Consider the following 109,122-nt stretch of genomic DNA (forward strand, 5'->3'; position numbering starts at 1 on the left):
TACGTCTTCATGATTAAATCAACACGTATGCATCTGTTTTTCATGCAGCCCGAGGTAATCCAATGTGTTTTATAAAACCCATGTGACCGGCTGCCGTTGATGATGAGAAAACCCGCAGTGGGCCTTTTAAATCGCTGCATTATACCCATAAATGAAGTATGAAATAAGGCACAGCTATTTAGGTTGCATATCAGAATGAACGGAGCCTTATTCAAGCTCCAGGGAGGAGACACAAACAGCTTCAAATCAAATCAAGTAATGGCCTGAAAGGCGAGGTAGTTCCAGGCACAAGAATGCCCACCTTTGTGTCCGCACACATGCGGCAAAAGAGGTGTTATTATCTATGGCAAATTTTCCTGTTATTTTTGGGTGAATACAATTAAAGTGCAGCGGCTGTGAAGAAATTGGAGAAAAAAGGTAAAGCTATGAAATCATTTTGGTAATCGCTCTCGGCCTTATTTATACATATATATTTATATATATATATATATGTATTTTTAAAAGAAAGTGTGAACACGGGCGTGGATTTTCCACACTGCAGGCCCTGACACACTCGCAGACACACATGCGCCGTGGAAGTTTAAATTTGGGAAGCCACAGAGTGCTAAAAATGAAAACAATGTGTGCAGCAGATGTGTCACCTTGATAAACCTGGAGCGGCTCAGCTCTGGCTCGGTGGAGGCTGCTGCTGCTGTTGCTGCTGCTGGTGCTGTGGGTTTTTTTGTTTTGTTTTTGCTTTTGCTTTAAAGGTGAATTAGGCAGAACAGTTTGAGGAATCCGGGGCAAACTATGCATACAGTGTAATTAGATTCTTTACATATTTCTCTTGGGCACGTCGACACGCTGAGGGTCAGGGGACGCGGTCTGCAGGAGTGACGCCCCCCGGTGGGGGGGCTGAGGAGGGTGTGGGGCAGTGGATGGGGGCAGCCGGGGTTCAGTGCACTGCTCAAGGTCACTTCAGCAGCGGAGCTGGATTCACACTGACAGTCTGACCACTGCCTGCTGCAACAAGACTATTGGACAAACTGATGCGTGTAGTCGAATCCCTGGCTTTTAAATGGCTTAGATGAATTACTGTACTCACAGAAAATCACATGTTTAAGACGACATTTCTCAAGTTGCCGTCAAGTCCGACCCGGTGGCTACAGCTGTGAATTAGCCGGCATTCTTGTCCCTCATGCACACTATTTCTTATTTAAAAGAACACGCTTCAATGAGTTGCGAGATTTAATTTTTAGTTGGATGTTTTGAAAATGCTACTAAAGGCATCAGTTCAGTTTATCTTGAGTGAGGTTAATAATAATTCATTGTTATGTTTCAATCTATTTGAGAAGCTAACCATGTTAGCAAAATAATCAGTAATGTATTTTTCTTGTTTATTTATTTAAAAACACTATCCTCTTTATGATTGTTTATTTTCTATGAGCTATTAAATTATATTATGTGAGCACTATATGATTCTTATCAGAGGCTACATATGTTTATTCTTCGCTATTTTAAAAATTTTTTAATCTAATGAGAAATATATATGTATAACCCAAAACCTTTTCATGACTCTTTACTTTTTCCACATTTTGTGGAACCTTATTCCAAAATGTAGTAAACTAATCTCTTCCCTCAAGATTCTACTCACAAATATCTCATAATGACAACGCGGACAAAGGTTTTTGAAAATTTATTTGGAATAGAAAACCAAATATTACCATTCACATAAGTGTGCTCAGACCATTTTCAATGTTGTGTTGATCCACCTCTGGCAGAAACCGTCTCTGAGATCTTGGCCGGGCGCTTTGGGTCGTTGTCCTGCTGAAGAATGAACCATCGGTCCAGTCTGGGGTCAAGACGCTCTACAGGCTGTTTTCATCTAGAGCGCCTCTGGATATTGCTGTATTTATCTTTCCCTCTATCCTGACCGGTCTACCAGCTTCTGCGGCTGCAAAACATCCCCACAGCATCATGCTAACACCGCCATGCTTCACTGTAGAGATAGTGGAGTTTCCTCCCAACATGACGCCTGGCATTCCCACCAAAGAGTTCAACCTTTGTCTCATCAGACTGGAGGATTTTATTTCTCATGGTCTGAAAGTCCTTCACGATAAACTCCAGACGGGTTGCCATGTTCCTTTTATTAAGGAACTGCTCCAGCATACCTGGCTGACTGCTGCAGAGACAGTTGTTCTTCTGGAAGGTTCTCCTCTCTTCACAGAGTTCTGACAGCATGACCGTTGGGTTCTTGGTCTCCTCCCTGACTATAAGGCCGTTTCCCCCTGATTGCTCAGTTTAAATGGCCGGCCAGGAAGATTCATTCACCAGTGACGGAGCTCATTGGGAGCCTCATCGCAGCTGAACCTTTTCTGGATCCTTCCCCAGGTTTCTGCCTCAGGACAACTTTATGTGTGAGGCCTACAAACAAATACATAAATTTTATGCTTGGTGCTTGACCTCTTGACCTGCTGTCAACTGTGGGACTTTATATAGACAGGTGTGTTTGAGTCAAATCCAAACAACTGAATTTACCACAGGTGAACTCCACTTAAGCTGTAGCAACATTTCAAAAATGATAAAAGGAAACGGCTCAATTTGAGCTTCAACAGCAAAGTATTCAGCAAAGGCTGGGGATACTTGTGTTAATGTGATTCTTTTTAAAATGTTTTCGTTTTCAGTAATTTGCGAAACTTAAAAAAAAAAAAAAAAGGTTTTCTAAGTTGTCACAATGGGCTATTTGAGGATTCGAGGAAGGCGATTCATTTAGTACAATTTGGAATAAGGCTGTAACATGACAAAACCTGCAAAAAGCGAAGTGCTGCGAATACTTTCTGGCTCTGTACATACATTTATTTTTGGTGTTTTCTGACTAAACTACAATTGCTTTGTCCCTCAGGTCTCCCTCCTGTTGGATTGCTTGATTAACGTATCTGTTTTATGTGTGGGTGTCTTTCTAGTCCATTCTCTTACAGTGAGGATGCACTATGTTGAATTTGTGCTAAATGCACGTATATATGAGAAGAAGGCCAGTGACTAACTGCTGTTTCCAAAAAGGACCAGTCTAATACTAAATGTCACATTTAGTTTTAGCTTAAATGTGATATTTATTGGAATCCTGTTGAAGAAAATCTTATGGTTTTTTTTCTTTGAGCAAAAGCCTGCTAATTTTCAATTTTTCCAAATCTTTTGGAAAAAACGTTTAAAAGTATTTTAACTCCATGCACTTTTCCACATTATGTCACACTACAACCATAATCTACAATGTTTATTTTTTTTATTTTATAATTATTTGTGATAGACCAACACATAGCAAAACACAACTGTGAAGTGGAAGGACAGAGATACATGTAAGAAACCACGTATCATGTGTCATTTTCTTTCCTCTTCATAGTTATGAACTACCGTGTGTCTATATCAGGGGTGGGCAATCCTGGTCCTGGAGGGCCGGTGTCCTGCAACTCTTAAATCTCTCCCTGGTCCAACACACCTGAATCCAACAGCTGAATCACCTCCCAAGTGCAGTCAGGTTCTCCAGAGTTCTGCTAATGACCTCATTATTTGACTCAGGTGTGTTGAAGTAGAGATACATCTAAAAGTTGCAGGAGACCGGCCCTCGAGGCCTGGAGTTGCCCACCCCTGGTCTATACAATACAGTTCCAATAAAAATATATTGAACTTTGTGAATGTGATGTGGCAGAGTCTGGGGAAACAATTATCCAAGGAAGACGCAAAGACAACTACAATCAGATTGACTGGAAAAAGGCCTTAATGAAGAGACTACAATGACTATAAAGAGATTTAAACGTGAAAAACTGAGACACAAAAGGACCATAAAGAAAAGCTAAACGGCCATAAAGAGACAATAAAAGGCAAAGAGCTGTTAAGTGAAATGATCTCCAAAACTACCTGTAATAAAAATGAACAAAACAATGCAAGATATAAATATACATACGCTTTGTGTTACAAATATGAACTAAATGCCCAGTTAGTACTCTATGAAGAGTGTATAGTGTGTAGGAGCCTAAACCGAATTTGATTGTAGGAGCTTCCAAAACAACCGCTCACCACAAACTTAATTAATGGTCCCTTTAAATTGTCCTGTTTGTAGATTTTACATCCAATCATGTGAATGTTAATGTTTACAACAACAAAGAAAAAAAAAATCTGCCTATAGAAAACAAAATAAAGCATTAATAGAATATGAAATATTGCTTAAATTTCAGAAGCCAGATGGCAATGGTGTGTTTGAGCTACACTTTCTTTAAGAAAGAATGCTTAAAATGTTTAGATCATAATCCCCCTCCCCTTTTTTTCTTATTTCTTATGTTGCATTTAGAGATTCTAATTTAAAACTAGCTACATTTAGAAAATAATGTATCATTTTTCTTCTACTTGACATTCATGCATCACCCAGAGATGGTCTACCAGATAAATATCAGTAAATATATTGAAACTTGTCGTTATAAGATGACAATATGTAACAACGTTCAAGGAATATGAACTTGAACTTTGGAAGTTACTAATAATAAGCAAGTGAAAACATCAAAACTTATTCCTGCGCATTTTTATTTCAGTTTAACAAAAGTCACTGTAATTAAGTGCTAGTTTGGTTGTTTACCTGTAATTTCTCAATGTTAATAAAATGCTATTTAAGCAATTATAATGGCGTTATTAAGGAGACATTCATATGAGCTGAGTCCGCTCCACATGGCAGCTGTCTACGGAGCAAGTGGCGGTTGCGATCCAGTCCGGGTCTTCCGGCAGCCCAGTCCTCGCCACTGAACTCCAACCCCCGCGCTCTCTATCAGCATCTCATTCCTGTCTCAATATGTCTCAAGATGGCGGCCAATGCAGGATCGATGTTTCAATATTGGAAGCGCTTTGACTTACAACAACTACAGGTCAGTTCAACCTCCCTTTTAACCGCCTAGCCCTCGTCTTCTTCGGTCGCTTTGCCGCTCACCGGGGGCTGCGTTTTGTGTTTTTATTTCGGTGGCCGCCTCGTAGGTTGTTTCGGAAGAGAATCCAGGACCTCTTCCTCACATTGATGAAAGTGGCTCTCTCGCTGATCAGAAATTGATCCTCTTTGTTCAATTCAACATCGATCGGACATTGCAGCCGGGCAAGCCGGGGCGCCGCCGCGGGGGGATGCGCCGAAATAAAAGCCAAACGGCGGGGCTTTGGCGTTGGGGAAAGGAGAAGAAGCTCTCGGTTGGCTATCTTTATTGCGTGTTGTTCAACTTTTACCGGAGCGAGTAGTAGCCGTAGTTAGCCGCGACGCTTTAGCCGCTGTAAGGTTGGATAATTTCGGGGAAGAAAAAAATAAGTGCGACTCATTAGACGGTGGCGCTGTGGTGACACCAACCGTTGAGACCCACAGGAGCTCTTCGGGTTTTTTATGCTGTTTTGCTGACACATTTTTAGTAAGTTTTGGACCCATTTAGCAACCTTATCGGCTAACGGTTTTGGAACAGTTTATATGGAAGTCGTTTCGGTGATTATGCTTGATGAGCTCGGCCGTTTTTTCCCCCCACTCTTCTGTCGGCATTCACACTTCACAGTGAGTTTTTTTTTTTTTTTTTAAACAGACATTGCCACGTCTGTGGAAGTGGACAGGACGGGACAGTTAAGAACGCGAATGTTAGAAATGTGACAGATCGACCTTGTAATTATGGTAAACTCCTTAAAATGTAACTCCCTCATCCTCTTAACACCTTCTGCGTTCCACGCAGGGGATATGAAGAAAAAAAAAACAAAACAAAAAAACAACATTGGGCCTGAATATATTAGACCATGTTTGACCTATCACAAGACGCGCGAGACAATGGCACTGTTGTGTTTTTTTTTCTCCCGTGGCATTTAACACGCGTTGCTGAATTTCAAATCATCATTTATGAATATTAGTTGCCCGCTCGCCCGTCGTCATTAACATAAAGATTGCATTATGTAGACTGTAGCCCCGATTGTTCATACATTATTTTGAATGCTGCACAAGCTTTGGGTTTTTAAACTTTTATTTGGGTCATGATGCCCTGATGACTGGGTAGACAAAAGGACAGTGAGCAAGTCTTCCCAGCGGGCTTTGTGTTACACTTATGCCACATCATCAAGGCTTCACTTCTCCTATTTATTTGATCCTATTTGGTCCTCCTACTCGTTGCCCCCTTGTTCATGCATTATGTAAAAAAAAAAAGAAATCTGAGACAGCTTTCTCTTGTCTTTCCTCACTATCTATCTATTAGGCACATTGGCAGTCCCTGCATGAAAGACTCCCTGGGCAAGCCCCCTCTGTGAAGGACCCCCCCCCCCCCACACACACACACCACCCAAGAATCTGTTACTGTTGTATAATAATTGAATGTACAGTTACTTAGTCTGTACATTTTATTATTTTTTATGTTTGTCTTGATCTTAAAAGACCCATTTATTAAGTAAGCATAGAAATAGCGTTTTATTTTTTGAGAGCAAATGCTTTATTTCGAAGGATTCGTTTGGTGTACATTGAATCCGTTAAACTTGAAACATTTTTTATTTTTGTTCAGAAGCAGTTGAGTTGACTATTAGACGCTATTCTATCATGCTTACATCATGGTAACCTTGTAATTCTTTTTTTTGTCCGGATTTCAAAAGTACTGCCTAACTTGCTTGAAGATAACATTCGCTTGTCCTTGTCTGGTTTAACAAACTCCTTCTCAAAAACCCATGTTTTATCAACTTTCTGCCGTTCTCAACAGTGCGGATCTACACAATGCAGGAGAGAAAAACTAGTTACTTTATTGATAAATTGATGACATGCACCAAATAGTCGTCCGAGGCTTTTAATGCCTCAAAGCATTACGTTCAAATTCTTTGAATCTGTCAAAAAAAAAAAAACCCTAACAAAAAAAAAAAACAACAACAAGTTTTTACTTTGGTCTGTAAGTGCACGACCAAATGGGAAGTTCTTTGAGGCGTAAATGAGGGCAATCTTCCTTTTGTTAAAAAACAAAATAAAACAAAAAAATTCTCTCTGATTTTAAAGGTTTGACCTGTCAGAGAACCTGCAGCATGTTTTCCGTTTTTATCGTCATCGTGAAAAGATCGGAATGGGCCACCATCTCAGCCGACTAGTCAGACGACTAGGAAAAGGCTGATCATTGCATCTCCGCCGCCGTGCATCACCCCTCCTCCCCCTCCCAACATCCTTGACTTCCCTTCCTCCCCCTCCCTTCCTTTTTTTTTTTTTCTCCTCCATTTTTTTTTCCTCTTTCTGGCCCTTCACCCCGCTCTCACCTATTTTGCCCTGTCTGAACTACTATATGTGTGTGTGTTTGAGAGAGCTGGTCTGGGATCCGTTGTTGTGTTGTTATGATTTCTTTTTTAATTTATTTATTTTTTTCATAGATTGACAGCCAGCATGGACAGTGGAGGCACTGCCAGCAGCCAGGACATAAAAAATGCATCGCATAAGTTTGCGATAAAGCCCTGGGTAATTATGGCAAAGGCCCCTATCACAAGCGATTAGTCAGGACAGTGAATCTGAGCGTGTGCAAAAAAAAAAAAAAAGGGCTGGCGGTTGGCAGGCCTGTCTGCAGGAGAGGAATCAGCCGGAGCTGGTGCGTCGTGTGTGTGTGTGTGTGTGTGTGAGTGTGCAGAACCGCTCAGAACATTCACTTTCTATTATTGATGACATCTTATTTACTCTCCCTCCCACTGAGAGGCTCCTAGAGGAAAGCCTTCAGAGAACAACCTTTTCTTCTTACCCCCCACCCCCATGTTTTCTCCCTTTTTTTATTATTATTTTTAAGGCTAATATGTGGCTGGCATGATATGATCAGAACCAACGCACGGCCTCGTCAGCCAGGTCGACTCCTCGTCTCGCGTTTTTTCCCGACGATCGAGACGGGACCGCGCACATACACGTATCGTGCGGTCCCGCACACACACACACACAACACAACACAACACGTGCTCGTCGCCTGTTTTTCCTTTCAGGAATGTTTTCTTTCTTGTTTTCCCTATTTGAAGATGAAACTCCAACCCCAGCCGGGATGTCAGTAGCTTTAAGCAGTCGTGGCGTCTGTTCCTCGCTCCAAATGCTGATGTTCATTAAAATCTTATTTGATCAGTATGTCCCATTCCCTGTGTGGGAAAACGAGCTAGGTGGTTGTTAGAGGACAGAGAGTGCTTTGAAACAGCACAGTAAGCTGTTAAGTTGTCTCTGCATGAGTTTTTTTTTCTTCCTCTTCTTCTTCTTCTTCTCCCCCTCCACCAACCACCACTACAAACACAAATGGGTGCAACTGTGAGGCTTTTAGCAAGGTCTTGCACACTTGCAGAGTGGATCAGTGATTCAGAGATGATGGCAGGGTGACAGTGAATTACAGATGGAGGAGGTTTTAACGTCTGTAATCCCTCTCTGTCCATTAGAGTTGAGTTTCTTTAGAGGGGAGGGGGATCATCACTCTTCTCTCCTGTTGTTTTTTTTTTTCCTTCTTTTTCCCCTCTTATTTTTTTGTGTGCGTATTTTTTTAAGACCTAGTCAAGCAGTTCGCCGGAACGTCGCATGTCTGCTTGAGAAATGACTCTTCGTTACAGACTCTCCTTAATAAGACGCGGGTGAATAGCCGTGCCCGAACCTATAGCTTGTAATTTTTTTATTTTTTTATTTCTCTGCAAGTTGAGAAAATTAAGAACAGACTGCTCAGTTACACACAAATCCCAGTTTAGGCCTAATAGCCCCACATCTCACCTCGTAATATTTCCTTGGGAAAAAAAAAGAAAAGGAAAAAACGCACCCCAGATGCCACTTTGAGAGGAAAAAAGCAAAAAAAGCAAAATAGTCCGCGAGTAGCGCGAAGCTAAATAGCAACTTGAAGGGGGAAATTGATCCGGACGCTGTTCTTAATTCACCACCTCCTAATGGGTAAATTTAGGAAAAGGATTTTGTAAACTGACCCCGGAGCTGCGGCCGGTGGCAACCCGAGTGGTATAAATCTCTCAACGACTGGCTCGCTGTTGTCTGCAGGAGTTTTAGTGTTAATTTATGAGCTGGTCGTCTGAACCCACTGGCGGGATATTTTTACCCCTCTTGTTGCTGCACAGGCCGGGGGAGCACCGAGGGACGGTAGCGGGGTAGGGTGGGGTGGAGGGGGTGTGGGGGGGTTGTGGGGCATCACGTCATGGTTTCACCGTAGCCAACTCGTTGCTCTGCCCAGTGACAGAACCTGGCATCGGGACTGAAGTTTCACTGTGTGGTGCTGAGCGACTAAGCATGAGTCAGAAAATAAATAAAAAAAAAGAACAAGTGTATGTCAGGTCTCCAGTCTGTCCTTGGGTCCGCTCTTGTAGGGTCTTTGTCCTCTGTCTGAGAGGTTTGACTGTGAAGGCGTCGGGGATGCTCATGGAGAAGAGGGCAAAGGGAAAAAACAAAAAAAACAAACACTTTTCATGTTTACCATATTGGCCAGTGTTTCTAGGTAGAGACTGTCCTGAAAAACTTCTCACTTTGGTTCCATTTCTAAGAAGTTTCTGCTTGGTCTACCCAACCTGCAAATGATGTAGGAAGAGACCCAATTGATTTAAATGTTTTTGAGAAATATTTCACTGAGTTTAAAAGCACTTTAATCAGACATCAGAACTGTAACTGTGCTCTGTCTTGTCTGAATATTGTAAAGAGCTGTCCATAGCTGCAAAAAAAAAACTCAGATTAAAGATAACGTAATTAGTTAGGGATGCAGTGGTCACATGTTTCCTGGCCAATAGCGATTTCCGGTCGTCTTTGTGGCCGGAACTGCCAATTCCAATTTGGACTGAATCCCAATATGTTTGTAAAAGTAAGAAAGAATGTGCATCCTGTTCTTTCATAGTAGGGGTATTAAGTCTCAGAGAAAACAAGGTTGTTCTTCTTTATGCACCAAATTGTATGCTCCTACACTGTATCTGGTTTTTATTTAGAAAATCAGAAACAGATTTAAAAATGATCAAAAACAGGATGGGGCTGGCTGGATCAGTGCAGACAGGGAAATCTGATTCTGACTACTGACTGATGGATCTCTAGTAACTCTAAAATGACAACAAAGTAAGATATCGGTTAATACTTTGAGGGGTTATAATAAAAATGGAAAAGGCTTGGCTTGGCCAAAATGTCATTTATTAGCACTTTTTTTTTCTTCAATAGTTGCTTATAACATAAATACATGTTTCCACCCATTTTTCTAAGATGCGACACCCCTCCACAGTATTTGCTGTTGCTTTAATAACCCGTGTAGTAGTAGTGGTTGTAGTAATATTTGATCACAAGCAACTGTCTCATTAAATAAATGCAAATCCCTACAGAAATCTGAACGCTAGATGACAGCGTGTGTTAAATAATATTTTGGCAGTTGCTGTGTCAGTAAAATCAATAACATCTGTTATAACTCTTTATAGACTTCTATCTGTTTGTGTGGTTGTTGCTGGGATCATAAGCCAGCAAGTAGAGAAACTAAAGCCACAATTCACCCCACTTGTTCTTATTTACTTAATTATTTTTTTTCACTAAAATGTGGCTGTAGTCGATCAAAATTCCTGACCTGTACGTCTTTCGCGCCTTAACTTTAAATATCAAACTCCCACTGATGAACCTCTCCACCTCCTCGACCAACTAGCAACAAGAGCAGAGAGGGGGGGGGGCAGTTTCCTGAGGCCTAATTCCAAGTGGCAGGCTTTATTTCCAGACCCACTTGGAGTCTCCCTCACCTACAGCATCATAGAGTTTCACCGTGTCTCATGACAGAGGCATAGCATACATTACTGTGCTGCTCTGTACTCATGCCTTGCTGAAGCTAGTTCTCCTTTTGAGTTGAAATCTACTCTTGTGGTGTGCTACTGAGCGTAAGAAGTCAGCCAAAAGTTAATATTTTCATAAGTTCATAAGTGAAAGTGTGGTGGCGTAAGAATGGAAAGAACAGTGGCAATATCTTTGCCAATATTTCTTGATTACCTTCGGTTATTTGGAAAAACTGTATGATGACAACACAGTTAAAACAGATGTCTGCAGCTAAGAGCTAGGTGGACTCTTAAGTTCTCAGAAATGTAGACTGATGACTATACGCCATGTTCTTTAAATAATTAGGCGTTTTGTGTTTTTAAAACTTCAATTTTTATGTTTTGTGAAGACAAACAAAACAGTGAACAACAGTCGGTTAAGTAATTAGACCTTTCTACCTTTCAGGTCTGAAGCGCTTCACTTTCTAAAACATTTTATGTACCAACAATGTCTTAGACTTACTATTATCAGATAATGGTTTGAAAATAATTTCTGTTTCAAGCTTTTTAAAAGCCAAAGTGATGTGTTGTACCTAATGTTTTAAGGAAAAGTTGGATAAAAGAACTCTTGCTAGTGAGAAATTGCCTTTTGACATTTCTCTGCCTTTGCGTTATCAAATTATGAGAAGTTCATCAGTCAGTAAAATATGTCCTGTTTTACAGCGATACACTTATCAGGCATTTACTTCCAGAGACCGATTTCAAGTTTTTTATCAGGTCTGACTTGCTGCTGATATGTGTAAACTAATCATTCAATAGTTAAATGTATTAAAAAAAGACTCTAAAAGGGAAGTAGAGCTACGGGTTGCTTGATACAGGTATTAGTGTCGAATCCCAGTGAAAACAAGAATATACAGCATTACCGTCACAGATGAATCATCACTAACGTTTTAAAATACTTAAGCATTGAATTAACTTATATGTCATGTTTAAAAAAAAAAAAAAAAAGTTTTATTTTCAGATTCATTTTGCGCTTCATAAAGATCGAATGTAATATTGTGACATAAGTCGATTTGATGAAAATTGGTGGGGGATAAAAATAGTTTGGCAAATCCTACCTTCAAAAACCTGATTGTTTCTTAAGGCTCAGATTTCTTATGACTCAGCCCAACTGATGGTGATTATAATTGTCATCATAAGAAGTGTTGAGAAAGACGTCGACGGGGGAAACTCAAGCAGATGCAGTCGTGCAGGACAGGAAATAGTCTGACTTTATCAGGATACGTCTGATGACGCCTAAGGTGAATATTCATTTGACGAGAATCCTTTTTTTTTTAGAAGATTTACTGAGCGGATTTATAATTTTGTAGCACTTTGTCCTCCATATGTTGTGTTTGTGTTGAAACACGTAGTGAAAGTTGTCTCTCTACCAAATACTCTGCGGCCTTCAGCATCTAAAGCCAATCTATTGGTACCTAATTTTAGTGTTGTTTATCTCCCAGTTATCACGGTGTAGCTGGGCTAAAAGTGTCTGAGTGGCCCTATGTGGAGAGCTTATCCCATGTCAACCCATGACTCCAGTATCAGTGTACTGTTAGATCATTGACCATAGGTATTGAATTCTAATAGGCCTATTGGCGTGTCCTAATGGTCCAAGTATTGAATTATGATATTGGCAAGCGCTGATGGCCTCAGGATTGAATTATGATATTGGTGTGGAGCAGCCTAATGGTTCCTAGTATTGAATTATGATATTGGTGCACTTTGATGGTGTAGGGATTGAATTATGATATGCCTTGCTATCTGCTAATAGCTCACTCTGTGTAATTTTCAGTGTCAATCATGGCTTTTGTTGCTGGATCCATAGTCAGCCCTAAGGGCCGATCCGTCAGTCTTATCCGATAAGTCTTTCAACTTTTCTTCTCAGTTGCTCTTAGTCTTTTGAGCAGTTACGTTATTCGATTCTGTTCAATGCAAACAAAAATGTGTTTGTTTAACATGTATATATTTTTTGTTGTTGTAAGGTATAGAAACGGCGACTGTTTCCAGAAAACACCAAAGCGAGCTAGTCTTGGTTCATATATCTGTGATTTATTCATTTATTTTTCTGTGGATTTTGGTAAACTCAACCTCTACCTTTTTAGTTGTACTGAGCCCGGTGTCCTCATTTCAGTAGTTTTACACCAGAGATGCAACGGTTCCTCTGGCCTCTCACATAGTAAATGGGTGGCTTGCTTCTGTGTCAGCCCTCTAAAAATAACACGCACTGCTGGCTAGGCTCAGCAGAAAACTACCACCGATTATGATGATTCAACTACCCTGTATTCACAGGTGCATATTTGTGTCAGATGAGGCGGGGAGGCGGGGTTTTGCTTTCCAGATCGTCCTCTGCTTTGGATATGGTCTTGGCTGACTTTTTTTTCTTTTTGCTTTGTAGTTATGTTGGGGAAAACTTTGCTGAAGTGAAGAAAATCTTTTTTAGCAACTGTTGAAAAATACCTCAAACTGCTTATGTGTATATTTACTGCAGTCATTTGGAGGAGCCTAAATTTTTCACAGTTGGCACGATGTTGATGGTAAGTGCTTGTACCCAGCTTTAGTCATTAGGTAGGACTATGATGACGCTTAAGCTAAAATTGATCCCCAACATTGTCCAATGAAACGTGGGAAATTCAGTACGAATGATGCCCAATAGCTGTTAAATTCATTGAGCACCACGAGACGCCACTAACCCCCCCCCCCCCGCTAACCTTTGGGCTACGCAGCTGTCAGACTGGAGCCACGGTTCAGAGGTGGCGTGACCCTTATGGCCTCAGCATGACCTAGGCTGTCTGACAGACCTAACCTTTACCAGGAACAGATGATGACTTCACCATCTGTCTTGTGTTTAGTAGGTCTAGCCTACTTGAACTTGAACTTGTTTGAGGCGTTATTGTGAGGGGAAAAATACATCACAAGATTTTAGACTGAATACCAGTTTCTGGGCATAACTCTTTACCTTTCCACGCCCCATGTCCTTCGACTATTAATTCAGGAAGTGATGGAAATATCCTACTGAGAACGTAGCAACTCCTTCAATACGCGTATACACCATCAATTTGAGCAAATTACTACTATTTTAGCATATTTAATTTGCCGGTTTGTCATAAACATTCTGTTGGAACAAATATAAGCACACATTCATTTTCAAGAAATGAATGCCTTGACTTATTAAACAACATAAACGTAATTTATGAAATAACAAATCAAGTTTATTGTATTTAGATTTTCAGAAAAATAAACCAATTTTGTTAGTAGCTCAAAAATTCAGACCACATTTATGTTTTTGTGCCTGATATGATGTAAAGCACTTTGAAATGCTTTGCTGCAGAAATGTGCTAAACAAATAAAATTTGATTGATTGATTGATTTATCTTCTGGCATTCTTGGCATTCTGAGGATTAGTCTGATTGCAAGTTTACTCGAGGGCTACGACAGCTTTCCATTGCTTATGGACAAAAGAAAAGACAAATTTGCATGTTTGGAAATCTTTCTGGATGTGAAGAACAGAGAGTCATGGTGTGAAAAGAAAATATAAATGAGATGCCAAACAGTCGTGTGGCAAATGATATTTCAATCCCTGAGAATCTAACTAACTGACATGCATTGCACTACAGTAGTATATTGGGAAATAGTTGAATCTTTTAGCAGAGATCAATTAAGTGACGTTAATGATTGTTACATATGAGAACTTCATTGTGCTTATTGTAAAATTACGATACACAGTTGTGAGTGGATATTCAATCACAACTCTCAACCTTTTGTTCTCAAAAGTGCCTCTTCAAATTCCTAGTTTATCAGGGCTAGCAAGCCTCTCCCCCTACTCCACAACTAAGATACTCAAAACGTAGGAGGGGGAACGAATAATGAGAGGCAAGAAGTGAAATGAGCTGTTTCTCAAACTTAAAAAAAAAGAAAGTAGTTTTTAACCAAAACAACTAAAGAAGATTCAGTTTTGGTGCAGAACCTGTGTACCTCATCCAGAGCTGGATAACGCACATCATCTGTCATCTAAGTCTTTCAATTGGATTTTCAATGCTAAGCCGCGTTGCCGTCCATCTCCTCTCCCAAAAGTGAGAGTTGCCCTCTTGAGTAAGGGGGAGGGGGAATTGACTGTGTGTGTTTAGTCGACACAGGCTCATCCGCTGACTGCTGTCTGACCCTGAGTTCAGCGGTACGGTTATTAATAGGCCCGGAGGCCTCAACTTCCAGGAGGCCCTCTGATCAGCTCCAGATGTGGAATGAGAGGACAAATCTGTGGGCCTATCCATGTTTCACATGAAGCAGAAAGTGGGAAGATAGGCATTTGGCGAGACTGATAAAGAGCTAGGGAGGAAGGGAGGTACGCAAGACCTTTCCACAGCAGGAGTGTGTTTTGCGAGGCTTTGTTTTCATGTGTGTTTTTTTTTTTCTTTCTTTTTTTTCTTCTTTCATTTATTACACTCTCTGCCCTCAGACCAAAAGACCATAAAAACGTATGGTATCACCATGGCGACCATAATAACCACCTATAAAACAGCGTGTAAACTGTGAAATAAGACAAACAGACCAGAACAGCCTTGACTGGCTGGCTGGCTGGCTGGCTGAATGGCTGCCTTCCGCCATAAAACTATTTGAGAGCCAGACTGAAGGAATGCCTCGGAGGCTGCTGTGGCTGTCACGACACATGAAAGGATTAGGCTCTGTGTTTTATCTCCTCTTTATCTGATGGTAATGGATAAGCCGAGTGTAGCCTATCATCCGACGCTCGGGCTGGGGGTTTGATGTTTTAGTAGGGTGACGGTTTGTTGAGTTGACCGCTTTGGTCTATTGATTGCTGTTTGATGGTTTTGATATGTAGGCTGCGTGGAACAGGTCAAGTCTTTTATGCAGTGAAGGCTCCAAATAGCTTTTAGCTGTCCTTCACTCCCCCCCCCTCTTCCCCATTACTCTAGTGGTTCGTTTGATGTTTGGATCAATCAATAGAAAGAGCCTGAGCTCTTACACATGCTTCTTCCTACTTCCCACTGAGCTCAATTCTTCCTCCTTCATTGTGCAGCCTTTATATCACATTTTCTCAACACAGAATAAATGATATAATTACAGCTCATTACTTAGCCTAACGCAGGCTAATTATTCTGTCATTATGGCAAGGATTAGCTATGCTCATTCTCTCCTTTGCACTGTTTTCCCCTCAAAAGTCATGCGAGCGGTGCAGAAAAAGTCTTGCTCATAAAGGCTGAGTAAGTCAAAGCCCCTGGACACGTCCTGTTGACGTTGATCGTATAGACCGCGGGTGTCAAACTCGGTCAGACGATGAGGCCTCGCTAGGAAGTAGTGACAGCGCAGACCAGACACATTAAACAGTCCGGGCACAGAGAGATGCCTAACCTAATGGGGCATTTTGATGTATGCCTTTTAATTTATGCAAAGAAATCAACATGCTGCTTTTATAGGCCGTGGCACAGCTCATGCTGATGTGTCATCAGACGTCTAGAAAATTACTGGATACAACAGATAGACGAGGCTAAATTTAAAAGTGGGGGGTGGGTTGGGGTGAGGGAGGTGGAGAGACATGCGGAGCAGGGTTGTGATTTATCAGAGGCACGTGAGTGATGGACACCCTCTCTTTCTTCTTTTTCCCTTTTCCTCGTTCACCGTGCCGTCTCTGTGCCAGCGTCATGAAGCCGCGGGTCGTCCTTATATAGAAGTCTAAGTGAATTACAACAAATGAAATGGGCTAACGAACTGAGAGCAGAAGAGCACTGAACACCGCGCTGTTGTCAAGGGTCGGAGGCTTTCTGGGTCAAAAATAGATGCAGATGAGTGGAGGAAGGTGTGGGTGTCTGTAGTGGGACTCTGCTGTAGCGCACCTGGAACTCTGTCATTGTCCTGTGATGCCATCTGTGATTCATGTATGCAACACACCAGTACTTAAGGTGTAGATTGGTACTTATGTAGGTATTCAAGTATTTACTGTCCACTTTTAAAACTCTTCTTAAAGCACATTTCTATCTTTTGGCATTTAACAAACATTGAGACTTTTGCTCTTCCTCTAGAGTGTTTTATTGCTTCTATTGTCTTTTGTTTGTCCTTTTCATATTTTGAACGTTTATTAATTTTTATCTGTACAGGACTTTGCCACAGTTCCTGTTGTTTTAAAGTGCTAAAGTAGCAGTAGAAATCCATCTGTTGAATACAACAAAAATAAAAACCCCTGTCATCTTTGATTTGTAACCAGCGATAGGTACTTCAATACACAGTTATTTAGTTTAATAACAATCTGATAAGGGTTAGGTTGATTACTATATTGGGATAATCCTGCATTTGCTGGAGGTTAAAACTTTCTTTTTCCATGAAGGAACTCGCTGTACATTTTTAGGTGCTTTAACCCTGGAAAAAAGAAATGTCAAAGTGATAATCGGCAGGTCAGGCAGTAAAAAGAAAAAAATCAGTATAAACCTGGTCGCTTGCCAGGCTTATAATACACTGGGGTAGGCCCTGCTTAAGGTAACTCTGTTCTAAAACTAGGGTTGAATTGCACAGTTGACTGCAGCCTTGCTACCTGAGCTGCCAAACTTGTTTGCTAGAAAGAATACAAAGATAAAAAGAGCAAAGTGTCCAAATGTTTATTTTATACTTTTACTTGAGAATCCCAGTTAAAATATTATATATATTGCTAAATAACTTTAGGAGTATATATGCAAGTAGAGAAACGACTTTGGTAAAGCAAGAATGATTCAGTCAACCGTCCAAAGTTCAGGATGTGCCAGTTTTTCTGATTATTAAAATACCCACAAAATCAGATTTTGATTATATCTGGTTCTGTTCATTAAGTACATCACAACTGGAAGAATAAATGACTTTTGATCTATAAACATATCAAACAACATGGGCTTTTTTATATAATAAATACCAAATAAAGGTTGGAATATTTATTTATGCTGGTGCCTTCTGATCCAATGAAGAATCTGTGGCACTGATCAGTTAATGTCAAGTTTCAACCATTTGCATTTCACGTTATGTCAACTGTTAGCACCACTGAGTTCACAGCCTTGGGTCTCAGGCCTGTTTATGTGCTGTAGGGCCTAGAGAACCCTTGTCCTCCCCCTCCTCTGGACTTGATTAATCCCTATCACCCCCCCTACTCTATGATCACGTTTCCATTTTTTTCTAGTCTGTATCTGTTCCTTCATCCCCTCCCCAATCTTACCCTCACTGGCACAGAATGGCTTCCTGGCAGAATGGAGGCATTAATTCAGGGATGAGAGGTGTGTTACTCTCTCTCTCTCTCTTGCTGTGTCTCTCCGGTTCTTTCTTTCTCTCCACCGGTGTTGCGTTTGTAACTCCTGGCCTTTATCGTAGCCGAAACAGCTCACTACCCTCTGATCCTATCTCGGATCTCAATATCCTCGCCGTTCCACCCTGTAAACGCAGGGATGAAAAATCTTGCCCTTTCACCAATGCATTACACCCCAGCATATCGCCGTACGCCCCCCTCCACTCCACCCCTCTTCTCCCATCGCGCTCTCCATACCACTCACCCTTTGTGACACGGGCCTCCAGCGAAATTCGAACTCCGCAAAATGAGACCAAGTGAGCTGCACTTCCTTTACGCCAGAAACCATCTTAGTCTCATTATATTTGTATTTAGGCCCAGCCCAGGCCCTTGAATCTCCCTTGTCAGACAATAGGTCAGGCAAAATAATGACTCGCTCTCTGTAAGCTTCAAGAGAGTTAAGGCTTTGGATGTAGGGGAGATAAAACAACAACCGGTCTCTCAGCAGAGAAACATGGATCAATACAAACGAAGCGGCGGTGTAAAAAGGCTGTTTTTGATCCGGGCTTGCGTCAGCACGGCTGAGGTGAGTCTTGACAGCTCCCGCGCTGTTGGTAGATATGGATCTGTGTTCAAAAAAAGGAGCAAAACGCTCAGGGAGCACAAGCGTCTTGTTAGGCTGTGGAGCGTCAGGCCTCCCCCCCTCCCCTCCTGTTCCCCAACCGCCCCACGCGCAAACACACGGGCTGAAATCATCATTGCACTGAAACTATAGCGTTGGCTTGAAAACTTTGTGGCTTTTCACTCCAAAGTAGGGTAGAGGAAAAGCAAAAATGGAGGATATGACTTGTGGTTTGTTTTTGAAAGCGGCGCCTGCTGGCATATTTAAAGCTCTCTAACCTGCTATGTCAAAGGTAGGTAGGGAAGCAAGCAAGGATGGCAGGCTCTTATCTTTGCTGCTGTTGTGTTTTGAGGGGGTAGGGGGCGTGTCTGTGATCTGCGATCGTGTACTGTGTCGTCGTAGCGAGTGTGCCTGTCGCTCCTGACTGAGCCGCCACCCCACAGCTCCTCCACACATACACACACATACACACAAAGTAGGTTTTGGCAGACAGAACGAGTCAGCCGCCGTGGAGCTGGAACGCTGTGCCGGGTGAAAGAGTGGGGGCGGGGTTGAAAGGTAGGCTTCGTAGATCTTTAGATAAGACATCTTTCCAGACGCCTTTACTGTTTACTATCATAACCGCATAACAGCCTCAGACATGTTGGAGATGAAAGGAAAGATTAGTGCCTGCTTTTGCAGGATAAAAAAAAGAACTTCATCTCTTAAACATCTGTGTCATGATGCCAAGTACAAAGGCTGTAAAAGGCTCCTCACTTTGTAATAAAAAAAACTTGACGTCTTTATTTTCATATTAGTTTCCTCTGTAGTGGGGCTTCTATGGTAACCACTCCTAAAGTGCATGTGTTTTTAATGTCTCCCTTAAATTTAGAGCTTCTACTGTAGATGTTAAACTCGTAGACGATGGCCTGCAGGCTGTATGGATCAAAGGATTGGTATTTCTATTGGCAATTTCAAATTATTGTAAAGCTTTTATGTGCTGATAGAGAATTTAATTGATTCTGACTTTACTTTAGGAAGTACGATGTCCGAAGTATGTCAAAACTGTTTTTATTTTCTAGCCTTCTGCTATGATTGAGAATGAATTGTTAAAATAGTATTGGGAGCGGAGACGTCACACTGTGTGAGGGGGAAATTGCACTATACCAGGGTTTAAAAACGCAGAATGAGTTGCAGTTGATATTTTAATGACTTTAGCATTTCAACCTGCCAGTTAGCATAGCTAGCTTAGGAAAAAAATGGACTGTTTAATGCGGATATTAGAAATAATTTATTTTTATTTGGGTTTTTTGAAGCGAGGTTCTGTGATTATTGGTAAAGGCTCCCTTAGCTTTAGTAGAAAGGTGTTTTATTATCGTACGCATCACCTGCCACTGAGTCAATCAGGATGACTTCTAATTCACCAACCTCCTGGTTTGATGTTCAATGTAATGCCACGCAATAACAGAAACTTTGTTCACCTGAACAAAACGCCACCAAACCTGACAATGGTTCCTTGTGAAATTATAAATACATGCAAACATAGCGTTGTGTGTTGCTGATATAAACATTTTTAGTTTCAACAAGATTTGTTTACTTATTATAAGCTCAGTGGATTATTTCTGCTACAGATAAGGAACGTATTACTGATGGTAATAATCTGAACTAACTTTTAAAGTAAGATTTCCAAAAGGCCGCCAATATTTTTAAATGCAGAAAATTCCCTGACAGACGTTGATTGAAAGCATGTCTAGTAGTACAACTTTGTGGTCTAGTCAACCTTCCAGTTCCTTGCTGAAAATGTTGCTCTCCTTCTGGCTGAATGTAAGACATATTTCAATATATAATACAAAATAAAGTTTTCTGTGAAGAAACATCCTAAACCTTTGAACTTCTTTGACTTGTTTTTGAACACCTGGTGGTGAACAGTCTTCACTCAATAACAACATCCACACCAAATCAATTTGCATAAAAAAATCTTGATTCTCATCTTCTGTGATTCAGAATCAACATAAATTCTCAGTCGATTTAGGGGGAAAAAAAAAAAAAAGGAATCCACTGACTTTCGGCGTCCATTTTGTAATGACGCGGGATGCCCTGACGTCACCACACAGCCGGTACTGGAATGTTCTCGTGGTGGATAGCACCAAAACAAAGTGGTCACAACAAAAATAAAAGAAAGAGGTTCAACTGAAACCTGCCTTTGTTGAAGTCAAAGCTGCAAATGCACACAGCCAAAGTATGCCATACCATCCTGTAAGTTTTGCACTTAAGAGGCTTTTCTACCGCTTTACCTACAGACCAAAAAGAAGGTCGTGACTCACCAGTGCCTTAACCAAGATGAGCAAAGTGGAAGTAACATGTGATACTACTTGTAACAGTTCCATCTAAGTATGGATTAATGTTTGAAACTTTGTAAATGTGACAGACACTTTAATGTCTCCATTTGTCATTCTCTTTTGCAAAGCCGTGTGAAGTAGATTACGAGGATGCTTTGCAAACCTTTAGATTGAAGCAGAAATCTTTGAGTAACCAATTTGAGTGGAAGGTTCATTTGGAATTGAACCTCAGAATCAGAATTGAATTGAATCTTGAGATGGTAAAAGATTCCCACCGTGGTCATTAGAGCTACACAGTGTCATGAAATCATGTGATGAGCAAACATCTTGGTAAATGTTTCTATGCATGTGTAATTTGCAAAAGATAAATTCTTGACAACGTTTCATTTTCGATTTATGAGTCCCTGGATAATGAGTAGCATTTTATTTATATGTTGCGGCGTACTATTTATTGCAATCAAAGTGGTTATTATTACACACAATGATACTGTGATGACCATAAATTTAGGAGCCATTTTGTTACCATGACCTGCCTATTGCCTGATAGCTCAGGCAATAAGCAATTAATCAATTAATTGCATGATGAATTAAAATGAGCTTGATAATTTTCATTCTGATGAGCAGTATTTTTTGAAAGGTAATGTTTTTGGAGACTTCATAGTTCATTCTGTTTACGATGTTGATTTCAAGTGGTGTTTGTTTTTGTTTTAATTATTTTTGGTCGCCAGGTTTTTATCTTGGGTATTTAAAACTTCTTCCTGTTCCAGTGTTTAACTCTTATTTTGTAAATAACACTTATTTGTGTTCGAGAGGGCAAACTTGCATTACTGTGTCACTCTCAGTATAATTACTTGAAAATGGTCTCTCAACAACATTATCAGTTATCGCAATAATTTCTGAGATGATTTAACGTACAGTGAAATTTATCGTGACGGACCTAAATTTGTGTTCCCTGATTGACTGAAGCTGGACTGTTTTATTCAATCTTCAGTCAAATAGTAAAGGGGGACAACTCATAACTTATTACAACCGACATAGTTTTTTGTGGGATTCACATTCCCAGCTATTCTCCAGAGCACCAGGCCTAATACCAGGCCGTGTATTATCTCCTCCTCCTTGCCTTAAACTCCTGATCACCGTGTCGGTACAGACAGCAGCTGCAGATTGACTTCATACTGTGTACATAACAATGACTTTGTTGTCATTCCAACGGCTTATCGGGCTCGTCATCGTCGGTGGGTGAGGGCAGAAGGAATTCCACAAAGTTTTGATACCAATTAAAGTGCGTCTGTCTCCCGTTATCTCATTTAGGCTGAAGTCAATATGATTGGCATAATCAGACATGCCTGATTGGGGCCTCCCATTTAATTAATCAGTCGCACTGTATCATCACCTGTGGCTCATTAGAGTAATTAGACAGAATTAGTCAGATAGACGGCCTCTCTCTGTCTGCACATGAGTGGAAGAAATTGCATTAGGAGAGCTGAGAACACAGACGTACACCTAAGTTCTGATAACTGTCGGTAATGGGATTTGTTTACCCGTGACTGTTATCAGCGACGAGTATTTTTTTTTATTTACTTTTTCCCCCTCCCTCCCAGCGGTAGATGGAGAGATATTCGTTTCCAAAATGGCCCCAGCCTCCCCTGCCTAGCTGCAAACAAGTGCGCCCCATGCCAGATTTCGCCGGGGCGAAACATGTTCGCCGACTTCCTCTTCGGAAGCCCGGTTCCAAAGAACACGGGGAAACTGGGCGCGCCAAACTCGCTGCGGAGGGCCTGCCTGTGCGCTCATGTGAGAGCACACGCGTGCGGAGCAGCGTGCGAGAGAGGCTTCTTGGCCAAGTCGGTGTTGAAGTCTCTCGAGGGAGTGTTGGCAATCTGTTCCAATCGTCTTTACAGCTGACCAGACGACCAAATGAACCAGGACAGGGACCGCTGCTGTGGGCCAGTCCGGCCAACCCCAAGCAAGGGCTGTTGCAGAAATCACGCAGACATTACAGCCCACTTAATGCTCTCCTGCACACACACACACACACACACATTTCGTCCTCCGCTGAACTAGTCGATGGAGACTTTACTGAGCTTTGCTCCATTTAAAAGTAGTGCTGGAGCTCATTTGAATAGTAGTTTTTTTTTTCTAAATAAAAATCCTAGTAAAGTTTTATTGTTTTCAGATTTTAAAGATTTTAACGACTAAAGAGCCAGAGGATTGTTTAACACAAAGAATCCCTGAACATGGTAGATCGTGCCTCGACTGAAAAAAAAACCACATTTTTGTGGTAATAAAGCAAAGCTTTAAAACAACAATATAAAAGTGGTTGAAGACGTTGTGTAGAAAGTATTCCCTTCTGCTCACAAGAAGATGGTTATAGCTGGTTAATTAGCCAGGCGGTCTGTTCTGGTGCGAGTTTGATGCTTGTAGTCTTGCCAACTGCACCTTTTATTTTAAACCAGTGATACCTTTTTTTAAAAGGATTGATGGGTTGACTTGTAAAATTCCAGAAAATATAAAAAACTAGAACACGAGAAATGTGGAGTCCTTCAACACCTGCACATTTGATTTCCTGAACCCCGGACCGTTGAGGATGGATTTCTAGTCCAGTGCACTTTAGTTTCCACACCATAAATGCAGGTGTTTTTTAGGGAGCACTTTTTCAAACAGTAAAGAGAGTCTTATTTTTTTCAGCCAGGTTCCCAGCAGTGTGCAGCAAAAGATGTAGAGAGGTGTTGCTTGTTTATTTGTTCTCCACGCAGCTGGAGAAAACATCAAGTTTGTTTGTAAAGCCCATTTCAACAACAAAGTGCTTTACACCATAAACATGAAATACAGTAACTAATTGTGAAAAGCGTAATAAACATCAGATCTTGTCAAATGACATCATTAGCTTTTTTTAGCATCTTATTAAAAGGCTTTAAAATCATAGGAACAATACAGAGGGATGTCTCAGAAGCTTTTGAATCTGTACATTTTTAAAACTTTATATTTAGCAGACACGTGACTTTCAGGTAATATTAAGGGCTTGTCTTAGTAATTATCGAAGTTTCACTCTCATGTACACAAGGCTTGTTTTTCCTGAAAGCTTTTTCTCTAATATAAAACACATTCTACAAGCTGCTTAATATTTTTGGGGTTAGTAGTTTGACTGCTTGACATGAAAAGTTTAATTATTATCATCAAATCGTTGGGGGGAAAAAAAAAAAAAATCTTTGTGGCATTCCAGATGACTTTGAAGCATTTTGTTTGACATTAACAATTCTGTCTGGTGCAAGTTAAAGAAGTGCGTTTGTGGACTAGACTTTAAATAAAGGCAGAAAATAAGAAAACAACTTATATGAGGCATTTAATACGCCTCATATAACTGAAGCTTGACCTAATTACAGATCAATGGGTCTGGAGCTGCTCCCATTCTCTAAAACTGATCTTCGGTATTCTGAAAACCACGTTAGTCCTGTTGACCACTTTCCCGGCTGCTACAAATTCGTTTTGGCCTGTCCTGTGTTCACTGTTTATAAAAATGAAAGGTCCTCATCTTTCTGTTTAGCCATCTGTTAATTAAGCTATCTGCTATATTTAGCCTCAGCAGTAATATCAGCTCCAAAGTGGGTGCTAGGAAGGATAAGTCAGCTGGAACGGCTGGCCACCGAGTCCACGCTGCAAAAGTATTAGAACGGTTGGATGTAAGAGGTTAGAAATTAATATGTATGTCTTAAAGACCTAAATCCTTCTGCGGAGAGATATTACTAAAATGAAAATATAACCTTTCAGGAAAAGGGTGTGTTTTATATGCCAGTGTTCCAATATCAATATCTGTTTTAAGCAACTTAAGAAAGATTGAGGTTTGTCTCCATCTTAAATTTATTACACAAACACAGTAAGAATAAAGAAAATTAGCCAGTGACATGGTTCTCGTAAAAGCTCACTTTGTTGGGTACACATGGAGACACTAAAAAGCTAATTCCAGAAAGTGTGTGTCTGTTTTTCCTTATTAAAAACATTGTTTGCATCACGGCGGTCAGGGCTTTTAGGCGGATGTTGTCTTTTTTTCTCCTTTTTCCTCCCCCAGTGCATGTAATACAAAAACTGCATTGGGCAGAGAAAACACCAAAGCCTACTTTTCCACTAGCTGGCCTTAAGTGCATAAAATTGTTTAGAATTGTTTTAATACGTGGTTTAATGTGTGAGAATAATGTCTGGCAAGAGGGATTGTGAACTTTCGGAAGTCATGCTTCAGTGATAAAGCAAGTGTAAAGTCTACCGTGGCCCGCTGATGTGGGCGAATAGTTTTCTGCATAGTCAAAACCCGATTGAGTCTAAGGGTTACTTTTTTGTTAGCTTAAAAAAAAAAAAAATGTTTTAACCAACACCTGGGGCCGACCCAGGCCTCTGTGATGTGATGTGTTTAGCTTAATGCCGAGAATTCCTTTGGAAATGGGGATCTGGTGTTGGGATATGCGCTGGGCATTGAGATGGGATTAAAGTGAATTGAGGGCGTTGGGGATTGGCACATGACCTTCTGAAGCAGAGCTCTAATTTCGGACCAGGCTTATTTTTAGATGCATCGATCAGCCGTTCCGCGGCCGATGCACAGTTCCGCATTTGAGGGTTAACCGGCGAAATTCTCACTGCGATTATTTTTATTCCAAGGACTGCAGAGCATAAATGGTTAAAAAATCTTCAGCATATTTTAGTCCTGAATACAGCAGGAAGTGAAAGAGTCACAAGAATATCCCGATTTATGCGTAAGAGCATTTATCTCTAACCTTTATTATGTTTTGCAGAAATGCATCAGGACTTCTGCATAGTGGTATGGTGTGAGCTCGTGGTATGAATAAATTTACTAAATGGGGAAATAATTGACGTTGTTTACACTTGCATTAAAAAAACTGGCAAGGTTCTAGGTTTGCCTACTCTATAAATGTCTCATTGACCTCCGTTTCTTGTAGGTTTCAGGGGAACTTTATAATATAGATACACCAATAAATCAGAAATGATTGTAAATTCCCCTATATTTTCTATATCATTCTTTTACTTCTGCTCATTAAATTAATCAAAATTAAGACTTCCCACCATTTCTGCTCTAAAAAACACATCAAAGTGTAGCTTTTACTTTAATGCACAAATTTGATAAAGAAAAATATCACATAAAGGTTGGGGAATCCAGCTTTGATACATATGTTGAGCGTTATTTTTTATTTCCTTATTTTTTTCCATTTTTTTTACTGCATTCAAATCACTACACTTGTCAAAAAAATCTGCAGTACACTTTTTTTTCTATAATAAAAAAATCAGACTCTGCAGTGAGATCAGAATTAAGTTCTAGCCAGGATTTGACACATCTGTACTCTCTACACCTCTATTTCTAGGCTACATTTAGGTGGGTGACGGATGATTATTCCATTTAAATTAAGCTCTGGTTCAAACTACTAATACTAATTATTTAGACATTGTGGTTATCAAAATAAAATCTTTGACGTTGTCGCAACTGGAAAAATGAGTTATTCAGACATACGCGATAGGGTTAAAATCCCAATTTTAACTATATTTGCCCAAGTTGCCGCCTTAATTTGCTGCAGGTTTTAAACTGTAAGCTGTCGACAACATCCAGAGAAACGTATGATTCTCTTAAACTGACCAACTACATTGTGCTGACGAGGACCGCCACATGCTAGCTGCGCTAACGCTAAAAGCTAACGTTGCTGTTTTTGTTTTCATTCTATTTTACTTTAGAATGATTCTTTAGTTTTCCCTCTATTTTTAGAGGCTAATTGACAGAGAAATGGCACATAACCGAATCAATATTTTCCAGCATCCTTGTCCATCTTTTATTTAAATTTTTTTTTTTTATCAGATCCCGATCCATGCAGTAGAGCACTCACTTTCTGACAATTAATTTCATGTGATAAAAAAAGAACGTGTTAGGCTCCTCCTTCCGCCATGCTTTGCACAAGCTCCCGCGTACGCTCGAGTTCACTTACACATAGCGCAGCTGCTCCATGGCCACAGGCAGACAGCCTGCTACATCAACTGCACCATGGGCAGCAAGAGCAAGATGGCGTGTAAGCAAGTTTTTTTTTTGTTTTTTTTGTACCAAGGCTATAGCAGTGGACTGTCAAAAAAATGCATGCTTTTTTTTTTTTTTTTTTTTTAATTCTTCCTTATCCTGCTTCGTGAATAAAACAGAAATAGCAGCTGGCCAGGGAATTAAACGTAATGCTGATGAAGGCAAATCTACTAATTAGTACTTGATCACGCCATTTCTTTAGAGGATTGTATTGTGTGTTTTCGATGGGGTGGGATGGGATATGTATGCATGAGTGTGTTTTGGGACCTTGTCAGCGGACTGGGCCACAAGGGCCCCTGTGGTAATGTGTGTATTAAATGATTAGTGCGTTAGTTAGCATAACGGCCCTTCAGCACCGTTTAATCACTCTCAGGGGTGGGCGTCCTCACAGGGGGTGGATGGAAGAGTTTTAGTGGTGGTGGTGGGAGGAGGAAGGGGGACTAAGGAGCGAGGCGCACCGTGCAGGAAACTGAGGAGACTAAACTGAGGAACTGCTGGTTGAATGAGTGAGTGGATGATCTGTGGAGAGGCTGCAGGGGGAGAAAAAAAAAAGAAGAAAAAAAAGAGAGAGGGCAGGAATCCAACAGAAACATAATCCGGCAATTGCCACACAGTCAGCAAAGAGAGATACAATCGGTACAAGTCTTGAACGTGTTGTTAATGTCAGAATTGTACCCATCGACTGGAACAAGGCCCGTGAATGGCTATTAATAACAATGCAAAATAAATGTGGTTAAAGGCGGGGCTGAGATCAGCCTTGACGACGCTGTTTTAGATAATTGTTGCCGTTGTTATGTTACTCAGAGCGGAGGAGTCGTCTTGGGCTCACAGTTAATAATCGCTGTGAATTGCCTTGAATTTGCTGCCATTTGCTACACAGGTTTACACGGCCGACATAATTGTATTTTATGAACTGACAGGCTGGATGACTAAGAAGTTACAGCCAGGAAGAGCAGATTCTGTAGCAGAGTTTGTTTGTTTTTTTTTTTTATTATTATTTTTGGGTGGAGAAAGGTGTTGCGGTGTTGTCCTCTGGGTGGTCTTCAGCTCGTTAGATGATTGTGCTGCTGTTTAAGGGGCTTGTGTATGTTTGTGGTGTCTGTTTTAATGATTTTGTTTTAACATTAATGATGCCATGCGCAAAACAAGCAAGAGTAATAAATACAAATTTGTGTTTTTGGGTTTCAGAAAGAACTAGATGCCACCGCCACACAGCTTGCCAACAGACAGGATGAGAGCGAGCAGTCAAGGAAGAAACTCATCGACCTGAGCCGCGAGTTCAAGAAGACGACACCAGAGGTGAGACAGCTGAACTTGCACAAATTTTTTATACAGCCATACTTGATAAATTAGTATATTGTTGGAAAGTTTGTTGAGACAAGTAAGTCATACATGACGTCTAAGACTAGATTATTACATCAAACTAACAAGAAGATTGTTTTGATACAGAAATGTGGGATTAAGGAAAATACGTTTGGACAAATCTGGGGAAAAGTTTACTTTAGAAAACCGACGCGTTAGAGAGGTACCACCTTTTGGATATTCCCAGAACCATCGGGGGAGTTTTATTGTAGTTAGGCACAAAACATTTCCCAAAGTAAGAATATTTTCTCGCTGGCAACTCATTCTCCTGAAACTTTTTAATTTACATTGTCTGAAAAGTCAAAAACCGGGTCATTCCTATTACGGACTGCCATGATTACAAACTTTGCTGGATGATAAATTACCCCATAAATGATTGTGATATTCAATGTTGGTTTTTTTTTAGACTATTTTCATGTAATGTATATGGCATTATCATTACAAGTATGCCCTCTCGCAGATCAATAAACTTTTAATTTCTAGAGAACGCTCTAGACCTAGAATACACTTTAAATATTCCAAAATAAAAAAACCCCAAAACAACCAACATTGCTAAATAAAACTGAAATATAAAACAAACGCAACCGAAGCCGTAGATATAATTGATTATGAAGTCTCTCCAAACAAAAATTGCCCTTCAAGAAATATATTAATCAGTAGGCTCAGACATGTAAGACGGGTAAAGCTGCTAGCTAGGACATTTCTAATTATCAAGCTCATTTTTGTTTATTGTGTGATTAATTGATTTATTAGGTTGAGTGCGTTCTGCCACAGCCTTGTTGGAGAGTGACGTTGGTAAATTGAGTTGTTTTTCAGGAATGCAGCTGTCGCGAACGAAACGATTACGCTTTATGACGCATGCGACTTCGCTTGAAAATTTACAGAAAGGTGTAACTAATATTTTAAAGCAATTTCACCGAACTGTGCTTCCAGTTTTCTCGCTCTTAAAGTGAGAAGAAACAAGGCCCTAAAATTTTGTTTCGACTGAAAGAGTAACTTTTGTTGTACCTGCAAATATGACAGTTGAAGTTGACACAAAATATGAGCTGTAAAGTGACACGACACGCAAGAAATAAAAAGAAAATTGAAAAGCTTAGCACTCTACATCCACAAAGCTCAATCTAAAAGTTTGTGGTATATAAAAATATACTTCTTTCCGCCATTTACCCTGGTAAATTCATTGAAAACAATGGTGGGCTAGTATGGCGCCATCAAACTATGGTTACTGGAAAGAGTCCCACAGTTATAACAAGCCTTCACATTGCGAATACTTTCTAGCGTTTTCGTTACCCAGTGTAAATCCCCTCAGAGTTCACATCACCTGTTAATTTTTGTTTACACTGCAAGTGTTTAGTACTTTTTGTTTGCATTCACTAGACTCAAACCTGGTTATTAAATGTGACGCTTCATTGTCTACGTTTAAATACATTAATGAAATGAGCTATCCTTTGTGGAAGTATTCAGAAACATGTGTAGAAGCAGAGTAAACTGTCTTATCAGAGCTAGTTGTAGAGATGTAAGCTGTAAAATGACTTTATACATGTTTTAGAACGTAATCACAGTAAAATTATGATTCATGGCTGTAAAACCTTGGGTTTAAATGCTGATTATAGCTCGCTTTAAAAAAAAATTAATAAACAAAAAATCTTTGCTCCAAAAGCGAAAGCTTTGCATAAATCTGTACTGGCAATATTGCTTTGTTTCTTAGTTGCGCCTTTTTCCAAGAGATTTGGAATTACTTTACAAGAAGTTGTAAAGTTTAATCCATTTGACAGAATCACTGGTTGAAGTTTTCTTCCTGAAGTTTACGTTATTATTTCCACAACGGGAGCCTGTGCGTCTTTCACACACCAAGGCCGAACAAGATGTTGGTCCGCACTCCCGAAATAGGAGCGACCCCCTTTCAGCATCGACAGATGCAATTTACATTAACAGCCCGTTTTTTGGACCCCACACAAGAAGCAGCCTGGGTAAAAGGGGATGTTCTGGTGTACGGGGAAAAAAAACCCCGTTCCGGGCCGCATGGTGGAAACGCACCTTGAGAGTTTGCCCAAGTGTCTCTCAGCATCTGCTTTGTTCATAAACGCCGCTGTGATTATTTACTGAAAAAAGCAAAGGGGGAGGAGAAGTCGGAGCAGAGAGATGCGGGCTCGTCTCCCAAAAATAGTCCCTCCATTAGTTTCCCTGAAATCCTAAAGAGACAAAACAGAAACCCCCTCAGGAGTTTGTATTATCTGACCTAGTTTTTTATGTGAGCGGAAAGTGTGGTCCCTGAGTGTGTGTGTGAGAGAGAAAGAGAAAGAAAGACAAGAGAAGCAGGAGGGGTAAGAGAGAAAAAGAGTGTGACAACACTACTAAGTGGGATCAGGAGGGAATTCTGTCCTGTTCCTATGTTCCCATCGCTCCTCCTGGGAATATTTGTTTCATCTCTGTTACCAAGGCAACACATTTTAAACCTCGCAGTGAAAACAAAGTATTGTTGTGTTATTATTGGTAATGTCACCATGGTGAATTATTGATGGTGGCATGAATAATGGATGAATGGTGTAGACAGTGGATAGAAAATCGTCAGCTCTCGGCGGAGTTGACAGCAGGTCTATTATAGTTACCACAGGATGAGGATTGTGACGATTGACTCCAGCGTGTAGCCTGTCCTGGTGGAGAGGAACTGTAGCTGCACTCCACATTCACCTCTAAAATAACCAGCAGCACACAGGAGGCACTAAGGCAGAAACAAATAATCGTGATTAATCGGCTATTGAAATAATCAGCTAACTTAGTAGTCGAGTAATCGTTAGATGGAGTATACAGACGAAAAAATAATGGCAATTTGGTTAAAATAAAAACATTCTGAGCAATAAATAAACCAAATGTGTATATTTTGCATTTAAGATAAAAAAAACGACAACTTTTCTGTAAATAGGCTTTGGCCAAAACTCCTCAAGTGGCCTCATAGTTTCAGCTTCACCCAGTTTAGATTTATTAAAGGAATGCCATGTTAGTGCATATTAGGCAATAAAATGTTCATTTTCTTTAGGGATGCACGATATTGGATATTTGATATGCCGATATACCAATACAAATATTTTTTTTTTACTATTCCTACTTAGTGAAACTATATGGCTTTCTCTACTGTGGAATTAAAAGACTGCGTTATCTTTTGTCAGTCTAGTATGCTACAAAATGCAAATGCTAAAATGGAGGCTGAAATGATGTAACACTTTTAACTTGCATTATGTTTCTCTCTCTAAGACAATGACAACACTCAAACAGTGCAAATTTGACGTCGTGCTGTGCTGCAGGCATCATTGTCACTGGTTTGTCATATAAAAACGACTTTTATATCGGCGAGTTATTTTGACGGAGTGGCCTAAGTTTGATATAAATTTTTACAGCTAATATCGGCCAATACGATACCATGACGATAATATCGTGCATCCCTAATTTTCTTATTTATAAAAGGGGTTGTATTAAAAACTTTTGTGGTTAGGAAAAAATCTGTAGGATGTACCTTTTTTTTAAACAAAGAAAACAAAAAAACCCTCAAAAAGACAATTAATCGTCAGAGCAGTCAATTAATTGATTACTGAACCGATCAGTTAGCTGCAGCCCTACAGAGCACACAAAGGAGCACATGGGCAGATAGCCTCGATCACAGAACAGAACTCACACATTCATCAGTGTAACAAGGCTGTGATTTAGGAAGGCTCCTCTGGCGTCTGTGTGGCCCCTGGCATCTCCCTGGTATGTGGAGGAGGAATCCGAGCCAGGCCAGACGACCGACGGGATTCATTACAGAGCTCTAACGGACTCAATAGGAATCGGCACTAAAACTCTGCAAGTACCAAAGCGTCAGAGCTGCCTACCAAACCAGGCTGGTTTATAACATGTGATGGCCTGCGCTTGATTAAAAATCTTTGGGTTTGTGAAGTCTTTCTTTTTTTCTTTTTTCTTTTTTCTTCCATCTGCACGGCTCTGTGTGTGGTTGACCAGCCCATAGAGGGGGCTGTCAGCTCTCTGTGGTCCACACCAGTCAACGGAGATCACAGTCACATCAGATCAAGACTGCATTAAGCGGAGCGGGAGTCCGTCTCTGATCCATTATTCAGCAACCAGGAGACCGGCCCACGTTGACTGTGTCTGGTCTGCCGAGCTGTACTCGGTGTGAACTGCACTCATGGTCTGCATAATAACACAAACGCACACACACACACGTGTGCACGATCACACAGCGGCGTTTCTAGCGTTTGGAAAGTAGTGCAAAGAAATGCAGCGTGAAAACAAAGTTTTTATAATTCATTAGAACTGACACACAGATTTCTGCCCCCCCTCCTAAAGACTACATCTCACTGTGCTTCCTAATTTGACTGAATTATTTATCTGTTGCTTTTTTTTTTTTTTTTTTTTTTTTTTAATTTCCTTTCAGTTAAGGCTGGGCTGCTAGTGTTTTTTTTTTTTTTTCCTTTTTGGGGTGATTGGAAAATGCCCCAAAGATTGCTGGCCAGAGGCAGTGGTAGTAAAAGAACACACACACGTACGCACGCACACACACACACACACACACACACACACACACACATACGCACACACGTTTGTGTTTAGCTGTAGGGCAGACAGACAGGGAATGGGAGTTCCATACTCCCTGGAGGATTCCTCAGGCTGGCCTGTCTGCTGTCTGCCGGCAGCTTACACACCAGCCATCCATCTCCTGCTGCCTGGGCCCCTCACTCCCCTTCCAAAATACACACACACACTCACACACTCGCAGATTGACCATGGTGTCTGTGTGCATTGTTATGTTATTTGGTCATAAATCTTTAGAAGTGGTGGGGGCTGGGGAAGAGGGGCTCCAGAGTGGACCGGAGGGGTTCAGAGCTTCACTGTCCATCAGAGGTACATGGCTGCTGTATGCTGGGTTAGGTGAATGCATTTGTTTTATTTTTTTTTTCCCCCATGCAGGTCCTCCCATAAAGTTGAAAATTACAAAAGCACAAGTTTGAAAAATGAAAAGAAAAAAACTATTTTTTCCATCTTTTTTTCGAGGTGCATATTTGAAGAACGTGTGCTGCATGTATTAGAAAATGAAGGAATTCTCCATCTGTGCATCGAAGCATATATTTTTACTAAGATCAAAAGGTTCATCAGAGTTCATGCTGTTGAGTTGTTTATAGTCTGAAATTGGTGGGAGCTCTTAAGTTCTTAAGCGTATAATAAGTTCAAATTTAGTGTGTGTGATTAGAGCTGGGAAAGCAAAAACTGTCTGGCTGATTGATAGGTGCAAGTAAGAAAATGAGAAAACAGTATGATCCTTTCACTTATGTCTATTATAATTTCAAAAAATAAAACCCATTTTACATTGATTTACATTTCTTTATCACATACTTTATTTATTTATTTGTATATGTATATATATAGCCAAAATATTTTTGATTTTTGTCAAAGTAGTTGAATGATTTGGTTTTTGAATCACAGACAAAACGTCAAATACGCCAATTTTTCTTTTCTCTGCACCAGGGGTTCCAACTTCTAAATGTTTTAGATTTGTCCGACGCAGCTGAGTTATTAGCAGAGTTATTGCTTAATTTATCATGAAGTTTTGCAGAGGTCTGGTTATAACCCCATCATTTGATGCATGTGTGTTGAACCAGGGGAACGTCTACAACATGCACGGGAATTGAGAACAGGAACCCTTCCTCTACACCCTCCTTACCTGTATATGCTTGTCCTGGGGGTCCGATCTCATTTAGGTCGAGGGTGGGGGGAGTGAAATTGGATCTTGTGGCACAAGATCTCTCCGGTACAATGACTATTTCTGATCTGTCTTGTGAAGCAGCGAAGTATCTCAAAATCTCAAATTAGACTGATCAAACCGGAGCTGGATGATATGGGACAGTGACTGTGTAAGCTTGAAAGTTCTGGGTATGATTTCAGGTTCCTCTTGCCACATGTCGATGTGCCCCCGGGCAAGACACTTCACCCAAAATTGCCTACCGGGCTGTTATAAACGGTTATATTAGTTATTGAGTGATCTGTCAATTATTCTGACAACTAATTAAGTAATTGAGTATTATAAATTGTCCTGTTCTACAGTAGCTACTTAAGCTAGTAAAAGAATTATGTGAAAGAGAAAATGCTAGTAAAAAAAAAAATCATTCAGTTCCTTTTTTAAATAATAAATGAAAATACTGATTGTTTCTAGTCAATATTTTCATGTCACTACTCTTCTTTATCAGCAAGTAGATGTAATGTTAGTCAGAATGTATTTCCTTGACATGCATAGCATGTCAGATTCTGTACCATCACAAATTAAAGCTAGTGTTTTGCAAAGTGAGCAAAAAAGTCACCTCTCGGCAACCATGAAGGAGCTCGTTTCATGTAGTGGATGTTTCCTGTTGATTTGTTTGAGGACGGGGCATCCAGGACTTGCTATCGAAAAAAATAATAATTCTGTTTTCAATTCAGTATGCGCACCGAGCTGTGTCATCTTTTCTATTTAGTATAAAATAATCCCACATAATCACACCTTTGACACTTTTTCTCTCTTTACTGGTGATGGCAAGGGACATATCTATGTCCCTCGCCATCTCCCTCCATAGCCCTTAGCATTCGTCAACAGCTCATTGGCGGAAGTGAGAGTGTTGCGCTACACAAATAATCATCCGGCTTTAACACAGCACGCTAAATGGTAAGACATAATTTAATGAAGCCTTGAGGCAAATAATTTGCTTAGAGGAATTTTAAAAATCAAGGACCTTGAATCATTCATGAATCGTCACAGCCCTAATCGGCTTATGAATGCGTGCACATTTGTGGTGCATCTGGGTAAATGTGGCTCTAGTGTAAAGCACCACGAGTTACTTGATAGTGAAATTCATCCATTGATCATTTAGGACTGTGGACGCTTTTCTCATACCCCTTAAGATTTAGGCCTTAATTTTTAATCCAAAAAGTACTTTTTAAATGCTTTATTTGAATTAGCATTAGACAAGAAGCGCACAACGAACCTGGACAGAAATATTTAACGTCCCCACCATACCCCAAATAGTTGCGGGTTTTTTTGGCCCAATCTCTTATGCAAACTAGTTGGAAAACATGAGCAGTTGTGTCTGGGAGAGAGTAGAAGCTTTAACATTTCTAGGAATCTTGTAATTTGCTAAAGAAAAACATAACTTCCAACTCCGTCATGTGAGGACTTACTAAATAGAATTTGAAGATTGGGTTTTGCAAGTCGTAAGCAATTATTGCAGGGCTAATAAACTTTCTTGGAAGAGATGACAACCTACTAACTGTAGATATTGATCTAAAAATAATTTTATGCCTTTTTAGTGGAGTTTTAAAATAAAAGATTTACTTAAGTGTGCCAATATTTTGAAGCTAAATTAAATAGGGAAACCTTTGTCATCCAAACGGGTCCATGTATTGGTAATCTCAAATGCACGCCAAAATGAGGGGGTTGAGGGACATAATCACAATCTGATGCAAATTTTGTAACAGCCACTTATGCTGGTGGTTTTGGGCGTGGGGCAACCCTGGGCTGGACAGGCGAGGTTAGAGGGTGCAGGTCATTACCCACGACGGGGGAATATTTTAATTGGCCCAGACAAACGGCCGATCTGACCCCTAATGAGGCAACAATGAAGCGGGGTCACAGACTCCTGACCTGTCCTAAGTCCCAGACAAACGGCCTGTCTGGACCGACTCGAGATTAGTCCAGCCCCAGACGCCGGTCACAGGTCAGCTCAGGATGCCTGCTACCCCACACTTCCCACTTGGCGTTTTGGCTGCAGGTTTTTGAAAAGGTGCAGATTGTCCTCTTCAAACAGCTGCTGTTGCCCTACTTAACGTCTTCATTAGGCGGTTTTGTGTTTGTGTTTGTGTTTGCATCCGTACGCTGTTCAAATCAAATGTTTCTGCACATAATGTCCTATTCTGCTGAGCTTTTTACCGCACGCTCCAGTTCAGTCTGTCAGGATGCAGGCTTGGCTAACAGCATGGTGATTTGCATGTTCCCCTGATACATACAAGACTGGCTATCTAATATGAAATTGCTGATTCGTACTGGAAAGTCATACCATACTGGACCTGAAGGATGAAATGCATTTGGTTTGTTGTAAGAGAAAGGGGGTGGGGGGGGGTAACCCTGGTGTGCCACTAAAACAATTTGCATTAACTGTAGGCCTGCTCTATCTTTGCTGCCGAATCACACGCACTAGCGGTGCCTCTGGGTGGCCCAGGTGGTGCTGCACCTGTTCTTATGAGAAACACAGTCCGGTGAAGCACCTCAGGGTATAAAACCGGGCCTTTTCCCCCCTTTCTGTTCATCACTCACACACTACAGTGGATTTATTGGCTGCAAGAAGAATGGCTGCCTCTTTGAATCTAGGATTTGATGTTTTTTAGCGTTCTGTTGGATTTGGTTTGTGCTTCTTCAGTACATACCAGCCTCCTTTTTAAATTTACAGATATCTTACTAACAGAGGCACCAATTAGAGATTCTGTGGGAACAGATTTCTTTTTGAAAATGAGATATTATTGTTTTCCATTCTCAAGAGAAATTGAAAAATAAACTTAACAGGCTATAAGGTGTTTGAATTACAACGCTGACTTTACAGAGCTGTCTCCCTCAGCCACTACGCAAATCCACGAATACAGTAAATTCCTGTAGAAGTATCAATAAATAAAACCTGGCTAAAAATCACTATTTATCAATTTGCAGATATGAACATTTTGAAATATTTCACCAGATATTTTTTCTCTACAAGATCCACTGAAAAATATTCTGTCTGAACATCTTAAATTTAACAGAAAAATGTTTTATTGTAGCTATAGAGAACATTAAGTGCTTGATCCTTATTGATAATGTGACCAGGGCGATGTCACACTGTGTGCGTGAAGAAACTGTTGTCGTTACACAGTTCTGATTTTGAACACATTTTCCCTCATTTTCACAAACGATCATGAAAAAAAGAGCGAACATTTCAAACTCTGTACAGCCAATATTAATGAGATTAGTATGGTTAGCATAAATACAGTAGTTTTAGTGCATTCCTCATTAAGTAGACCTAACTACCTGTGACATTTCCAAAAGTTTGTCAACCTGTCCTATTACAGCATGTCCCAGTTAGACTCTGAAAATAATCAAGTGGAACAGTTTTGCTGAAATGTCTTTAGCTTCCTGTTATCTGTTGACATCCAACCCACTGTGGATACATGAAGAAAGCAGTTGACGTGTCTTTGTAGGATAAAGCTGGTTTCCTCTTTGCAGTGTCTTTCACCTTTTGATATTCTTCCCTTTTGAAGACGCAGTGAACTTTAAATGCTGCCCGCACTAACCACTTCCACACAGGGTTCTCAGTGCGAGCTGGTAGCGTTAATGTGACTGGCAATAGATCAGATTTATTTTTGTTTAGTCTCCGATCAGAGCCGATTTAGCTGAAAATCACCAGATTCCAGTCAGAAAATGTCTAATTTCAATGCTAAAATGTTAGCAGATTTTCATTGTTTACTAATCGCTCTGCATTTTATTTTCTAGGATTTACGGAAACAGGTTGCCCCTCTGCTGAAGAGCTTCCAAGGAGAGGTGAGTTTTGTTTTTAAAGTACGTTTAGAAATTTAACACTAGCATTACCAGGAATTTTGACCTCCTCTGGGCTCCAATGGTAGAAATGTCAAATGACCCTTCTCTGGTAATTCTAGTGTTAAAGTAACCACCATTGTTCCATTTACAGTACTTAAAAACCACTGTTGACAAACCATGTTTGACATTCTTCAGTGCCCTTTTCTTCCTCTTCTTCTCTCGTCTTTCCTACATTGTCACTTCTTCTCTTCACCAACTGTTTTCTCTCTCTCTCTCTCTCTCTCTCTCCCTCGGCACTATCTCATTTCCCCCTTTTCCTCTCCTCCTTGGCTTTGCTCTCCTCTGCTCTTGATTTTCTGTCCTATTCATGAAGTTCTGTAGCCCGAGGGTGTGTTTAAATTGCATCCTGCAAAAAAAAAAAGTCACCACAAAATCCCTAGCTCTATCCAGTCACAACTCAGTGACTGCTATTTCCTCACACTTTGTTCCTCTGTATAATTCAGTGGTCTTTTGGTGAACTATAAACTTGCCTTTCTCTCCCCTTGTTGTGCCACATTTGGTTATATTCAGTTTAATGGTGAATTCATGAGGATCAATAAAAGTTGACTGAACTGTGCATGTGCTGCATTGTGCTCTTAATATTGCCGTCCTCCATCATTTTGGCCTGATTCCATCTTGATTCCATCTTGACTCCTCCTTTCTGGGCAGCCACGCATTTCCAGTTCACTCCCTTATGTGAAAGTCTGAGGGTAGGAGTGGAGACGGCTGGTTAAGACTGGGGCTTTATTCAGGGTCGGAGTGGGTGGGTGCACGCTGACGCACACACACGAGGACACACACACACGCACATGCAGTCGAGCAAAAATCATCTGAATAGATAGTGACAAGGTCTGTTTTACTAGTGGCCATGGAATATTACAGTTTAACACTGGGTTAGTTTCCATATTCTTGTGTTAAAACAACAAACACAGCCGGCGGTTGTGTAAAAATACAGTAATTTATCGCGGTTCCACCGCGTTCTGCTGATGATCCACAATCTATTTAGAGAATAGAAACAGCCAGCAGTATAATTGGGGCTTTGTCAGCTGTTTCCACCATCTTTATGTTGACACACCTCGATGGCGTGCACACCAGGACACGCCGAGACGCGCAGTGGGTGGCCGCGGAACTGAGAGACATTATCTTATGATTATTGAGATAATACTGTACACCAGCGCCAGTCTCGGAGCACCCCATCAATCAGGCGACTATTCTGTGCGCTTGCGTGCCACAACTCGAGTCGTTTTCGGAGTATGTAATTTTAGACCCGTCTTTGTTTGCTTAGCCCTCAAACCCTTTGATCAGAAACAAGACAGCACCAGGGTTTGGTGGGGGTGTGGGGGGTCGTCTTGGAGTCTCTCAGCAACCCATCCCAAAGCACTCGCCCTCCCTCCAGCCCCCTCCAACAAACTTTAATCATTACTAAGTGACTGTGGAGCTTTGACAGAGCAATAAAAAGTTTTAGCACAAGGAACTCTGAGGGTCCGACACTTTTAATCTTTGTCATTGAAAGGTGGATGCCCTCGGGTCATAATTATTACCAATAACAGTACGGTTTCCACAAGGCCCTAGTTTGGTAAACGGGTTCTGTGTGTGTGTGTGTTGTGTGTATTGCATGCTTAGTGTTCCTTGTTGGTCCATCGATCAGATAAGCTTTTCCATTATCCAACGCTTCAGTCTCTGCTTCCCATAGCCTCCCGTTATCAGACTCCACTGGGGCCACACTTGCACACACGCACACACACACTAACACATGCACACGCAGGTCAGCCCGATGCCCTTCACACACTACGGGTTAGATAGGGGAGCAAGGCGGTGCTGAGTGATGGTGCCACAAGCTGCTGACGTATGTATGTATGTGTTTGTGTGTGGATTTGTCAGGGATGCCTTCTGCCATTGTAAGCACTTCTCATTGGTAACCCACCGATACTGGCGAGGTATCATTTGTGTCACTTGGTTTGTTGTGCTTGGTTTGTGTCTGTCTGTCTGTCTGTCTGTCTGTGTGGGATGGGGGCAGGGGAGCGTGTAAGAGCAGATGTCATCGGGATTGGTTCAGCGAGCCGCAGTTTGGAACAGCAGGGCTGTATTTGCAAATCCTGGGTGGTCTTCTAATGGCTCTGGTCCTGCAGTTAACCTGCTTTTAACTGTAGGGTGTGTCCTACATTAAACGTCTATTTCCTGCCTCCCATGTTGCGCTATATAAAGCTGCTGTACCACTGACCTTGGCCCAGTCATTGTACAGTCATGCAGCTGGTTTCCTTCACTGCCATCAGCCCTTCTTTTTTTTTTTTTTTTTTTTGTGCCGTCTTTATTATTGACAGTGTTGATGGTTCTCAGAATCTCTGATCGCATGTTATTACAAACACATGCACACAAGTTCAACATTGTTGTGTAAGCGGTCTTAACATCAGTAATCTTCCATTAGTCGCTGAGTATCTTCAATCACACACGGTCACACAGCATTCGAGAAGGGTACAGGGCATGATGCGGCATGTTGTGGGAACGGGATTTATCATCGGAGTTTAGGCAGTTATGAGAATCTCATGATGTCGACGCAAAAAATGTAAACCACACACGATCTTTCACTGTAAAGTAAATATTTAGAGGTGCCTTTTCTTTTTAAATGAAGGATTCCTGCAAATAAAGTTTTTAAAAAGTGCGTCTTTGTAAAAAATACTGTGTTTGCATTGTAGATTTTTGGGTCACTAATGTCAAAGGGGGAGTAAGAATTGAACGTGGATGGCAGGATTTGGGGAAGGTCGATAGAACGGCAATGACATAGGTTTATATTAGTCATTTTTTTATGTCTTGGTCTGATAAGTAAAACTAGGCTGGTATTAATAATTGAGATTTATTTCTGTCTTGTTCCATTTGTGGTTTGGAAGGAGGGTTGGCATTTGTTATTTGTTTGGACATGTGACAGTGATGCAGTGCAGGATCCTGGAGTGTTTAACATCGGCAAATTAAAGGGAGCAGTGTGGCTTTTTAAAATGTTTATCTTTTTCACAGCGTCACGAAAATATAGATATTGCAAATATTGCTATTAATTTATTAGTAGCAATAATACATTAATTGCTATTAATGTATTATTGCTAATAATGGAAAGTATATACTTTATACTTGATAAAGTATTGGGCTTTATCAAGTCTAGAGGACTGCAAAATGTTTCATGCTGCATTTATTCACACACCAATGGTGGTAAGCTACATTGTAGCCGCAGCTGTTTTGAGACAATTTGACAAAAGCGAGGGTGCCATGCACTGGCGCCACCAAACCCCCTGACCACCATCAGTGGGCGAGGCCCGTGAAGTTTCTTGCTCAAGGATTCAACTAAGACAGACAGAGTCGAGTTCGAATGGGCAACCCACTGATTACAGGACGAACTCACAACCCCGTCGACCCAATATCCTAAATATTGGGCACTGACCATAGCAGCAACATTAATATTGGATATTGGTATTTGCCTAATTTTTATGTGAACCAATCTGCTCATAAAGGCTCAACAAGTTGTAAAGGGCCCACGGAGAAGGCAAAGTAAATTGCATAATCAGAGTGGAGGTCTTTGATTTGTGACCTTTGCTTAACTGGATTGTATTCTTGGCTCAAAATGTTTACTTCTTCACATGACCTAATCAGTTCCTCTGATCGCATCATTATTCTCTCTACCAGATGACTGCTCTTGGCAGTCATAGCAGATAATGCAGCATTTTTCAAACTCTGTGTACAGTTGGTTTGTGGAAAATAAGTTAATTTCAGTCTACACTAGTATGTGGAGTTTCAAATATTTCGGGAACCTTAGCTGTGTTTGCAACTTATGTCTTGTGATTTTTAAGGGATACAAATATACAGCTGAAGAATAAGCTGAAATGGTTTTAAACAATGTCTAGCCAGAACGTTCAAACTGACTTTCATTGTATTTTAATGTTGACTAGATTAAAACTGTAGGATCTATGATGTGTGCATCATTAATTCGTCGCTGAGTTACTCTGGGCTCATTAAAACCACTGTATACCTCTGGAATGATACAACGGAAAATTTTAGCCCATTTAAATTTGCTTCCATGTGCCTCGATACCGGTAACCGGCCTGTTTCTAAAAAAGTTGTTTTTGCTTTTGTGTGAGAGAGTAGAAAGTTCTATGACAGAGAAACATGTGAGAGACTGACGCCGAAAATCATTGAGGGAGAAAAGGAGGGGGGGAAAAATGAGTCGGAGAACATGGAAGTGACAAGAGATAGACTGAGAGAAAGCCAGAAATAAAAAGACTTGGGGGAAAGAAGGAGGGGTGCTGGCACCAGCCTACTCGGGGCCAGATGTTTTGTGGCTAAAAAACTACAGATGAATCAAAGCCATGTGAGGAGATTTATTAGGTTCCCATAGGAGCTGAGGCAGTGTTACATGTAGCCTGTTCTGTTTACAGTGGCAAGAACCCCTTAAACCACCCATCAACTACACTACTGGTTTGGCTGGGAATGTGAAGACTTTATATTTGGACTTGCGCAGGCTTTTGTCTCCATTCCTTTTCAGTTCGTGAATGTGCTGGAGGAGCTGGAAGAGAAACACATGGGCTGTTTAGTCTGAGCGCGGCAGCCAGCGTAGTCAGCTGTAGCTCTGCCCAGTACAGTAGCACCATCTGAATGTCTTTATTTGGCATCTGCTTCCCTCAATTTAGACAAGATTTCAGATGCGTTCTCGATTACCGCGTCTGATTGTCATATGGACGCGTGGCACAGTCTGTAGTAGAGCCTCGTCGCTTCCTGCTGCCCTCGCTGAAAACGCTCCAGAAGTTCCACAGCGTGATTTTTAGTAGTAATTTCTTATAGATCTGTCCTAACGCCGTCCATTTCGATATTATTGGTGATGGAATGCATGCCGTGCTCTCTTGTGTTAATGGCTACATCAGTAATGGATCCACACTGTATTGCTGCTAAGAGCTGACTGAATAATCTGCCCCTGCTGTGGCTGGAAAGACTGAGCCAGCTGTTTAATGATGTCAGCGTGCTGGAGGGGGGAGACGAACACACACCGCTTCATACGCACACGCACACCCACGCACACACAGGCTAACAAACGGACTTAGGCACACTCACTCGAGGACAGAGCGACGCAGACGCGCGCTCGCGCACGGCAAACGAAAAGCATCCGTCAGCAGCTGAACAGCTGAACTGGCTTCACGGGGAAGGAAACGCCATCGTCGAGACGGCCGCCATCGCAGGCAGCATACCGGAGCATAGTGAGAAAAGACAGATATGCAGGCTCCTCTTACTGTGAATTTAATGGGCCTTCTTCTTGGGTCAGTAGATCCGACTCTCAGATTTGTGGTGATAATTAACCGTTCCTTTTCGTTTTTTTGTCTTCGCAGATCGACGCCTTGAGTAAAAGGAGTAAAGAAGCAGAGGCCGCCTTCTTGAACGTGTACAAGAAAATAATTGATGTCCCAGGTAAGAATAGTTTCTCGGTTTGTGTTTGTGTAAAATTTCTGTTGTGATACGTCAAGTCAGAACTGGAGTTTGAAACCCACATCCACCCAGACGGCCACTTAAAAGAGACGAAGGGAAAAGCTATAGCTCCTCCTCTCCAGACATGACGTGGTGACGTGTTATCTTGAATTAAAATACAAACGTTCCACCATATGTAATATACCAAATTGGCTTTATTTGTAACAGAAAGTCATCATTGTAATATACATTTAGTCAAAAACGTGTCTATTGAATTAATTATCACACTTTAAGATTTTATTGAGCAAATTTTATTTTAAAAAAGAGTAGGATATATTTTTTAAAATTTAGTTATTATTCAACATTGGTTACCTGCCTAACGGGTAGGTAACCAAGGCTAGTAAGGGTAGCTGCTTAACAGACATGATGACATCGTCTGCTACTTTAAGATTTAAAGCAATATCTCTATAACAAGAGTGATTGCTGACATTTTAATTCCACAGCCATAACTCTGTTTCCTGAGTAGAAATATTTCAAAACAGCTAAGTTAGCCTTTGTTGTGATTAAGGACTAATATTTTAAAAGATCATTGGCAGATTTTAATTACATACTAAGATAAAGACAAAATCATTAGAGTTCATATTATGCTGTGAAAATAAAATGTAGAAAAGAATAGTATAGAAATAGCCTTTACTGACCAGCAAAGGGAAAAATCAAGTTTAACATCAGCATCCAATATAAAAGTTTACACAAAAAAAAAGTTATTAAAGAGTTAAAAACAATTTATAAAGCAACAAGTTTAACAATAAAAACAATAACGGTAATATCCTCCAACAGAAAATACTGTGTAATTATTAGAAAGAATGCCGAACTCATGAACTCAGATGTGCAACTGAGTCGGATCACTTTGTCCAGAAATGTAGATAACGTGGTTGTGCATTGAGCATTAAAAAAAGACAAACTATTTACAATACAGTATACGCGCAGAAAAACAGATGTGGAATAACAGTGGAAATGTTATTTAAAAATAAGTAAGAGCAGATGATTATGCATATGCCAGCAGGGACGTAAACACTTAATGATTTTGTTGGGAGCAGTGATGGTTATAGAGTAACAACTGTTGGCGGGAAAGATTTGCTAATTAAACTATTTCCGTGCACTATGCTGCTTCACAAAAAACAGCATGAAATATGGAGAATCGACCAGAGTCAACAGACTTGATTGTGGGAAAGGAAACGGGTGATTTTGCAGAATCAGTTGAGACCAAGCAATGGGTGAGCACTGAAATCACGTTAGAGCAGTGTTTCTCTTTTCTCTAACCTTTCCAGGCTGAGGACCACTTAACCCATTTACCAAACACGCACAGACCACCTAACTTGAAATTGCCCTCGCAATAACTCAACAGATTAAAATATACAACCTGAAATTAAAATGTTAGTACCTTACTGCCCTTATTGAATTAACTATTTTTAGCTAAGGGTATATGTGCATGCTGGTGGCCTGCCGTTGTGCAATTCACACTGAGAAACTGAAAAATACTCCTGTAGACATACATTCCTCCTTTTGAAGATCAGTAGTATTTTATTGTGTAAGCTCTTTTAAGTTTTATCAAGGCAAAGAGTTCCATGTTAAAATGATAACCCGGTCTTAAGCCACTTATCGATTATTATTTTTGTTATTCAGTAAGCTGACTGTACACATTTCACTTTGAGCTCACGTTACAATAAAGAACTGTTTGGTTACATGTAGTACCTTGTGGACAATTAGGGGGCGCAGTTTGAAGAAGACAGCTTTAGTGGAAAAGTCATCTTCACACAGTAACAGCGTCCACACTGAAGAGGGTTCCCATCTTACTGCTCCTAGATATAGTGGGTTTACTGATTGGAAATAGATTTTAAAAAAATTTAGGCTTCTGAACAGCTGGGCATCAATCAGGTTGGAACATTTTTGAGGTTCAACCGGCCCATGCCCAATCCGCTCTGATGCCGCCTCATTCTCAGCTTTGTGTGTGTGTGTGTGCGTGTGTGTGTGATTCCGTAATACATCCCTACATGGCCTAATCCCACGGGTGTAGCTTTAAGATGGTCTTAACAGAAGGTGCATCCTGACATTGATGACAAGTACGGCCCCGGATTGGCTGCGGCGAAACGCACGCACAGGAAAAAAAACAAAAAACAAACAAAAAAAACAGTCACGTTTCATACACTGGGGCAGAGAAAAATGACAGAAGCGTCTGCACAGCACTGCTGGTTGGAGGTTTTCAGCTGCGCCGAAGTCCTGGAGGGCCCCGGTATGTAGGAACGAGAAAGGAGTCGAGTTCATCTATAACGTAAGGAGGTCATCATATTCCCACACGGATAGACCTACAGTAATATCTTTGGATTGTACTGCTCCCAATAAGTCAGCGCCGGTTCTGACGGGGCTATTCTTAACTTGCAGCGAGACAATGATGTAATGCCTGATGCGCACATGCACAGAGACACAGAGCAGCCTGACTAATGCAGCAGTCTTGAAAGAGGAAACAGTGTGTTTTCTTCTGCCTTCTGTCAGCTTGAAGGCCTGGACAGTCATCCCAGCGTGCTCTGGTTTAGATTAAAGGTGTCTGGTGAGAGCGCTCAGCACCAGCGGCCCACAAGTCAAGCTGTCTTTAACCGGCCAGGGAGGGACGGTGTCTCTGTGAAGGACAAAACTTTGATAAATGGGAGAGAGAAAGGTAATTTTCAAGGGCACAAAAAGTAGATAGGAGTCTATATTCAGAGCATACTGTTATGTTACTTGGTATTTGTTTGTTTGGTACTCCAACTTATGTGAGCGAGCGCGCGGGTGTGTGTGTGTTGGAGCTCAACCCTGCGTGGTGTGTCACCTTGACGGCACAAAATCAGCATGAAATTCCCCAATCGTTCTCTGCTGATCTCTCATTAGCATAGTTAAGATATCTAACTGCGTCAGACACAAGACACACACACATACACGGCTCTTACCCCCAGCTGTAAGCTGTCAGTTCCTCTTATCTGTACAACACACACACTCACAGAAACACAAACACACACACGCGCATAAACTGCTCTTTTAGCTGGCATGCTGATGAGCGTTGCCTGCGTCTCTTGGCTGCCTGTCACCAGTCTGCCACCCATGAGCACCAATCAGATGTGATTGGCCTGACTGACAGAGCTCTCTTCATCACACTGACAGTTAACCCTGCTGTGTGTTTTCCAGGGTTGTTGGTAACATGCCTCCAGAAAAGTTGCCTTTATTCCTTCTGTCTCCGTTTCTCTAATCTCTTATTTACAGTTCTCGCTGCCTGTTTTTTTTTTTCTTTCTTTTTTTTTTTTTACAGCTTCGCTTTGTCCAACTGTCTGCTGCCATGTTTCGCCTTTTCCTCTCGCTTTCAAGATGCATCGCAGCGAACACTTTAACTGATCACAGCCAGTAATCTCTCGTTAATGTGTCTAATCTGTGTTGCTGTCTGTCTGCCTCGCTTTGCGTCTGTTATCCAATTCTCCTGCTGTGTCAGCCATCGTCGTGTTAGATCCCCGCTAATACGAAGCCAATGTTTATGACAAAGCTCAACAGTTTCCTCTCACAGGCCATTGTTGACTAGAGCTAACGGAGAAAGTTTGTTCGCACGGGTGACGGTAGCTAACTATGACGTGGCGTTCAGTTTTGTGTTTTTATAGCAAGCCTCGATTTTAACTTTCAGAATTATTACATCATTAGCAACACATTGAGTAAGATATTCTGCCACTTTGTTCACTTTCTTCATAAATGTACTGAATTACAAATTTAATTCAGTAGTTCAGTTAATTCTGCACCACTACAGCACACTTTGCAAGTTTGGTCAAACATGTAAAAGCAACAAAACTTTAGTTTGTTCAGTCAGTGCAATTAGGAGAATAACAGCCAATGTAAAATAACTTGTAAAAAAAAGCAACTTAAACTGACAAAAGTAATTCTACATGTAACGTAGGATAAATAATAAAGCATAACATCGCTCCGAGTATGAAGCTTAGAATTACACTGAATAGATCTGCCCTTATGTATCGGGTACATTGTCAATGATACCTAATCTGGGATTTTCTTTCAATCTGGAGAAGTTTTGATTTTACTTGGGGCTTTTGTCACAGTGAAAAAAATGAATATATTTTTTATTTTCCAAGTTTGAATAGGTGTGAAAAAGTCAACAGTTCTGCTAAAAAAAAAATAATAAAAAGGAGCATTTTCAGGTTTTAATTCTGATAACTTTCACTAAATGCATCCTTCTGATCTCACTTTCTGTCCGTTTTTTTTCCTCTTTTTGTTTTTTCTTCCTCTAAATTCCTCGTGTCCTCCCGTACTCCCTCCTCTATGTCCTACCTTCCCTCTTCACTTTTTCCTTAATAGTGTTTCCTTCCTTCTTTGCTCCCTTTTTCTGGTCTTCCGTTTTTTTATTCTTTTCCTTATATATATAATTTTTTCCTATTCTGTCTTTGCTTCCTTCCTGATAACCTTTCTTTCTTCCACACTTATGTCATTCTATGTTTTTGTCTTTCTTGTGTCCTATTTCAGTTATTTCCATCCCACCTTTCAGTCCTTCATCCTATCCTTTCTTCCGTTCTAATCTTTTCTTCCTTTATCCTTCCTTTTTCTTTCCTTCCTTTCTTGTAGCGTTTACATCAATTGGCCGACCCGACCTGACATTTGGGCAGAGTCAGGTTCCAGCACAGAAAACCCTGAAAGAGAATGGACAACATAAATATGTTTTAATCTACTTACTCTAGTCTAAATAGAAGGGCGGCCAGTTTAACCTGCTCAGGAATCAAAGTGATGTGCAGAAGCTAATCAGACTGTAGCGAGCGCAGTCGAGGCCCCGCCCTGCTCCTGTCAGTCACACATCCCAGATCATTTGCTGTTGACTCACCCTGTGGTCACAACAAGCAACAAGATGGAGCTGGAACATGTTACACATAGCTAAAAACGGGGGAAATTACGCTAATAAGCCACCAGAGTGCAAAGTCGGAGGTCTGGAAGGATTTTAATCTGGTAGCAGTTTAAAGTAATAGATCAGGTTTACTTCGGGTTTGGCTCTGTAATTAGAGTTAATTAGTCAGGTTGGATCAAGCTTCAGCACAAAGTCTATGAGCTCTGGTTGGGTTGGTCTCATTTCTTCAGGCCTGATCTAAAAACTCTTGTGTCCTACATTCACTTTATCCTTCTTTATCCTTGGTGTCGTCGTTTGTTGATACCATATTGAAAACCTTCCTGCTGTATAAATATTTGCATTTTACATAAAAGTGACAGGGAATTGTTGGGAATGAGTGAAAATAATCATGTTGTCAACGTATTTGACACAAAGATTTAAAGCAAATTGGAGACGTTCTATTTGCTTTCATCTTCTTTAGGATTAGCTCAACAACTAGTTCATAGTTCATCCACTGTAGTTTTAAAACATTACTAGCTTAATTTGAGTGATGGGTGGTGCTCCTTTAATTTCCATGACTCAGTGTTTTCTGCTGCTGCTGCCTCTCTGTGAAAAACACCATGAAGGAGAATCTGCGCTCGGTAGATCGACAAGATTACATGCATGGCTTTTAATGTAGTTTGCCAAGTAGCCCACATGAAAACGCGGTGCAACAACAAAAATGCCAACACAAAACGATAAAACAATACTGAAAGAGGTTAGACTGTTGGAGAACGAACACAGAATTTTCCTCCTTTAATAATCAAATACTGAATTTATTTACAGAACGTTGTATAGATCTATTTCTTTTACCAGTACAGCTGTTTTCTGTGTGTTAATGACTGAACTTACATCTTCCCTTATCACAGGGTTGCTTCTAATTATGTTTATGCTTCACGTCTTCCTCCAATCAGTCACTTTCCACAGAGATCAAAGGTCAGGGTTCAGCTTCAAACATTTGTCCTTAAGCTTGTAAGATTCATTGCCTTGCTCAAGGACGCATCAGCAGTTCAAACGCTCGCTCTCAGACGGCCTTGACTGCGACTGCAGTTATTCCAAACACACTCGGCCACCTCGCCGCCCTTGCTTGTCTGATCTGTTTTGGAGTGTGTTAACATGGAGTGTGTGTGTGTTTTTTTTTTTTTTTTTTATTTAGTTCGTCTTTTTTTATTCTTTCCCCCCTCAGACCCTGTACCTGTGCTGGAGCTGGCTCAGCAGCTGCAGCTGAAGCTCCAGAGGATGCACGACATTGAGACAGAGAACACCAAGCTACGAGAGACACTGGAGGACTACAACAAAGAGTTTGCAGAAGTTAAAAACCAAGGTTAGAGGGGGGTAAACGGAGAGGATATTGTTAACCTACAGGGGACAACGAGGTAACCGGAACCAATCAAAATGACTCGGTTTCGTGCTGCGACATCATTTAAAAAGAAAATGATTTAGTTGCTCAACAGAGAAGTAAATCTTTACCTGGTGAATATACTTTTGATTTGAAGTGTCTCTCTGCGTTCTGAGAGAAATTGAGCTGGTCCTCTTTTTTTTAGAGTTGGGGGATACAGAACTTTAAGTTTTGTAGTATGACAATAGTTTGTGATGCTATTGCGATAAGGATGAAAGTGACAATAAGAACTACTTATTACTTCCCTTTAAGGTAACTATGACTGTCGCTGCATGACACAGCACTGAAGTACTGAAGTACATTTACTTGATATGTGAAGCACAAATACATGTCTCCTAAATTATATTAATTTAGTTAATTTTGCATCAAATGAATTTTATCAGTTGCAAAAGTGTTTTCCTTTTTTTTATCATCTTCTATAAAATGTTATAATTTTAAGGATTGTGACTTACAGCGGGGGGAAGTCAGCTTCCCAGAAAATTAAAATCTCGTGTAGAAACGTCGGCCTACTGGGAAGTAGATGCACACACTAAATATTTTACTGCATCAGTGCAGCTTGGCATGGCCGCCAGCCTGTGGCTCTGCTGTGTTGCTAAGGAAGCAGAGCCTGCTTTAACAGCAGGAGCGTGGAGTCTCATAGTTCATCTTCCCCTCCACAATATTATTTTAGCTATTTTAGTTATTAAACTTTAGTTATTAAAGCAATATTGGTATCTTTGGTTTTCTACTGGAAAATGATATCAACATCGCCATGGAGCTTGTCAGCAGAAGAAAGCACCAGGTGCTTTAAGGCTTCCTTATTGGACTTGATGAAACACTGGGTACCAACTGGGACAGAGGACGTGGCGAGCTGTGGAAACAACATACTAGACCTCCAGCATCTTGGATTCTTTGTCTCTGTGCTCTTCCTCCAGACTTTAGGATCTTAATTTCTATATAAAATGCAAAATTAAGTTTTTTCTTAAAGCTGCAGTATCAAATGTCTGTAAAAATGTTGCTCCATATTTCTCATCCTTGTGTACATGCTGCTCTCAGCATCTGCTACGCCTTAGCTCCTTCCCCACAGCAGAGCCTGCTGTGAATGCTAAGGCTAGCTAGCATGGCCACCGATTAGAGGATAAACAATTTTCCTGTGACTGTAAGTTGTTTCTCTGCCATTATCGCATTGAGCAGCACATACACTCGTGTGATTAACAGCAATCATTTTTTGACAACCAGTCAATGAATGTCTTCAGACAGCTATATCACTAGAGATAGAAGGCAAGGGAACTTTTGTTTTCACACTGTCACCATATAGTAAAAGTTTTAAAGAAATATGTAAAAAATATATATATCAGTTGTAAACGTTACATACCGCAGCATTAATATTGCTTTGGACCACTGAGCATATTCCTCTCTGAATTAAGAGTGACTTAACACACTGACTAAGCCAGTGGTTGGTCATATCCTGTATACGGTTGACCGTATACAGGATATAGACACACACACACACACGCACACACACACACACACACAAGCGTGTGTGTGTGTGTGCATTCGTGTGTGTGGTAACACTGTGACTCCGTTTGCAGTCCTTGTGAATTTTCTCCAAACTGTTGAATGGGCTTTGACAATGCTGATTTTTATTTTATTTTTTTGCATTCCTGTGCATTTTTTCTTCTACTACACTTTTTCCTTCCACTAAACTTTCCAACAGTGTGCTTGGAAACGAGGCAGTTTCTTTAGCAGTGACCTTTTGCGTCTCATCTTTTTTGTGAAAGGAGGAACCGTCTCCTGGACAGCTTGAGTCAGCATTTTTCTCCATAATAATGTAGACCAAACCATGACCAGCATTACTGTAATAATGACCCTTGCGTTGGTCTTATGCAATAAGAGCATTTTATGAGATTTAAAATTTTGGGTTTTCATTGTCTGTGAGTCCCAATTGTCAAAAGTAACTGAAACAAAAGCCAAAAAATGTAATGATGAAAAAATCTGAGTTTTTTTGTGATCAAGATGCAGATTCTATCTTAAGGAGTTCTGAAAAAATCTTTTCCCGTCACATTTTGCATGTTGTATTAACAAAAAAAAAGAATATATAACATCACAACAAATTCAAGGTTTAAGTCCTTATTTGAACATATTTAATGCGTCATGCATATTTCAGAAACACGGTAAAACCTACAAGGTTCTACATTTTCAAATAGGTTTTAAAGATGGGAAAAAGCCGGCAGAGGGTTCATGAATAAAAGACTACAGGCTACCTCAGGGTAGAGGAGGATGAAAAAACTGACAAAGGCAGAGAGATGAGTGTGAAGCGGTAATAAAAGTACTGCAAATCCAGTCAAAAAGGAAGAGTGAGCAAGTGAGGGGAATGTTTTGGAATCCCCACAACCCTGTTTTTTTTTTTTTTTTTTTTTTCTTCTTCTTTCTCAGTGAGAGTTAATTGGAACAGCTCGATAACGGCAGGGTTCCATTCTGCCATTGATTTTTCTGTTCCCTCATCCTTTATCCCTCCTTCCCGCCTCAATAGATGCGGGGGGATATTTAAACCCCCCAAAACACACTCTGGAACTCCCACTCCTGTTGAAGCGCACACGTGGACTTGCTCACATACACACACACACACACACACACACACACACACACACACGCCGAGGCGCACGGAGAGCAGAGGCCATTGATCCCTGCAACCTAAATGTTTAAAGTTCAGTTAAGCAGTTAAGGGGTAAGAGGGCTCTAAGGGGACTCTCCTGTATTGATTATATGTCAGAGCTGTGAGGCTGTAGTTTAAATCACGTGCACACACAGAGCGCTAAGAGCCCTCACTCAAAGGCAGCATTGCTTTATATCATTGTCTCACTCGCTTATATCTCTCTCTGAGAAACGCACACGAACACGCAGGCCTGTTTATTACTCCAGTTATGTGTTAGATTTATCTCGGCCGGCCCCCATACGGAGCTCGGCAGCCGGCAGGTTATGGGATTTCGGTCCTAATGCGGCCCTAATGAACACAACATATCTGCTGGCGTGGGGGAGCAGCTGAATATTCGGTACCAGTCACGGACGCAAAGATTAGGCTGGAGCCACGGGGGCTACGGTCTGCGGCCTGTGCTGACAAGAAGAAGAAGAATGTGTGGATATGAAGCGCTGTTCCCTAAAGGTCAAAATGCCCCGTCAAACACATCATGGTCACGGCTGCCGCTTATCACATCCTAGAAAACGGATGTGCTCTGGGTTTTTGTTGTTGTCGTTTGTACAAGTCGTTCATTTCGGTTTGAACACTTGTTTTTCTGCCCCGACTCTTTCCTTTCAGAGGTGACCATCAAGGCCTTGAAGGAGAAGATCCGCGAATACGAGCAGACTCTGAAGAATCAGGCTGAGAACCTGGCCCAAGAGAAGCAGCTCCAGCTACACAACGACTATGCAGAGAAGGAGAGGTATGATAAACAGTTTGACTGCTGAGAATTATGTCTTTATTATGAGGTTATTTTAGTTCTCTGGGCCGCTGTGGCCCTCAGACACAATTATCAACACTTTGAAGGATTACTGTAAAGAATATTCAGAGGAACAAATAAACAAAGCTCATTTATGAACCACTTGTTTGCAGATGTATACCAAAACATCGGATTGTATTTTTGAACAGTTTTAAAGGAACTGAGATGATACAATTAATCAAATGTAAAAAAATAAAAATAAAAAATAGCACCTTCAACTTTCAGTCATTATTCTGGGTTTTATGCCTCCATTTTTCCATTGTTTGATTGTAAATTTGTTCATAAAGTAAGGATGTGGGTCCCTGGACTGACGACAGTTTTTGTGCCCTATGCACCAAAGAAAAGATTTTTTACTTTTGCGAACTACAATACATTAATAGCAGGAAGAGCAGGTTTGAACTGATGCATTGTAGGTTTAAAACGTCCTCTGGCCAATAATGTCATGTTGTTTCCAAAGAAATCAACTATAACTTTATAATTTTCAAATACTGGGATATTGTTTATATTCAGCAAAATCCTAAAACAGTACTACTCGCATCATTTGGGCCTATGAGTTAAGGTTGCTTTCTATTGTACAGTGTTTGTGAATTTATGTCTGTGAAAAGCACTCTAAAATTAAACTTTACTTACTTACTTTCTTACTTACCTACTTACTTACTTACTAAATGTTCATCATTAATTAATTAAAGACAAAACTAACAAATTAAATCTTTAGGATTAAATCTTTGGAGCCCTGGGTAAGCCCTTTCAGAAAATATCCATAGGTCAGTGTCTGCTCTTAAAAATATGTTTTCTTTGAGACTCTAATTTATGCTTTTCTTTCCTCTTGCTATGAATATTGCATTGAAAATAATCATGTCACACTAGTCTAGTTTTAATGTTGTTCCACCATGGATCTGTTTGGAAGAAAGGTTATCAGCTGTACTTGACCACTAATGTCTGGTAGGACTCCCCTCTGACACTTTAGTTACTTTCAACAATATTTTCATTCAAATGGTCACACCCAACACAATAGATAAAAAAAAATAAATTGAGTCAGATCACTAGCCAAACAGGGAAAAGGAAAAAAGGGTTCTGATAAGACGCATGTTGTGCAGAGATCCGTCTGTCCTCCGTCCATCTGGAGGGAGGAGAGCCGAAGATAATTTATCTTTCAGGAACCGTAAGGATACAAAAACTTATCCGACTTCCTGTGAGAAATCACCGTGTTCTTGTACACCGTGCTGACGGCGTACAAGCCAGTGCTTTATCGCCCCCTATGAGGCGGAAGTGACAGCTGTTTATGACTAAGTGGAACTCTCTGGTTTAACTGAGTTAAAGATGGAGTGATTCAAAGCACTGCCTTGTTCTCTTGGTCCAGGTGGCTCTGAGTTCAGCTGGTCGACTGCTTCTCTGTTCTGACCTCAAGATAACGTCGCTCATTTAGGACGGGGCTGAAATCTTTTAGGAAAAACTCACTCTCCATGTTTGCTCCGTCTCTAAATGTGTCAAGATTGAAAACTTGTTTTCTGGGACTTTGTGGAAAAACTTGCGGACTTTTTCTTTTTTTCTGTCTCAGTTTTGATTATAAGCCATTAATTTTCTTCTGCTGGTCTAATTTGATGTTTATCGCTAAGTTCTTTGAGGCAACAGGTGTCTTTTTACACAGTGCGTTATAAATTGAGTTACTTGATTTGAAAAGATTTGACACCACTGAATTTTCAAAAAGATCAGGTGACCAGAGTTTTCTCTGAATGTCTGAAGCTTAGGCAGCACCGTGCTGCCCCCACTTGTTGCTGTGCCAGTTAGCTAACAAAACGACACCACGTTATGCCCAAGTTTACAAGAAAGACAGAAATATGTCACACTAAGTCATTTTAGTTTTCTATCTTAATTAAAAGCATACAGTCATGTTTTGTGTTTTATTTGTTTTGTAAATAATACACATGCACTGTTATGTAAATCCAAAGACTTTGGGTTGTCACTCTTACTATTTCATCATTTTGAGTGAGAAGATACAGAAGACTCATAGACTCATATTAAAGCTTTAATAACTAGAAGTCAAACTAATAGAACAGGTATAATAAACAGTTGACCCAGTTATCTGAAGGTGGAATATGTCGACCTAAACAAGGGTTTGTTGACATAATGAGCTCCATAAAGCCTATATTTTCCCCTTGTCAATCACCTTGTTTACGTTCCGAAGGTGTTTTAAAGATTTCTAGGCTTGCAGTCGAAGATCAATTGTCCGACTGCGTTTCCTGTACGTCAGAGTTTTATAGGCCCCTTCCTGTCTGCAGAGAGCCGACTTCCTGTGTCTGAGAGGGCTGGTAAATGGATGGCACCTCCTGATGCATTTCTTGCCGCGAAGGAGCGAGTGGAGGAGAGAGACGGGAGATGAAAGGCTGAAGTAGAGGGCAGAAAAATAGAGATGACAGGAGAGACAGATTGGCGGAGAGGAGGGGGGCGCATCAAAGGGTGTCATAAAGGCCGTATTTGTGCTGGATTATTGATGTTTTTACACACAGCGGCAATTTCTCAGCAGAGCCCCACTTTTTATGTGCCAAGAATGAATCTATTTTATCCCTGTGGTTTCTGCCCACCCTCACCCACCTCCCTCCCCCCACCTTCTGAGTCAGCCATTGCGGCCCCCCACTCCACCCCCTGGGTGCAGCGTGCCCCAGTGGCCAGACATTCCTGCCTAATAGGGCTGCTTAATGAGGAGTGGGTTGTGTTGTGGAGGGTTTTTAGTGGGGAAAAACTCTTCAGAAATGGTGGGAAAATGGAGGAATGGTTGCATTTTCCACCAAGTGTGAACCCGAGAATGACTGACTCACTATCTCTTAACTGCGACTTTGTGCTTCCTGCTTTGTTTTTCGCACCTCTTTAGGAAACTCCAGGAGAGTCAGGACTCCATGTCTTCAAGGTTGAAAGAGGCTGAACACAAGGCGCAGTCCCTGCAGACAGGTACCGGGCTCACCTCTCTGGGCTTCCACTGACTTCATTTTGAGCCCCTTTCTGACAATAAGCAAAGCTCACTCTTCACTCTGTAAACCGACCCAATGCCACAAGAAAAACATGTTGTCACCATGGCCTGGTTGCACTCAAATATAATACATTCGCTGACCGGAAAATTATCTTTGAGTTTCACATTTGTAGTGGTCAGGTCCAATCCAAGCTGAAAATTGACGAATTCTGATTGGCTGATTCTCTGTTCATTTCATTTAATCTGGACTGTGTGTGTGTTCAGAAGGTTGAAGGTTATGTTAGAAAAGGCAAATACCTCACATAAATTAGCACATAAATGTCTGACATCGGAATGTAAACAATTAATTGACTTATGACTAATTGTCAACTAATGGTTTATTAAATTAAAATGAGTTCCAATGACTATTTAATAACATCCCCGTAGACCTGATTGTAGCGATGTAGGTTGTCCGCCATCCAGCAGAGGGCACCGCCGGTCATCCTTAAGCAAAGCCAGTCAGAAATAAAGATGGCGGAGCCACCTCTGAACGGGAACGAGAAACAGTCCCATAAAACTCCGGTGTGGGACAGAAAATGCATTTTATGCGATTCTGTTTTGAAATCTAAACGCTCCAGAAGTCATAACTGTAATAGCGCTCATTTAGTTGAGCTACATGACAGTGCTGCGTCCACTTCTCATTCAAAAATTACTGATGCGCTAAAAGTGGGCAACATTACAGCAGGAAAAAAAGATTACTGGATGATTAAAGACATGATGACGGTTGATTTCATCATGTTGAGGGCAGTTGTGAGTTTATGCACTTCATAGAGCGAAGCTTTAACATTCTTCCAAGAGCTACCACGGACAGTAGGGAGCTACTTGTATGAATATCTCTCTGATTCACGTATTTTTTCTTTACATCTTTCATTTACAGGTACCTCAGAGGTACCTGTTTTGTTACATTTTATAAATAGGTCTAAGTTAATCTGGAAAAAAAACAACAACAAAAAAAAACAACACACTTTTCCCATTTTAGTATTTAATACAGCTGACACAACATAATAGTAAAATATATATTTTTTAAGTTCAACATATTATAAAAATGTAGCCCTTCATATTGTAGAAAAACGGTTGGCCCTCTTTATACAAGAGAAAACTCAAGCTTTTAAGAAAGTGGACGCTTATTAAGCATTAGTTGATGGTTAAGATCAATCAACTTTAGATTAACTGATAACTTGCTTCCCTAATCTGATAGAAATATCACCTAAATGAATTAAAGGTTGTGTCAATCTCTTGTTTTTGGATGAGAAGCTAAACTGATATAATTTCATGCTCTTGTTTTAAGATGAAATGCAGTTGGAGAAAAACAAAACACAACTAATTTATTTATTTATTGTTTCCCCTTTTTTTTCAGCACTTGAAACAACTCAGGCCGAGCTCTTTGATTTGAAGACAAAGTATGACGAGGAATCCACGGCAAAGTACGTGTCCCTCTGAGCTGCATGTGTGTTCACAGGGTGACTTTTCCCCTCTGGCGCCCTCCATATTCTGCTCTTGACATAATCATCCTGCTATAGTGAATCTCCCTCCCTGGAAACTCCTCCTGCTCTCTCCCCTAACAGCTGGAATGTCTCCCACAACGCTCAGCAGCCTCCAAATCCCAGCATTACCCACTCACAGTAAATACTGAGAGGGATTGTAATGCGTTTTGCAGATTCGGCAGAGCATCAAAATAGATTTATGTTTTTGACGTGGAGTTTAGAGTGCTCTGTCTCAGTCGGAGAGACGGAGGGGCAGCACACTTTGAGGCCTCGGACTTGAAGCCACAGGAGTATACTTTTTTTTTTTTACAGGACCTGAAAGACAAGATGGCTTCGGGTCCTCAAGCTGTGTGCATCTATCATTATTGATCTGGTTGTGTTGGGCATGATGAAAACGGCTTTTCCATGTCTGCAATCCACACCGAGAGACTCCTCACTGTCTAAGGTTTAGCAATGGGAACTGAATCCACTTCAGTGTCAAAACTCCTTTCAGAGAGCTGAAGAATCATATTAGTGGGAGTAGGGCTGAAATGATTCATCCGATTAATCGGGATGAATCGATTATTGAAATAATAGTCAACTAATTTTGTAACCGGCTAATCATTAACTGGAGCATACACACTCAGACATGCCATTTGATGAAAGAGCAACAAACTCAGAGCAGTGTTTAAGCCAAAACTATGCAAAGAATGTATACTTTTGGCATTTACAGTGGAAAAAACCCTCCTTTTCCCGTAAATGTGTTCTTTCCATTACTGAAGTAATGGCAGTTTTAGCTACACCTGGTTAATATTCTGTTAAAATTTCCTTTTAAGCACCTCTTACTGTCCAGTTATCAATTATTTAATCCCAAAAATAACTTAAACTCTTGATAAATCAAGCAGAAATGGCTGAGATATTCACGTCGATGTATTGTTTTAACTTCAGATCCATCATTCGTTCACTAAAGTAATGCTGTGTAATGCTGTTATTGCATTTTAGGGAATAAAATATTTTATTTTCTTACTTGGAAAAGGAATTCAGTTGTGTATTTAATGTATTTCCAATATTGTATAAAAAAAGGCTTGGGTGGTTAAATGACAAATCTGCAAAATGTGCCAATTTTCTTTATCCAATTAATTATCGTTTGAACAATCGACAGAACAGTCAATCACTAAAATAATTGTTAGTTGCGGCGCTAAGTGGGAACATGTTTCAGAGAAAACCTGAAAAGTGCGGGAACCATTTGTATCCACTGCAGTTAATAATTTCTAAAAGTATCCTGACAGGCTGGGGGGGGTGGAAGTTGTGGAGAAGTTCAAAGCAAGGTTGGATTATAAAATTTATCACCATGGTAAAAACGCCATTCCTATGGGGAAACATAGCGGTGGCAGCATCATAGTCAGATTTCTTTAGGGTGTTGAAGCCAGAGGAGCTGAAAGACGGGTTTGGCTACTAGAGATGTGTGCCGCCATCGTTATTGATCTCCTAGTGGTGGGCAGGATGAGAACAGAAGCTTTTCCATGTCTGCACTCCACGCTGCAAAGTGCCACTTTATGACATTCACACTCCGCCGTCTCTCAGGGTTAGCGGTGGGAACCAGAACCACTCGAGCGTCCGGACTCCTTCCACAAAAGCTGAAAAATAATATTTATGGGACGGCGGGTGGGGGACGTTTATCGTTTTATTGATCATCTGTGCGCCGTAAGAGGAAGTGCCACTTTTCTGGAGCTCCCTTGCTAAATACGAGATGTTTAATAAAAGCTTGAAGGGCGTCCCGCGTGCATGCATAAAGTACAACCTGGAATCAGCCCCGCTTTCAAAAAGCCGCCCTGTCCAGTGGCGTTCACGCCGCCCCAGACTCTCCGTGTCTCTCCATTACCAGCGTTGTTAAATTGATTGGCTGTTAAAAACAGATCGATCCCTCCTCTGTCTTCCTCAGAATATTTTTTTTTTTGCCCTCCCTTTTTCTTCCACCCACACTTTGTCTTTTATCTCTCAGCCTTGTGTGTTTGTGTTAGCGGAAAGGCCATATGAAGATATTGCGTGCAGCGTGTAGGCGCTAATCAATAGTTATTGTTTATCAAGGAGACGCCTAGTTTTTCTACTTCTGACTGTCTTGGACTTCTTTCTCTACTTTCTTAGAACTTCACTTCTTCTTCTTCTCCTCCTCCTCCTCCCTGTCTTCTGTTTCTTCCTTTCATTTGAGACAAGAACCCTGTTAAAAGGGATGCCTATAGTCAGCCCCATTTGCTTACAGAAGCTAATAAGCACATGCCCGCCCACATCCACACATGCACTCACATTAAAGTATACACACACTTGCTCGCTCCCTCGCTCACTCACTCATTCGTGAGCCTGAGGCAGTCAGGGTCCTTGACTATGTGGCGTGCTGTGATCTGAAATTTTAATGCAACGCTTTAAAGCGCACACAAACCCCTCTCCGACCCTGCACCCACCCAGTCCTCGGAGTCCTTCCCCCCCGTTTACTGCTTGGCTGAGCAAATCACCAGTGTTTGGCTGAACAACTTTTAACCCTTTAACTGGGTCTACTTTCACACAAATGCCATTCATATTATGTGAAACATACACACGTCGATGCACGCGAACATGAATTCGCCGTGGAAACTTCGCAGCGAGGAGTTTACGGGACAAATCCACCCCCACTCCCCCCTCCTGCAGCCCCCTCGCCGCTCGCTGCGTTTAGGTAATCTCCCTTTTAAAATACACCCTCACACACACCGATAACAATCTGGATGACGTGGCGATGCCCACGGTGCGTTTGTGTGGGTGGGTGTGTGTGGGTGGGTGTGTGTTTGCAAGAGAATCAGCAGGAGGCAGACCCTGTGGATGTAACGTTGCGCCCCCCCTTCCCCTCTTTGCGAGAGTCTGGCCAGCCGCCTTTTAATCGTTTAGTCCTTGTTAAAGATTAATGATTTATTGATTTCCAGCTCCGCAGGATGCTTTAGGAGGGCGTGTGTGTACAAATTTCTCTAAATGCTTCTCTGTTTCTACCACTCTAGTTATTCTTCTATTCCCAATAATTAGGCAACGTACATATATCTTTTTAAATTAACATGGCCAGTACAGCTGGACGATAAATCGATTTCATCAATTAATCACTTTTTTGGGGGATTTTTGAAGATGACATTGTTGAAAAATCAGGTTTTTTTGGGATTTTTTTTCTCGCTGTTGCAATCCTTGAGTGGCCACAACTCAGAGTGACGTCAGCAGGCCCAGGGCGGCCATCTTGTTTTGAAAAGTGTGCTTTTCAGCTTCTACTTATTTGGACTTTGAAATCAGGTCAACTCTGTCATGGAATATCAGACTAAGATTTTTTGTTTTTGCAAAAATACAGTCGTCGTAACACAAGAATAAGGTCGTACGACAAAGTCGAAATAATGCGAGAATAACGTCATAATATTAGAAGAATAAATAATTTTTAATGAGAACTTCAACACAAGTTAAATGTACAAATTTTTTACTCAATAAAATAACTTTGTTCTCATAATTGTAAGACATTGTTCTGGTAAATTTTGTCTTTATTCTGCTAATATTGTAACTATATTCTCGTAATTAAAAAAAAAAATTCTTGTAGCCTGGCATTCTGTTGTACAACTCACTTAAAGAATGATGGAAGTTAAATCCACTTTTTGAAAATGTTTTCTGTCATTTATAATTTCGTTTTTGGAAAAGAAAGCAAGAGGGACAAAATCGATTTGAAATCGGATCTGGTGTGAAAAAAAAAAAAAAAAAAAAATCGGAGAGTTCATTTCCAAGCCGCATCACCCAGACCTGGTGTCCATTACAAGCACCCACAAACATAAAATGGCGCGAGGATATACTCAAAACACACACATACTCTCTCTCTCTCTCTCACGTCTCGTTTCGTTTTAAGCCTCCCTGAAATCCCTACGGTAACATGCTGTGAAAATGCAATGTGGAGAAAGCCAAGGAAAGAAAAGAAATGGAGTGATGAAAGCTGGGGGGCAAAAAGGAAAAAAAAAAAAAAGCAAAGCCAGGGGGTGCTTGAGGCCTCGGCGAGGAAGTCGGGATAAGAGTGTGATAGAGAAGGGGAAATGAAAATCTAATTCAAGGGAATATCCTGCTGGCACAGAGGACAGAGGCCGAGGAAGAGAGGGCGATAGATGAGAGAGAGAAAACTGGAAGGGAACAGTTAAGAGGAGGAGAACATAGGCGGAGGGGAGAAAAAGGAGCAGTCGAGAGAAGAGCAGGACAGAGAAGATAAGAGATGAAACGGCCTGTCTGAGATGGAGGATGTGCAGTCAGGGCTCTGAGGCTCTGGGTCGCTTTCAGAAGTCCTACTAATGTCGCCGGCTGCACCCACTGGCTCTCCTGGCACAAAGCAAGCCTCTATACGGCCACCTCTCTGTTCCTGTTTGACATTTCTCTACAGTGCCACCCTGTGGTTGCCGCGTTAAGCTTTACATTTTGGCAGTGCGAATTGTAAACCGTCGCCCCTGCTTATTGTTCGGCAATGAGTTAGTCGGGCCTTCGGGTCCCGCCCCGCTCGGCGGCCGGGCCGACTGTTATCAGGACGCGCTGAAAATCCCCTTCCCTGTGATCTGGTTTGGCCCTCAGCCCTTATAATTCCCAAATACAGCCAAATCCAAAGGTTATTTAAGAAGACTTTGTGCTTTGATTAAGCGATCACATTTGGAGCAGGAGCGCCGCTGTATTTGGGTTGCATTACCACCCATAAACGCTCTCCATTACAAGCTTTTTGAGCTCGGTGGCTTCCTGACCTCGTGTGTGTTTGCGTGTGCATATATGTGTGTGTGGAACGTAGGCTGAGTCCCGCATGGCATAGCTTAGGACTGGATAAAAGCTGTTTGAGGTAGCGTTACCATTATGTTGCCTAAACACACACCAGATCCTTTCAACTATTAAGGAAAGAGTAAAAAAATAAAAATAAAAAAAATAAGAAAAAACAGCAGAGAGCGAAAAAGCTCTCCCACCCACATCTGATTCTTTTTGCTGCATCGCCCGTGGCACAATGTTGACCTAATATCAACTGTGTCTGTTTTGTTAAACACATTCAAATCAGCAGTACGCGAGCCTATGGGACACAGTGCTGTTTCGCATACTGTGACACACAAATACAAAAGCTGCGTGGGCTTATTGGGTTCGCTGTCAAAAGATTGCAGTCGGATCAAAAGGTCCTAATGGAGGCAGCGGTGCACATATGTGCTCACATCTTTGCTCTCGCCGTGTCTTAAGTAAGCGGGCCGGCGTGAGCGTGCTCTCTTTGTGCTCAACGCCATTTCTGGGGTCTTTCTTTCCGTTCCTTCTTCTGCAGCGCTTCGCAGAAACATTCATTCTCCCTGAAGTGCTTGTTTGGTCTTATTACAAGCAGATTTTATTTGTATTTTTCTGGGAATTGATGGGATAGGTTAACACGAAGTAGGAAGTGGAATGAAATATCTACACTGTTTGTAAGAAATTTGCCAATAAAAATCTAAAAGGTGTGTAGTGCTTTTGTGTTTAACCCCACCTTTACTTACCTGAATGAAGTTGGCTCCTCCACCTTCTTTGAATCGAACAAAATTGACGTCGGTTTGTGCTTCATTTGTGCCAGTCTTTTCCTTTGGAAGTCTTTATATTGGTTTACACAATTCAAAACAGAATATTACCAGAGACAGGTGATTAAACACACGCACACACACACAAAAAAACAAAACAGATTCTCCTCGTTATTGGGGCTCATTTCCAAAATCTGAAGCCATCAAATGGATAATTAAACACACAGTTGGAGGTATTGTAGAATGAGTTGGATCTATTTAGCCTCTGCAGCAAAACCGAGTCTCTATGAATTTTGATTTTCATTGACACTGATAAATCCTGACTTGAATTATTTTACAAAGAGTTTGAACATGTAAAGTTACCTAAACAGGTTATGATCGCATAAAATCTACCAAAAACATTCAAATTCAAAAATACCTTTATTGATCCCAAAAGAAAATTAAATGATGTAGTAACTTGTATTAATTCACGATTCTTCAAAGAGTTACTATAGAAGGTGATGGCTGTGGACAGGAAGGATCTCCTGTAGCAGTCTGTATTACAGCGGCTCTGAGGAAGCCTCTGACTGAAGACACTATTTTATGAGGAGGGTACTCGGGGTTGTCCATAATTTTCTTAATTTTATGTTAAATGTAAAATAACAAGAAAGCATAGACACAAATGCAGAATAAAATAAACTAAAAAATATGTACGCCTGTGAGCTTTAAGGTACAAAGAACTCAGATGTTCAGATTTTTATTTGTAGAAAAATTATAAAAAGAAGTTCCAGAAATATCCACAGGTGAGATTCTTCCATCCCTGAAAATGAACATAAATCATGTTTAGATGAGAAAATGAAAAGTTTAAACACATCAACTTTCATCTAACATTTTCATTTCCCCTGTTTGAAGGCAGATGATTGGCATTTACATCACCTTAATGGAAAACGTGAAAAATCTTTCAAGTGTCCATCTTTTGTCTTCTTCTTTTTTTTTTGCATGGATGTATTTTTGCCGCCTGACCTCTAGCAAGTGAGAGGTGAACCCTGGCCTCCATCCAGACCATTAGTCAGACACAATCACACAGCTTCATAGCAGATTAGTCTGCTGTATTAGGACTTAGAGCTCTATTAATGTAATCCCTCTGTTTTAGTGTGGCCTGGGGTTTAGGGGGCTTACATGTGCACACTCACACGCATAGGCACACATGTGCACTTAAATACATGTATGCAAGCATGCGAGCTGTTTGAGTAATGGAGTTTTACAATCAGTGGATTAAGGTGAAATTTAGACGGTAGCTAAATGGAGGCCGAGTTTCATGAGCAAAATGTTCTTTTATTTCCGGGAACCTGCAAAGTTTTCCCTCCTCCTCCCCTCGCCGTGAGCTCCGTTTGCTGTTTCATCGTGTTTTATCCGTTGATTAATCGGACATGTCTCTTTCAGGGCTGACGAGATTGAGATGGTGATGACGGACTTGGAAAGAGCCAATCAGGTAATTCACTCAGTGTCATGTTACTGTTTTATTTTAAAAAATTGCCCGTCACTCATAGAAGTTGGACTTTGGACATGAATTAGCAGAATCAATTGGCCAAAATTTCAATCAATTTCAATTCAACAGCAAATGGCCAAGGTGAAAAAACAAAATAATAAAAAATGAAAGTCTAGAATTTGCTTTCACTTTTTCCAATCTGGATATGTTTGGGTAAAAAAAGAATGAATATGGCAGGATATTTGTTTCCAGTCACTTTAACTTGTTCAGTCATTTTCCTATTAGAACGTTATAGCAGTCAGAGATAATCTACATCTGTAACGAAGTGGTCTTTTGAAACTTTTTCCAGTTTGGAGCAACTCCCAGCATGACTTCCATGAGCTTCATCAAAATTTGTTTGATAGGTGAAGGTATTCTAGGCTCCTAGTGTTGTTAGATAAGAAAAGCTGTGCATACAAGTAGGAGCTCAAGATCATGGGAACTATATGACAAAAAAATGAGCCTTGGATGTCGACATGTCCTGCTGAGAAAAGGAAACATTTTTCACAGCAAAACAAGCTCAGCGCCTCACTATCTTAAGATAACCAGCCGGTGAAACTTGTAACAAATAATCCAAAATTATGCTCAAAATTATTGAGACGATTTTAAAGAAATAATCACAGCAAAATGGGCTCGATCCTGTGTTCCTGAGTTAATAGAACTGTTCAGCTTGAAAGTGAAAGGAAAATTGTTAAAATTACACTTTAGGCATGGATTTGTACAATAGGTTTTTTTGCATTATTACCTAAGTTTTTACAATGGAGATGTAGGAAAATACAAAGTGCAAAAAACCCCCATTAACACATTTGTTTCCACGCTTTTTGTTTTGGTTCCGTTTCCATCAGATCTGCTGCTAATCTGCAGACGATTTTATCAAAAACATTCCATGCGCAACATTTAGGCTTTGAAATAATTGAACGCTCCGTGACGTGTTGGTTTGAATGAGCTTCAGGTGGCTGTATCTCAGGTGATGCGATGTGGTTTTGTTGTTCGCAGAACTCTGCTGCTGAACTCCAAACACACAGAAACGACGTCGACGTGTTCGTCTGTAATGCTCTAAGATGTTACGTGTGGAAAACTGTGAATTTTGAGATGGAGAAAGCGTGTCGGAAAAAAGAAAAAAAAAACAAAAAAAACAACAACTTTCAACCAAACGCCTGTCTGTGTAAATACGCCAACGCTGAGCTAAAAACGCAAACCGGGGGTAAAATAAGAATCTTTCTGACCGATTCATTCCTTCATTATGTGCAAACAGGGGCTGTTGCTGTTTTAACTCGACCCCACCCTTGTCGTCTTTGCTGCAGAAAATACTCACCTGAGCGCCGGCTGCCTATTAATCTGTGGCTGAAAATAGTCCCGAACAAGCAGCCTGTTTGTTCTACTTTGAGCAGTGCTAATGTCCAGCTGGTTTTAAGGAATTATTAAGCTCTTTCTAAAAACGCACCGTGTACTTTTGACTATTTCAAACCCAAGAGAAAAAATTGCGCTACTTGTTTTTCTTTCTTTTTGCCTGGAAAAATAGGCATTGTTACTCATAATCGCTTGCCAGTTCAAAAGCTATGAAAACTATCCCCTGTATTAAAAACATGAATCTTTAAATAGAGCGAACACCTACTGAGTTCATCCAGCTGGAGCGAAGCTCCCAGCATTCCCTCTGCCCCGGCGTTGTTAAAAATCCCTTTGCTATCTGTTAATGTCATTGTTGTTAACTTTCATTGTTAGGCCAAGAGTATGATTTTGGTTAAAGGGCCAGCATAGGCATGCAATGTTAATATTAGCCCAAAGGTTAACACTCCGACTATAATGCCACTCATACACACACACTCATACACACACACACGCACTCTCGCGCTGTTCACACTTTTGATTTGAGGTTTACTGAGGGTGACAGCGTGGCCCGCAGCTCAGTCAGACTTTTTAGAAGCTTTTACGAGAAGAAAATGGAAAACAGGACTTTTTTTAAAATTTATTATTTCTTTCCTTTTCTTTTTTTGTTCCTTTTTTTTTTTTTTTTGTCTGGCCTGGCACTTTAACTCCCACCCAGTCAATAACAGCTCTCAAGATGGTTGCAATTAGGAACGCTGTGAAATCGGCTCCTTGTAACTCCTAATGATGGCAAGTCGGGCCAGTGTAGCAGATGATTCCAGACTAGAGCATGGCCGAGTGGTTGTAAATGTATAGCCATGCTTATTATTTCTGTTCTTCAGGGAAATATATTATGATTTATTAAGAAAATCAATTTATTTATTTATTTGTTTTACAATTTGAATATTCCCCCCCGTCGTGTTATTGAGCATTTTGTTTAGGCTGTAAAGGGGGCCCATTTCCTTTCGTATACAAACGCTGCACAGCATGATGGCGGATTGTGTAATGGAAAACCTTCACGCCTTCGCTTTATTACCTTTGGCTCCACGCTCGCGCGCGCATTAGGCGATTCGCTTTTCAGCGCGGCGAAGTGAACGTCCTTAGATTTTTTTGATCAATAACTGTAAAGAAACAGTTGGTGCCGATCAAATTAAATTGGGTTCCCAGCCCTAATAACCATCTCATCTCCAGTTTACGTTTCTGTGTGTTTCCAGCGAGCGGAGGCGGCAGAGAGAGAGGCGGCGGCGCTCCGAGAGCAGCTGTCACCGTCTAACCAATCCCAGCAGCTCAGCAGTCCCACCAAGGCCGACCCTGACTCGGTAACCCACTTTCGTTGCCTCGCTGATTGGTTGGTGGAAAGCTGCTGATTGGAGAAAACTCCCTTTTTGTAACCTAGAAGTGTTTGGTTGTTTATGTTTTATGCAGCTGTACTCACTGAATTGAGCAGGTATTCTGTGGGAACATCAGTGACGGAGTTCAGAGCCAAAGGGGTTTTTTTTTTTTTTTTTTTAAGAAGAAGAATATAAAGCTGCAGATTTTGATTTTAATATTTTTGTCCAAATCTGGATGAAGACTGAATAATATAATTGAGTAGGGAGAAATGATTCAAGTTTCCTGTTCTGTTTTCCCAAATTATTCTGGGGAAAAGAATGAGTTAATTTTCTGACACATTATGCAGAATAGATCAGGCTGGGGTGTCCAAAGTGGGGGCCCAGGGGCCACTTGTGCCCCTTGGATGTTTTTGTGGCCCTTAATTGCTTTTTTTATTTTGATAATTAGGCAAAGGATTTCTACAAATAAGCTTCAAACCTCATTACTTCAAAATAGTTGAGATAAGAAAACTAGTTGAAAATACTTGTTTCCTCAACAGAATAATACTATGACAACACAGCCAAAATAAGCCAAAATAAGTTAAAATTTGGTAATAAGGAAAATGCAAATCTGAAGATTCCATTTTGTTGAGATAATAAGAAAACTGTATTATATTATAATGAAGCAATTAAACTGTACACGGAGGAAAACGAGCGTTTTTCTCAACGACTACACAGAAGTGAAATTGCTCTCATGACAAAACGATTCTGATTTCATTATCTTGAGATAAGTCGGTAAGACTAATGGCAGCAAACTGAAGCCCACTTTATCTCAAGATAGTTAGACAACAAAATCTGGCATTGACAACAAAAAGAGCTGCAGATGTCCTAATCATGTGATATGTTTAAATTATCATACATTTAAATCACATTTTAAAGTACAAATATTACTGTTATCACAACAAAAATGAGCCATGGATTATGTTATCTTCCGTTTTTCCATTTATTAAAAGTGCTATCACTGGGGGAAAAAAAAGAAAAAAAAAAGCAGTAGATTTCATCCTGGGATGGTGAAATAATGGTTTTGTTTTGATAACACAGCAATCTGGACTGATTATCTCAGGTGACATGAGGAAAAAAATCACTGCCATATAGTGCGAAGCTGTAATTAGCAAATGATGCCAAAATACTAAAGAGAGCAGCTTGTTTCTACACACTGATCAAAATCTAAATCTATTCATTACATTTGTTGTGTTTTTATCATTACTGCATGGTTTTATTTGACTAATAATTAACCCTAAAACGCTATTAAAGATGGAAGTTAATCCAATTTATGTTAGATGTTTGCATAAACTAAAATATTTAAACATTTGAAGGCATTTTTTTATGATTTTGTGTCCAGAAGAGTCAGGACTAGGAACTGTGAGGTTTTTTTTTTTTTTTTTTTTTAGCTTGAATCAGTGGTAAATGAAACTTTACGACATACGCCGTCATGGATTGTTTTGGCTTATTACCATTGGCAAACGAGTTTATTCGCAAGGAAGTTTCTTTATAGTCTCTAAACAAAGATTTGTTCTAGTAATGAAAGTTTTTTTTTTTTTGTTTGTTTGTTTTTTTTCCCCCCTCTTTCTTGCTCGCAGGATCAGGCATCAGAGGTGGCGTCGCACTCGAACTTGGAGGCGGAGCTCAGGGCCAAAGAAAGGGAGACCGCCCAGCTGGTGGAGGATGTCCAGAGACTGCAGGCCAGCCTGACCAAACTCCGTGAGACCACCAGCTCCCAGATCTCCCAGCTGGAGCAGCAGCTTTGCAGCAAGACTGCAGTTCTCAAGGTATACAAACAAAACATCCAACTTCCTCACTTTCCTCTCTCTTTTTTTGTTTTTTTCTTTTTGTTTCCTCCCATGTGATTTCTACTCTTCAGCCATAAATCGTTTTTAGGACTCTGTAACTTCTTCCCGTTTTCCCCGTTTTCCACTCCGTGTTGTAATAAACGTGTTCATCTCGACTAAAGATGTTCACTTTTCATCTCGTTGTGATCCATCAGGAACTGGAGGAGAAACTGGAAAGGCAAGCCGACTATGAGGAGGTCAAGAAGGAACTGAGGTTGGGGTTAAAATGATAAACACTTTTGCCTACAGTTATTATGTGAAAACCAGAGGAACATCCTCCTTTCAACCAAGTGAAATGAGGGTGCGTTTTTAGTGAGCTGAAAGTTTCTTCCTTTATCCCCTCAGCATCCTTAAGACGATGGAGTTTGGAACCAACTCAGTGCAGGTAAAACCACTAAATTCACGTCTAACGGGTGGGAATGGGAAGTTCTGAAGACATAAACAAAAATCAACAAACGCTCATCACCTTTTCGTTCCACTTGTCCTCCTCGTCAGGACTCGTCCAAACCTCTGGAGGTGCTGCTGCTGGAGAAGAACCGAGCTCTTCAGTCGGAGAGCGCCGCTATGCGCATCGCCAACACGGAGCTGAGCGGTAAGTTCGAGTCGATGCCGGTGTCAGGTGTGGGAGGCCTGGAGAAGTCCACAAAGACTTCAATGGCTGAAAGTTTAGCTTCGTATGAGGCTGAACAGGAATGGAGGGCGAGGCAGAGATGTGCAGGCATGAACAGTGGCATCAAAACGTTTTTGTTTTTTTTTCTATACATGTTTCTAGAGTAAACCGTTTAGAGGAAGGATCAGAGGAATGAAAACTCGCCAGAAGTTATAAAGTGAATCAGTTTAAGGTGTTATATTTTTGTTCTAAATATGACCTGAGCATCTCAAAGTACAAAACCAGATGAAAGACATCAAGGTTGCATCAGAAAATGAGAAAAACCAATCCGTTTCGGGTGGAATTATTCCATGTTTTGCCATTAGTCGTTCGCTGAAACAGAACTTCTGTCCGGGGCTCTAAGACTTTTGATGCCACTTCATGTTGGTTGGCAGGTTCCTTTTCTCTGAGAATACTTAAATATTTCATTTTCGATTGAATTATTTAAACATTTCCACCGCCATACACAGATTTATCGTTTTGAAACGGGGGGTGGGGGGGTGACTGTTGTGTGACTGTGAAACCTCTGTCATGGTACAAAGATGTTGCTTTTGCCTCTCGTTTTGCAGAAAAGCATGTGTTGTCTTCTTATAAATGCACCAGCAGGCGGTTCAACCTGAAAGGTAAAAAAAAAGAAAACATATCCTAGCATTGTACAGCAACAACAACAACAACAAAAAAAAAAAAAGAGGACACCATCCTCTGTTCTTTACATCAGGACTCGGCTGCCCTCTCCAAACTGTGTTTATGGGTTTGAAATGTCATTGCTTTAGGCTTGAATAGTTGAATAGCTTAGAATTGATTAACATTCACAGTGAGAGGAGCTTACTGTCTTATTCGATCATGTTAAAGTCTCAATGGTTGCGCATTAAAATAATTCTCCCAAGCGCTCAACGGGATGAATTCTAGTCGCTAAGGCTGGAGAAACATAGTTTATGTCTGCATGTTCTGGTTATTGTAAAAAAAAAAAAAAAAAAAATTGCTGTTTTTTTTTTCTTTCTTTCATTTGACAAAAGTTTGAGATCTTTTTTTGTAGCAGAAGTGCTTTTTTGTTTTTTTAAATGAACTTAAAGACTGTGACGCAGCACCTGCAGTGGACTGAGAAGACCGTTGAAGTGGACTCGCCCGGTCTTATTGACTCCATCAGGAAACCTTTTGTTTTGTTTCTTTGTAAACTCTGTTCAGCTACCTCTAGAGACCGAGCCGGTGGCCAGGCTAATCTGCCCGCGTGGCACGGTGACAACTGTTTTGTTTTTGTCCTGTTTCCTTCCAGGCTGTGGCTTACAAGAAAGGTTGAAATCACAAATGCATGGGCACTTTGTCTAGGGGGGGATTGGCAAAAAAGGAAAGTTCACTAATTAAAAAAAAAAAAAAAAACTTCACAAAAATAACTTTTTTTTTTTTTTTTTTGCTCTCTCTTGTTTTGGAACCCCCTTTTTTGTTGACTCCCCCATAATGCATTGTGCTTTGACCTTTCTTGTAGGGTCAGCCGGGCGGAAAGGGACGGAAGAGTCCGCAGCGAAGGAGGACGCCGTCAACAGCGACCCCTCTCTCCCTTCATCCTCCTCCTCTTCCTCTCAGCACCCCTTGTCTCGCGCTCACGTAGACCCCCTGAACGCCACCGCCGTCAGCAGCGAAGCCCCGCCCTTCACCCCGACGGGCATCGGACAGGAGCTGTACTCCCCTGTTTTCCCCCTGGTCAGCAGCAAGATGGCGCTGAACTCTCTGATTCAGCGGCAGCTCCTCCAAACGTTCTACTCCAAAGCTCTGCAGGACTCGTCGGGGATCCACAGCGGCGCGCTGCTGTTCACGCCCTTCACCCCGGCGCTCAGCTCCCTCCCTACCTCCACCCCCGGCTCGGCCTCGGCCGCCGTCCCGCTGGCGGCCAGCAGTCCCCAGCCGCCCCCTGCCAGCCCCGACATGGCTCCCGTCAACGGGAGCGGCACGGCGGGCGGCGCCCCGTCGCCATCGCCCAGCCACTCGGACGCCGCCACCGCCGGAGGCGGCGTCCTGGACGGGGAGGACATGGACACGGCGGAGATCGCCCGGCAGGTGAAGGAGCAGCTGATCAAGCACAACATTGGCCAGCGAGTGTTCGGCCACTACGTGCTGGGACTCTCTCAGGGCTCGGTCAGCGAGATCCTGGCCCGACCCAAGCCTTGGAACAAGCTGACCATCCGGGGGAAGGAGCCCTTCCACAAGATGAGGCAGTTCCTGGCCGACGAGCAGAACATCCTGGCGCTGCGGAGCATCCAGGGGCGACAGAGAGGTTAGTGTGTGTCTTTAATACAGGGGTGTCAAACTCATTTTAATTTTGGCGTTATATCTAGATTATGAATGTTCTCAAAGGGCCATTTATGCCAGAAAGCATTGATAGAATCCATTAACAAACTGTTAAAATACTAATAACAGTCTGTCTGCATACGATGAGTACTTCTTAAAGGGACAGCATAATGGAAAATTGACATTTTTGAGCTTTACATCATGTTACAACGTTATTCCCTCATCAATAACATACTTGGCGTGTTGCTTTAATCTCCCTTGGCAACAACTCAGATGTGCAAAATGCTTGACAGGACCAAGCACCTCCTCTTTAAGGCGGAGTTTCAGAAAGAGCAGGAAAGAGTTTTTAAAGAGACAGAGGCCAAATTTCAAGGCTTTAATTTACAAAGTCAAATTTTTTTTAAGTCATCTTTGATATACAGTGTTTTTGGAACGACTAGAAGTAACCAAGTGATTGTGTTGTAAAATGGCACAATGTGCCTGGAAAATACATAACTGCCTCTTTAAAATTAAATGTTGAACATATTTTCACACTGATCAGTCCCTCCAGGATTTTGCTTTGTTTTTGCAATCAAATGTAAATATAAATGTAAATATACATAATGCAAGACATTATGCGATATTTGTGCATACTTATGATGGTTAACAGTACTTTTTGTTACTTGCCACATCGATCGTACTCTTAACTTACATCATTCAGACTGAGGTAGCAGTGTTGTAGTAGTAGCAGTAGCAGTAGCAAGAAATACTGCCAGGTGAGAATTAGCATCGCTTAAACCCGAAGTCTGATCATTTTTGCTAAAAATTTCCAAAAAAACAAGTCGCTGCGCTTTTTCGCACTAAGTGAATTGATGCGAGGAAGTGCAGGGATTTGTTGATTTCTGCATGAATTTCCACGATTGTGGAATCGTGATAAAACTGGAGGGACAGACTGATGTAATTTGCCAGTCTGGAGATAAAAACTGCCTTGATTTAATTGATAAAATATTTAAGCTCACAACTGTCATCTTGAAGGTTTTAACCACCCGACCCACATAAAAAACAAAACTTTGGTGGGCCAGATTTGGTCCACTGGCCTTGAGTTTGACACATGTGCTTTAATGGATCTCTTTGTGTGTGTGTGTGTGTGTGTGTGTGTGTGTGTGCGTGTGTGTGCGTGTGCGTGTGTGCAGAGCTATTGATTAGCTTGTCGATACAGACTTATCTTTTTTTTTTTCCATTTTTCTTTCTGCCTCCCGCCTCCTGTGCCGTCCCACACCTGTGTGTACTGAATGAGTTCTTAGTCACACACCGATCCCAAGAGCCTCTCCTCGCTATTGTGATCAATACAGAAACCTTTCACACATCAATGGTATTGATCGGTAGGGAACCAGGAGGAAGGCAGGGATGTACTGTTAACTGCGGGGTAGATTCGATTAGCCCAGGCCCGCTTTTCTTAACGCATCAGGACATTTCTGATTGAAGGTGGAACAAAAGTATTATAAAATGAACCTGCACTTTGTCTGCCTTTTTGCGTCAGCCATGCTACTGTTTCTGCTGTGGCTTTTATCGGGCAGAAGTTTAACTACTGCTCCGGCCACAGGTGCTAAACATCAGCGCATTCACAGGGGCATCTCCATAAATACAAAGATCATATTGAAAAGTTGTTTGTTTTTGTTTTTTTGCTTTTTTGTAGCCTTTAGTTCAAAGAGTGAAAGGGATTTAATTGGAGTGTTTGTTTTTGTTCATTTAGGTGATTTTGGCTCGCAGCCATCAAGAAGCTACATTGAAAATTGAAAAATTACCCTATTGGTTAAACTTCTCATGAAAGAGAAGCAACACCAGCAGATGATATGGCTCCCCAAATGTCAATGTCAATTTCTTTATAAAGCAGTGCAGAGTCGTCTTGTGCAGAGACGACTGTAAAGTCAGCAGTCTGGGTTTAATAACCATCTGGTCAAGTCAGATTTTCTGCTCTAACTTTTCTCGGGGAAACAAAACATTGCGATATTGTTGAAACTGATTGTCAACATTTTCTTTCGATCATCATGACCCCTCCCTTTCTCCTTCAGCTTTAGGATCTTGGTTATAAGTTAGCCTGTCACAATAAGAAATTAATTAATTGCATAATAAATTAAAATGAGATCTGGATTATTTTCTTGGAGAGCAGTTTTGTTTACAGACATTATAATCCATTCCATTTATGATTTTGTTTGTGTGCGTTTGTTATTTCTGATTTTATTTATCGTTTTTGGAACTTGAGCTGCTCCTTGTGCATCAAAAACGTCTTCCAGTTCCAGTGTGTTGATCTTCCAGAGGGTGAACTTATATTATTATCCCATTTTCATTATATTACTTGAAAATGGTTTCACTGGGACAATTTATCATCCAGCTCAATGTGTTATTGTGACAGGCCTGGTTGTAAGATCTACATCAGCTGGGAATAGTGAAAGTCCTTCAAAATGGTTGAATACTTACTGGGAAATCTCAATTTTAGTCCAGTGACGCTACCTAAAGTAGCAAACAATTGAGAAACCGGGCCTTTGGTTTTCATTCACTGTAAGCCATAATCATCAAAATGATTGAAATGTAACAAATGAAATTCTAAAAGAACTTTTTAATGATATTCTTATTCATAAAGATGCACCTTTTTCATGTAATGTCCATCGGGCGCAGCAACGTGCAGGACGCTGTGTGGCACCATGTAGTCTAACTGTAGAAAAAAAAAAAAAAGGGCAAGAAAAAAAAAGACACAAAGCAACACCAAAGTGCTGTAACTTAGTGTGTGGTGTATTGTTTTTAACAGAGGGCTCAGGCCAGCCCCAGCTTAGCCGAGTGTTTCAGGACGCTCCGAAGCGGAGAACCCACTCCGATACACCTTCACACACAGGTCTGTCCCGTCCACAAGCAGAGATTCTGGCACGTTTGTGTCTGTGTGGCATGTTTGTGTTGGGGTAAACCGTATCCATGGTGTGTGTGTGTGTGTGTGTGTGTGCGTGCGTGCATATGAGTGTGTGTGCGTGCGTGCATATGAGTGTGTGACGCCGTTTATTAATTGCTGGCAGGCATACAGATGTAAATGTGCCTTGAAGTTTACAGCACAGTTCCAGTGACTTGCGTCAAAGGAAAAACCCAGCATGTGTATTTAGGCTTTTTATTGGTAGTTGTTGTTCTGTGGGGAGTGTTTTTATTCGCAGAAGCGTGCATGTGTGCACTCCACACAGAGAGACATAGGGGCGCTCTCCAGTGCTGTCGCTGTGCAGTTCAGTGGTGGGAATGTTGGTCTTTGTGTTGTGAAATGCAGGCGCCTATCAATGAAATCAGAACGTCATCAAAAAGATAGCTTATTTCAGTAATTTCATTCAAAAAATGAAGCTCTCCTATAGATTCAACATTCGGGGTGGGCATTTATCATATCGTTTATCAATTATCGTGAACATTTTCTTATACATTTTCTTGATACAATGTTAAATACGTTTTTTTTTTGTTTTTTCAATGTTTTTCTACTGTTTGTTCCATATGAGCATCAACAAATACCAGTAAATTTGAAAGTATGAGTAAATCTTGTTACTGTGAACAGTTTGTTGATATAAAAATCACACTTTTTTTTCAGATAGTGGCAGGAATACGCCTGTTTCAAATGGGAATGTTTTTCAAGGGCATTATTTTTGTTTGTGGCGCTATAAATGCCACGCAGTCACAGGCAAAAAAGTTTTAAAAAAAAAAAAGAAGGGAGGAAAAAAAATATTAATTTTTTTAGTCAGAATTTTTAGAGATGCACCAATATAAAAATTTGGGCTGATATGGATGACTGATGTTAATATTGCTTTTATTACTGATAATATTTGCCAACATTTTATATGTTGGCAGCAAGATAAAAACAAATATCTGTTAATATCTTCTTTATCGGACAGAGACTTGTATGGTAAAAAAAAAAAAAAAATTTACTAATATCGCCTGATACTGAATGCTAGTACTGATATATCGTGCATCACTAATATTGTTATTGCGATGGTACCACAAAATATCACAGTGAAATTTGAAATCCACATCACCCACCCCTATTCAGCACGGTACGAGTTATTTCAATAATTCGTTCATTTGGAGTTTGGCTTACAGCTGATGGAAATTCAAAATGGAGTTTCTCAGAAAAGTTGAATATTACATGAGAGAAAGAACAGGCATGTTCTGCATTGGCCCACGCGGTCATGCAGAGGACACCCTTCACACACAGGGTGAGCCATAAAAAGTCATCATGAAGAAGAGTGCTGTGCCTGGGCACATTAAGAGAAAGTTGGGTGATTGGAAAAAGTGTTAAGGACAAAATAGTAAAGGAGCCACAGTTGGTCTACTCCTTTCATTCTGCCTCTCCCGAACCTGCAACTAAGTCATACCTGAACTAGCCAGAAGAGAATCTCTTTTGAGATTTATATAAATTTACGGATTTCATTTCAACTCAGCCTTTCATCATGTCTAAAGGCAGCACAGCTACGAGCCATAAAATTTCAGAGCAGCTTCACTGCAAAACCAGAATTTTGCCAAGGACTTTAGGCTTAGTTTCTAGTGCAAATACCTTAGTACACTTAAAATAAGACAAAAATAGACTTACAAGTAACTTTTCAATAAGAAATGGGAGGGTTTTTTTTTAAAAGTAAATAATTCCTTAATATTGATTTAAAAAAAAGGTACTAGTTCCACTGCCAGATAATTTCACTAACAAGATGGGAAAAATGTCTTGTTATCAGTGAAATAATCTGCCAGTGGAACTAGAAAGTTTTTTATCAGTATTAAGAAATCACATACTTAAAACAAGCTTGTATGTGCTGCCGAGAAGTTACGTGGCTTTCAATTGTTTTAAGAAGTTTTCACAAGAAACTAAACCAAAAATACTTGGTAAGATTTAGTGTTTTTGCAGTGTTCATCCTCCCCCTGTGCTGACGAGCTTTACGGAGACGCTCATTTTATTTTTCTGCTCACACGGCCAAGCGTACCAGCACCTCTGCTGGATTTGACTGAAAGTGCTTGAAGCAAAAGAAGCCCTGACCACGCATAGATTGAGCAGACTCAGTCATTTCCTTCAAGCCAGAGATGTGGGTTTTCATTATTACACACCGTAATCACAGAAATAAATGTTTGAAACGGATCACTCTGCTTGCTATGAATCCCAAGTTTCACTTTTCGAACTGAATTGCTGAGATAAACTTTTTGATGATGATCCAAGTTGCAGAGCTGCGTCTGTAGTGAATGTTTATTCATTCTGCTGGTTTTTCCTCCTATTTTATTCTTGACGCCTCTTGTCGTCTGTTTCCGACCCCACCCGACCCCCCCACCCCCTCCACCCATGTCCCTTCCAGGTAACATCACGGCTCGCGTCCGCACCCCGGAGGCGGGCTCGGATGAAGCCATCAAGTCCATCCTGGAACAGGCCAAAAGAGAGCTGCAGGTGCAGAAAGCTGGTGAGTTCTCCTCTATTTCCTCATCTCCACGGTAACCGGAGCGTTAAAGACGGACGCTGCGCCCGTGTCTCTCCTGACTGCCCATTTCCTCTGCTTTTAATAGACCTGTCCCACGCTCAGCCGTCTTACACGGGGCTAAAAGGAGGGGGCGGGGGCGGCGTGGGAGGTGGCGGGGGCAGCGGATCGGACGAAGCAATCCGCTCCATCTTGGAGCAGGCGCGCAGGGAGATGGAGGCTCAGCAGGCGGCGTTGGAGCCCATCCTCAAAGCTTCGTCCTCCTCCACGTCCCTGTCTCAAAGAGACATCCTGGGCTCGTCTCTCACCGCCCCGCTGCCGCCCTACAACCCCCTGGCGCTCTCCCTCAAGAAGCCGCCGAGCTCCCACTTGTCCTCTCCTCCATCCCCGTCTCCGGTGCTGGACTTCAGCTCCGGCGGGAAGAGAGACGGCCGGGCTTCCTCAGGGATCGACATGTCGGCCGACGGCGCGTTCAGACTGGGCCGCCTCTCGGAGTGCTCCAGCCGCTCCGGGGGTGCGGTGGGAGGGGGCTACTGGAGGGAGCAGTGGTGGAGCAACATGCACTCGGACCACCGGAGGGCCATGTCCAGCCAGGTGGGAGAGGAAAACCACAACCAGGAGGACTCCAAAGAGGTGAGAGCCAAGACGGATGTCCTCCTTCTGACATGAAGTCAGGGTTCCTTCACTGTCCAGAGAATTTCTGAAACGTTGAGTTGTTCAAAGTCTGTGTGGCAAATGAGTGGAAAAATGTGGTAGTTCAAACTGTCACAATGTCTATGTCAGAAGTTTATTTGTCTGACCCTCTCTCAATCTTTCCATTCATACCCATTTGTCTATCAATGCATCCCCCATCTTTCCATCTTTGAAAAACTCTGTTCATCTATACTGTTTTTGGTTTCCTCCACCATGTGTTGTTGTATTAGTCTCTCTGTCCATGTATGTATCTATTTTGTACAGTTTTACTACTCCTCCAGTCTGTTATTTTATCCAGCTATTTATGCATCCATCCATCTGTTTGTATTTCTGTTTAATCATCCATCCATTAGCCTGTCTGTCCATCTATCTATTTACCTCTCCATTCCTCCGTTTACCTAAACTTGACTTCTCCTCCTGAAATGAGAATCTGGGAAAACTCTGGAATTTCTCAACGGAATACGGCGAAGGGAACCCCTGTAGGATTTGCCGGCGTGCCTGAGCTGTTCTTCCGGTGTTTGTTGCAGGGAATATTGAGCGACACTTTAACTCGACACAAACCCTGGAACAAGTTGAACCAGAGGAGCAGGGAGCCGTCATACCTCCGCATGCAGACGTGGCTCAACGGCGACCAGGCACAGAACACACACGTCCCGCAAGCCCAGAACCAAGGTGAGCCGATCCCGGCGCACGTTCCGCGCGCTCCTCACCCGACCAACACCGTCACCTGACGCCGATTAGCGCTAGTGGCTAGTTGTTACTGTCAGCCTGTCACTCACTCCGCCCTCCTCCTGGCTTCCACCATCCCCCCTGCTCTCTCTCCACATCCCCAGTTCTGTGGCAGTGTCAGCCAGCAAGCTGCTGGTTTGTCATGTCATAGACAAGTTAGTGTTGCAGCGCCAGATGGCAGCGCCGCACGTGTGTGTGTGCGCGCGTGCGCGTCTCTTTTTCTCTCTGGGGGTGTAAACAGCAGCTAATGTACACTGACAGCTCCTCATGACTGCTCTCTTCCAGCCTGCTGAGCGGCGCAGCAGCACTACACAGATACATGAAGGAATGAGAGGAGGAAGCCAAAAGATAAAAAATAAAAAGAGGCTTCAAACCGAAAACTTAAGCACCTTTTTAAATGCTTTTTTTTTTAAAAAAACAACAAAAAAACAAAGTCTTAAATTTGTCGATGCGGTTCGATAGAAGAGATGAAACTCTGCACACACGTAATGCAACATGTCACCTAAACTGCGTGGTCTTTGTCACCCTGTCCGCTCCGCTCAAGCAGAGGGGACTCCCAAGACGTCGGCAAGCTGCAGCCCCGCTCCCGAGTCGCCGCTCAGCTCGGCCGAGGAGTCCGTCAACGGTCTGGCCGGGGACCCCCTCGCCTCGCAGTCCTCCAGCCTCAAGCCGCTGTCTGAAGACCCCTCAGGCGGGGAGTCCCAGCCTGGCACGCCGCTGCCCCTACCGGGCCACTCTGGCCTCAGCATCCAGGAGATGGTCGCCATGTCTCCCGAGCTCGATACGTACGCCATCACCAAGAAGGTTAAGGAGGTGCTTACTGATAATAACCTCGGTAAGAAACACAGGATTTTTTTTATTTATTTATTTTGGACTATCTCACATTGAAATTCAAGTTTTAATGGGTTTTATCTGAGTTTTATTTAATGAACTGGCCTAAAGTAGTGCATAAAAGTCAAATATAAAAAAATTATTTAACAGATTATGAATTGGTGAAAAGCCAGCATAATGAGTAATTGCAGACATGTTTGACATTTCATTACTCTGATCTCACTCAAACCAGTCAAACTGAAAACACAGACAATTCATAAAACAGTTCGTTTGCCTTCATCAACAATTTGTACAAATCTGTTTGTGTAGTAGCCATATTTTTGCAATATGAACATCTGGCTTAAAACTGAGATTAAATTACACACATGTGGGCTTGAACTCACCAGTTCTGTGACATCTGGGTTTCATTTTAGGGTGTCAAAGTAAAGGATGCTGAACGATGCCACTCTTCTCACGTTTTGATTTGTAAAAATATTTGCATGCATCGTTTCCCTTCCTCCTCACCACTACTAAGCACTATTTTGTGTTTATCACTTAAACAGGATTCACACAGGTGCTTGAAATCCTTGAAAGTGCTTGAATTTCAAATAGGCGTTTTCAAGGTTTGGAAAGTGCTGATTTCTGTACAAAGTGCTTGATATTCAAGCCACACACTGTTGATATGCGTACTTCTCTGATATTTTATTTGTTACACAAAGTTATTAAAATTGGGGGCTTTGTTTTTGGTGAAATTATTGTTTTGTTCTAAGACCGATCAGGTGTGTAGCGTGACATTTCAAAACATAAAATGTTATATTTTAGTCTACGTTGTCCCTGCTATGTAGAATAATATAACAACACATTCTCACTAATGAATTATGTCGCGTAATAGCAAATTAAAACTGTTGCCTCCACTTGATTTGTTGTTTTTATCTCCAAAATGAAAAGTTTGAAAACCTAACTTGGAAATACTCAAAAAGTGCTTAAATTTTGTCATGGAAAAAGTGTACACAAAAGACTTTCAATGTTGTGTCTGAAAACAAACCTCTTTTATTTCTCCCTTTTCCTCAACAAGGTCAGCGACTGTTCGGGGAGACCATCCTGGGTCTGACTCAGGGTTCTGTCTCAGACCTGCTGGCCAGGCCTAAACCCTGGCACAAGCTGAGCCTGAAGGGCCGGGAGCCATTTGTCCGGATGCAGCTGTGGCTCCAGGACCCGCACAGCGTGGAGAAGCTTATGGACATGAAGCGCCTGGAGAAGAAAGGTGAGCCGCAGCAGAAACTCAAAGAGACGACGGCAAAGAAATTCCTTTTTGAAAACTAGTAAACAAAAAAAAAAAAAGAAAAAAAAAAAGGTCACCGAGATGCGGTCATTGGAGTGCTTTTATTTTTATAAAAACATTAGGAGGAACACACAATTGCACACACACCTCGGCACAAACACACACACACACACGCTATCCTTTGTGCAGGACAGCAGAGCATGTTGTGCAGATCACAGTCATCTTGGTGTGATGTCTGTACCAATCAGGGCCGCAGACATCACGTCCTCTATTGGATGTGACAGCTCGGGGACCGCCGCAGGGCTGCTTACTCACACTCATCAGCACTCTTCTTCATCATCATCGTCATCATCATAATAATCATCAGTGTCTATATGCTTGTGTTTTTTGTTTTTTTTTTTGTTGGTTTTTTTTTTTGTTGTTGTTTTTTTGCCCATCGTTCGTAAGCGCGTTGGCCTCTCTGTCGCTCCATCATGCCGTATTATCCTCCGGTGGTGGGATTTGTTAAAAACCTACAAAGCCAGCAGACTCTGGCTCTCCGCCGCCCCCGATTCTACCGACGACCCAAAAACGCAGGTTTTGAACCCGTCCGTCCAGGATCTGTGTACCATCCTAGAAGCGCCGTGGCAAGCTAACCTCACATCTTTCTGAGGGTTTTGGATCAGAGAGTGCACTCCTGAGTATTGACCAAAAAAAATAACTCAGCGGCGCGGGCCACCAGCAGAGCCCAGAGGAAAGACATGGACCTAATCTAGACTAACCGTATTTGACCTCTCGCTCTGGCGCTGCCAGCCCTGTGAGGCAGCGCGCAACTTTTCAGAGAGCGCTAACCTTGCTCTGAGGGGTTTCTTCCCCTGAAACACTAATATATCTGGCAGCGTGTATCGGGGTTGGGGAAAATGTCAACCTCATGTTGAAGCTGCCACGAGCTGTTCATTTTCAGCTGCTGGTGCCCGGAGTAAACACGGCTGCTTGTTTGCTGTGAAAGGGGAAGAAGGGAGGCGTTCCCTGGTAAAGATGCTGAGAAGGGCGAGAGCACCATCTAGTGGTGCTTGGGTTTACTGAAGCTTCATGAGCTACTGAAACTTGTAGTCAGGTGTTGACATGAAGAGTGGTGAAAGTTTACCCAATTCTCTGCTTGCAGAGAATCAATATACGTTGCTTTAAAAATATATACAGTTGCTTTCCAAATTGTCACCTTGTTTTTTGTTTTGTGTGTGTGTGTGTGTGTGTGTGTGTGTGTGTGTGTGTTCTATAAGGCGATAAATTGCGAAGTCAAATTTTCTTTAAGTCATGTTTGATGTACAGAGCATTTTTATAACAACTGATGGTGCAATAAAGTGTCACAATCTGCCTGGAAAATACCTAATACTGGCCCTTTAAGGCATCTTTAACCAGATTTTAAGACACCTCAGGATTTATTGTGGTTATGAACAGCTTTTCTATAACAAAAGCAATAAAAAAATCTATTTGGTTAAAAGCTTCTTTGGTTGAAGAAGCTTTTAACTACATCTGGGCAATGATGTCACCTGTTTTTCTGTCCTTTTTTGTATTTATACTAATTTTTTATATGCATATAAATATATAACATGAATAAAGAATAAGAATTTATATAGTACAAAAGTAAAGCTCATTTTGTTTAAAACATACCTGTACTTTTCCCTTTTTTTAGCCATCAGTTGGTACCAGTTTATACTTTGAGTGTATTAACTTCATTTTTTTTGTGTGTGTTTTTGTTTTTCTCTCCGTTGTCCAGCTTACATGAAAAGGCGGCTGAGCTCTCTGAGCGACGGCCACTCTGTGGACGGAGTTTTACCGGGGCCCGATTACATGCAGGGCTCCCAGAGCCCGGGGGGCCAGCAGCAGCTGAAGAAGCCCAGGGTGGTCCTGGGCCCCGAGGAGAAGGAGGCCCTAAAAAAGGCTTATCAGCAGAAGCCCTATCCCTCCCCTAAAACCATAGAGGAGCTGGCCTCCCAGCTCAACCTGAAGACCAGTACGGTCATCAACTGGTTTCATAATTACAGGTCAGTCTCGAATCTAATCCTGAATACCAACTGGCGAGGCACAATGCTTCAATCAGACTTTACAGTGCAGATGGGAGGTTCGCGTACATATTGTCATATTAATTTTGGCCTTTTAAGGATTTCAGTCTTCTGGTACAAACCTGACTTTTAAACACAGAAATGTTCAGCTGGTTCTCCAGGCTCAGTCATCAGTGGTTTCTGACAATGTCAACAGATTTCCTTTGTATGTGAGGTGAACTGTTTGAACTGGATGGTGGAAACAAGAAGTCATTTGTTAGTTACTCTGACCTCAGCGTTATTGGAAACGTATGAAGCGTTTAAATCCCAGAATCCCAAAAAAACATACAACTTGCATTGAAAATGGCAAAAAAACAAAAAACTGGTCTGTAAATTTGTTTTACCCAGAAATCCTCATGTGGCGTTTTAGAGTCACCTGATTCAAATTCTATAAATAAAAATCGCGTTAGCCCTTTAACCCTGACCCCCTGAAAATACAATGCATGTCGCTATCCAGTCATTATGCCCTTAATCCAAAGATGATAAACAGATCAGTCCTACACTGTATTGATGTTGAATCAAACGGAAAGACCTGAGCTTTTCACATGTTGATGTTGGAAGCATATTTTACAAATGATCAAGCGCTCACTAAGGGAGTGCTGTGTTATTGCACTTTAGGCAAGAAGATGTTTATTTAAAAAGGATTCGAGTGATTTGTTTATATTTTTATGTATTTCTAATATTAAGAACATTGTTCGTGGTTAAATTAAAAAAAAAAAAAAGTCGTAGAATGATCAATTTTATAATCAGTGACTGAAATAATTATTAGCTGCAGCCCTAATTTTTAGAGGCGTATTTATAAATTTAAAGTCCCATAATGTCTTCCTCTGGCAGCTCAGTTTGTATTCATTTATTTTTTTATAACTTGTCCAGCAGTGAACTCGTTGCACACTGCAGCAACGCAAATAAAATGTTTAGCTCCTTGTTCCAAATGAAATATTCTAAAACAGGCCGTGCAGAGAACCGAGAGATTATTTCCATCTGACATTTCAGACTTTGACTCTGGGTTTGAACCGTCTTCTCCAGGTCACGCATCCGGAGAGAGCTTTTCATAGAGGAGATCCAGGCAGCTGGGGGCATGGGGCCCGGCAGCGAGGGGGGATCTCCATCCCTCCGCGGGTCCAAATCAGGGGAAGGGGACAGCTGCGACGGGACAGAGTCCGAGGGCACGGTGGAGACCCGCCAGGGCCTGGGCGTCGGCCTGGAGGATCACAGAGGAGCGTGCAAAGACCAGGGAATGGAGGTAGAGTCCGAGGCCGGGGGCTCCAACGACTCCCCCGCAGAGTTGGACTGCAGCGCCTCGGGCTTGGCTGGGCCGGGCTCCAGCTGCGGGCAGAGCGGACTGGGCATCTTCGGCCTCACGGAGGCGTCCTCCACTAGCGCCGCCTCCAGTACGAACGTCCCCGCCAGAAACCCCAGGGACAACAATCTGCGCAAGAAGAAGGCGGCCAACCTCAACAACATCATCCACCGGCTGGAGAAGGCCGCCAGCAAAGAGGACCCGTCAGAGTGGGAGTTCTAGCTCCACCCAGACCGACCCCCGACCCCCGGACCCCTCCCCTCGTCCTTGCCGTCTCATAACCTCACGACCTCTTACCTTGGAAAACCCCTCCTGCTCTGTTCCAGTCGGAGAGCGGACACAGCCAAAGTCAAGCTCAGCAGCCATTTTTATTGCATAGAAGCTTTCCAAAAAAAAAAAAAAAAACACAAATAAAACATAAAGAAACAAAGTGTGGTTGGCAAAACCCTTAAAAAGAAGATTTTACGGAGTACGTAGAAGAACAAAATAAGAGAATTGTCTCTCCTGTTTTTTGTTTTTTTTGTTTTTTTGTAACTGAGTTTTTTTTCTTCTGTTGTTGTTTGTTTTTGTTTTTGTACTGAGAAAAAGCACTTAGCCGTCCTGCTGGCCTCTGGCCCTGCTGTACCTCCCCCCCTTATCACCAGCCACTGGTGCACCAGAACTGGTCAGTCCTGAGCTGAGGGTCTGACCCGCAGCCGGGGTTCGAACCTGGACTCGGTATCACAGGCAAGGCCTGACACAGCAGCTGTCACAGTGATTAGACACTGATAGACGATAGATAGCGACAGAAACTCTCTTACAAGAACTCTCACTTTCTTAAAGGAGATTTTTTTTTTTTCCTCTTCTTCTTCTCACCTCCCAAGTGTCCACAAACCTCCCCTCACTCAGTGAGACGCCTCATTTTTTTCACACTGTAGAGTGACTGTTACAAACCCTTTGCCTTTTTCACTCACTGCGTGTGTGTTTGTACGTTAGGGGTTGTGTCGGCGTGCACCTGTGTGTGTGTGTGTGCGTGTGTGTGTGTGTGTGTGTGTGTGTATACACCTAAGTGTGGTGCGTACGTCTCTTCTCGGCGGCAGCGTGTTTTCTTTGAGTCACTCCTACGCTCTTTGGAGGGTAGTGGAAAGCCTGCTGGCTGAGCTGCCATGGTTACTGAAATAAGACAGATGAACTTTGACCTGTTCTGTCCCATATCCTGTCCTGCTGACTGCCATGTGATGGCCAGAAGGATCGTTTTAATTCCTCGCAAACATACGCACTCATCTGAAGAGGAAGGAAGGAAGGAAGCGACTTTTTCTTGCCGCCTTTCGCCCCCTTCTTCTTTTTAGGATGACGGATGATCCGTTTTTGATACTGCAATTAGGTTGCCAATAAGAGATTGCACAGTCTATCGACTCTAAAGAACACAAAATAGGGAATTTTAGGAAAGCATTTTTAATTAGTACAAAAACGACAGAAACAAAGAGAGAAACAAGTTACTGCTAGAATTTGCAACAAAAAGAAAAAGGCAAGTAAATTAGAACGGAATAATGTTGCGTTGTCGAGATGCGACACGACGTATCCATGTAGTACTGTAGCTGTCCGACATGGCGACGTTCTTCGTGTGTGTCTTGTTGGGTTTTTTTCTTTCTAGGTTGTGCACGCTGCAGCTGCGTGCACGTTTGCACCACTAACGAAGAAGAAACGTTTTTTTCTCTGTTCACAAACCATGTTTTTATAGGCCAAATCAGGAAGAGTGTGTGTGTGTGTGTCTTTTTGTGTGCATTTATACTTGCTTGCATGCCAGTCAGGGTTGAGGTCAATTCACACAGTAAAATTTTAAGACTTATATTATGATTCTTGACTGAAAAAAAAGAGACGAGTTTTAGCAGAGTTGAACTGCTGAGCTCGATTATCGTGTACTTTCTGCTGGTTTTCCGTCAAAGTGAGTTCACTCCAACCTCCCCCGACCTTTGACCCTCCACCCGACCCTTACCGATTGTGAGTAGTTTCCAGTCTTCTCCAGTCTATCCTGAATCCAGGGATGTGTGTGTGTGTCTTTTTTTGCATTGAATTCTACTGTAAACACACTACAAACTTTAAGGCATATCACTTCCCTCCCTTGTCCTACACAAGCCCTCAGTGCCTGTCAGCCCACTGCCTCCCTCTCCCCTAGAGTGTGTGTGTGTGTGTGTATGGATGCACGAACACACAACGTGCTCGTGCGTGAGCGATCGAGGAGCATTGGGCGTTTCTATCCAGTGGGGTCATATTTCGTATATCTACTTGCACACACTACTAGTGCACAACTGACACCCTTCTTTAAGCTGTTTGATGCGTTACCATTGCATTAATCTTCTCACAAAGTAGTGTAATACTATGATTTACTGTAGCTTGGTTTTATTGCTATTTTTTTTTTTTTTTTGCATTTATAGTTTGGTTTTTATTCTGCTTATTTATAGGTGCTGTATTTTTTTTTCTATTCATTTAATGTCTTATCATATGAGTTGTCTATTTTTTAAGGGATTATACTGTTCCTGAGGGCAAGTAACATTTTTATTATTAGACGTATAGACTGCCGGCAGTATTGGTTACTATTTACAAAGATGTACTAGTTCTCATTTGTTTGTATATTCATGAATCCTAAAGTTTAGTGTCATTTCAATAGCTTTGGAGATGTGTTTTTGCTACAGTTCATGCTCCCGTAAGCATAAAAGCTCTTACCACAAATGTTATGCTCTTAAATTGCTAGCTAGAGAATCAAAGGACATATCAAGATCACTGAATATATGTTAGTCTATTTTATTCTATTCTGGGATAATGATGTTTTAGTTGTTCTTTTTTTTTTTTGCTTTGGGCAAGCCCAACACTAACGCTCAGCAGGGCATGCAGCTCTTTCTTTAGCCAGACCTCGCCCATCCATTTATTACACCCACGTAATTACCTGGTCTGAATTTCTACTCTTTTAGTCAACAAAAAAAGCAACAAAAAAAAGCAAAAAAAAAAAAGGTCAAATGAAATTACCTTAACTCGAGAACGCATGCTCACTTGAAAGAGGTCATATCTGCCAAATTGAGATTAGAGAAGCGTACCAGCCAGCAGGACGAGCTGCGCCATATCGAGCAGAGATAGCCAGCCTATGATTATGCAGAATTTCTATTGCAGTTAGCAAACGAAGCACTTAGGAGGATCTTTTTATGACTCAAACCGCGGACAGGGTCTGTAAACACTACAACGGAGTACGAGCCCAGGCATCCTGGGAAAGTGTTTGCCTTTTTTTTATTTTTTTTATTTTACTATTTTTAAACAGCGGTTGTAAACCAAGCACAGACTCTTTTTCCGCGTCCGAACACTAAAAACAATAAGGTGGCTGCGCCCGTGTCCAACACACGACAAACTGTAATCCTGTCCAAACTACAGATGACTGTGTGACACAATAAGCTGTTGTCCTGCACAGTTGTAGATACTGCGAGTAACCACCTGTTTTGGTCTCCGTACTAAAGCCTTTCTCCACACACACACACGCACACACACACCACTTTTTCCAGACCTGGTCAGCCAACAGGGTCTTTGCGCTGATGCATTTGCTGAAATTGGATTTTCTAAAACAGATGCGTCTTGGTCATTTAAAATATGATTTAAAGGATTATTTATTCAATTCCAAAAAGTCAAACTCACATTTTTTTTATTTAATTTTTTTTTTTTTCACATAGTGTGAAATATTTAAGGTGTTTATTTCTGGCCGTTTTGATTATTACAGCTTATGAAAACCCACAATTCAGTTTCTCTGAAAATTAGACTATTAGGTTCGATCAGGAGCCAAATAATTCGTTTAGAGATGTAAATCTCACTTGAATTTTTTAAAAACAGCTTTTTTGACATATGTACTTGAGAGAATTTCTTATATTTGAGGAACTGGCATTTTATTTCTTATTGTTGTGATTTAAAGTAAAGATAAACATAATAGGATAGTTTAAAAAAAAAAAAATCCCATAGATTCTAACTGCATGACAATGAGAACAGATCTAAAAACATATCAGTGGTACTTTTAGTGTCATTTTTTTCTAATGTTGCAGGTAAGAATTTAAAACAAAACAAAACCTGCTTTTGTTATATTTATTTTAAAACATTACCCAATTACCTTTAAACTTTTAGCCAAATTTATTAGGAGCATCTCTTTGGACTTGCAGGTTGCAGAAGTAAGAATATTTAGCACAAAAATCCTGAAGAGTATGTTTGATCCAGAGTACTTTGGCTTGAGTTACTGCGTTAATGCGGCGTGGCATGGAGCCCATCGGCCTGTGGTTCTACTGAGTCGCCATGGAAACCCAGGTTGCTTTGACAGCTGCTTTCATATCATTGTCCTTTTGACAATACAGAAACTAAATGTTGGGTTTTCTTTGGCTGTTCGCTTTGACCTTTAAAATTAATCCGAACTCGTTTCAAATTTACCAAGATGCTGCAGCGACTCTTCCTGCGGACGCCACGATGTCAGACATCCGCCGTCCATAGCAGATCTTTTTTTATTTTCTTTTTATTTCTCCCCCCCCCCCCCCCCCCACTAACCCAGCAGCCTCTGCAAAACACGAAGCACTTAAAACCATCGCCAGTTTTCTACAGCCACAGTTTCATCCCAAACTGAGATCATCAGATTCGTGCCTTTTATCTGCCAAGCAGGGCACCAAACTAATGATGTCACATGGACAGTTCCAGCTGATGTCTCACTCCAGATCCAAGTTTCTTTCTCACAGATTTCATTTTTGGTACTGACAGCGTTTTCTCGTAGAGTGCAAACTGTGGTGTGTTCCCCTGACTGAGCTGCAGTCGTGTTTCAGTCCAGGTCCTCATGTTTGGCCTCCCCCACCATCCAACACCATCAACACCCCCTCCACTTCCTTCACTCCCCCTCAATGCGTTTCTTGTGTTGTACATAAACTAGCAGCGAAAAACAAAAGGCCAGAGCATTGAATGAAGGAGGAAGCATGCAGAAACAGCAGCGTACACTGTAAGAACACTGAATTTATTCACGGGGCATTTTTGTTGTAGTTTTTTTTTGTTTTGTTTATTTTTTTTTTCGTCTGTTTTTACGTCAGGTTTTGCTGTGACATTAATAACGGCACTACATGTATTGATAATGACGCGTGCCAATTCAAATGGGTTCTTGGGATGAATTTAAAAAATGAAAATGGAGAGGAAGAGAGAGAGAGAGGCGGATGTAAATAAGTTGCAGATTGATTCGCTTTTGTCACAGCGCGCTTCTCGTTCGATAGACAGGAGAGGAGAGAAGGGACGATTCAGGACTTTTCCATGATCCACAGATATTTTTCTACAAATTTAAATCAGATGATTCTATACACTGTTGAATAACATTGTAAAGGTGTAACAGATGCTGTATATCATATCATGTTTTCTGAAGTTGTGAAAGCTTTACTGTATGATCTGTTTTTGAAGTAGTAGTTCCTCGTTAGTTGTGATGGAAGCCCGAACAGCAGCAGCAGCAGCACTGGCCACCATATTCAGGAGAAAAACAATAACAAAAAATACATAAGAATTAAAAAAAAAAAAAACCTCAGATGTTTTTTTTTTTTTTGTAAAACTTTTAGAATATATCTTATGAAGTGTTTTTGTTTGTTTTTTTGTAAGGAAATACTTTCTGAATCAGCGGTGCTGTACTTATAGCACTCTCAGTAATACATTTTGTTACATAGCACAGCACAATAATCCTCCTTTTAAACCCCCCCGGCCAGTGCGTCCACGTGCATTTTGTTTTTCCTCTCGCGGTCACGTTGGCTCGTCTTCCGTCTTAAAAACCATCATCTCTCAGTTCCTTCACGCTTCAGTGAAGAACTTGAAACTCCGCGGCGACGACACATTTCAAGGCGTGAAAGACGAAGCAAAAGAAAAAGAAAAATAACAGCCAAATAGTGACGTAGTTCTCCGCTTTTGTCGGGAGGCGGTCGACAGATTTCCGTGTTGCTACCTAGTGTCGTCGCGTCCGTTCACTCATAGCAGGAACCACAGTGTAGTCTGACAACCAAATGACCCGGAGGGAGGTGTCCACCCCCGCATATCGCCCTCCTCACCCCGTCGTCCTCCCTCTTTTGGAAAGCTTTAAGATGCTCGTCGAGGCTTTAGCAGGTTCAGAGTGTTTCTAGATGATTTTTGTTTTTCTGCAACACCGCCATCAACAACGTGGAAGTAATAATCCTCATAACCTCTCCCACTGCTTATTTTGTGAGTGTGTGTGTGTGTGTGTGTGAGCGAGCGGAAAGTGTGTGTAGTAGTACAAGAGGCTGCATGACTGTAAAGGGATGTTACAATGTTTTTATTCGGGGTTTTTTTTTAAGTAAGTGGTTTTTTCAGCACTTCTGTCACTCCTGAGAGGCTTTTATTTCTCTGTCCTTCGGGGTGTCCCTCTGTTTGTTTGGTTTTTTTTCCTCATGTATCATTGTTTCTTTTAGCTTTCTATTTACTAAACGTATCATGTTGTTTGTTCTCAGCACTGTAAAACAGTCCCTTCTACGACATTGAAAAGCAATATCACTGTATGAAACGTTCACAATGTATTTGTTATGATTGACATTTGATTCATCATCATTATTATTCACATGCACCCTAGGTGTGATAATTGAAGTAAATCTCTTTTATACAAATACTAAAAGTGTGCTTTTGTTGTTTGTTTTGTTTTTGTTTTGGGGTTTTTTTCTATAACACACGGTCGGTTCCCAAACTTATAAGTATTCTCAGAGAAAGGGGTCAGTTGAGGTTAAAATGAATGGTTAGGGTTTCAGAGGTCTTTTGGACTCCTCCGGCCGTCTCCCTCAGGTGAGTCGCTTCAGATGATGACGCGTTCTGCACAGGAAGTGACGAGTCTGTAACCTGTGACTGATCTCGTGCGTTCCACAGGCCGCTACTCCGAGCTGCAAGTGGAGTTTTCTGCCGCGGTGCGCACCAGCGCCGAGCAGAAGGAGCTCATCCTGAAGCTGGAGCACGACCTGAGCACCATCCAGACCATGTCCTCCCTGTCGCGGCCCGACGCCGACGGGTCGGAGGTCGGCAGCATGGGCAACATCCCGGAACCCATCAAAGAGGCCTCCGCCACGTTTGCAGGTGCGTCCAGGACAAACATGTCGTATCGAGTCACTTCTGCAGACAAAAATGATTTGAGTTAGTTTCAGTGTGATCAGACTTAGTTCAGTTCAATCCTAATTCTAATATGAGATAGTCAGAAACTGTTATAGAGAAGCATTGGACCAGGTGTACCTTTTATCGGAAAGAAAGACTGAGCATGCACAAAGTCAGCAGTAGCAAAGGCTTTGAGGAACAAGGTAATGATAACAAGGGTTCAATGGAGTCAACCAGGAAGGATGCACTTCTCTAAACAGAAGCACTTTGCGGTGAGTACTTTCCATTGGAGAGTCAATTCAACGATGCACAATGTTCCTGCCTTAGTCATGAGTTACATTAGTGAGAAAGGTGCAGCTAAACTTTGAAGCACTGGGTCGGGCGTACTTTCTCATTGATAGAAAAACCAACCACATCTGTTGCACTGAGCAGGGGGCACTTTCTATTAGGATTACAAAGACCCCATTTATAGCTGTGATGGAAACAGATCAGTCAGTAGCTCCTTTCTAGAAAGAAATACAGGAGAGAGAAGCCAAGAGGACTTTAAATGAAAAAAGAAAACGAAGGGAACACAAAGTCGATGGCAGCAATAACTGCTGGTTTTTGTTCTGGAAAGAGACACAGCTAAACATGCCAGGAAAAAAACAACAACACTTAATCAATAGCTTCCTCAGTCTCTTAGCTTAGGAAGGAGACGTTGCTAAATGCAGAACTGCTGGTACTTTCCGCTGAAGCGAAAAACAAAGAATTGTCAGTGTTGGTGTTAATGGCACTGATAAATGTCAGTAGAAAGGGATGCAGTAGAACTGAGCCGGAACTACTTAAAGGAAGGGATTATGCAATCAGTGGTATTAATATATTTTTCATTTCCTTCATCCAAGAAAGAAGCTCAGCTAAACAAAGACGCACCGAGTCTGAGTTACTCTCTGAAGAAAACACAATTGATAGCAGCCATGTTTCTGTCAAAGGAAACAGGTGGACATTGCAAGAAAGACACTTCTTACCTCATGAAACAAAACCCCCGTCCGTCCCACGAGTACAACGTTTTTCTTTTAGATTTGTAGAGTTGAATGGAAAGCAGAATGTGCTGTAAGATGTTTTATTTCTGAAGTCTCTCTATCTTCCCACAATATATATTGCGTATTACTAACTATGCAGTAGATTGAAGGAAACTCAGATAATGAAGAGAGCAAGAGTTTCTTTCTCCCTAATCTGAGCTGCAGAGGGATTACAAGAGGACAGCGTGCTGCTTACACAATCAAGCCCTTAAAAACAGAAAGCCAAGTGTTCTTTGATTTGGCTCAGGGGTTATCAATGGGAAGCAAAGTTTCTGTGACAGCTTGATGGCAATCCAAGACACGCTGCCAAAATGCCTCAGCAGCTTTTTACAACGGAAACCTTGCTGAAGGCTGCCTGATCTGAGTCTCACCTTTTATTAAGTCTAACTTTACAATCATAATGAGAAAACATAAATAAATAAATAAATAAATAATCTAAATTCAAACTTACGTTTGCCATGATTGTCTTTTTGTTCGGTTTTGTTTTAGTTAGCTTTTTTCTGTCCCTTTAAATTCAGTTCAAGAGAAAAACATCCGTTATTAATCTGTGGCAGAATAAATACAACAAAGATGGATTGTTTAATAATAATGGATAACAAGAAGCTCCACTGCTGGTTGGTAGTAAGAAAAGGGAAGTAAAGACATTAAGTTATTTTTTTGTTTTACTTGATTTAAGAGAAAAAAATGTAACCTCTAAGATAAAATATTATGTTAGAGGTAATATTTTTAAAAATTTTTGCAGAATTTGTACAAATGTTAAGTCATTTTGAAAGATTTTTCTTTAATTTTGCCTCTCGTATTACAGACTACATGTAGTGTAATGTCAGAAGGTTTGTCTTCTGTCTTCTGATGAGACAAAAGAAAGAAATTGGCTTTTCACCAGGTGTCTGCACATCCTTAAAAAGTCTTAAATTATCACGTATCTAAAATTGAGGCCTTAAAATGTCTTGAATTCATAAAAAAAGAAAATGTAAGTTGATCTTAAATGTGTTAATCACAGGTCTTAAACTTTGTTGTGGAAGCATTATTTTATGCATTTTTTTTTATTCTCCCGGGTCTTTTCTGTCGCTTATAAACATGTTTATTGCGTTCTGTGAACCGAGGCGATTGAGGCTATCGCTAACACGCTGCTAATAAACCCTTGCTAGCTAGCTAGCTAGTATTTTTGCCTCTACCATGGGGATGAAGCTAGGTTCAGTTTTTGCTATCCTCGATTGTAATCCAGCAAGTTCTCCCCAAAATCCCATATATTTAGTTTTGTTTTAGGTCTTAAATTTCATTCAAGGTGCCATTAAAACGATCTTAAAAACTCTTATATTTGATTAGCTGAAACCTGCAGACACCCGGTTTACAACTCCACCTGTATGTAAACAACCAAAGTCCATAATAGTTTGGTGTTGAGTCGATGTCTGCGGCCTGTCACCTCCAGGTTCAGGCGCGACCCCCCAGCCTGAGCTTCCCCAGGGCCAGATGGACTCTCTGCTGTCCATCATCTCCAGCCAGAGGGAGCGTTTCCGCTCCCGGAACCAGGAGCTGGAAGCCGTGAGTCGCTCACACAGACCTTAAACGTGTCCCTGTTTACGTTTCTTCCGGATGCAGTCTTCCTCACGCGTTCCCCTCTCGACCCCTGCAGGAGAGCCGCTCCATGCAGCAGACCATGCAGGCCCTGCAGGGCGAGCTGGACAGCCTGAGGGCCGACAACATCAAGCTCTACGAGAAAATCAAGTTCCTGCAGAGCTACCCGGGCAGAGTGGGTCTTCCCTCGCTCTTTGGGAGGTTGATCCCGGAAGAAAGCATGAAGGGAAACTAAAATCTGTCCATGTTGTTGTTTTCAGGGCAGCGGCAGCGACGACACTGTGATGCGCTACTCCTCCCAGTACGAGGAGAGACTGGATCCATTTGCTTCCTTCAGCAAGAGAGTATGAGACACGCAGTGCACTTTACTCAGCACAAGCAGTCTTGAATGCTCTCAGTAGAGTCTAAATAGTTGTTTTTCCCCTTTTTTTAAAACAACAATATTTTACCTGAAGTTTCTGATTCAGTGTTTGATTCGTTGCCACCTTTCAGTCCATCTTTAATTTGCAGAAATGTGACCAGCCTTTAGTGGTTTAAAGGTAGATAAACGGAAGAGGTCAGATTTTTGAGCGGAAGGGAAGGAGTTCATACGAGTTGAAAGGAAGAGAAACCATCTTTAGTATTGGCAACATACACCTGGTGTTTAAAATGCATTTTGTCATTATAATAGTTAAAATTCACCTTTGAAAGAGTTTCAGTTTAAAATATAAATAACCCTGGATGTGGGTCAAGCTGGATACTTGTCTGTTTCTGTGACCTTGATGTGTTCAGGAGCGTCAACGTCGATACCTGAGTCTCAGCCCTTGGGACAAAGCAACTCTCAGTCTGGTGCGTCTCAGTCTAAGAGAATCTCTCTGTCTCTGTGTTTGATGCAACTCAGACCCACACACTGCTCTCTGTTCCCAGGGCCGGGTGATCCTCTCCAACAAGATGGCCAGAACCATCGCCTTCTTCTACACCCTGTTCCTGCACCTCTTGGTCTTCCTGGTAGGGAACAGTTACTGTGTGAACTTTAGCTTTAGAGAAAAGGGACTCACCATTTTTTTCTTCCCCCCAGGTGTTGTACAAGACTGCTTGGAGCGAGAGCATCGGCAGAGACTGCACCGCTTTCTGTGCTAAAAAGTCAGCGTTCGTCCTGTTCTTGGCTTTGAAAGCTCAAATATCCTGCTAACTAAAAAAATAATAAAAGTTTTTCTCCATTTTTCTTCCAGGTATGCTGACCACCTCCACCGCTTCCATGAGAACGACCAGAACCTTTAGGCTGTCCCGCTTCTGCACAAGCTTTAGATTAGCTCTCCTCGATTGTCCTCCTCTCTGGTTGCAGTAGCTCTTCTGTCCACCAGAGGGCGATTTAAGGCTGTGGACAGTTGAGCTTTTCATTCCCGGTTTCCTTCTCTCTAATAAACTGCAAACGCTTTTCTGGTCTAGATTTATGACTTGCTGGTTTTGGATCACTTATATACTGAAAATGGTGTTGACATTTTGTTCTGGTTTAATGACGGTTAGTGTAGTTAAAGGGACCAGGGTAGTTTTTTGGTTTTTTTTCAATGGTTTCTATGGTAACAGGTTAGCAGTAGAAATAAGATCTGATCACGGTGGTGGTATAAACACAGTTTTTTTTTCTTGATTTACGGCGTTTAAAAGTGAATTGGACGCAGTTTTATTGATTTGTCTTTGGTGCAGAGATCCTCTGGTTACCATGACTTCCTGACTGATGTCACTGCAATGATTTGAGTTACTGAGTCTGTCATCCTTAAGGACATTTCTGTGCATGTTTTCCTGCTTACTCCTCCCTTTCCATCCTTGCAGCTGTACTCTAAATAAAGACCATGCAGCAGTTTGGTGTGGAGTGTTGTTGTTTTGTCGTAGCTACGAACCACAGCTGCTTTATTTCTGCCCGGTTCCCTTCAGCTTTTATTTACGTCTAGAAGTGATTTTTCTCTCCTTTTGAAGTGCTGGGTTTCATGGGTCAGGAGTTAAACCTGGAGCCACTACATCATGGACTCTGGCCTCCATATGTGGCACACCTGCTCTCTTCCCCCCACATCTGAATTATTAATTGCATTTATATGTCAGGTTTGTGGTTTAAACACAATAACGTGACCGAAGCAGCATATCGTCGACGTGTGTGTAGCAGAGTAAGGTGAGAAGACAAAAACCCTTGCAGGAGGACAAGAAATGAACATTTTATTCTATATGAATATAGTTTATGTAGCAAAGAACAAAAATTGTGAATGAAAAGGAGCAGGTAGAAGTAGACTTCTGCCTGCTCCTTTTCAACTCGAAAGACTTTTTCAAATACACCAAGCGATGCATAATATAAGAAATACTGGAAAAAATGTTGGAAAAATATTCTAATTTCTATATTTTATCCATTTGTTTCATCAATCTGTTCGTCTTCCATTCTTGTTAGATGATGGATTTTGCCGTTTCTACACTTAAGGCTTCTCCAAAGGCTTCATTTTCTTTTAAGGTTTTAAACGCACGCAGATTTCCCGAAACCTCGATTAAATTTAGAAGAATCTTAAATGTGTGCGTTGGTCTGTTTATTGCTTCTTTCACTTGTATAATAATTATTATTATTATTAAGCAGACCGCACCAGTTTTTCCCCCATAATTTAAAGTCTTCCCACAGGAATTGAGTGGTTTCTGTGAAGCAGAACTACAAACCCCATAATGCACAGCAGCTCAGCCTGAACGAAATGACCCAAAGCATTCACTTCAAGCCTGCGTACAAAGTTCTGTGCCTGAAACTGACTCCTTGCGTTTTCAGATAAATTCAGCCGCTAGGCCAAGTTTATGCAAAGAATAACCCAGTGAGGCGACTAATGAAGAAAATCGCTATTATTTGGATTTTATTTAGAGGCATATACGAGTAAAAGGAGCAAATGTAAACATATGGAACACTATTTTTGTATAATTTTATTTGTACTTTGGTTGGTTTATCGAGTAAAATACATTGAAGTGTAGTAATGTCAACATAAGCGTTTATATTTCACATAAAGAATAGAATATTGTATGGAGGCGGTGAAGTGGAAAAGCAGGTTTAAGTTGACAGACTTTAGCTGAAGTTGAAGAGCAACAAAAATCAATTTTATTTTTGTAATATATGGAGGACTAAAATAAAAATTATGCTCACCCCCAAAGCATCACTGATACACACACGCAGGAGGACAAACCAACTTTGAGAGCGTCATGTTTGTTTGTTTGTTTGTTTTAACTGAGAGGAAGCAAGAGTAACCAGAGAGAAGTGTTGCTTTTTTCCAGGCAGTCATATTCTATCAATCAATCAATCAAACTTTGTTCGTATAGCAGATTTCAGCAGCAAGGCATTTCAAAGTGCTTCACATCAAATCAAACACAAAAACACAATGCAACATGGAATCAACAATAAAAACATCAAGTCAGATTCCGTCAATAAACTTACAATTGATTACGTTTCAAATACAACTCTAAACAATTCTAGCATAATTTGAGCTTCTCTTGTTGACCTTTTGACCTCAAAGCAACCAACTAACAACTGCACTGAAAGTAAAAAACAAAACAAAAACTCACAATGTGCTGATTGGAGATTTGAATGTGGGCAGCCCCACTTAAAGCTCCCCTCCCTCCCGTCTGCATTATTCATGAGACGCCTCCTCTTCAGGAGCGCCTCAGCGTGCGGCCATTAGAGCCTGGCCCTCTTCCTCCTCCTCCTGCTCCACTTTTCGCTGCGTCTCGTCCTCGTTTTGCTTATCAATCAGAGCAGACGGTGAGCTATCTCAGCACAATTACGGCCCCATCCTGCCCTCCGCATCGCCGTTCACCTTTAACCCCACTCACCTAATACAACCCCCATCATCCTCCTGGGCTCCAGCACTTACTCCGTTTCCCTTATCTCAGCTGCTCCAGCCTCCATCAGGAATAACAAAAGGTCTTGAGTGAAGCCTAATGGCCCTGATGTTATTTTTACTGCAGACGACGGCTCTCTTTATTCAGACTGATGTGACGGTAGAGCTCCATCATGTCGCATTTCCCCCAGTGAGGAAGTAATCTGCTTTGGTGATGTCAGAAAAAAAAAAGATAGATTGAAATATTCTTGTTTAATTTCCAGCAGGAGTCCAGCATTGGGCAATAAAGCTGTGTTTTATTGTCAATATGAGTTATTCATCGGTCATGGCTGCAGACCTTTAGGTCCGTTTCTGTGAAGTGACCATGTTGGTGGTTTTTGCAGGGAAATGTGAAGTATAGTCCCTGTACGCATCTCAAAGTTTTCTGCATAACAACTGCAAACTGCTTATTTTATTGGGGTGTAACGGGGATATACTGTAGATCAACACAAAAGTAGTGCATAAAATGAAAGTGAGAAATTAAATCGGTAGGGTACTGAAGATAAACGCATGGATGAGTTTCTCTAGATCTGGCTGAGACATTAGTCCTTTAATCTTGGAAATGTTCTTCAGGTGATAGAAGGCCGACTTTGTAACTGTCTTTATGTGGCTCTGAATGTTCAGGTCAGAGTCCATCACTACTCCCAGGTTTCTGATTGCTGGTTTTCAGTTGTAATAACTGAAGCTGTGCACTGACTCTAGGTCTATAGCTCTAGATCTATAACTCTAGATCGTTCCTCTTTAGGTCCAAAAATAATAACTTCAGTTTTGTTTTTGTTCAGCTGGAGAAAGTTTTGGCACATCCACACATTTATCTGTTCTAAGCATCTGTTCAGTGATTGGATGGGTTCTGAATCTCCTGGTGACATCATAATGTAAAATGTGAAAGTATAAATTGGTTTCACCCACCCTTGAGATGACGCCCATAAAACATAGAGTCCACACGTCCTTAGATTCATGTATCCAAAATTAAGTCCTGAAAATGTGTTAAATTAATTAGGGGTGGCGGGAAAGCAATAAGTTAATCTTAAATACATCAGTCCCTGGTTGTAAATTTTGTTGTGACAGGACTATTTAATCTCATTCATTCCATGTAGTGTTTCTTTTTTTTTTTTCTTGCAGGAATTTACTGTTACATGCGCAGACATCTCCACTGCGTTCTATAACTCAAGGCGATCGCGGCTGCCGTTAATTAGCTGCTAATATGCTCATGCTACCTAAAGCAAGGATAGAGTTAGCTAGATGTTTTTACGTCCATTTTAGGCAAGTGCAAATTTATCTGCAGTTGGCTTAACATACTCATCTTCACCGACATATATAACTTCTTTGCAATTTTCTTTGATGCTTTTCTGTCACGATACAAGTCTTAAATTCCCTTCATAGAGGTGTTAAAAAGGCCTTAAATTAGAATTGGTGAAACCTGCAGAAACCTTGTAAGTGAAATGCTATCCTCCTACATCAGAACTGTTCAGAAAGGATTCGAGTGACATGGTGAAGAGGTTGAGAAGTTCCTCTGGTTCCCAACCCACAGGGAACCTCACCATCCACTTATATCTTCAATTTACTCAAGTAAAATGAAGATTTACTGGATTTTTAATGTATATCTTAAATTTACCAAAGTAAACTGAAGATATAAGGAGAGTGGTCATAATGTTGAGGCTGATCCATGTCACCATACCTGGTTGCAGCCCAGGGGCCCACGTCCTGGTGAACCCGGCCCTGTGTGTGTGTGTGTGTGTGTGGTCTGTGCTGCTGTGAGGCCTGAATTCCTCCACGCTGTGTCCTGAATGAATGCAGAGCTTCAGCAGAGCCTCCGGGGGGAGATGAATTATGTAACAGTTCCTCTCTGCTTGTTTTTTTATATATTTTTTTTTTACTTCCTCCAGGTAAGCTCTCTGCTCCCTCTCTCATTCAGAGGCTCCGTCTTCATTCATTCCTCTGCGGCTGTGAAAATCTCTTATTCAGGGCTTTCATTGATAGGACGGACCATTCAGCGTTTCTCTCCTTTTGTGTCGTTAAGTAGCTCAAACCAGAAACTGCTGCGGATACAAACACTGTGTGTGTGGGTGTGTGTGTGTGTGTGGTTTTCCATTTTGTTTTACTTCCGAATGAAATCCCTTCATTATATTTCAGCTCCTCATAACACTCGTCCTTTGAAATCCTTGCGCTTGTTTTCTGTGTGCATTAAGGTTGTTGTTTTTTTTGTTTTGTTTTTGTTTTTTTCTTTCTGCCCCCTCCTCTGCATCACCCCGTCGCCACGGCGTTGCGATGGCAACAGGCCTCCTCTGTCAGGTGACTCCATGCCCAACGCTCCCCTTGCTCTCTGATTCAGTCGGACACGTGATCAGAACCGAAGCCTGTCCGGATGCCGGATATTCGGAGATCAGTCCAAAAGGCTCCCTTTGACCCGCCGCTCTCCCCACACTCAGAGTCTGACTGCTGGGAGAGTGTCATGCATTTCATCATCGTCTCTTTAATGACACAAAAAGAAAAAAAAGAAAAAAAGAACAAATCCAAATTTTGATGAATTCAAATTCAATCCTCACACACCAATAAAAAAAAGAAAGAAAAAGAAAAACTGCTTTGAAATAATCAAAAGTAATTTTATTCTCTATATTGGGAATCTGAACTTGATTTATGAAGCACAGCATCAATCCTTTAGCTGAGAAACACAGATATGTTTTGAGAATAAAGGATGCTGCCAAAGTGTGAACTCTGCAAAACTGCAACGTTTTGACTTCATTTCAGCCTTCAGTCTTCATGAGGATCTTGACTTGCTCGTATTTTCTCTTCCTGGTTCTCCTGGGTCTTTTTCCATTCTTTCTCTGAGCACTGACTGGTCTTATTTTGGGGTGAATCTGATTGACAGCGCTAAGACCCTCCCCTTGGCTCTGATTGGTTGTTTCTGAACGGGAGCTGCGCATTTCAGCACAGGGCGATCTTTGTTTCCAATCTTTGTTTATTAAAGTTGAGTACTGCAGCTTTAAGAGGAGACGCTGACAGATTTGTTGTGCTGTCGTTTTTCTTTCTCACGATCTTGAAACAATAGCGTCAGCCTCTATCGCTCAAAAGCTTTAAAATAATCTTTTTTTAAAACTTAAGACCAAAATTGAGCATCAACACCTGCTGTGTGAATGTAGCAAGTTTTACTTTAACGTTATACATGTGACCTTTCTGTACTGTCTCTCTTATTTTTTATTATTATTCCCTAACTTACTAGTGACCTACATTTATCCGCATGATTCCAGTTGTCGGCACAACAAAGTTATTTTATTTTATTCTATTCTATTCTACACTCTAGTCCGGAGCCACCATCCGGCAACCTTTACTTGCTTGCTTAAATTAATTACAGATTTGCAAATATGCTGAATTTTACTGACTAATCCCATCAAGGTAACAGAAACTAAAAGGATATTGATGAGAATACTAAAAGATGGACTGGACTCTCTCTTTCTCTCTGTTGTTTGTGCCGTCCCGCCTGGACCGTGCCGCCCTGGGTGGTGAGCCATTTCCCCCACGTTAAAAAACCCGTGGCTAATGAAACTTCTGAAATTATCTGATTTCAGTTACGGGTAATAATGTCCAGGTCCAGCTTTTAGTGTGGTGCTGCGTGGTGAAATGCATTTCAAGTAGAAATCTTTCTGTTATTTAAAATGAAGCGCATTTGTAAAATCATTCAAAAGAAGAAACCAAATCATCCGGTTCACTGGACTTTCCTGTCCCGGTGTTGTCGGACCTGGAACACATTTTTTTAATCTTTACAGCACATGAGCGCGCCCTGACGTCGAGTCTTTCCTGTTGTTCGCTCGTGTTGTTTACCGTGTCATTGACGCTGTTATTTCCGGTGTTATGTTTGGGCCGAACCCTCCGGCTTGGATGGGATGACATCATTACACACATCACTTCCTGAAAGCTCTGTAGGAGGACGCAAACAGAGAAAACACACACACACACACACACACACACACACACACACATCGCGGTGTTCCTGCAGCAGGTCGTCTGAGGATCCCGGTCGGTTCTAATTTGGCGCCTCGTTGGTCGCAGGTGAATCTGCGGCCCCGGCACGTTCAGGATTCTTATTATGGGATGTTTTGTTGGCTCAGATTGAATCGCAAAGGTTTTTTCACCCATATCAGGTTACAACCATGAATTACGATTTATTGGCATGTAATGTGACTGGCAAAAACACAGCAGCATATTGAAGAAAAAATTGAAGAAAAACAATTTATGAATTTAAAATAAAGTGTAAAAAAATCTGGAAAGTGTGGCATGCATTTTTAACTTAAAACCCAGACTTTGAGGAAGTCGACACATTTAAAAAATAAATAAATAAATAAAATCAAGCACACTCAGATAAACTGCTTAGTGTTTATCTGAACTTTCTCCAACAGGGACAGGAAAGCTGCTCAAAGTTGATGGGAGAACCAATGAAGCTCATCACAGCACCATCCTGAGAGAATACTTGTTGGAGGCCAAAAAAAGGTTTAAGGTTATGCTACAAGATTACTTTTAAGAAGAACCAGTAAAGTCAGAGCTTCAATGATATGATTAGAATAGCCTAGTCAAAGTCCAGATCTCATCTAGTTGAGAATCTGTCCCATGACTTCCAAAATGGTCTTTTTGCTGTTGCATAAAAATCCCAATAAAATATTGTGAAATTAGTGCCTGTAAGGTAACAAACTGGGCATTTATCATATTGTTTCTCATTTATCATAATAAAGTTCTATCATCAGAATTTAAATTTATTATTGTCACAACAAATTCCAATTAAATGTGTTCACCCTTCTTTTCCCAAAACTGTCAATATGTTACAGTGTGCAGCTTTGTGTTATAAATCTTTATGTGCCTGGTGTCGTGAAGATGGATGTTTTTCAAGATAAGTGTTTGTGTTTGTCTGTTAATGCTGTGCTTTGTAGCATATCCATACAGTTGACTAAAAAACAAAGCAATAAATCGTTATTATCACTTTTATCGATATCACAATAGTCCTGCAAAATATCGTGATATAACTTCGATATCGCCCAACAGGTAAGAACCCGAAAGATGCGAAAGCGTCACAGAGTTTTACTGGACAGAAACTAGCTAGCCTGGACGGAGGTGTGCTGGTGTGTAGCTGAGCTTCACGGCAGATTCTGGTCTGGAGACGGCAAAGAAGAACCAGATTCTGTTTATTAAAATCCCGCTAACACGCTGATCATCAAACAGCCCCAAGAGGCCAGTTTCTATCTCAACCACTTAAGAAGCTTTTACGGGAAATCGGCTTCATTTCTCGCTCCTCATAGTGTGCCGCCCCGTCTGCAGTCAGAGTCTGAACGGCTCTCAGGAGGAGGTCATGCTGTTCCAGCACAGCGGCGCATTAAGCGCAAAAAGATGAAGCCGAGACATCTTGTTTCAGCTGAGGGGAAATTAAGAGGAATAGATGTTAAGATGTCGATCTGAACAGAGTGTGGATGAGATGCTGCAGCGGCAGCAGGGAGGAGCGGCCGTCGATCCGTCCTTCCGGCAGGAAGTGTTTGCGGATCAATAGGAAGAGAGGATCTACGGAGGGAGACGGCACCGTCACTCCATCCACAACTCGATTTCCTCCTTTCCGATGTTTAAATTAGCGTTAGAGTTTTTATTTAGCAGCACACATCCTGAACACATCCTGTTGATTTCCATCGATAAATGAATGTGAAATACTGTGTCAATCCTATTTGTGGTCTTTGTGACACTTGATTATGAGGATTTACTCTCTGGACCTTTCTTCCCTCTAGCATCAAAGATTGAGACACTCTTTTTTTAATTTTTTTTATTTTTTTTATCAGAGTTGGAGAGTAACAGTCCATCCATCCATCCATTATCTGAACACCCTTCTTCCCCAATGGGGGACTGTGGGAGGAAGCCGGAGAACCCGGAGAGAACCCACCATGCACAGGGAGAACATGCAAACTCCATGCAGAAAGATCCCCGGCCGGGAATCGAACCCAGGACCTTCTTGCTGCAAGGCAACAGCTCTACCAACTGCGCCACTGTGCAGCCTCCGGAGAGTAACAGTAAGTAGCTATTTTTAACTAGTGTGGAGAAATATCCGTTCTCCATGCTGAGTTCTTGACGTATGAGGTTGAAGAAGAGTCAGTGAGTTAAATTCATGAATTCCGTTTATTAGTACCAAAATACAGCTGGTCCATTTCGCATGCTACCTTTAGGAGTTAGCAGGACAAAATTGCATCAAACAAAAGTTTTCCATTGTCTTTGTTAGCTTCTGTCTAAGCTACGTCCAAAGGAGGGCGTTTCCTAACACGTCATTTCCTTTAGCTTTAGCTTTGCAACTAGCTAAAATAGATGGACGGAAAAACAGAATTATTTATTCTCATCACTAGTAACTTTTGGGGTAAATACAATTATTTTCTTAGTGTTGTAACTACGTTGCAGTTTTTACTTTTACCTGATTAATTTTATTGTCAAGTATTACTGCTGTTGAGTAAAATGTCTGGATACTCTGCCCACTGTGAGTAATTTCAACAAACATTTTTCTTTTAACCAAAAAAATCACCAGACACAAACGAACACCTTCAGTTTCTGTTAACGTTTCACAAGTTTTGTGTTGAAACAAACCTATCTGGAAAAATGTTGAAATAGTAAAATTTTTAACAGTTCCATTTATTCTAGAGGAATCGCACGAAGTTCCAGTGAATTCGATTAGCTAAAACCAACCATCTACAGTAAGACTATGAGATCAGTTGTCTTGAAATGAACGAAGCATTCTTTGGAGGACTGTTTTAGGTTTGTTAATTTAAAAGATGCAGTGAGAGAGAACGCAAGGTAAATAGGACAGACTCTGATTTTTATTTCAAATTAAATGACCAAGGTACATTTAAGCTCTATCTACCAAAATTTCATGCTGCCATGGTGATATGACAGCTTCACAGTTGCCTCAAGACAACTACGCACTTTTCAGAACTGGCACTTGGTTGCCTCTGGGAAACGATGGCAATTTACGCAACTCAGTGAAGTTTCCGGTATTCAATTAATAAATAAATTGCGCTAAGATGCGAAACTAACTTACCTACTAGTCGTAAGGTCTATTTTAAAAATAATTTAAAAAAGAGAATATTTTTATGAAGAAAATTGACACAGCCGTTTCTACAAAATATGGCTTCCTAAGAGTTATCTGACAAGTTAAGTAAATTTTATTTGTTATCCTTTTAAGAGAATCGCATCATTTGAAGGGATTTATTGTGTTGCTAGCTGACCCAGTTTTCTTGTGAAGTACACCACAATATTAAGCTAAGTCAGATATTAAGGGTTTTTTAAGCAGGTTCTAAGAATGTTTGACATTACGTTGTAGTATTTATGAATGATTTATCAGTACTTCAGCAGACTGTCGTCCAATCAATCGACCTGTACGTATGCACTACAGACGATCTCACTTCCACAGATTTGTTTCTGCTTTGCTAGCAACAAAAACAAAAAACCTCAGAGTACATAAATCCTAGACTCTGTGCTTTCATTTCTTTATCTCTTCGCTGCCAGTAAATGATTTGCTCATCGCAAGCTTAAAGGCTGCCGAGTGGAGAGTTTGGAAAACAAGATTAATTTGTATCTTGATTAAGGTGAAAGGCCTAACCGGTGACCCGGTGAAGCAGCTGATCATTCCCGCTCCGTCACCAGGTGATTATTTTCGCCCCCCATTCAACAGATCCGATCCTCTCAGAGAGGATTACGCTGAAGCTAAGCTCGCTGTGCCACTTACTGAGAGGAAAGAGGCAGAGAGACACACGAGAAGTCACGGTTTCTGCCAAACAACCTGCATGTGGAGGGAAAACGAACAACGTGAAGCTGTTTTCTCCTTGAACCGAGAGCAAGACGTGAGCTGAAAACGGCTCCAATCCGGATTGGGAACATTGATGATGTGATGTCAGTTTTACGTCCCTCTGGTAACTGAAAGCATCTCAAAACGAGGATGTCCTGTTAGATATCAGCTCTTTGAAGTTCAAATATCCTAATGAGTTTTTTATTTTATTTAGAAAGTTATTCAACTGTTGTTGCACAGCAGTTGTTGCCTTGTTTTGCAGAAGAGACTAACCAACAGGTCCTCTGACTGAGAAAGTTAACTCCTGATAGCTAGCTTCTCTTAGCCGTCTGCTTGTCCTTGCCACCAGTTTAAGGAAATATTTCTTCACTCCTCACTTTTACCTCTAAAATTTTTTGGAGGGAGGTTTATCGTTTGAAATTATCTCACAACGTCTCGTAAAATCAAAGTAGCTATCAGCTTTCTTCTGGCTCAAAGCTTTCATTTCCGTAGCTTTCTGACAGTTCCTGGTGGATTTGGTGTCATGTTTTGGGTCATTATGGCATCGGCTAGTTGTCAAAGCACTTTAATAACTAATAACAGACAATAACTCTGTCAGTAGCACACCAAGCTACGTGCTTTAGCTTTAAATAGAGCAAACCTCTTTGAAAATGCTCTGTGTTGCTTTTGTGTCAACCTGAGGTGACAAACCTGTTTTTATCAAAGTCCTCTATTCGGTTTTTGATGTTTGTTTTTGTTACTTTAATTGTTCAGCATTGCTAAACGTATATTATACACGTTGTTGTCATTCTCAGCTGTTGTAGCCGCATGTTAGGTTGCACACACAGTCATGTAGGCAGTCGAAAGATGTATTCGTTTTATTATTTTTGAAATGTTCAGCCTGTACCATCATAGAAATGTGAGTCTTGGTATTTTAAAATGATTGAAATTACTCATCAATCTTTACTTTCCCGCTGGAGTAACTGACAATAAATACAGAAATAACAATAAAAGTTTACTGCTTGTTGTTCAGGGCTGACATTTGTGAGATTCCTGCAAGTTTGTTTCGTTTTAGCTTTATTGGAAAACGATGAGAAGTATGACGGACCGAGTCGAGGCACAAAAGACTCTTTTTTTTATTCTGGTTGAGGTCGGTATCGTTTATCAAAGTCATTTTGGTGAAAATGAAACTAAAGTATAACAGGAACAGTGTCAATGATTCTGCCAATTTCCACTTTATCTGCAAGAATCCAAATGAAAGAAGACAAAAAAACCTCGTCTGGTTATTTCACAAACTGATTCTGGGAGTTCTGCTTCTTTTAACTTTGCAGGTTTTAAGACAAGATAGACAAAATATCAAGAGCAAAACTTCTCAGATTAGAGAAGCTTCTTTCTTCTCTAATCTGAGGGAAACAAGTTGATCACGCAAGAAGTTATGTCTTTCACCTCTCATGTTAAACGACATCTTGGATGAAACCCAATAATCAGGTTTGCCGTGAAGAAAAGCTTCTTTGAGCGCTTAAATGGAAAGTTTACGGTTTCGTCATCAACTGTTTTCCTAAGAAGTGGTGAGCAGTCGGCAGAAAATACGATGAAAGAAAAGTGTTAGCGTTTTTATTGTGAACACAGCTGCTTGGCCCTAGAGTGGCACGGCAGGAAACATGTCGGGTCAAACATAACGATGCTAAATATAAAGCGGCTGTTATGTTCAATAACTTAATATCAAGCGGAAAATGTCCTTAATTTCAAAACTTCAGCCATCTGCTGATTTCTGTGACTTTGACAAAAGACGGTCAGCAAAAAGCTGATGGGGGAAAAAAAACTGGTCATTTGACAAATTATCCCGTTTCCAGTGGTTTCGCTTCCTCCTTTGGTCGATGACGTTTGAAAATCCTCTGAGGTCAAGGTCATACTGTACTGCAGTAGTGTTAGGGTTCACCTGAAATTTGCTGCTGAAAGACTTTGTTTATTTGTAGCTCTTTGTTTTACTTGTTTTTATTTGCTTTTTCTAATCGTCCGGGTCAGGAGGGTCAAACTCACTTTCATTTTGGGCTGCATCAAAAACCCAAATGTTCTCAAAGGGCTGGTTGTGCCAGAATGTATTGGTAAAACACATTAAATTGTTAAAATATCAATAAACAGCTGTTTCAGCATTCGATAAGTGTCTATTCAAATAAAATAACCGTAAAGAACGTGGGGATCTGTTGATTTTATGAGAATTTTGCTTGGATTTTTGCAGATTTGAGTAAAACTGGAGGGACCTCCAGATGTAATTTGGAGTCTAGAGGGTCTTTATATTTTCTGAATTTCTTCTGTGGTATTTCCCAAAGCCCTATTGAATCATTTGTAACATTAATTAAATGTTAATTTCACTTGCTTATGTCCCATCACTGATGTTTTGGCTGAGTAATCTCTAACTGTTTAGTTAGTAACCTTGACTTCTACCTTCTCAGAAGGGAATGAGTTGTTTTTTTGTTTGTTTTTTTCTTAAAAACAGACCATAATAACTTCTTTAGAAAAAAGACAACTTGTGATTTTGATCAAGAAAATTGAACAATTTTAGAAACTAAATTTTTACTTCTATTTTTTGGGATTTAAATAGAGAAAAACAAACATTTGTATGACTATGGGTACATTTTCTTCTATTGGATGTTCATATTTGTGTTGATGATTGCGTTTTGGTTTTTGTTGTTTTTTTTTCAAGTAAGTGGCTTGTAACCTGATGTCAAGAAAAAAAATCACCAAAAATATTTTAGACCCTGAAACTGGTTGTCAGGGTCATTCTCTTATGTAAATTCAAGACAGATTTTCTACAGATATCTGTTAAAACTTGCATTTTTGATCACATTTATATTTCAAAATCCTTAGTTAGCTATTTCAGACAAACGTCATCACTGCCCTAAATTCACTAACCCGGCTGTAAGACATGGTGGTGGCAGCATCATGCTTTGGGATGCCTTTCCCCAGCTAGTCGGAGTTGATGAGAAGATGGATGAAGCTCCATGCAGGGCTGACGTATTAGAGGCTGGAAAAATAAGCCTCAAGATGATGTTGAGATGCTGTGAAATCCTTTAAATCAAAGCATATTCAGATGGCCTAGTCAAAGACTTAAATCAAGTCAGGAATTTAAAGAAGAACTTGA

At 41.2% G+C, this 109,122-nt stretch overlaps 1 protein-coding gene across 4 annotated transcripts; it reads left to right on the forward strand.

Annotated features, from left to right (window-relative positions):
* Positions 1-4,738: 4,738 nt before the first annotated feature.
* Positions 4,739-96,177, forward strand: cux1b (cut-like homeobox 1b). 4 transcript variants are annotated; one of them, XM_044120428.1, is made up of 23 exons: positions 4,739-4,886; positions 28,203-28,313; positions 37,909-37,956; positions 43,353-43,431; positions 49,551-49,688; positions 53,059-53,182; positions 56,109-56,185; positions 57,601-57,667; positions 64,672-64,720; positions 67,336-67,440; positions 69,072-69,260; positions 69,476-69,534; positions 69,666-69,705; positions 69,816-69,912; positions 71,453-72,238; positions 75,038-75,121; positions 77,586-77,687; positions 77,791-78,335; positions 78,923-79,067; positions 79,672-79,959; positions 81,010-81,198; positions 82,973-83,240; positions 84,324-90,481. In XM_044120428.1, the coding sequence occupies exons 1-23, from the start codon at positions 4,824-4,826 to the stop codon at positions 84,817-84,819; spliced, it is 4,149 nt and encodes a 1,382-aa protein (XP_043976363.1). In that variant the 5' UTR covers positions 4,739-4,823; the 3' UTR covers positions 84,820-90,481. The 4 variants fall into 4 exon arrangements, with proteins under 4 accessions (XP_043976363.1, XP_043976366.1, XP_043976365.1 ...); XM_044120429.1 differs by lacking the exon at positions 4,739-4,886 and adding an exon at positions 26,779-27,009; XM_044120431.1 differs by lacking the exons at positions 71,453-72,238; positions 75,038-75,121; positions 77,586-77,687; ... (4 more) ...; positions 82,973-83,240; positions 84,324-90,481 and adding exons at positions 91,483-91,686; positions 94,189-94,301; positions 94,393-94,509; ... (3 more) ...; positions 95,392-95,456; positions 95,546-96,177.
* The last annotated feature ends 12,945 nt before the right edge of the window (positions 96,178-109,122 follow it).

This window comes from Gambusia affinis, linkage group LG06 (assembly GCF_019740435.1).
Source record: "Gambusia affinis linkage group LG06, SWU_Gaff_1.0, whole genome shotgun sequence".
Lineage (NCBI taxonomy): Eukaryota > Metazoa > Chordata > Actinopteri > Cyprinodontiformes > Poeciliidae > Gambusia > Gambusia affinis.

What these genes read in the sequence shown, in the direction of transcription:
- cux1b (XM_044120428.1), top strand. Translation starts at nt 4,824, where the DNA reads ATGGCGGCCAATGCAGGATCGATGTTTCAATATTGGAAGCGCTTTGAC. An exon ending in TTGACTTACAACAACTACAG is followed by an intron (nt 4,887 to 28,202) that starts GTCAGTTCAACC and finishes TTTGGGTTTCAG; the next exon opens with AAAGAACTAGATGCCACCGC. An exon ending in CATCCAGGGGCGACAGAGAG is followed by an intron (nt 72,239 to 75,037) that starts GTTAGTGTGTGT and finishes TGTTTTTAACAG; the next exon opens with AGGGCTCAGGCCAGCCCCAG.